Source organism: Salvelinus sp. IW2-2015, linkage group LG11 (assembly GCF_002910315.2).
Source record: "Salvelinus sp. IW2-2015 linkage group LG11, ASM291031v2, whole genome shotgun sequence".
NCBI lineage: Eukaryota > Metazoa > Chordata > Actinopteri > Salmoniformes > Salmonidae > Salvelinus > Salvelinus sp. IW2-2015.
This window is the reverse complement of record NC_036851.1, coordinates 31,157,703-31,301,881: the sequence shown is the minus strand read 5'-3', so window position 1 is coordinate 31,301,881 and position 144,179 is coordinate 31,157,703. Positions and strand designations below refer to the sequence as shown.

The 144,179-nt window shown below is 39.4% G+C and overlaps 8 protein-coding genes across 8 annotated transcripts; all 8 read right to left on the bottom strand.

The window, feature by feature from the left end:
* Window positions 1-6,611: 6,611 nt before the first annotated feature.
* Window positions 6,612-10,073, bottom strand: LOC111970175 (homeobox protein Hox-C4a-like). Its single transcript, XM_023996719.2, has 2 exons — window positions 8,209-10,073; window positions 6,612-7,639 (listed from the first exon to the last, which is right to left on the bottom strand). Exons 1-2 carry the CDS (start codon window positions 8,645-8,647, stop codon window positions 7,248-7,250), a joined length of 831 nt encoding a protein of 276 aa, XP_023852487.1. The 5' UTR covers window positions 8,648-10,073; the 3' UTR covers window positions 6,612-7,247.
* An 8,729-nt stretch (window positions 10,074-18,802) lies between these two features.
* Window positions 18,803-20,766, bottom strand: LOC111970178 (homeobox protein Hox-C5-like). Its single transcript, XM_023996723.2, has 2 exons — window positions 20,160-20,766; window positions 18,803-19,191 (listed from the first exon to the last, which is right to left on the bottom strand). Exons 1-2 carry the CDS (start codon window positions 20,665-20,667, stop codon window positions 18,977-18,979), a joined length of 723 nt encoding a protein of 240 aa, XP_023852491.1. The 5' UTR covers window positions 20,668-20,766; the 3' UTR covers window positions 18,803-18,976.
* A 2,389-nt stretch (window positions 20,767-23,155) lies between these two features.
* LOC111970179 (homeobox protein Hox-C6-like) lies at window positions 23,156-24,640 on the bottom strand. Its single transcript, XM_023996724.2, has 2 exons — window positions 24,088-24,640; window positions 23,156-23,543 (listed from the first exon to the last, which is right to left on the bottom strand). The coding sequence occupies exons 1-2, from the start codon at window positions 24,485-24,487 to the stop codon at window positions 23,245-23,247; spliced, it is 699 nt and encodes a 232-aa protein (XP_023852492.1). The 5' UTR covers window positions 24,488-24,640; the 3' UTR covers window positions 23,156-23,244.
* Window positions 24,641-43,010: 18,370 nt separating this feature from the next.
* Window positions 43,011-46,441, bottom strand: LOC111970176 (homeobox protein Hox-C8a-like). The gene is made up of 2 exons (XM_023996720.2): window positions 45,395-46,441; window positions 43,011-44,743 (listed from the first exon to the last, which is right to left on the bottom strand). The coding sequence occupies exons 1-2, from the start codon at window positions 45,828-45,830 to the stop codon at window positions 44,385-44,387; spliced, it is 795 nt and encodes a 264-aa protein (XP_023852488.1). The 5' UTR covers window positions 45,831-46,441; the 3' UTR covers window positions 43,011-44,384.
* Window positions 46,442-50,042: 3,601 nt separating this feature from the next.
* Window positions 50,043-52,998, bottom strand: LOC111970177 (homeobox protein Hox-C9a). Its single transcript, XM_023996721.2, has 2 exons — window positions 52,354-52,998; window positions 50,043-51,076 (listed from the first exon to the last, which is right to left on the bottom strand). Exons 1-2 carry the CDS (start codon window positions 52,892-52,894, stop codon window positions 50,832-50,834), a joined length of 786 nt encoding a protein of 261 aa, XP_023852489.1. The 5' UTR covers window positions 52,895-52,998; the 3' UTR covers window positions 50,043-50,831.
* Window positions 52,999-64,311: 11,313 nt separating this feature from the next.
* On the bottom strand, window positions 64,312-81,754 carry LOC111970172 (homeobox protein Hox-C11a). Its single transcript, XM_023996718.2, has 4 exons — window positions 80,891-81,754; window positions 79,066-79,557; window positions 73,598-73,633; window positions 64,312-64,922 (listed from the first exon to the last, which is right to left on the bottom strand). The coding sequence occupies exons 1-2, from the start codon at window positions 81,594-81,596 to the stop codon at window positions 79,325-79,327; spliced, it is 939 nt and encodes a 312-aa protein (XP_023852486.1). The 5' UTR covers window positions 81,597-81,754; the 3' UTR covers window positions 64,312-64,922; window positions 73,598-73,633; window positions 79,066-79,324.
* Window positions 81,755-94,720: 12,966 nt separating this feature from the next.
* Window positions 94,721-98,686, bottom strand: LOC111970171 (homeobox protein Hox-C12a-like). Its single transcript, XM_023996717.2, has 2 exons — window positions 98,047-98,686; window positions 94,721-97,133 (listed from the first exon to the last, which is right to left on the bottom strand). Exons 1-2 carry the CDS (start codon window positions 98,645-98,647, stop codon window positions 96,895-96,897), a joined length of 840 nt encoding a protein of 279 aa, XP_023852485.1. The 5' UTR covers window positions 98,648-98,686; the 3' UTR covers window positions 94,721-96,894.
* Window positions 98,687-108,840: 10,154 nt separating this feature from the next.
* On the bottom strand, window positions 108,841-114,197 carry LOC111970170 (homeobox protein Hox-C13a-like). The gene is made up of 2 exons (XM_023996716.2): window positions 113,392-114,197; window positions 108,841-110,214 (listed from the first exon to the last, which is right to left on the bottom strand). Exons 1-2 carry the CDS (start codon window positions 114,050-114,052, stop codon window positions 109,955-109,957), a joined length of 921 nt encoding a protein of 306 aa, XP_023852484.1. The 5' UTR covers window positions 114,053-114,197; the 3' UTR covers window positions 108,841-109,954.
* Between the last annotated feature and the right edge of the window lie 29,982 nt (window positions 114,198-144,179).

Sequence of the window (144,179 nt, the reverse complement as noted above, 5' to 3'; positions counted from 1 at the left end):
TAACACATTTTGGTCATTTTTCCGCAGTCTAGGAAATTCCCACCAGAGGGAAAATAAATAATATTGCAAATGCACAAGCACATTGCAAATGCATGTGGCCTTTTCTCCTAAACGGAAAATATTTAGAAGACGTAATGGACAGTTGGCCCCGAACAAGATGGCGTCGAGGCCTCAACGCTTTTTGAGTTATGGCCATTTTTCTGGGATTAAAGGTCAAAAACGTAAAGTAGGGTGCTAATTTGACCGCTTCACGTCAAAGTACATAAGCATACGGTGTCAGGAAAAAAAGAACCAGCCATTTAWCTATCGTAATTTAAGAGAAATCGTACATTGACAAATTGAGTCATAGATTCGACAAAGAAGGACGTAAATAAAAAAAAAAAAAAGTTACAGAACCAGTTGCACGTGTGTTCAGACGCAAACATTTTTTAAGATGGTGCTCAAAGCTCTGCCACTGCATCGCAGTGCTAGCCGCGCCACCAGAGTCTCTGGGTCGCGCCAGGCTCTGCCGCAGCCGCCGCGACCGGGAGGTCCGTTGGGCCTAGCGTCGTCCGGTTAGGGAGGTTTGGCCGGTAGGGATATCCTTGTCTCATCGCGCTCCAGCGACTCCACTGTGGCCGGGCCGGGGGCAGTGCGCGCTAGCCAAGGGGGCCAATGGACACGGTGTTTCCTCCGACACATTAGTCGGGCTGGCTTCCGGGTTGGAGGCGCGCTGTGTTAAAGAAGCAGTGCGGCTTGGTTGGGTTGTGCTTCCGGAGGACGCGTGGCTTCGACTTCGTCTCTCCTGAGCCCATACGTGATGTTGAGCGATGAGACAAGATAGTAATTACTAGCGAATGGATACCACAAAGAAAAGGGGATAAAAGGATGGAGTGAAAAAGTACGGTGCTAAAGACACACAAAGCCTGCAATGGCATTGCCATATCTCCAGGCCGTGCCAGATTCACGAACGAGATGCCCGCTTGACCCTAGCTAGCTCGGTCTGAGTTCAGCGACAGGGACAAGAAGAAGGACCCAAATGACCCTTTGACCTCAATTTCATATTTTTTGCTTTTGGAGACAGAGAGAGAACCGTTAAGGTTAGAAACACAATTTGACCTCAGGAACGTTCCTAGAACAGCACCAATTAAGGTTTTGCTCGGGCACCCGAATGAGCCTATCGAGCCGAAACTTGGGATCGAAGTCGCCTCACAAGGCGCTAACCATAATGTGAAAACTGGACCCGCCAGCTAGAACATAACTACGTTTACTTTGTTTTTATTATGGTTTAAATGGAAGGCGCTGCTAAATTTTTGGCGCCTGCTCTGAAACTATGTGATGTTGGCTTCTAAACGAGTTGGAAAAGGTGAGTTTGGAGTCACATATATCAGTTGGTGTCTGAAAATATCTAATTGGCTGATGGACACTGACTTGCTAGTTGACTTTGTGCATTTGCAATATGTTTCAACAGTGAAAACCACCAAAATAGCATTCTGAAATCACCACTAAAAATGACATCACCATAGCCGTGCCGAGTTCAACGAGATGCCCCGCTTGACCGTAGCTTGCTCGTCTGAGCGCAGCGACAGTGACAAGAAGATGACCCTTGACCTACATTTCAAGTCTTTTGCTTTTGGGAGACAAGAACATTCAGGAACGTTCCTAAGTCTCTCGTGCAAGCCTAAACATTGACCCGTGTGGCACTTAAACCCTTAACAGGTTAAAAGAAGGTGTTACATCAAACAGTTTAACAATGACATCACTCACCCCATAAGGATCACATTGCCTGCACCCCTATCAAATTCAACCTGAAGCCTATTTGGGTATTGACTAGTCTTTATGAACCTGTCTTCCAATGACAATCCATCAAGCCACTATGAGCTCTACCTGTGTGATTCTAAGCTTCCTGGACGCAACCGGAAGGATGATAAAATCACCCTAAAAAGGTTTTGCCATACCCAACACAGCAGGTTTGTGTAGATAATATTAGTGCAATTCAACCCTGTGATAAATCAGTCAGTTCTTAACCGTATAGCTTAAAACTCAGATTCTGTAAAAAGCCATCACCCCGATCAGGATATGTATTTATCTTATAGCTTTTAAGGAAGTGCCTTAAAATGGGTCAATAGGCTGCGTTTCGAAGGTTTAAAAAAAGTCAGATCTTTCCAAAACTTTAAATGTGTGAATCGGTCAACCCTCATGACTGTAAATCAGTAATTTCGCTAAACAGATGTCAAAGAAAAGCTCTCTCACACCCACACAACCACACACCCACCACACACCACACACACCACACACCACACAACACACCAACAACACACACACACACACAACACACACACACCCACACACACACACCACACACACACACACCACCCACACCACACACACCACACACCAGCAAGCGAATGGCAGGTGAAAAGCTATGGTGCCTAAAGACACATACCAGAGCCTCTCACAATCGCTGTCTTTTTCTTCTGGAAAATATTTTATGTTTTTTCTTCTCGAGTCAATGGCCTGAGTGATTTATGGAGGTTTTCAAAAAATATTCTAAGTCCAAACTTTTCATGCACCTGGTATTTTTTTGTGGTTACCAGGCGTCATTTTTCAAAACGGTTGAAATTGCTTTTAGGGGGCATCCAGAGTGTCACATGACCGGATGAGGTAACTATTCTTGTTCTTCTTGTAACTTTCCGGTAGGCTAGAAGCTTTCCGGTGTTTTGCTGCTCGATAGGTCGCGCAGGTATTGCACAGGTCGCGCAGGTATTGCACTTGATTTATCGTTATCGTAACCGTAGGTGCAGCCAAGTGGAAATACGAAAGCTTTCTAGCTATTTCGCACTGACGGTAATTTGAACACAAGAACGTTTCTAGTGAAAAGGTGCTTACACTCAGAGCCATGTATTTACACTCAGCCACCCTAGCCTTATTACGGGTTAACGTTTTGGTAATTTTGGTTGGCCAACAAAATGTAAGACTACAATGACTGCATACGTTTCCCCAAATGTTATATGAAAAAAAAATGTTTTGTTATTGATGGACAATGGCAAGGCTGCCATTGTATTTTCAGTTACATTCTGTTCAATAAAAATGGTTTACACGTTTATTTTTTAAGAAATACATGGAACTACAACCGAATAAAACACCATTAACCATCATGCATTGCTTACATTCATTCTATCCTGAAAAGTCTGTTCAGAAAAATCGAAAACAGTACATATAGGCATGAACCACAATGTTTTAATAGGGATTAAATAAAGACAATATATATATAACCTCTTATGGTTAAATGGTTAAAAAAAGACAAAATATCTATATATTCATAACGTAAAATAAATAAATACAGGCGATCGCGTCTATGGTTGTTGCAACGGCTTGTGTGTCGCCTACTGGTTAAATTCGTGTCTTTTCGCACGAATTAAGTAGCACAGAAATTCGTGTATTTTCGAACGAATTGAACCACCCCAAAAATGCACAAAAACGCACGAAATCTGCTGAAATACATTTTGTACATATATGCGCGAATTGAATGTGAGGCTGGGCTGGAATATGAATATGAAAATGGAATGGACGTGTATTCATCACTGACACTGATCGCTCAGAAATGTCAACGTAAGTGCAGAAACCCGATGATGTAGCCTATCAATTCAATCCTGACATACACACACATCTCTCTCTGTCCCGTCAAAGACACTTGGGAAGTATTAGGAGGTGGTACTGTAAAAGTTTTAGCCTACTAGATGGATGAACACGTGTGCTGCCTATAGGCCCATTGAAAAAAGTGGATATATTTGGTACGCTAAAATGCTCGGATATATATTTGGTAGGCTAACGCCAGTACTGAGAGGATGACACATTGAGATAAATATTGAATTTTAAAAACACAATTTAAAGCTAGGCTACTAGCTGTACTATTTATAATTTAACCAAAAGTAATAAAAAACGATTTAATGCTAAATATACACTGTGTACAAAACATTAGGAACACCTACTTTTTCCATTACATAGACTGACCAGGTGAATCCAGGGGAAAGCTATGATTCATTATTGATGTCACTTGTTAAATTCACTTCAGTCAGTGTAGATGAAGGGGAGAAAGGTTAAAGAAGGTTTTTTAAGCCTTGAGACATGGAATGTGCATGTGTGCCATTCAGCGGGTAAATGGGCAAGAACAAAGTTTCAAGTGCCTTCGAACGGGGTATGGTAGTAGGTGCCAGACGCATCGGTTTGAGTGTGACAAAAACTGCAGCTGCTGCTAGGTTTTTCACGCTCAACAGTTTCCCGTGTGTATCAAGAACGGTCGACCACCCATGGACATCCAGCCAACTTGACACAACTGTGGGAAGAATTGAGTCAACATGGGCCAGAATCCCTGTGGAACGCTTTCGACACGTTGTAGAGTCCATTCCCCAACAAATTGAGGCTGTTCTGAGGGCAAAAGGGGGTGCAATACAATATTAGGAAGGTGTTCCTAATGTTTTGTACACTCAGTGTATAGACCTAAAAATACACTTTAGTAATTTAGTAAACACTTTTATCTAAAGTGTCTTACAATAGCGCTTAGAAACATGTTGGTATGGATGGCCCCAGTGGGAATCGAACCCACGATGCTGACGTTGCAACACAGGACCAATTTCTCCCCATAAACCTTGTATGTTTTTATACAGGCCTATACGACATTTTTTGTGTTAAATAGCCTCAGGTGTATTACATGTTAATAATCGTAAACTAAGCTTTGTTATAGGCTATTAATTTCAGACTTTACTCACGCACTTACGGTATTACGGCATAATGAGATTTTAGGCTTCATATTTGTAGTTAGAGGTCACAGATAGGTTACAGCATCAGGGCAATTAACAAATCACATCACACACACTCTCCACAGGTCAATTAACGTAGAACAAACATCCACAATCAAGGCAACCCCATGAAGACATACACACAAGTTACAAGTCGAAGTTACAAGTCGAGGGAGCTTGACCGGGCATGTCAGGCCGTTGAAAATGTCGAGCATCCCGGACTGGAATTGAGCTAATGGCACAGAAAACGTGTCCCCCGCCTGAACCCCAGTCTTTTATACCGTCCGCCTGAAAAAAAATCAATACGATTGCCCTTTTCAGCCGCGCTATAGGGCGACAGAGTGGTAGGCTATAGAAAACAGATCACTGGGAGGCAGCGATTTTGGTATGCATACACCCTCATTTCTCACCGGTGTCCGGGAGTATAATGGCAGCCAGAACGGTGGGTGGATCTGGAGAGGTTCCACTCTCCCCGAAAGTCATGGCCAAGTGAAACTCCGAAAGGCCCATGTCGCTTTGTTCTATAAGAAACAGCTGAGAGGTCCATGCTAAGATAGGAACATGTATATTAGAGGAATATTCTACTCAAAAACTGCCAAACTCATCATACTGTGACCTTTTCTCTATTTTGACAGTTCTATATCTTGAAAACTTAATTACTGACATGCAAAACATTTTGGGAATGTATCAACAGTGGACTAATGAAACAAATACCAAAAGATATTGAGTGGTATTTTCCTTTAAGACTTAGAATATCAAGGCTTACAACTTCAGTCTATACGGTGATGCTCACTAGCAGTATTTGGGCCTCAGGCAATTAACGCCACAATCTGTAGACATCTAGCTGTTATTAACTTATACACATATTATAACAAAACATTTATGATTTTGTTGTCATATAAGACTTTGTTAACAGTTTTGAAAAGTATTTTGCTTGGAATGTCATCCCCTTGAGCACTACAGATAACCTATAGAAGATATCAAGTGTTATTTGCATGTGAAAATGGCTTGGAATACAACTCTTGCAAATTGTAGATTGAAAGTGAATCTGTAGGCTACGAAGCTGCAGTGAGTTTTATAACGCTGCTAATAGCAGTCTAACCTATACATTTTAAAATCACTTTAGATTGAAGAGACATACTAGCTGGTTTGATTTGGGGTACGACTGTGTGTGCATGAATAGTTTTTTATAGAATAACTAGACGAATTCGGTGTTTTCTACAATAAAAATATTTGTAATTGTTTTCTACAATTAAAAATGTGTCTTGAAATAACATAATACAATATACACATCTTTTTTAAGTTATAGCCAATTTGTTGAGGCTTTCATAGGTTTAGTTATGTTTAATAGTCCATATGTGCAAAACAGTTACACATAGGCTTATGGAAATGCGCACGCAGGTCCATAACATTGTTGGTAGCCTGCTTGAAACACGTCACCTGTGCTCGTATGAATCAAACTTTGTTTGCAAAAACATTCTATGGCATTAGTTTAAGTTTTAACAATGCATAATGTGCATTTGAATTTGGGGAAAACATTTTCAACCTTTTGGTGAACTCTGAAAGGGCTATTCATGTGAGATGACTCGGAAAAACCTCTGCCCCTCTTACTCATAGAAGAATGGAACTGCTCTAAGGGAAGTTATCAATCAGTTAATCCGATGACATATAGGCCTACCACTTTAAGGTCCGAGCACTTCTTCGTTTGCAATGGGGACGCTCAAGGGTTCCCCATCTCTTACATTAATACATTTTCAAAACATGGTGTAGGTCACATATAAATAGAATATTAGTTTTTATGCTGAATTCGTAAATAAAGATGACTCAAACGTATTCTAAACTACTCGACACGGTTTTATTGAGCACTACGATTATCACAAAAACACTAAACGTATTTTGTTGCATTTTACAATGATCAATTAAAATAAATCCAAATCACAAAATGTAATCACAAAACACACTACCCTCACTGACTTTGCTTGATAAGAGGTTGTGCTGAAAAATAAATCACAACATTTCACTGATTCACATGTATTGCAAAATAAAAACTGGCTATTGTTACTGTCACCTCTGAGATGAATAGCCTAAATAAATAGATTACCCTAACATTATTTTTCAGAGAATAAATAAAACGATTGTGTTTGTATAAGTCTACTGACAGCTACGTATTCTGCCACAGGCAAATACTTTGATAATGTATATTATTCGTCAGAACAACTTACTAAAAAATAACAAAAAATGATATAATAAATAAATAAACCCTGATAACCGTAATAATCCGTTGGTACAGTATCTGCAGTAATCCATGCTATATAACATGCATACTTGAATAACTGTGGACTGAGAAGAAAAACCCGTTTACGCACAAGAACACTATAGGAACAATTATATATATATAAAAAGAATATATTTTTTTTAAATAAATAATCCGTTGTTTTTTCATCCTCTTTGTCAGATACTATTTTGTGTCTATAACCTTGTAATATCCTGGTCTCGTTCGACTACGGAGACTCGAGAGAGTTCCTGGGAAGCTGGCACGGTGTTGGAGCCCACAGCACGCGGGAGAGTGCTGGCTGTTGTGGACGCTGTGTTGGACCCGGAGGTCGCGCTAGTGTTGGATGAGGAGGAAGATCTCACTTTCGTGTTGGGTAGCCTATGGTCTTTTTTCCACTTCATTCTTCGGTTCTGAAACCAAATTTTGATCTGGCGCTCGGAGAGAACCAGGGTGTGGGCGATCTCGATGCGTCTTCGCCGAGTTAGGTAGCGGTTATAGTGGAACTCCTTCTCCAGTTCTAAGACCTGCTGGCGAGTGTAAGCAGTCCTGGACCGCTTTGCGTCTGGTCCATTGTAATTGGGATTCGCTGAGAGGTTTGTAGAGGTCAGTAGAAGAGAGGAGAAAGGGAAAGGAAAATAAGAAGAAATAGGAGGGAAGCAAGATTGGCGTGAATTGAAATATGAAAAGAAATAGAGATGTGAATGGAGAATGAAATCACTATTATCTAATCCCCAATAAAATATTTCACAGTCAGTGACTCGACTCGTGGGCTCTATAATGGGTAGCACTTTCTCCACTGCGAGAGAGCAGCTGAATAATTTATTCTACATTATATTTAAAAAAAATCCTTAGCCCTCTTTTCCCTCGCTCACTTTCTCCTCCCTCTGACACATACATAACAGAAAAAGCCACATGGCAATACAACTGTCCAGACTAGTGCCTCCGCTATAAAATTTATGGCGGGTGTAATTGCCAATGCTGACTCGTAAATCCACATCATATGTGCCATTTCAAAGGGGCTGCTCTCTTAACGTACGTAGCACGAGCCGGTTATAGGTCAGGCGATATATAGGTAAAATAGGGGTGGAAGAGGGGAAGAGAGAGCACGAGAGGTAGGGAGAGCGAGTAAAGAGAATAACAACACAGATTGCCTACCGATACTGACGTGGATTTTCTTCATCCATGGGTACACTACAGGCTGCTTAGCCAAGGCAGAGCTGGTGGGTTGCTCCGGGGKGGCTTGAATGCAGGCAGGCGGCGCAATCGGTGGGGTGGTAGGGGATGTGGGTAACAGTGGCAAGGGTTCACATGGAGATGTATGTGCCTTCCCCGCAAGCATATTCCCCGAGTGTGTGAGCCCATGGCCGGTCTGGGGCTCGGGCTCGGGGATGCTTACACAGTTATACGGGCGCTCCTGGTAGGTCACTCGCGGAGGATACAACTCCTGGTGGTGATGCTGGTAGCCGGTGTCTCTCGTGCGGCTGTAGTATTCAGGGCTGTGTTCTGGGATGTAGCTATTTTGTGAATATTCCTCGCAAGGAGGAAATTTCGGATCGATGTAGCTAGAGTCCATCAAATACGAGCTCATGATCATTAATTTCTGGAGTGAAAAATATTTTTTCTACCTTTGTCGTTTTTCTGGTCCATAAAGCCCTCCTACTAGCAAGCGACCCTGTAAAGTTACTTTAACCACGTGACACAGCAGTCCAATGGCAGCTGGCGAGGTAGTTCCCGGATAAGGAACCAAACATTTATTCGAATATTTTTGTTGCCTTTGTGTGAGAGTGTTTTCTCGAGGCAAGGCCTCGGCTCTTCGACCAAGATCAGTATGAAATGACTGAATAGGGCAGAAAGTGGTGAAGGTCCGTTGGAGGCTATGTGAGGAAACAGAAAGTCATATATACACACATCTCAGGCAGGGACTGAGGAGAGCAAAGGTATCGTGACATGACTCGGAAAAATACACACCAAAACAAACAGAACAAAGTAACAATGGCATAAATTGGTGTGAACTATGCGGTTAAGTACAGATAAACCACTCCATTCTTAAACCATGACAGCAGAATGCATTCACAATCACACCCAATGGCTAACAATGATATAAGATAACAGATATCTGAAGAAAAGGAGGACAACATTCTTACGATAACACACGTCTAATTAATTGGGCCGTATTGATCATTGACAAGCCAATCGTTTGGAGACCATTACGCACAGGGTCAATTCAACCATTCTAAACCAATGAGGATGATGCTACTACCAGTACAATGCTACTAATATGATAATAGAATACTTCTAATGCTGATTTTCACGATATGAATAGGCCAATAATTATACTAATATGCTTAATAGGCTATTAGGCCATTACTATCCTATTGTAGGCTTGTTATAACAACAACAATATTGCCATTGCAATTTTTAATCTTGTGTAAACCGAAGACTAGAATATAGCATTAGGTCGTGGTATTGGTGGTAAAATAAGGAGTAGTTGGCAACTGTAGTTGCAATGGACTAGCAGTTATGGTTGTATAGTGACCCTATGAGTGATAATGGCCTGGCGAATTACAGACGGAGTCCCCCTCACGATCTATATCAGAGAGACTGAGAGCTGAACCTCCAGGTTAACTGTCTACTTCCTAAATAACAGGCATCATTGCCGTGTCAGTTTTTGTTGGATAAAAATAAAAACGACACATAAAAGTTAGAATGGCTTATTTATTAGAAACCCCCTTGTTGTTCGAGTTTTATTAGGCTGTAAATGCAGTAAATCAATCGCTTCAAATGATGCCCGCTCGCACACGCGCTTTACGGTTTCCTAGAACATTCTCTCTCCAGGTTTCTATCTCGCTCCGTCTCTCCCATTCTCTCTCTTTGCTGCCCCACCTTCCCTCTCATTCTCCATCTTCCAAAGGTTAGACATTTGCTTACATCCGTTGAAGCATTATCAGATGTTCTTGATGGGCTATTACGTTCTATCTGACACAGAGGTATTGAAATCGCCCATATATTCCCGTAGAGGCGAATTTGCGGTTGTTAATTGTAAACACAAATTCGGTTCTACAGGGTGCATATAGACGACTTGAACTGCATTCCAATGCTGCAAGCTGTGATTGTGAAAACTGGAAATAACTGTTAATAAATCCCACTCAGAATAATAAGTAGGCCAATGTCATGCGGGCATATTTTAGAGATAGCACGTATTCAGCTCGTAGAAACTTTCTCACAGCCTAGCGTATAGGTTATGAAGCGTCAATACACATAACACACCACATAGTGGCCTATATCTTGAATATGTTATAGGCTATTAATGGGTGCACATGATGGTAAAGTGTTAATAATTATATAGAATTTAACATTTCTGTCATCATAGTGTCATCTAAACCTGATGCACACACACAAAAAAAAACATTTGAGAAATTTCCGCAACACACTGTGAGACGCGGTTAGTGTCTATTAGACCCATAAATGATTAAGCAGAGGCAAGACTTACATCTTTCATTGCACAAAATGTATGCCTCTAGCTGAATGTCCTATGTTCGGCCTACACCTGGAATATATAGGCTACACAAAGGAACTTCGAGAAGTAGCCAAAACACACAACAAACAAGTGAATATGCAAAAGTCAAATGTATAATCAAATGTCATTCGATATGTCCCTGAATATAACCTTGCGGGTACCCCTTCCTAATCATAAATATTCAGTTTGGGAAAACGGAGGACACAAAGCGGCCACGTGACAGTAGAGATGAAAAATAACTTTCTATTATCCCCGAGGTATATTGTGTTCTTCATTACCATACTGACCGTTGGGTAACCCGAGTGTGGCGCGCTGAATGTACTCAATAGACTATGCCTATGCAAGATATCAAAAGTGAACTCCCCAGAAAAAATACATTGAATATAAGCTACAATGAAAAAAGATCAACCTCAAGAGCAATAACAATATTAATATGAAGAATAACAGTAATCAACATTTTCAAAAATAAGTTATATGCCGTCGTCTATATGTGTTTATTTCATATTTGATAACCTTTGATAACCTTGATACGAATAGGCTAAGAGTCCCGTGACTATGAAGCTACTTCCTATAGACTTATGGGGGGGGGGGGGAACTATCGTTTTATTTCCCATCCCCCACAGTCCTCTTTCTCTCTCACCCTCTCTCGCTGAAGGCTCATTTTAATATTAGTTAGACAGCTTGACTGGTGTTTCACCTCTTGCATTTGACTCGTTCCAATAGTTCACTGCCAAGAAGTTATTGATGAAGAATCACCAATGAAATTAGTCTCCACACAAATGCCATTTAGATCTGTTACCTCGTTCAATAACTGAGTATAGGTAGAGATGGAAAAATTAACCCCTTGAGTAAACAAATCTTAAATCGTGTTAGATTTTTATTATGGCAAAATTAAGTTCCTTGAATCTATATGGGCTCTGTTGCAATATGTACGCTACTTCAACTCAACGCATGCTTTTGGAAAAAATCAGCACTACTAATCCCAGGGCAAGGTTTTGGAATTTATTTTCAGTTCTCGTCGATGCCGTTTGATCAAGTTGGAAGACTAAGGTACTTTCAAATTCTTCTAGTCAGGATGTTACAGCTCCCTGCAATAGTTTTCACCAAAAGTTATCTCTACAAGGCATGACCTCAGTTTCGCAATCAAATGTGATAAGATAAGATACAATCAAAATGTTTGTTGCTCATGTTAGATGTTAGGAAAAACATAACATAGCCTCTGTCTATTCATTGCATTTTGATTAGTTTAAAAGTTCCTTCACATACACTACTTGAGATGTATCATGTTGCCTACATTAAGGTGACCTCAGCCATGCCCTCGTGCACTCAAATCAATTATACCCTGTGCTTGCACGAGAGTTGACCCCAAGGTCATTAGTGTGTGGCTGGCCTAGCAAGGACTGGTGTACTCGAGATCGATATTGATGACACATCTTCAGAGATGATTCGTTTATATTGTGATCGTTTGTTAAAGCAATAAGCTCATTACAATAGTGGGAATATGGTTTGAATAATTATTAGAACTAAGTATTGAAACCCACAGAATGTAAAGCTAATGCAATCCAATCCAATGTTAAATCAAGAAGTGAAGCTACTATATAAACCAATACGAAGTTCCGTTAACAAGTGTTGTAAAAGTAAAAGTTGAAAAAGTAAAAGTTGAAGGGGACAGTGATTGTTTTGGGGTGCAATAGCTGAGTGAGATAGTACTTGATTTGTGCTTCTACCATCTTGTGTTACTACCATGTTGTTGTCATGTTGTGTTTCTACCATGCTGTGTTGTCATGTTGCTGCCTTGCTATGTTGTTGTCTTAGGTCTCCCTTTATGTAGTGTTGTGTTGTCTCTCTTGTCTTGATGTGTGTTTTGTCCTATATTTATGTGGACGAAATAAATATATAGCATGGTAGGATTTTTTGGAATTGAGAGGAAGCCAGATCAGGAGAAATGTGACCCAGATGGGAGCTGTAATTTGATGCACATCATTCATTTTAAGGGGTAGTTTAAGGGGTTGTTGTTGTAAAAATGCAGTAAAGACATAATGTTATTAATCCACGTTTCAGAGTAGAAGTAATTGAGGTGGTACAACACTGATTTGAGTCTGGTGGAATTGATATGGACGTGCAACAGTATTGCAGCATTGTTAGAGGTAGCATAAAATGTAGACTATATCATAATCACAGTAATCATACGTTTGGTGTGGGATCAGCAATGTAATAGTTTCAGAAGTGGGTTCTGTAGCCAGGCATTTGAAGTACATACAACAATGATATATACTGCCTCTTAACTGTTTCCGCATTGAGATTCTGAAAATGTGGATAACAGGATTTTGTCGTAAAATGTCATTTAGTTCCCTAATGGAATGATAACTAAATAATATCCTAGTTACTGTATATGTGTTGCAAAATTTGAATCATCATATTTTCAAACTAAATAGATACACTCTGCCTTTTTTTAAATCATCAGAGTTGAAATTCCAGGATCTTTCTCTCCAAGTAGCTGATAATTATTACTAAAAAAAGGCCATCCTACAGGGGAGGCATTCTTTCTACTCATAGGCCTATTTCCTTCCAGTTAAATGGTTGCTATCAAGATCCGATATCAATTTGCTTTAGCTTCCACAAATAGCAATTTAATAGCTAGGCCTACCAGATCTCATCAAACGTGACCCAACTACTATTGACCTCATCCACCACAGATACATTGACTCAGGCCTGATGTTGTATTATTATTATTATCATTACATAGCCTACTATTCAATCAGCATATGTTTAAGGCTTATGTTACCAGGTTATCACCTTCCAGTCAATTGATAACCCTAATTAATCAGGTACATTTGAGAGAGAGAGAGATAAAGGAGACCAACAGTGATTATGGCCATGAAGACCGAGGCTGAGTGCTATGATCAAGTAAACATCAAGCCAGCAGTTTTTTTTGCTTACATTTTCAACACTATAGCTAACATCCCCAATATGAACACAAAGGTTACACTTCTGCGAAACCTCATAAAACACTCAACATCGCCTTTTAGAGTCAAGATTATTCCGAATGTATAGCGGTGGCCTGTAGCGGTGGCCTGTAGGGGTGGCCTGTAGGGGTGGCCTGTAGCGGTGGCCTGTAGGGGGCCTGTAGGGGTGGCTCTGTAGCGGTGGCCTGTAGGGGTGGCCTGTAGGGGGTGGCTGTAGGGGTGGCTGTAGCGGTGGCCTGTAGGGGGCTGGGCCTGTAGGGGGGCCTGTAGCGGTGGCCTGTAGGGTGGCCTGTAGGGGTGCCTGTAGCGGTGGCCTGTAGGGGTGGCCTGTAGCGGGGCCTGTAGGGGTGGCCTGTAGCGTGTGTGGTGGGCCTGTAGCGGGTGGCCTGTAGTGGTGACCTGTAGCGGTGGCCTGTAGCAGTGCCTGTAGGGGTGGCCTGTAGTGGTGGCCTGTAGCGGTGGCCTGTAGCGGTGGCCTGTAGCGGTGGCCTGTAGCGGTGGCCTGTAGCGGTGGCCTGTAGGGGTGGCCTGTAGGGGTGGCCTGTAGGGGTGGCCTGTAGGCCTTTTTTTAGACCTATTATAATATTGAATATCACAGGTGCCAGTCCAATGTTATGTTAATGAGGCCATGAGTTGCAGCAGTCTGGTTAGAGCTGTCAATCGGACATGACGTCACGTGACCCAATCGTGACCTAATAAAACTAGGTTATATCCTGAGCCGTACACCTGCTCTGGCTCTGACTGTATCTGTCATGTAACATTTTAATTCCAGCAATATTTAAATGCTTGTTGATATTCAATTGATTCATAAATTAGCTCTTAGGAACATGTGTCTACATTTCTTAGGCTACTGGTGAAGCCTAATCTAGGGTATTCAAGGTACAATTCACAACAAACATCAAACAAAGAATGAAACAAATCACCATTTGTGAAAACTGTCTATTGAACTAAAAGCAAGCTGCCATCTAACGTAAAACACAAGGAAACCACGAAGCCAACACAGCTGGAACTTTTTTAAGTTAAATTTAGAGGTCTGGAAAATTAGAGTTCCACAATCTGTTCCTGTGTTCAGTATAGGAGTCTCTAATGAATGAATGGGGTTCACACGATACTGGCAGGCATCACAGGGTTTAATGGTCCAACCTGCTGTTATCTTCGCTAATACAATTTGAGAGGGAATAATTGTTATCTCTGAGTCGCCTGCTCAGCCAAGTCAAACCAGATCCAATGCTGTATTCGACATTCGCCCAGGAGGAGATGCCTTTAATACCGGCCACTAGGGGCAATGGTGAGAGCTATTACCATCAAGTATGCTTGCGTCTTGCTTGGGCGTTGTGGATGGGGATGGCCGTAGGCCTACTCTGCTACTGAAGTCAATACTTAATTTGAAGTATGAAATATTTCCAAAAATTCTCAGCTGCAAAATTCACATTCGAACCATTATCATACACATTTTAAACACATTTTGGGTTGGATTATTCAGTACAATGATATAGGCCTAATAGAATTGCAGAGCAGTCTACAGTCGACATTGTATGAGCTATTGTCTCATACCAGAAGGTGAAAATAAATTATAACTAGCCCAAATTTTGGAGTCCTGGCATCCCCCCTACAATTAACCAAAAATTGATAGCCTACAATTGCCATGATTTCATGTTTCATTTAATTTTGTTCTGTGTTCAAGTTGCCTATGTATAAATGCAGTATAAATGCTGATTGCTGAATCAAAGCTGATTGACTGCCGGATCAACAAAAACATTGTAATGTTGAAGTCTAATTATGTAATGACAACCACGTCAGGAGAACACAGGGGGCTTCCGATATGCTACACGCTACACTAACTGAAGGAAACGCACATAGCCTATAGTGAACTGTTAACACCCATAGCATCACATCCATATCACACGCAACTAGTCTACTTTTAAAGGTAATCTGAGTTTAGAGAAAATGACAACATGTCAAGAGCCTAATTGAGAACCATTAGCGACAGATCACCAAGGCATTTCTCAGGCTAACATTAAATTACAGTATTCACTTAATGTTAGCTGGGTGTTACAAGGGGCATGTGTCTATTTCATTAAAAAGCAAGAGAAACAAGATTATTAATTTACTGCACCGTCTGGGAACAATTTTCCGGAGTCGAACGACGTGAGTGCAGAGCATCGGGGGCTAGATAATCCTCACTAACAGCCTCATACTCCTCCGACCACTCAGATAAGAGGACCCAACAGCTGCGATTCACGACAGTTAAGATTATATATGATGTAAATATATTGAGGGCTGGTTTGTCAGCTCTCCCAAACCATAAAATGTACTTGAATGACATCACGTGTTCTCCGTGAGCCACTCAGGGTCAGCGCCCTAGGGCCTTCAGCATACACAACCTCCAAAAGTTTGAAAGTAAAAAAAAAAAAAGACAGACGGAAACAAAAAAGTATCCAATACCAAATCAACCCTACTCCATGCGGTAAGCCTGTAACTGACATATCCGAGAGGGATGTCAGACGCAGGACGTCCTGGGGAACTATAACCACAATAACATAGGGGTGAGTAATGTTTTTTTCATTCTCTCTCTCCCACGTGGAAGCAGGGGTTTTGACGTGTAAATAGTGTTTGGGAAATACTGTACCAAGAAGTCGCAGAGGGCTGCGTAGCTAGACAAGAGCTTTCCCTCTAGTCTAGTATAATGGAAAGGCTACTTCAAAAGTGAAAGAGCATGAAGAGGGGTGGGGTGGGGTTGTCCAGCACTGTTACCTGCCTGTGTTGATACGGTTGAGACAGTAAGGTTGATGCTGTGTGATGACGGCTCCAGTAGTTCCTCTTAAGGGGATTTACTTGGTTTCATACTGCTCCCGGTGTAGGACACATCCAATGACATCATGGAGGCAAGGCATGTAGGTACTATTCCAGGAACGACATGGTAGTTGACCCAAAAAATGTAACCAAACTACAATTCACTTTGAACAGAGGTTTTGAAAATGATCGATGCATCGGTTTCAACTTTACAAGTTACGTTTAGTGGACGTTCCATCCAAAGTGGCTCCTTAAATGTGTGTTGTGTAGAAATTTATGTCAGAAACATAGATATGGACAACATGTGGAAGAACTGTTTGGACCTGTTTTGGGTACCGGTAGTCGTGTGAACTGATTGTTACAGATAAATGATCGTTTCAGGTACAAGGTTGCCGCTGATGGATCATTCAAAACGACTAAAGAAAACACTATCACTTAAGTTTGTTAGGCCTAGATATTGTGTTGAATGTTTCTTGTAAATAGCCTAGGAGTAGAACGTATTTTAAAAGTACTTCAAAAGTTCAACTGCAGCTTGGGATTTTGATTAAAAGTTTACTTTTCCTTGGGAAAATGATATTCATTTCATCAACCTTGCGTGATGCATTTATTATTTTATCTAAGTGAACAGATTGGCTACATTCAATGGAAATAGCGTTTTCTTATGTATTCAGATTGAAGATTCGTGCTGAATGTGCATCTGTTTCGTTAAACAATTTTCGTTGTTTGAGAGGTGTTAGGGAGAGCTGTAAAGTTTTATGATGCGTCAGGGCCATAAAGTTTTACAGGCATCCGTCTGTAGTGTACTGTAAATAATTACCGAGGAAGTGGAGGCTGACAGAGAACCGGGATCAAAACCTGAGACCACGTTGAGAATTGCTAAGGGCCAAAGAGTAAAAAAACAGCCACTTCTTCTTGGAGTAATCAAACGACTACTGAATTGGCTGCATAAAATTCCAGTAGGCCTACACCCTTATGCTTCCCCACCACAACCCGTTTTCCCCGTGACATCGTCAAAAGACAGTGGTATGAAGCACATGTTCAGCCATCTTTATTTCATTATTTAAAACACAAACATTAACGAATGCCTTTCTTCTCAAGATTTCAGTCCACTTCAAAGACAAAACTTCAGCTATCTTAACAAGGTGAGCAATTTAAAGTATAGGCTCTACCATGGTGATAACTGTTCTAGATGAATGAATAGGCCATTAAATAATTCAAGTGCATTTTGTTTCAGAGGATCAACCCCCATTCTACCACTGAATACATGATTATTTCCACAAAGTGAAACAGGGATTTGACAAGAAAATGTGAACTGTAATATGTGAAATCGTTTTACCTACAAGGCCTTCAAAGTTTTCTTTGTGAGCAATTATAACCATGCAGAGTATGAGAAAAGGTTGACATAACACTGTTTTGTGGCAGACGTTGGAAACGAGGGTGAGAAGGACATTGTTTAATTGTTAGCTACTCATTGTGGACATGAGCCTCCTGCCTCATGACAACATTTATGTGAACTCAACATCTCACCTTAGTTGGTGGCCTGTTCTGTGTTCTTCACTTTCAAACATTGGGCAAATTAATGTATATTTTTCCATGTTCCAAAATAATGGGACATTTGCCGGAAATGTAGGATGACCAGAACACTGGTCCATGTATTGCCCAATTCTCAGCAGAAATCCTCTATTACATGCATTTTTCGTGTTTTACAAAATATATTCAAAATTGTTAATAATGATTTGTCACAAATGTAATGCTGAGGCTAAAAAAAACTCATCCCGTGATCATACTTGGCACATTGAGTCAGATCTTAGTCAACAATCAAGCCAAATTCCCCCAAATATGAATCTCCTGCCGACTGGCAAGTTATGTATTCCAATATACCTTTCATATGAGGAAACCATTCACAGTATAGATGTTAACTACGAAATGTATAGTAAGGTTTAATGTTTTATCGAAACTATTTAGATTGCACGAGTATCTCACTGATCTTACGACACTGTTGTCAAAATCAACAATTTTACGTGGAATATTTCAAATACAATATCGTCATTGAGAATGATATAGTCCCCGCAATTTACTAAAATGTGTCTGTTACATCTTAAGATCCCTGGTTGTTTAAACATGCCTGATAAAAATAAAATAAAAACACAAAACAGAACAGAACAGAAATATACAAGAAGTTTGAAGAGTAGGCTAACTACAATGAATTTAGCTTTCGTGGTTGTGTTTTATATAAATTAATAGAAAACTCACGGAGAAAACAATGGTGATAGTACAGCAGGAATACGATAATATCAATAACTTTCAACATGAAATGAATTTAAGGAAAAAGAGGGGAAGGGATGAAACGTTAAAATGATTAAAGTAACATTTTCTATAATTCATCTATTTCAAGCGTTTACATTCTCACAAGTTCTATAGGACTCTGTTGCACAAGTTCATATTCCAAGGTATAAAATAAAACAGTACAATATTCAAACAAAATGACAGGTATATTACATCATCAGATCCATAATCGAAGAATGTTCATTATTATCACACTGAAACATCGCATCACAAAAGTCACGGTTTGGAAACGGGTGGTGATGAGTCTTTGAATGTCATCTCAAACAGAAACGTTGATATCGTTTGAAAATGCCCCCCTGTTTTAGATGGACTCTTTCATTTTAAGCTTTGAGTCCTTCTTCCACTTCATTCGTCGGTTCTGGAACCAGATTTTGATTTGCCTCTCATTCAGACAGAGCGTATGCGCGATCTCGATGCGCCTACGACGCGTCAGATACCGGTTGAAATGGAACTCTTTCTCCAACTCCAGAGTTTGGTAGCGCGTGTAACTCGTCCTTGACCTTTTGCCGTCAGCCTCTGTGGTGTAATTGAGAGAAAATGTGTGACCGCACTGGAAATGTGAATATTCATATAAAAACAGAGTAAACATTATCACTTAAAATATATCTTAACTTGTCAATGGACATGCAATGACTTGTAGTTTACCAATAGATACGAATGAATAGCAAAACACAGCCTGTAAGTCACTATTCTGTGACTATATCCCCATGTCAATAGATTACTTTAAAGTTTTAAAGTTACTGTATGGCCTAATGAACGTAAGGATAGCTGGATGGCTGGATAAATGATCATCAATATAGAGCTGTATGAGTTACCAAAATGCGGCCATTCGGGTTTACTCAATGAAACTACAGTGATTGTATTACAATTAGGCCTATGACTAATAATTGTATTGTTATTATAATGCAAATGTGTTTTTTTTAACAATAACTAAAATAAGGGCAAGAGTCATTACAGTTACAGAAATATCATTTCTCCCTCTAAAGTAGTCTACGTGCCCTGTTGTATAAAAAACAATAACTTGCCAAGGCCAGTAGCCTATATACATATTTTATTACATTAGAAACGTTCAGTTAAAGAGTATACAGTGAAATCCACAATCTCACTCTTCAGTTCAAATATCCTCAAAATATGGATCATGTTTATCATACTACGTTGTTTTGGTTCTAAATATAGAACGCAAACATTGTTTGTTGAGGGTTTGCAGAGACTTGTGTCTCCCTTATCCAATTACCCTGTCATAAATTTGGACGCAGATCGCCTCTTCGTTGTAACAGGACAGTTTTACGAGCAATTGATGCCTTTGTCATACAATTTATGACTGCGAGTTTTATTATTTACGAATACGACCTATAAAACTCATAGAAGAAAAACTGTGAATGGACTCAAGAGGTTAAAAAAGATAGAACACATGGAGGAAAGAGGGTGAGAGGGACACTTTCCCTTCTGTATAAAATAAAGCGAAAAGAAACATCAAACTTTACCGTGACCCATGTGTAGTTTAGTCATCCAGGGATATATTTGTGGTTGCTGCTCGCTGGTTTGTGGCTGAGTCGAATGGTTTGCTAGTGTTACTGGCTGGACGGGTTGCAAAGTTCCGACTTTGATCTCTCCTGTTTGTGTCTTGCGGATGGGCATTTCGCTCAAATCTGAGTCCGTCACGGGTTTTCGACGATACAGTCCCAGATTTAGAGATCCCTGGCCGCTTGTCTGCTCGTTCATGAGGTGTCTCTGGGTAGCGTCTCCTGTGGAAGACTCTGGCCGTGGTGTAAGGTCACCAGGATTGCCACGCAGCACAGCGTTCATCTCTCCCATGCCAATGGAACTCGAGGACCGTGGGGACGGAAATGACCCGCGGTGATCATGCCCTCCATAACCACTGTAGCCGGACACGTTGAGTTCGGGGTTAGATCCGTAGCCATGGTTGTGCAAAGCGAAAGCTGACGCATCGTGAGTTTGCTTAAACAACGAGTTGGCTACGTAAGAGCTCATTTCAAGAAAAAACGCTAAGGAAACGAAATGGAAGCATTTATACGGACTAAATTATTGCATTAAAGTTTTGACGTAACACGATAATTGTAAAATATGTACAGATAGCAGTTATAACGGTGTGGTATTGTTATTGCGTTTGCGTTTGATTTGTAGCTCTTTTGAAGTTCATGGGGTTTTATCCTAATAATGACAACGATTTATAGGTGGGTTTTTAAAAAACATTTTTTTATCCATTGCCCAAATATGGGACGCCTAAAAAGAATCACGTGCTCGTATCGGCCAGTCATAAATTTGGCTAGATCACACTTGGAGGTTATTAATGACAATAGGAGAAACGCCTGATATCCGGGCATCGGGGACCCTGGTGGGGCACTCGCGGTGCAGGGCTGGACGGAAGGCGGAGAGCGTCATCTGGTGCCAGGGACGGATAAGAGCATAAAACACACAAGGGAATAGGGCACCCTCTCCTTCTCTCTGCCACACTATGTCTTGATCTACCTGGCAACAACTACACAGTTATGCGCATCGAGGCATGCGCGCACATAGAATATTGTTATTTCGTAGGATAGAACTGCATTGATGGCCTAATCTTGCAGACCAGCTAATTGATTACCACCATAATCAACAATAGTAAAATGACTCTATAGGTTTAAAATTAGCCTTAAAAGTGTGTAGCGTAGAGCAGGCAGTCGGTCTCCAAACAATACAAAGTCAATTTTCAACCTCCTTTATAATAGAATTGTCAGGCTACATAATGTCTGACCACAGTTTTACGCAATTGTCAGTAGGGTTTCTTTAATTGTTTTTCCACCATAAACTGCTAATAATAATAATGATAATAATTGAAGGCTAAACAATCAATTGCTATGGCATATGACTTTGGCCTTCTGTTATGCAGTCACCGTACTAGCAATACTTGAGCTTACTTTTTTGGGTCGCTATACTGTAAGTTCGCATTTATTTCACTGTGGCTATATGTTTTATATTGAATTGTATCTGGAATTGTTTTCTAAATGGCTTGACTGATCACTAGCAACAAGTTTCTCGATATGGCAGGTATGGCAGAAATCGAAATAGTCGTGCATAAGTTTGAGTACTTGTATAGTCTACAACGACTCTTAGAATGATAATGCCAACATTATGATAATGCCAACATAATAATTCTCATAAGAGTAAATGAAACCCCAAGTTGTCTTTATTGAAGTTGCATCACTGGTTAATCTGAAAAGACAAAGGCAAACAGAATGTCCTCCGTAAACATATAGGCCTACCTAATAACACGAATCACAACCGTAAACCATACAGTGTAAGATGAAATGGAAGTATATTCAGACTAGGAAATTAGACAGGCCTCACACAGTGATTTTCTATCGAATTGTGTGTGATTTGCGTTTCCTCTCCTCTCCCCATCCACATTTTCCAATATTTATGTAGCTATTTGAAATGACTAGCCTATTCAAAGATTTCACTGCATGGCTTTGAAAAAATGTGGGTAAATTGAATTGCTTTAACATCTCAGTGAGCCCTAACACAGAGAGCCACAGACAAATATCAGAGAGCCACAGAACATTCATTTATTTTAAATGGCAAAGCTTTGAATTAAAAAAAAGAACGTCAAAAAAACATTAATGGGTGGGTAGCTGGCTTTGGGTCTATTATATGACGGATAAAAAACTTGAACAATGACATGTGTACACATTTAACCTGCATGGAGGGCTATAATGCTGCTGTTTGAGAACGAGACTAACTTGGTATGGTGGGCGCAAAGACATGGACAACTTTTTTATTAACAGTTTTATTAAATATGACTTGACGTAAATGTCATACATCACTGTTATTGTTTAATTTTAGATTTTCATCTAACGCTACAATCTAAGCCACATCGGTCAATTATTATTTGACCACATACTCAATGTAGGCTACTGGTACATATCTAAACATAAATAAAGTAGGCCTACTTACTACAAAAAAAGTTGCGGGTTGCACACAAACGCTCTCACAGGGCTAAGGCATGTATAACAGATACACATATATATATATACAAACGTATAAACGATTTAGGTAGTGTGGGTCGTTATTATTCAGCATAGTTTTTTCGTACAACAGAACAGCAAAACCAAAAAACATAAATACTTCACACAAGTGGATGTAACGCTTGTAGTTTCATTCACATATTCTTTTGACAATTATTTTTGGAAAAACATATTCGTCATAGGTGTACAGACATCTGAGAACCATGTGTTTTGCATCGTTGTCCAACAACATTTACGAAAATACAATAATGAACGTCTTCGCGTTACAAACAGTCTGGGTAGGCTATATGAGGGAATGTCAAGTAAGGAAAGAAATTCTGTGGTCACCGTGAAAAGTTCATATCAATACAGAATAAAATGAAAAAGGCAAACATTGACGTCTGGAGATATCTTGCATCCACATCGCATTTAACGCAGCCATATCTTTGAATACACTAGTGTTTTTATTGTACCAAAAAATAGTTGCTAGGTACTTGCTAGGTAGTTAAGTTATTCTCACATCACGGCGGATTGATGCATATAGTAGGCTAAGATATGAAGTCGTTCATTCTTTCTTCTCTTCTGTCGCCTCTTCTGTGTCCTCTTTTCCTGTGTCTTGACTTGCCCCTGCCGAACCACTTTCGGCGAGAGTAGAAGTTAGATTGCTTTCCTTTTTCCATTTCATCCGGCGATTCTGGAACCAGATTTTTATCTGACGTTCGGAGAGACATAGTGCATTGGCGATTTCGATACGTCTGCGTCTCGTCAAGTAGCGGTTGAAATGGAATTCCTTTTCGAGTTCTAGAGTTTGGTATCGGGAGTAAATTTGGCGTCCTCTTCGCCTGTCAGAACCGTATCCAACTCCTGAATGGAAACACAATTTTGAATTATCATAATCAGGCATAATCAATATTTTTACGTAGGATATGCAATGTCACTAGCCGAACACACGCGCAAACATAATCACAAAAAAAACACGGAAAGAATGTCTAGGATATAGCCTAATCGTGTCAGTTCTTACATGCTAGCCTATGTTTTGCAATTATCTAAATAATCAACAACAGTGGTGGTGCATACTGACGCAACACACACACTTTCGCTATCAGGGGAACCCAGTCCACTGAGTGATATTTGAAGATATTATAGGTTATTCGTATTGAAATACCGTGAACTCTTTAATATGGGTGACAAAAGGATTAGCTTAAAATATATAAACTATTTTGTTTTGAGGGACATGGGGATGGACTGTGACTGAGACTTTTTCCTACGAAGATAAAAGGCCTTTATTGCATGCGACAGGGTGCTGCTGTAGCAATGGTTTATGGGGTGATAAAAAGTAGCTTCCCCAGTCGTAAAACGGACCAGCTCGTTTAATTCATCTCTAGGAGTTTGTAATAGGCCTACTCACCGCTATGAGAGTTCATCCGCTGCATCCACGGGTAGATCTGAATGTCCCCCTTTTGTTCCTGTGAGCCGTTCCTGCTTTGATCAGACGGGTAATCCTGCGCGAGCGAGCTTTGTGAACCTTGTCCCAAACTGCTCTGCCTACAGCTGGGCAGCACGTCCTTGTCTTGGTAAAACAAGTTGGATCCATACTCGTACGGTCCCCTGGTCGAGCCGAATACAACGTTGTCTTGGGAAGAATAGAAAGGCGAGGAATATATCCGGTTTTGGGCTACAGCGGTTCCGTAGGAGGAGAAGTGTCGAACTGAGTCATAGGTAGTTGAGTTTAGGGCCACGTTTGGTAAAACCTCTTGACCACCAGCTAAATGGCATGAGAGCGACGGGTTTGCGAAATAAGAATTCATACCTCCCTCTCTCCCTTGCTCCCTCTCTTTCCCTTCCCTCCCTCCCTTTCAATATCAGCTCTCTTTTTATTCTCTCCCTCTCTCACACTCATTAAGTCAATCTCTTTTTTTCACTGTCAGTCTATATTTTAATACAGGCACGCTGTATGATTTCTTTATAATGTATTTCTGGACGCCAATAAAGACACAAGGCACCGCCGAATGTTGTTGCTAAAGCCTCACTCTAGGATGGACAAGATGACAATGTCAGCTGACCAAATTTCCTCCAATAAAAAGCAGGGAGTAGAGGGACTGAGGGAGAAAAAGTAACTTCAGTAAAAAAAAATCTCTGTCGAAACTACTCTCGCATATGCGCGCGCACACACACGCCATCGCAAGCTAACACATGTACACAGGCGCGTACACATACACGCATAAGGAATACATACATAGGGAGCATTTACGCGCACGCACGTACACACACACGCACACACACGTCACCTCTTGCCAATCTGCTCCTGCAACGCATATTCTTTGTTGTACAGTACTATCCCATAGCAACATAATAACACTCCTGTTCACAAAGGTATAAAGAAGATTCAGTGTGTGGATGAATTAAATCAGACAGGCCTTTAGCAATAAACATTCACAATAATGAATTAGCCTAAATGTGGAATTTAATTATTGAGAGAAATAAATGCCATCGCTAGACAAGCATGCTCTATTTAAATTATTTGACTTGAGTCCAGTCTCTTGTAATTAAAAAAAAAGATTGGACCTTAAAGAAGAGCGGGAGTTATGTTTCTATACCCCTCGCGGTTGAGAAAACATGATTAGGGTTTATAACCGCAATACAGTGTGATCGAATTATTCAGTTCGAAAAAGCTTGACAATATTGCCCTCTTAAATCGATGAATATGTTTTTCTTCGGTGTGAGTTACATAGTTTCTAAACGGATTAAAAAGCATGATTTATGTTGAAAAAAGAGGATTAGGCGGGCCTAATCCAGTTGTTAAAATAGAGTCAAGAAAACGTGTTTGGGTGACTTTTAATTATATTATTTATAATAACAACAAATAGATAGATAGGGAATGCTTTAGCCTAATATGAATGGACTGAATGTTGATGTACTGATAATATGAAGGCCCATAACACAATGATCTAATACTTCCAAATAGGAAGTATTGCGTTAATCCAGTTTGACATAAAATAAATCCTAACACAGGCTTGTTTGAAGGCTACAGGCTGCCAGGAAAAAAGCTAACACAGAGTGTTCGAACACACACACACACACACACACACCACACACAACACACACACATCACCACACCACACACACACACACACACACACACACACACACACACACCACACACACACACACACACACATCACACACACACCTATTTTCTCATTAGATTGAAATGACACGAAAATGCACAAGGGTTCACTGTTGCTTATGGCAAGAGAAGCCTCCTCTTATTGCTAATGCTAGCCATAAAAAATAAGTTATGTATATATTTTTCGTGGATTCCCCAACGGGCATGACTTTTGGCCTTCTCCTCACAAGTAACAGGTCTAGGTCTACATTGAAGTGCGTTACGAGGTGCCAAAAACGAATATGCACGAATATTAGAGAAGAATTAAAATTAGACCTGGTGCCACAAATTCGAGAAAACGTATTCGAAGAGGTAAGAAAAGTTTATATTGGCACAAGAGGCTTTTGGAGTTGCGTTACACCTTTATCAGTAATTGTTTTCTTCCGGCAGAAGGGGGGGGGGGGGTTATGGCAGTTTTACAAGCGAAAGAATGTCTAACGCCGGGTGTCATAAAACAGAATCATTAAAACCAGACAAATGACGGATTCTAAGGCTTTATACTCTTCTCCTGCATGCACTGTTGTGGATCCGCGCGTGTGGGAAATCCTCGCCCATACAAATAAATTAAATTCACTAGTGAATGGAAGGCTTTAGCTGTAGAGCATAGGAAAGAAAAAACACTTTACATTAAAACATTTAGTGGTGCCTTTAAAAAAAACGCTGTGTAACTACAAAGAAGGCTACAGGCCTAAACCTTACAGCATAAAATGCACACAGCAAGAGAGAGCAACAAATATTCTAGGCTAGAGTGAATACAGTATTGCAAGTGCAACATTAGAGGTTGTAACTGTAAATGTTGATGAAATTGTGATGAAATAGCGAAGCCATGTGTGAGATGGAAAATATATATATCATTGTCGGAATATCTTATGTAGGACAATGCAATACAAAATAAAGAATGAAAAAAGAATATAGCTAACATCTTGATTTTTCAAATATTCACTAAACATATTTAATATGTGTTTCAAATGGGTCTGTGCGTTTTGTCTTGGCCTCGATATCAAACTCAGAGATATTGAGCTTCCACACAAACAACGTAGGTGCTATCTAACGGTTATTTGTATGACAAGACATTGGTAGACTATTTTTTGGAGTAACATGGAAGATAAAACCGACTTTTTATGACACTTGATGATTTCGAGTTGATATCCACTATAGCCTACATCAATCTACTCTGCCTTCCAAATAAAAGAGTCAGCACTCAGTTAATCGAACTAATGAGCTCACGGGTCTCAGAAGTTGGTGCGGATACAAACTAGTGGTGGTTCCCCAAACACCTTTGATCTCATTAAATCCGAACGCTTAAAAGCTATATGCTTTAAGCGGCCATATGACAAACCAGCCAGCCTCACATTCATCTCGTGCATACTATGTACAAATGTATTCAGCAGAGTTTCGTGCGTTTTTTGCATTTTTGAGGGTGGTCAAGTTCGTATAAAATACCAGAAATTTCTGTGCTACTTAATTCTGCGAAATACCCGGAATATTCGTGTGCTAACATTATATTCGAATTAATATTTCCTCTCGACAAATCTTGCTACGACGAATTTAACCAGTACAGGGCAATATCACGAAAGGCCGATTTGCAACAACCATAGACGCGATCGCCTTGTATTTAGTTATTTTTACGTTATGAATATATGGATATTTTGTCTTTTTTTAACCATTAACCATAAGAGGTATATATATATATTGTTTTATTTACTCTATTAAACCATTGTGGTTTTGAATGCTAGTATGTATCTGTTTTGATTTCTGAAAGAACTTTTCAGGATAGAATGATGTAAGCCAATGCATGATGGTTAATGGGTTTTATTCGGTTTGTAAGTTCCATGTATTTCTTAAAAAATAAACGTGTAAACACCATTTTTATTGAACAGAATGTAACTGAAAATACAATGGCAGCCTTGCCATTGTCCATCAATAAAACAAACCATTTTGTGTTTTTTGATCATAACCTATTTGGGACAGTATGCAGTCATTGTAGTCTTACATTTGTTGGCCAACCAAAATTACAAAACCTTCAACCCGTAATAAGGCTAGGGTGGCTGCAGTGTAAATACATGGCTTCTGAGTGTAAGCAACCTTTTCACTAAAACGTTCTTGTGTTCAACATTACCGTCAGTTCGAAATAGCTAGAAAGCTTTCGTAATTCCACTTGGCTGCACCTACGGTTACGATAACGATAAAATCAAGTGCAATACACTGCGTCGACCTGTGTCGAGCAGCAAAACACCGGAAAGCTTCTAGCCTACACGGAAATTACAAAGAAGAACAAGAATAGTTACTCATCCGGTCATGTGACACTCTCGGTGGCCGCCTAAAGCAATTTCAACCGTTTGAAAAATGACGCCTGGTAACCCAAAAAAATAGCCAGGTGCAATAAAAGTTGGACTTAGAATATTTTTTGAAAACCTCCATAAATCACTCAGCCAGCACCCATTGATTTGGGCGGGTAGTTATAGCGCTCCCAGAGCGGTATGGAAGTTTGGATCCCCCTAAAAGCATTTAAGGCTCTGTGTGTCTTTAAGCACCATACTTTTTCCACTCCAATCCATCTGTGTGTGCTTGTTGTGGATGTGTGTATGTGCTTGTGGTGGTCGTCTGTTGGGTGTGAGTTGATGGGTTGTGTGTCAAAAATGGTTAGGTGGTAGTAGTTTATGATTCTTTACGCGAAAATAAAATACATGTTATTATCTGTTAGGGTATAGATTCGTTGGTGAGAGGCAGGAAGTTGTTGGTGTAGACCAACATTTCATTTTTAAAGTATATCAAACGTGACATGTCTACATACTATACTCTACATTTTTTACCCGAAGCATCATCGAAAGAAAAAAATAACATTGATGGCCAAGGCCCACTAAAGTTACCCATCAACCATAACAACGAGCGAAAAACTCAAAAACAAATTCGACAAAAAAACATAAAAACAAAAAAATAAAAAAAATTCTAGCTACTAGTTACACGGTGACTGTGTCTATCTGGTATAGACTCCCCGATCTTGGAAACCGACTGTTGGCTTTTTGTGTAGTGAGAAAATCAGGTAGTGTGTTGAAAGACACGGTGGTTGTCGTGCGTGTAGTAGCTAGTGTGTGTGGTTGCCAGTCAGTAGTGTGGTTGGTTATGTGGATAGTCGATGTTTGGTTGTGTGTGTGAGAGAGCTTTTCTTTGACATCTGTTTAGCGAAATTACTGATTTACAGTTCATGAGGGTTGACCGATTCACACATTTAAAGTTTTGGAAAGATCTGACTTTTTTAAACCTTCGAAACAGCACCTATGACCCCATTTTAAGGCACTTCCGGTTGGCACAGGAAGCTATAAGTAAATACATATCATGATCGGGGTATGCTTTTACAGAATCCTGAGTTTTAAGTCTATACGTTAAGAACTGACTGATTTACACAGGGTTGAATGCACTATATATCACAAACTGCTGGTTGGGTATGGCAAAACACTTTTAGGGTGATTTTATCACTTCCGGTTGCTCCAGGAAGCTTAGAATCAACACAGGTAGACCTCATAGTGGCTTGATGGATTGTCATTGAAGACAGGTTCATAAGACATTCATAACCCACATAGGATTTCAGGTTGAATTTAGGGGTGCAGGCAATGTGWTCCTATGGGGTGAGATGTCATTGTAAACTGTTTGATGTAAACACCTTCTTTTAACTGTTAAGGGTTAATGCCACACGGTCAATGTTAGGCTTGCACAGAGACCTTAGGAACGTTCCTGAGGTCAAATTGTGCTTCTAACCTTAACGGTTCTGAAATATAAATTATCGCGTCTATATGGTTGTTGCAAAGGCTTGTGTCGCCTACTGGTTAAATTCGTGTATTTTCAAACGAATTTAACCAGCCCAAACCAGCCCAAAAATGCACAAAAACGCACGAAATCTGCTGAAATACATTTTGTACATATATGCGCGAATTGAATGTGAGACTGTGTTGGACAAACGCAGCAGTTGGAATGCAGTAGGATGTTATCGGTGAGCCTTTCTGTAAATTGAATAGAGAACTTACATGGAACCTTTTATCTCTGTAAGCCTTGTTTGTCATGCTACTTTACATAATTAATACATGTATTAATTGAGCCCCCCCCCTCCTCATACACACAATATTAGACTATACACGTTGAGTAACCTATATCTATCTCTTTAATAGTGCTTCTCTATTCCTCGCGTAAAACATATGTTGTTGATGCGCTACCTGTGAAGGAAACGTGAATTGGGTTTGGGGAGATGTAGAGAGCGGTTTTATTGTACTATGGAAGTGGAAGTGTATGAGGAAGTGTATTATTGCACCCTTTGTGGAAGGCAGTCTGGCATTTGCACGCAAAAACAACTGGTCACTTATAACCTTTGGAGGTCTTGAGGTCTGCAGGTACTGGCCTATATGCTAACATTTGAACCAGACAAAAAACGAATCGGACTAAAACCATGTCGTCCTGATAATGTCACGTTCCTGACCTTATTTCCTTTGTTTAGTCTTTGTTTAGTTGGTCAGGACGTGAGCTGGGTGGGAATATTCTATGTTTTGTGTCTCATTGGTTTAGGTGTGTCTGATTGGCCTGATATGGTTCTCAATCAGAGGCAGGTGTTTTACGTTGTCTCTGATTGGGAACCATATTTAGGTAGGCTGTGTTCACTGTTTGTTTTCACTAGGTTCACATGTTCAGGTCTGTAGCGTCGTTGGTTTCATTTCTGTTTATTGTTTTGTTCGTGTTTAATAAGTGTTCCAATAAATATGGAAACGTACCACGCTGCGATTTGGTCCTCCTCTCTTCCACCTAACGACGAGCGTTACAGATAATGTTAAAATGGTGTTCTATGGCAGGCACAGCAAGTCTAACAAAGCCTTAGAAGCATACAAGAGTAGCAAAATGATGCATTCTAAAACAAACTATTGCAACTCTAACTCTGTCTTATGCGCCAGTAGCACGAAGAGAATAAGTTAGTAAATAACTATACTACACTAATAATAACAATTATGGTATCAGGGTTATGGGTTATATTCAATATTACTGGTCTAAGATTAAATATTATATAAAACCATCATTAAATTACAATATTATCTTATATGGGCAAAACAACCCTAAACGTAGGCTATTTAAAATAAATTAAGAAAAGCAGCTGTCCAAAATGATCACATAAGTTGGCTACAATAGTCTCTCTCACATTATAACGATAAGGCTTTTGTTTCAATGCACTTTCATATTATTATTGTAGAACATAGTTATTCAGAATATTTCTAACATTTTAATAAAGCACAAAGCAGAATGTGCAACATAGCCTTCAGAATGTTAGGGACAATCGCCTACCAAAGAGATTCAGGCCTACATTTGCGATATGCCCAATAATCTCTAAATACTTTGAACCACTTTTTTTGTAGTTTCAAAGATTTGTATCACCAAATAAAGCAACATATCGAAGGCCTACACCTGTAAGTATAAAGCTTTTAAAAGTGACTTTACCCTATGCCATTCTCTAAAACCCTCAGCAGTTTTTAGAAATGTTCTGATTAGGTGCCAGTGAAGGTGACAAGACAAGCGCATTACCAGTTAACTTTCTCCTGCAACCCCCTACCTGCTTTTACAGCAAAATAAATTAACATTAAACTGATATGAAAACAACCACAGTATAGACAGAGTGCGCCTATAGAAAATCAATGGCTTTTCTAGTAGGCCCGTGCATTTTAGGTGCAGCGTTTTGGGTTTCAACCAAATATTACGCACAGGTTCTGTCTAGACGCCCAAAATGTTATCGTGGCATGAAATTTGCTGAGTCGATTAAATATTTAGTCTTAATGTTGTACTTGATTTTCATTTTTCATATTGAGCTTGAGTAGCTAGAATGTTTATGAAATGTTGTAGTCTAGTAGGCTATTCACACGTAGGCTATAGGCCTACACATCTGTTGTCTATGATTACATTCACTATAGGCCAGGCATGCATGCCAGCCTTTTGTGGTGAAAGATGTTCACTACAAAGAGTTTCCTCACTTGTTGACTATGCATCCATAAAATGTCAATCCCAAACAAAGCCAAGCGATACCTGGCTCTCACTGTAGAGAACCGGGAAAGCAGCAACAACAGAAGCTATAATAATAATACTAATAATACATCTTCAATAGAAAGAAGTCTACAACCCTCAATGTTGGCGAGGAATGGCACTTTAGTACGGTAAAGCCATTGGGTTGTTGGTTGCTGCAGTGTGGTCACAAAGTTTTTGCCACTTGTCATATAGGTTCCTAACAGTGAATCTTTACAATAGGCCCTACTATGACACAATATATGTATGGCGCATTACGAACAACACCGCGTGCAGCTTACTGTGGGCTATCCAAACAACATAATGTTGTTATTTTGTCCTATATTGTGTCAAAGCTAACATTTAATTAGATAAAACCAAAGTGACTGAACACACCCTACTGACATAGACCTACTGTATGTATGTTCTCGCATTATCGATCACACAGTAGTATTGCCAGTGACAGGATTTTGAGGTGCTGCGATCTAACACTAGATGGCAGTGTTGACTGTAATACATATTAGGTGTGGGAAAAGAGGTAATCAAAGTTTGAGCCTGAATTTGTAGTCTATTGCCAAATGCTGTGCATGACAAACACACGTTTGATTTTATATTGCTGTGATGCGTRATTGACTTACGCGTCGAACACACCGACAGTGCATTTGCATTTTGTTACACCAGAATTACATTCATTTCCAATGAAAAGCTGCGTTTGCCTTGCAGCATTGCGTTGCAGAGGAAGTTGCAGTGCGTTCGGTGTGGTGCATACATTGGATTTATCGAATGTATGCGTCAAACTGTCTGAGTAGACGGCTTGACAGAAATGGTAGCAGAAAGTGCATTTTTAACTTTTGTGGCGTACATACCCAGATGATGCTGCATACTATTTTGCACAATACACTGTCGGTGTGTTCGAAGCGTGAGGCTATCCATTGTGTAACTAAATAAAGTGTTTGCGTTGGTGATCCATGATGATGAAGTGTGTATTTATATATATATGTACATTATACACAATACACATTAGTGTACAGGCTGATATGTAGATTATACACATTATACATTAGTGTACCAGTTCAATAAACAAAACGAATACTTGCACAATGTTATAATGATGACACCACCACAACCGTCAGCACAACCAACCATCAATACTAACTTTGTTTTGCCTGCTCATGTTGCAATATGGTTCAGATAAGTAACTAACTGAACAATGGGTCTTTGATTTACGCATGTGGAGCAGCTTTACCTAACTGTATAATATCATTGTAAGGTTTATAAGAAAGGCTACAGCTTGGCCCATCGCAATACATTGTCACACAGAGACATCGGTCCTAAACATTAAAGCCAAAACAATAACCTTGGCCTGGTAGTAAGGTATGGTTAGTAATGAAATAGATGTTCCCTTTTTTAACATCGAATGATTGACTGGGTATCATAATGTATCACACTGGATATTTAATGTACATACAATTCAAGAGTTAAATAAATGAAATAGCTCAAATTTGATCGGAACCATTACAGTAAATCATGCCAGGCATCAATGCACCAACCAGCAGGCTCTATACCCCACAGGTACCAGTTATATTACATCGTCTGGTACAAGAAGCGTTGCCACAAGCTAGTCCTGGTGATGCACACAGGCCCTCTTGCCTATTTCTGTCAGAATCAAAATGATTGCTCACGTGGGTTACAGCGAGCTACTACTAATATCAGGAATAGTTCCCCAGTCCCACTTGCAGATGAATTGCAGAATATATAGCTTGGCCTATTACTAAATTTACAAACACAGGCTCAGGTCCTAAAAAGGCAACTTACCTGCACRAACCAAAATTCTAGAACAAGATAAAGCCTTTAGACGATCAATTATTTTATTACAATGACAGAGTGTGTAGCTTATTACTAAACAATAATATATACACTATACCTTTATTTTGTGCATTTGATGTTTACACAAACAGGTCTAATGACGTTACAATAGRTATACCTATATCAGGGGAAAACATTATGTCCATAGACCATAGACCTACAGTGTCAATACAAGTATACATTAAGATACATTAGATGCATGATTTGGTAAACTTCTGAATTTTTTCCCCCGTTAATAAGCAAAATATATGTTACATATTTAAATACATCCAAAGGCCACAGACCATTCGATTAATTGTAAACCAATAAGGAACGCAGAAACCCAAACTTACCCACGTTCTCCTTGCTGCTACAGTGACGTACATCCACTGGTCCAGCAGCTTCCAGCGCTGGAGGGAAACCAAGGAGACCGAGGAACCCAACTTGTTAATATCCAATATGTCGCTTGTATTCTGTTCAATGCTGTAAAACGAAATTAAAGGTATTCAGGTTCTGAAGTATCACAATCCACAACCTGGATCCGAGTAATCTACTCAGGTTCCACTTCCACTAACAGCGATGAGCGCGAAAGGGGAAGAGAGAGAGAAATAGAGAGAGAGTGAGGGGGAGCACTGGATAGGGACGGAGAGACACAAAGCGCGAGAGGGAGGGGAGAAGGAGTAGCAGTCAAATGGAATGGCAAACATGTAGGTGTGCTGCAAAAGAAAACACATTTCTGTATAGAACGCGGGAAATGCTGTCGCTTAAACGGCCAGGTCGTGTACCGATTGAGAAAGATAGTAATCAGGGGGAGACAACAGTATAAAGTTAATGTTCATGGAGAGAGAGTCACATGTCAAGTTACAGCCAATCCAATTTCCGATTCAGTCGTAAAGTTTTATTACTCAGCTGTAAATTTTCCACTAAACAWCCAGGAATGCGTTGCGCCTCCTTCCTGCCTTCTCTATATCTTTCATTTTGCATAAGGACACTTCACTATCTATGGAATAAGGTCAACAACTCCAGAAATTCACATCTCATTCAGTATGTGTCGATGAAAGCTAGTTCACTTAATAATTTGCTTATTCGTTCCATACTGATGTGCCTCCCTTTACGCAATTGTAGAGTCCTATATGCCAACTTACATTTCCATCGATAAATATAGTTCTGTTTTTCTTTGCTTCTGCATCTGAAAACATCAGTCACATAGCCTACATTTTAGTCAGGGCGTAATACAGCATTTACACGGCGGATGTATCCAGCAGATGCACCAACCACTCCTCCACATGCGCAGTCATGCGGGTAAACATAGCGTCACCAAACATGTGCGCGCGCATGCTGTACCTTCATCCCAGGTCAGCAGCAGCAGCTCATTCTGTACATGATGGAGAACCGCTATAAAATATATCTATAAAACATGTTTTAGACCTTTGTTTACATGAAAACATATATTTCCAAGACAGAGACACATTCATGTTATCAATTGATTTGACGACAGGATTAGATTGTCTAACTCTGCCAATAGAAATAGCCCAATTGATTTGATTATAATCCTATTGAGTACATTGTAAGATGGTCTGTATACCATTTTAAAATAATTCTGATGACAGCATAGTTTGCTTATTAATGTGAGACCGCCCTGGTATTCGTTCCTGTCTTCATTCTCTACATGTTGTTGGCTATGTGAGCACATTGTAATAGGCTATGATATGCTCGTAAAGGTCCAATGCAGCTGTTTAATACTTGCTGTTACTGGCAGAGAGGTTTGGAACTATCTTTCTTATTGGTCTATTAACTAATTTACAGCATGGTGATGTCACCATGGAAGGCCAAAACTCCATCCCACCAAAACAGGCTGAAATTTCATGCGGTCTTTTCAAACAGCTCTAAAACATGAAACACACCGAGAATCTCACTGCAGATAAACTGCCGATAGGTACTTATCACAGTGGGAGGSTGTACCTTCTCTTGCCAGAACAAAAGCAGTACTTGCTACGTGCAGACACGTTAGTGACGAACCAACACAATGCTTGTCAGTGGCCACCAACTTGACTTTGAGCCAATTGGAGAGCATGAACCCCCACTTGGGGGAGCCCCAAAAAAAGGATAAAAGAGGGTGTTTTCTCCATACATCCATGGATGAGCCAGTCACACTTCATATGCAATGTAGGCTATGGGATGGTAGCTAGCTAAGTGCACAGACACAATGTACACAACACTAAATACTTCCTACAAGCTAGTGAACCACTGTAGCTAGTATTGACATTATAATTAAATCACAATGGATTAGCTAGTTTCCATGAAACAGCTGCCTGTGTTAGGTGCCAAGTTAGCTAGCTAGTTATGTTGTGCTAGTGAATATGCGAACGTTTGCTAGCTAGCTAAACATTTGTCTATGGGCTGGCACTGGCAGTATGGGATTATGGCGAGTMAATTAAATTGTTTCTTTGTCTTCTTGCTAGGTAGTTAACTAGCTGTGGCCATCTGGCTAGTATCAACAAAGGCTTTCTACAAAATAGAAACATTAAAGCAGATAGCTTGGAATCTACCATAAGCAATACGCACGGATATGCATTAACTTCTCTGCGCTACGGATCCCTTTAGCGGGATCATTTTCCTAAACAACCGCTGAATTGCAGGGTGCAAAATATTACTAAAAATATTTATAATCATGCAATCACAAGTGAAATATACCAAAACACAGRTTAGCTTGTTGTTAATCCACCTATCGTGTCAGATTTTGAAAATATGCTTTACAGCGAAATAAATCCAAGCTTTTGTGAGTGTATCAATCAATGCTAGAACAGTTAGCCCCAAATTAGCATGGTCACGAAAGTCAGAAAAGCAATAAAATGAATCGCTTACCTTTGATAATCTTCGGATGTTTGCACTCACGAGACTCCCAGTTACACAATAAATGTTATTTTTGTTCGATAAATATTACTTTTATAACAAAAAAATGCCATTTGGGTTGCGCGTTATGTTCAGAAAACCAAAGCCTCGTTCCGTTCGACGAAAATTCCAAAAAGTATCCGTAATGTTCGTGGAAACATGTCAAACGTTTTTTATAATCAATCCTCTGGTTGTTTAAAAAAAAACATAATCGATAATATTTCAACCGGGCTGTAACCTATTCAATAAAAGAGAGAAAGAAAATGGAGAGCTACCCCTCTCGCGCGCAGGAACTAATCAAAGGACACCTGACTACTTTTGAAAAATCTCGCTCATTTTTCAAAATAAAAGCCTGAAACTATGTCTAAAGCCTGGTCACAGCCCGAGGAAGCCATTGGAAAAMGAATCTGGTTGATACCCCTTTAAATGGAAGAAAGACGGGCAAGGAAACACAGATTTAAAAAAAGCACTTCCGAGTTGGAGTTCCTCAAGTTTTTGCCTGCAGAATCAGTTTTGTTATACTCACAGACAATATTTTGACAGTTTTGGAAACTTTGGAGTGTTTTCTATCCTAATCTGTAAATTATATGCATATTCTACGATCTGGACCTGAGAAATAGTCCGTTTACCTTGGGAACGTTATTTAAAAAAAAAAAAAAAAATCTGACCCCTAGCGTCAAGAGGTTAACAAACAAGGCCTCCCGGGTGGCGCAGTGGTCTAGGGCACTGCATCGCAGTGCTAGCTGCGCCACCAGAGTCTCCGGTCGCCGCGACCGGGAGGTCCGTGGGGCGACGCACAATTGGCCTAGCGTCGTCCGGGTTAGGGAGGGTTTGGCCGGTAGGGATATCCTTGTCTCATCGCGCTCCAGCGACTCCTGTGGCGGGCCGGGCGCAGTGCGCGCTAACCAAGGGGGCCAGGTGCACTGTGTTTCCTCCGACACATTGGTGCGGCTGGCTTCTGGGTTGGAGGCGCGCTGTGTTAAGAAGCAGTGCGGCTTGGTTGGGTTGTGCTTCGGAGGCTTTTGACCTTTGTCTCTCCCGAGCCCGTACGGGAGTTGTAGCGATGAGACAAGATAGTAATTACTAGCGATTGGATACCACGAAAAATTGGGGAGAAAAGGGGAGAAAATTTATTTAAAAACATTTTTTTTTAAATAAAAATATATTAAAAAAACAAACAACGCTACTGCCTCCTTGTGGTTTGGACTATTATAACAAGTGGCTGATGACTTTCAAGATCTTTGCTGTGTGAACACAAAATGTTTTTTGTCACATGCGCTGAATACAACAGGTGTAGGTAGACCTTACTGTGAAATGCATACTTACAAACCCTTAACCAACAATGCTTTAAGAAGTTTTAAGAAGAAAAAAAATGTTAAGTAGAAAATAGAAAATGAAAGTAACAAATAATTAAACAGCAGCAGTAAAATAACAATAGCGAGGGTATATACAGGGGGTACCGGTACAGAGTCAATGTGCGGGGGCACCGTTTAGTCGAGGTAATTGAGGTAATATGTACATGTAGGTAGAGTTAAAGTGACTATGCATAGATAATTAACAGATAGTAGCAGCAGCGTAAAAGAGGGGTCTGGGTAGCCCTTTGGTTAGCTGTTCAGGAGTCTWATGGCTTGAGGGTAAAGCTGTTAAGAAACCTTTTTTTCGGTACCGTTTGCCGTGCGCTAGCAMAGTGAAAAGTCTATGACTAGGGTGGCTGGAGTCTTGAACAAAAATCTACTTTGAAACAAAAGTATACACCTCACACACATAATTATGGGCTTAAAAAGAAGAAGACACCTATACCATGTCAGATATAGAGTTGAAATGTATATATTTTTTTGTATACATCCCAATACACTGTATATACATCACAGAAGACTGAAAAAAACAAAACTGTTTGACATAGAAACACGGATTATCGTCTGTTTAATTATTTTAGTTTTTTATTAATTATGAAATTATGAAAAATATTAATAACATTCCACAAATGAGGCTACAAGGTCATATGACTGCAAGAAAGGGTTACCTGTTATTATTAAGCAATGAGGGTGATCACTTGCCCACAACGGAATAAAGGTGCAAGCCACCTTCACATGATGCATATTCCTCTTTCACTAAAATATAATTGAGGATTGCATTTTAGTTATTGGAAGAAAATGTCCGCCATAATAGGGAACATTCTTGGTGTGCACAATTAATTAGCAATGGAGGATAACTCAAGATTGGCCATCATTGTTTACACTTAACACAATAATGGATAGCCTATACCTAGAGAGTTGAGCCTCGATTTATTTTTCAATTCTATGAATTCTTTACATTGTAGCGTGTAAGCCTACTACATTTCCTTTTAACATTTCTAGCAATTGAATATGTAGCCTATACACAGTACACTTTCAATAAGTCGGTAAAATACATTAAAGTTGGGCTATCTAATAATTAAAGTTTTTAAAGAACAAATATGAGACTTAATTGTCCATATGGCTGTGTATTAGGTTTTCCTCTTTAAACAACTGGTCAAAGAAGAGAAAACCAGACAATCGTATTGTTTGTGGAGGCCTACACTGAAAGCACCAGTATACTAGTGCAGGGGTATTCAACTCTTACCCTATGAGGTCCAGAGCCTGCTGGTTTTCTGTTCTACCTGATAATACATTTCACCCACCTGGTGTCCCATGTCTAAATCGTTCCGTGATTAGAGGGGAACAATGAAAAAATGCAGTGGAACTGGCTTCGAGGTCCAAAGTTGAGCTTGAGGGCTATAGTGTGTCAGAACACAGAGACACTGTCGAGTTTATTTGCCGTCCATAAAGTTAACAGGTGGTTACGACCTTATTACGGAAGTGGTCTCCCCTCATGACAATATAAAGTACAAAGGGAGACAGGTAGACAATGCTCACAGACAATTGTCACTTTCCAGAAAACTTCCGGAATTTCGGCAGTAAACAGCATATAGAATTGGCTAAATCTAGCCGGAGACATTCAAGTCAAGAGAGTTTTTTCTATAAGGGGCCCAGTGTAGGTAAGAAGGCATCTGAACATCTGACTGTGGCGGCATTGATTGACAAGGTGAGTTTTATTCTGTAAATGTACATGTTAAGGATATTGTTTTGTATCTTACCTTGATTTAACTAGACAAGTCAGTTAAGAATAAATTCTTATTCACAATGAAGGCCTACCTAACGACACTGGGCCAATTGTGCGCTGCCCTATGGGACTCTCAATCACAGCCGGTTGTGATACAGCCTGCAATCGAACCAGGGTCTGGAGTGATGTCTCTAGCACTGAAATGCAGTGGCTTAGACCGCTGCGCCACTCGGGATATCTTTATTTCTCATTGTACAAGCTGTTCTTGAGTTGTTTGTAGTCATGTTACTTAGACCTAATGCAGGCTATATGTGGCATTTTTTATTTTATTCCAAAAGATGGTTTAAAAAAATATATTGAGTCTAGGCTAGGCCTGTGTGGTGTTAAATATGRATAGGATATGCACCATATTCCAATTGCCACACTGCGCTGGTTACGAATATATTTGGTCACCTTATTTTAAGGGTTAGCCTCCATAAAATAACAAATCCCTGAAAGGTTTCGGGAAAATGTTAGACAAGACCGATAGGCCTCAAAGGACTTAACATTTAAATATGAACATTTCTTATTTCCTGTAACCTGCAGACTGTAATGGGCCTATGTGCATATGATTTCTTACATCGCCTACTCTGAGTATGATTTGATTGAATTTAAATAACCTAGAATAACACATCGCAAACATCTTGTACAGTGCCTCCAGAAAGTATGCATACCTCTTGACTTATTCGACATTTTGTTGTGTTACAGCTTGAATTCAAAATTGATTAAATAGAAGAAAATCTCAACCATCCACACACAAAACTCCATAATGACAAACTGAAAACGTGTTTTTGTCAAAAATGTATTGAGAATGAAATACAGAAATATCTCATTTATATAAGTATTCACACCCCTGATTCAATACTTTGTAGAAGCACCTTTGGCAGTGATTACAGCTGTGAGTCTTTTTGAGTAAGTGTCTACCAGCTTTCCACACCTGGATTGTGTAACATTTGCTCATTATTCTTTTCAACATTCTTCAATCTCTGTCAAATTGGTTGTTGATCATTGCTAGACAACCATTTTCAGGCCTTGCCATAGATTAGAGCTGACAAGGTAAAAATCTGTTGTTCTGCCCCTGAACAAGGCAGTTAACCCACTGTTCCTAGGCCGTCATTGAAAATAAGAATTTGTTCTTAACTGACTTGCTTAGTTAAATAAAGGTAACATTTATTTGTAAAAATTCCAGTAGAATTAAGTCAAAACCGTGACTCAGGAATATTCACTATCTTCTTGGTCAGCAACTCCAGTGTAGATTTGGCCTTGTGTTTTAGGTTATTTTCCTGCTGAAAGGTGAATTCATCTCCCAGTGTCWGGTGGAAAGCAGACTGAACCAGGGTTTTTCTCTACAATTTTATTTGTGCTTAGCTCCATTCTGTTTTTTTTTATCCGGAAAAACTTCCCAGTCCTTAATAATTACAAGCATACCCATAACATGATGCAGCCACCACTATTCTTGAAAATATGTAAAGTGATACTCAGTAATGTGTTGTATTGGATTTCCCCCAAACAGAATGTTTTTTATTCAAGACAAAAAATGTATTACTTTGCCATATTTTATGCAGTATTACTTTAGTGCCTTGTTGCAAATATGATGGATGTTTTGAAATATTTGTATTCTTCTTTTCACTCTGTCAGTTAGGTTAGTATCGTGGAGTAACTACAATGTTGTTGATCCATTCATAGTTTTCTCCTGTCACAGCCCTTAAACTCTYTAACTTTTTTAAAGTCACCATTGGCCTCCTGGTGAAATCCCTGGGTGGTTTCCTTCCTCTGGCAACTGAGTTCGGAAGGACGCCTGTATTAATTAACCAAGTGCAATAACTTCACCATGCTCAAAGGGATATTCAATGTCTGTATTTATTTTATTTATACACATTGACCACTAGATGCCCTTGTTTGCGAATCATTGGAAAGCCTCCCTGGTGTTTGTGGTTTAATCGGTGTTAGAAAATCACTACTCAACTGAGGGACCTAACAGATAATTGTATGTGTGGGGTACAGGCTGTCTCTTATACACATCTAGATGTGTATAAGAGACAGGTGTGTAGGCCAGTAAAACAATTATATTTAATCAATTTTAAATTCAGGCTGTAACATAACAAAATGTGGAAAAAGTCAAGGGTGTGAATACTGAAGGCACTGTAGCATACTCTAATCGCTGTCTCTTATACACATCTAGATGTGTATAAGAGACAGGGGGTATTGTGTGTAGGCCAGTAAAACAATTATATTTAATCAATTTTAAATTCAGGCTGTAACATAACAAAATGTGGAAAAAGTCAAGGGTGTGAATACTGAAGGCACTGTAGCATACTCTAATCGTTGCATAATAACGTATTGACTACAAGAGATTAAAGATGCACATAGAAGCCTACTCACCTGTTTCTCTTTCCATAAAAAAAAATACATGTTGGATTGCATTTTTACACACACACACACACCCACACACACACACACACACACACACACACACACACACACACACACACACACACACACACACTAACTTGTACAATCATTTATACTGTATTTTGGGCACCTATAAGGTAGCTTGGAAGTATGAGTGGCGCAGTGGTCTAAGGCACTAGAGGCGTCACTACAGACTCTGGTTCGATACCGGGCTGTATCACAACAGGCCGTGATCGGGAGTCCTATAGGTTGGCGCACAATTGTTCCAGCGTCGTCCGGGTTAGGYGAAGGTTTGGCCGGGGTAAGCCGTCATTGTAAATAKGAATTTGTTCTTAACTGACTTGCCTAGTTGAATAAAGGTAAAATAAATATAATAAATTAAGTACTCAAATGGATATCGCATATTTACGTGCACTCGAATTGTAGGCCTACGAAATAGTTTAGGTAAGGGGGGGCTTCTACATCATAAAACCACTCTGCTTATTGGTAAAATAACTCCTTATATACATGATATTTCCCTTATCAAATATAAACTACGTTGCAGGCGTTTGTGTCTCAAAACTAAAAATGTCTATGAACCACTATCAATACAGGCGTATCCATTCCTTCATCCATTGGTCTGACTGAAAACAAGTCATGATAAAAAATATTTTCTATAATGTCATTTTGTTTGGGTGTAAGATATTGTGATTAAATGTTCTTAGAATTCATTGATGTTATTAGGTAAACATCATAAAATTACAAAACAGCCATAATTAGATGTTTGGATTGCCTACCTAATTTGTGTGTGTGTGTGTGTGTGTGTGTGTGTTTTGGTCTATCGCAATTCGGATAAATTGCGAAATGGTATCAAGAATGAGGAAGAGAAATTCAAATGTTTTTCCATTTATTTGAACATGTTCATGCCAATCAAGTGTGTGTGCACTCGCAACCAACCTCCCCTCCTTTAACTTGAAACATAAGAAATCAAGCTGATTCATACAACAAGAAATACGAAGACATACAGAGGTCATATTCAGTGCAATAAAAAACGAGTCTATTGCATCAGTACAATATTGTAGGCTAATGGTATTTAAAAGCTGAAGTACAATTCTTTGTTCAATTATAACATATTGGTTAAATAAATGTGCATTACTTAAGGCAGTTTAAGTTGTTGGGACACCAATTGTTGTTACACCGTCCTTTAGCTGGCTAGGTAGTATGGCGCAGAGACATTTGTTTCGAAGATCAATATAGGTCCTACTATACCGCCACAAGTAACACCATAAGTATTGTGCAATCAAATGCAATATAATGTGTTATAGGCCTATCATTGCACTGGCTTGTCCCTTCAGTGAGAATGGATAGATCAACATTGCTAATGACAAAACCGTTTTCTTGGTAGATTTTAACATCGCCTCCAAGTGCATCTTAGGTAGTAAAGAGTTCCCGGTCTATTAAAACCAATATAGGCTAATAATCACATAAACATAACTTATTACTGCCTTCTAGAATCTTACATTTTTCAGAATTAGGTCAAGAATCAAGAAATATTCTACATATGTCGAATTTCCGATTTGTTTTGATATCAGATTGAATAGGCCCGGGACCATTTGCGATCAAAAGAACAGACAGCGCTCACAATGTTTACAAAATATAGGCTACATTACAATACACAATAGTAGGCCTATATTTGTGAAAATAATAGGCGTATAGATTGAAATTTGAGAAACAACAACATGAAATATCCCTTACTGGCCGAACGAATTTAACCACTGAGCCAACTGCCACCCATTTTCCCACCTTTGGAACTGTCAGTTATGAATCAAATAAAAGTCCCATCATCCCAATACACACACACAAATCCACATAAAAAATACTCGAGGAAAAAAAAGTACAAAGAATTTGTATTAATAATGAACCCTTCTCCTCGAATGACAACATTGATGGAACATTTAAACATTTCCAGCCATCCTATCCTCTTGTGCATTCTGTGATATGGACATATGCGTAACAATATGATTTGCAAGTGCTTTAGGTCTTTATGTTATGAGAACCTTTGCAGCGTTTGGAGACTGTAWAAGCTAAACATTATTAGTAGTTATTATCCTCATAGAGAGAGCCATTTGCTGGAATCCAGAACAGTTTTTTTCTCTCATCTTGTTGACTCAATAAAACGGTGGTGATAAAATGTGATCTCCTTCTCCCGGGACCATCTTTCAACATTTAAGCCATATAACCATAAAAAGAAAGAGCAATAAAAATCACTCTTTCGCCTCCTCTTCATCTCCCGTTTCCTTTTTGTCTCCCTCTTCTCCTTCACCATCATCATTGCCCTCATCATCGCCCTCTCCCTCTCCCTTGCCCTCTCCCTCACCATCACCATTACCCTCGTTCTCCGTCTCTACTCTTTGACACGGAAATTTGTCCTTGATGTTCTCCTTTTTCCACTTCATCCTTCGGTTTTGGAACCAAATCTTCACCTGCCGCTCCGTCAGTCCTAAAGCGTGAGACACCTCGATCCGACGCTTACGGGTGAGGTAAGGGTTGAATAGAAATTCCTTCTCCAACTCCAGTGTTTGGTATCGACTGTAGGTCTGTCGGCCACTGCGTCTTCCGGGGGCTATAGAATGGAAATAGAACTTACAATTAAGCAGGAATTGTTGCAAGACTGTGTCTGGTTCACTATTGTTTTTGAAATATAAGATCAATTGTTTGAGATTGTGTGTGTGGCGTGCCCGTGCCCGTGTGTGTGTGTGTGTGTGTGTGTGTGTGTGTGTGTGTGTGTGTGTGTGTGTGTGTGTGTGTGTGTTGTGTGTGTGTGTGTGTGTGTGTGTTTGACTATACATACCCTCTACCCTTGGATAGCTGTCCGGATGTGTGTGAAGATAAACGCCATGCCAAGTGCTTCTGGTGAACTTTCACTGAATTCGTTTTTACCGTTGTTATTAATCTCTGCTTATTTTCTCATCTACTAGCGATCAACTGAGCCGCCATTAATGGCACAGCACTGACGCAGATCTACTGGTATGTATACGCCTGTAATCACAGTAGCTAAGATCTGATGAGAGCGACTCATTGTGCCACGGTTAAGCGACGAATTTGAGTGATAAGTGAAGCTCCGAAAACGTTATCATATGTTACCGGATGTAGGCTACATGCCATGAAAACTACAACAAAATAACCACACAAGAAGCCTAACTGTAGCCTACTCTTATAATGTTAGAGCCAATATAATTGCACTAATGCACATATAAACAAGTAGCCTACTAACCGTGGGGTCTCATCCARGGAAACATGAGACTAGGAGACTGGTTTTGATTTAGGTGGCCTTGTCCTTCTCCGAGGTTAGTGCCATTTGACGATTTACAGTCTGGGTATAGCGCCACGCTTGCCTCTTGTTGGGTACCATAAAGCGTTTGTTTTGGAAGGGCTTCGTATCCATAAAATGTAGTGCCATCTCCATGGCAAGCCAAGGCGCATGGATTCTGCTGGTAGCCTGGTGTGGAGATCGCCGGCGTCCTATGGTGAAAGAAGTCTTGGACGTGATGGGGCGGGTGCTGAAATCCCGTCGTCGCCGCTCCCGCACCGTACACCAGCGCGTGTCTCCGGGTGACTCCTTGAGGGAACCTGCAGTTGTAGTAAGTTGGTTCCAACGTTTCACTGCCTTTGCARTTGGAAAAGAGAGGGTTCACGAAATAGGAGCTCATGTTTTACGGTTTACAATGTTACAGTGGAAGAACTTAGTTTACGACAATTCCAAGTATTGCCTTAGTTTTGTTCCAAACCCCACACATACAACGAACGAAACCACGAAATCATAGAGACAGGTTTAAGGAATAAGATAATAAAGCCTGTTTCCTTATCCACCTCTCCCTTGTTAAAACACTGCACTGCTACCAAAGGAAGTCCTTTGCTTTTTATTGYCTATTTCATTTTGGAGCTTCAAWTCAGCTTCTTATGTCATGCATGGTTGATGTGTGCTATATAGCTAAAGCGGCTAGCCCCTCCGACAACACAGTTACTAGCGTTTTTGCCCCCCCTTCACGACATCGACCCCCTCCCCACTCACCACCAACCTTCAACCCCCTCCCATTCTCATTGAGAACTCAGACGTCTAAACCATGAAACAGGCAAACGGGAAGGGACTATGCATTTTGCTTTACAATACAATAACATTTTGAATATTTTACGTAGCTTAGACTCGGTGTCGACTATCATTTTGTTTAGTCTTATACACATTGTCTATTTGAAAGAGTAGTGTTCTAGGCCTTCCTCCCTAGTTAATAGGCCTACCGTTGATTGCCCTTAAGAAAGTGACTATGTGAAAGCAAGGTTTATGCATGACGTCAATGATTTCCATTCACGCACACATGTACGCGCACACCCAGTGGCTGTGAAATGTTTTGTAGCCTAGCCTATTTGAATTAAAATATTTTAATTGAAAATGTTTATATGCAGCAAAATTGTATTTTCTAATAATACAGCCTAGATATTTGGTTTGATATGTTTTTATGTTACCAGAATTATTTTAGAATGCTTAATAGTCGTTGATGACATTGATTAATTATTGTACATGATTTACATCATTATTAATGAAAATAAAAGTGAAATAAACGCGTTTGGTTGAATTTTTGGTCTTTACTTAGAGCAAACATAATACAAATATGAATAGATGTTTCACAATTACAGACTATACATTTTGACATTAAGTTAGGCCTACATGTTCTGATGTTCTTTTGAGCCCTATAGTAGATGTAGCCTACCTTATGCTACTTAACACTAAACATAGGCTATCGATTAACACAACGGTAAAAGATAATTGATCAGTTATAACTAATATAATTGTTCTTCATAACAATACAACACCAAMACAGAGATAGAGACCCACTGACAAAATAAATGGGTGTAGATAGACATAGGCTAAATAAATTGGAATATCGATACTTAAAAAAATAATACAATATTCCCATATTACAGATATACTACTGCCTATAGTGTAGGCTAGAGAAGAAAGATAATTATTATCCGTAAAAGTTATATGCAGACGAWTAATAATAGGTTTTGGAGAAAACGGACGTTGTTGGTTGTTCAGCTCTACGCATGTGACTAGTAACCCTAGAACAGCCTTTAAGAACATTTTCTCTCTCCAGTCCCCCAAAAGTTCCCATACAAAAGGTAAACAGGCTACATGGGCTCGAAAATGTTAAATACTTAGTCAACAGCGACATCCAGTGGCCTTTTTGTGTGATTTGTACTACACTAATTGGACTAGTTCTAGACCTACAGTACTTTCACATAACCATGAGAGGCTATTATTTCGTGAGATATATGCTAGGCCTACACATTTGTATGGCATATCATGATAGTGGAAGATTGGATCGGCGACAGATTTTAAACCATAGGCCTAATTAGTAGCCAATAATTAAAATACATACTATGAATCATATGAACAGAATGTTTCTGCCACTACTGGGCCTACTGCTAGTGCTGCTAGCTTGCTAAAATGCCAATCCTCGTAAGGGATATAGTATAAGAATACTATAGCCTAATAGTGAAAGTAGAAATAATAACCATTTAATAATGAGCAATGAGGATACCTATATCTGTTACAACTCTAATAAAATCTCTATAAATCGCAGGGGTCCTCATAGTAATAGTAAAAGACTTGAAATGACGGACATGTATACAGTAGTCATATATAGCCTAAGACAAAGTCATAAAGACACATGGGTATGGGTTGGATTGAATCGAGGCAATTTTAGAATAATGGAGATTGCCATTCGACAGGGGACAGTGCCAGTGTTCCAATAGAATATTGTTGCACTGTGCTACAATGAGCTGAAATAAAAGATCCCAGTAATTTTCCATACACACAAAAAGTGTATTTCTCTTCAATTTTGTGCACAAATCGGTTTACATCCCTGTTAGTGACCATTTTATCCTTTCTCAAGATAATCCATCCACCTGACAGGTGTGGCATATCAAGAAGCTGATTAAATAGCATGATCGTTACACAGGTGCACCTTGTGCTGAGGACAATAAAAGGCCACTCTAAAATGTGCAGTTTTGTCACACAACACAATGCCATAGATGTCACAAGTTTTTAGGGAGCGCGCAATTAGCATGCTGACTGCAGGAATGTCCACCAGAGCTGTTGCCAAAGAATCAAATGTTAATTTCTCTACCATAAGAGAATTTGGCAGTATGTCCAACTGGCCTCACAACCGCAGACCATGTGTAACCACACCAGCCCAGGACCTCCACACCCGGGCTTCTTCACCTGCGGGATCATCCGGGATGGGGGTAGGGGGGGTTCTGAGGAGTYTTTATGTCTGTAATAAAGCCCTTTTGCGGGAAAAAAATAATTTTGATTGGCTGGGCCTGACTCCCAAGTGGGTGGGCCTATGCCCTCCCAGGTCCCACCCATGGCTGTTCCCCTGCCCAGTCATGTGAAATCCATAGATTAGGACCTAATTTATTGATTTCAATTGGCCGATTTCCTTATATGAACTGTAACTCAGCAAAATCTTTGAAATTGTTGCATGTTGCGTTTATATTTTTGTTCATATAGATTTGGAATAAAGGAAGTTCAATTTGGGGCCTTTCATGTGTTCCTCTTTCCCCTTCTGCCACACAATTCAGAGTGTGTAAATAAAGGAGGATGGAGTCACGTTTGCAGCAGACAAAAACAAGTGCAATAAGCCTCCTTTGAAACCAGCAAACCATACCTCGAAATAAGAACAATAAAGTAATTTAGCGTAGACGTCTAGCCAGTTCTGCTAGGTTTGCTTTGTTAGATTGCATTCAAGACGAACAGTGCTGCCCGAAGCAGGGTCATAAAACCCCACATTTCTCTGTGCACCACAACGGAAATGTTCAACTATATTGGGCTCTAAAATCTCTGCATCCTGTCAGTATTGTTTTTGACACTTAAGGGAAAGCCAATTTAGTTCAGCGACCAAGAAAGAAAAATAAACACCAGAAAAGATACTTCACACACCTCAAATGAACTGATCGGCTAAAAGATGGAAAAGATTACGCGGCAAATTAGTGTGGCGTCCAGAGGGTGTCCAAAAAATAGCACCATGACACAGGGGAACACTTGTATCGCCGTTTGCTGTGGGTTACATACCCACGACACATGGCCAGCATGACCCATCTAAAATACAACATAGAGCACCAACTCAGCTAGACCAAAAGAATATAGCACACTGCTTGGCTCACAATAGCCRCAAATCAGTGACCGAAAGTTTGCATTAGTCTATTACAAATTATTTCGTAACGTCAACAATGTGTAGCCCAGGCCCTATATTCGCGATTTATGATATGGAAACAACCCACTGGGAAAAGACATCAATTCAAAGTCTATTCCACGTTGGTTCGACGTAAATTCATTGAAATGCCGTGGAAATAACGTTGATTCAACCAGTGTGTGCCCAGTGTTAACACTCATATAGACGACATTTTGTATTATAAAATAGTGGAGTGTCTAGGCTACAAGAAGGCTAAGTAAAAACTATAAAACACCTAACGTGGTAAACTAGCCAACGTTGTTTAGAACTACGCACGGATAGGCCTACGTTGAGATAGGCCTATGCCACATTGTTGCACGAAATGCACTCTCACTGCCCACCTCCGTTATACCGAATCGCAATAATCAAGTTATTATGTGTGGCATGTTTTGTTAAATGACCACCAATTAGAAATATGGCCAGGCCTGGACAGATTACGAACTGAAAACGTTTCAGTGTCAGAATAATACGCTAAAGCTTTTCCTTGAAATAGTTACAATAATCTTAAATGATTATGATTGGATAACACGTATAATGGAAACAACGCGATGCAGTGCGTTTACACAAGGCCTCAAATGTCACCTTATTTCCCCCCAGAACCATTCACATTTCAGAAAACACAGCGGCTGGAAGTGGTCAGGAAACGTGCTTTATAAAAGGAAATAGAAAAGGAAGATTAATGAGTTAAAAGACACATCTGCTTTCAATAAGGAGTAGTCCGTATCTAATTCTAGTCTGTAGCCTATTGGAATTGTTGAATTACTAATATCCCAACAACAACTGCGAATTATATTTTTGTACCCTACTGTCTTGTCAAGCCATCTCAGAATGTCATTTTTGCAAGTGTTAATATTTATGATAAAGGTAAGGTTCTAACGTTTTAATAATGACCCAACAAAGACAGGAAAGGAGATTATTTCGGATAGAAAGATGAGCACAATCTGCAGTATAACGTAAACTTGTAGCGTCGAGAGAAAATAATATAAAAACCATACAACAAAATCTATATCCACATAGGCCTAGACGAAACACAAGACACTCGTTCCATGTACTTCGTGTACAAAACATTCATTTAAACTTGAGTAGGCCAAAGATGTAACATCTACAAAAATACACAGGTTTTGTTATACACAGTTATCCAACTTGACCCAATACATTTCTTTACTAATGTCCTATTCGTGTCTTGACTATGAAGCAGTAATAAAGGATAAATAGTCAAAACAAGCTGCATACTGTCACAGAGAGACGTGGGCCCAATTTGCAATGTGCTACTTTGTCAAGAATAGGCCTATAGATCTCAATTATATCAGATCAAAAAGGAAAACAGTAGCTCTCAAGAGGAGAGACCATTGGAGAGGAGAGAACACGAGTGGCATTTTTCTGAACGTGTACAAGTCAATTTGACCATACAGCACGTTACTGCTCATTGCTTTCTGTCTTCTCTTTATTAATTTTCTTCATCTTCATTCGCCGATTCTGGAACCAAATTTTGACCTGTCTCTCAGTCAAATTAAGAACCCGAGCGACCTCATATCGACGGTCCCTGGTAAGGTACATATTGAACAAAAACTCTTTTTCGAGTTCGAGAGTCTGATATTTTGTATAAGGACACCGTTTCTTCCTCGTTGAACGAGCGTGTATCCAATTCGCCACCGGGTTGCCTGTAAAATGATAAATCAGAAAAAAGTAAATACATTGAGCACTTTTGCTGACCTTTTCCAGTGTATAACCCAAAATCATTATCATAAACACTTCGACAAACAACAGACCAAACGGAGAGCAGGCCTACTCTCTTATACATTTTMGGGGGGAATAAGTCTTTGGTTCAATATAATCCATGTACATTGTCAAATGCGTCATCAATGTTTTCCTTAATAATTATAAATAATCATCTCTCTTATAGACATGATCCATCTTCAACAGTGCTAGAAAAGGACCGAGTCATAAAATTGTGAGTGCACCCGTTTGCTTTATTGGCCCATAAAATATTTTAAAAGCCTTTAACTTCAAGTCTCCGCAGGTCTGCAACCGAGCCAGCTAGATGCATTTCACCCTGGTATTCCTGTTGTGGCCTAAAATATTATTTTCTGTGTTTATTGTAGGGCGTTAGCTCGGTGTTGTCATGTTTTTATAAGTACTGATATGAAGAAACTTCCATATCAATGGTTTTGGTCCTTGCTGAATAGGCTGTATTTGAGCAAAGTTATGTTTTGTGATTGGCTCGGCTTCGGTTGTACCAAAAAGTTGAATAATCACGTGAAAAATCTGCCATTATTGACTAAATAACACGGGGCAATAAATAAGTATAGGTTTACATTGAATGAAATGAAATTAGCCATTATAATCATACTGCAGATAAAAACCATGGTGACTCTTGGTGGTTTCTGCAAACTTTTCTGTAAACATGGATCATGTGAATTAGCTTGTTGGTTGATTTTAGGCTTCTGGGTGTGCATTTAAATCGAAGGCTATAATAACAAATAATAATAATCCACTATAACACAAAGCCTATATAAGGCCACACCTCTTGTGTATAAATTATACATCAAATGTCTCGATAAGTAAAATAAAATATGCTTTTACGCACAAAAAATGCTTTTAGGCACAAGTTTTGGCCATGTAAGAAGAAGTGGAGTGGAATTTACTAGAGATTCTGATCTCGCCAATGAAAAGCTTGCTTCCAGTTTCCCCATTGTATAGCTGTTTTATAGCTAATTCCTATTTTACAACCTTAAGGGGATTGGCGTTTGTCCTGGCTAACACTGTCTAACAGCCCATCCAGTTCCCCTCTTGTTCAAAGGGAAGAGAAAAGAGACGACCATTTCGTTTTATAGCGGGACAACAACCACGAGCAAAAACCCCATGGATGACAAACACCGCCACCTCACACACACACGACTCCTATACCCGTTTATAGACTGGCATGGCTTCCACTTACTTGGGTCGAATTCTGTCTTGTCGTCTTTGTGCTTCCCGGAAGCCAAAACCTCCGACTCTGGAGAAGGGACGATCTGCTGGGCCTTGTCTCGGATGTCCACGCAGGTGTTGTAGAAATAGTCTGGGTATCCGCGACTGTTGGAGGTGATGCAGTCTCTGGCACTGGGCTGAGGGAAACCATTGGGTTTGAGTCCGTAGTGTCTGCAGTTAGCCGGGTAGCCTGGAAAGGATACTGTTCCAGATATGGGCTCCAGCCATGAGCGAACATACCTCGAGTCCGTTCCAGCGTGAGGTTGGTGGGTGTATGGGTGGTAGACCACTGAGGATTGGGAGTGAACTGGGCCCCAGGAGGAGGTAAAGACAGAAGGTTTCGGCGCAAAACTGCAGGAGGGATAATCGGAGCACTCTGGTACTACTGTCGTCTGACGCGAGCGGATGGGGAGAAGCTCTGGGGCTGAGAACCGCGACGCCAGCACATCCTCGCTCTCATGGTTTATCAAAGAATCCACATAATAATTGCGTATGGGACCCGTGGTCGACATGGCGATGCTCTGGTCTCTTTTACATGCATCAGATTATTATATGGAGTGTATGTGTACTTTTATCTTACCCCTAGAACAATCAAGGCAGGTAATTATTTATCCCGGGGTCTTTGACTCTCATTGGCCACTGTTGAACACGTGATTATGTTTACCCCAAAATGTTACAGTGGATTAATGCGCAAGTAGTCACAGGTCAGGGGTGTGTGTACCTCAGACCTTTGAATGCTATTTATGTACAAGAAGGATATTATATGAGCAATCATTAAGAAGTATTCACCACCTATAATGTTTTCGTTTCTCCTTGTTGTCCTTAAAGCATGGAAAACGGATTATCCCCTCGTATTGGAGAATGAGGTACGTTGATCACAGTGCATGAAATACTTTTTATCGATGTAATTTGTCTTTGTCGACAATTTGAATAATTCTTGAGGTAAAACAGTTTTGGAAAATAAGAATTCCTTTTTCCTTTAGAGTTTTTATCCAATCGTAATGCATTGTATAGACTTCGATGGGTATAACATTGTTGTAACATGCACAATAGCAGCAATAGATTAAAGATCGAAGAATATAATAATGTACCCCAAATGTGTGATTCACATGAGGCTTTTATATTGTACAAACACATAACACACGGTGCATATTGTAAAACTTTGTGACTGTGTAGAGATTCGGAACACTTGCTCACCACTGCAGCTTAATTCGGAGAGAGGTCGCTCATGTTTTATGTCCCTCAATAAATGTTTACGAGAACCATTTGATTGTTCATAAACGTGTGGTTAATTTAAAAAAACTCTACCGAGTTATTCATATCACATAAACATAAAACGAACATATTACCAAAAGAACAAGATGCGAAATACAACTATGGCAGGAGTTATATAAAAACAACATTCAACAAAAATGTTATGCAGGGAAAAAAACATGCTTAACCCATATTGCAGAATGGAATTGGGCATCACTGGTCTGAGCGACAGTCAAAAGTAGAAATAGGCCTATAGACATATCCTACAATGAAAAGTTGGTTGGATAGTTGTGGGTGAATATTTTTTTTTTAAAGGATAAAGCTCTTTATAAACAGGCAGGTCACCCACGATGCAAGTCAGTATTCGTCCATCCATGTCTCAGGATGTCGGGAGATGACGTGGAAACCGCCCACTAGAGGCAACAGTGAGCGCTGTTTTGCTTGGGCGTTGTGGATGGCGGATGGGCTTTAGCATCTGCCTCTGGTTCAAAAGGTTGCATGTTCACATATTGTTTTGAGCCTATCCCAAACTTGAACTTAACCTTAAACACTTCGAAATTTGATGTTTGGAACAACTTCGAAATGTTATGTTTGAGAAACATGGATGAACGTCTAATTCTGACGTGAGGCTTTGAGAGCTGGTTGTGATAACAGCAAGTAGCCTATAGGCCTACCACAATACAATGTGTTTTTGATCATGTAGGCCAGGGGTCTCCAACCTTTTCTAGCACTCATTCTACATTTAGAAAAATTAAACGTGTCCGAGCTACTATTTTTTTCTAGCATTCAAATAGYTACATTCTTCTCTTCTCCTCTCACCTGTGTCACGGCTCCTCCTCTGCATTGCAGGGGCGGTTCCTCCTGCAGGCAGAGGGTCGTTAGTGATTGGAGCCACCTGGGCTCAGGGTATAAACTGTTTGACTAATCACCTCGCTCTCTCTCTCTGCTCCTCCAGGTATGCTCATGATTTGTTTGTTCCTTTGTAGTTTTGCATAGTTTTCACTCAGTCATGTTCACACACACATATTCACGCATCCATGCACTTTACATACACCTTACATTATGATACTTCCACACCTCATTCCTTTTCCTTAGTTTAAGTTAATAGTTTTGTTTATAATAAAGAACACTTTTAATTGGCCTATACCTGTTCTTTGTGTCCCCTCATTTTTGTCACAGGCTATGAGCAGGCTTGTGACACCTGTAACTCTTCCTGGGTCCTTAGTGTACAAGAGAAAGTAGTGCACTATATTTTCTGTCAATATACCTGGTAAAATAATGGTTAATAAACAACTCTAAGGGGGGCCCAATAAAATCTGTGATGTCTTTCCCAAATTCAGTTTTATTTTTTCCAAAATTATGTTTTCTCAGTTTTATTTTTCCTGGTTTTAGATTTTTTTAGTTTTTCACTCTCAAAATTACAATTGTTCATAGAGAAAAAACGAGATTGGAGTCCATGTTAATACTTAAATCACATCAGAAGACCAGAAAAAAACTATTTTAAATCCCCTTTAATTGCGCATCTACTGAGTGAGGAATGTGCAGTCTAATGTTCCAGTCTCGTACTTCTGCACTAGTAATAATATGACAAACTGCCATGTGGAGTAAACCCAGTTTAGTTTGGATTTAAGTGGTAATATTGCGGTCTAGCTGGTGTGCACAAATCTTTAAGAGTCTACTGATGCACCCGTGCGTCAAACTAATTAATATAATAGTTTAAGCTAGAGATACAGTATCTGMMTTTTTTGGTCTCGCCTATGTTGGCCTTCCGCATCTGCAGTGGAGAAGTGTCAGAGCTACAGCACTGTTTGTCAGACCAGGAGACATCCTGAAAATCGGTCTGGAGAGTCTGAACCAGCCTACAAACTAATATGATGAGACTCTCAGGAACACAATGGCGTTTGTCTGAAGTCGGACTGAGGACACATGGCTCCCGAGTGGCGCAGCGGTCTAACATGGTGACCACACCACTCGCGTTATAAAATAAATGTACACATGTTATTCAATCATTGTACCCACACTGCCATGGAGCGTCTGRGTTGCCAAGCACTAAAATAGAAGRCAGTTCTATTTGCGACGCTGAAAGGATGCAAGTCCTGCCTCTCCCATCTCCTCATTGGTTAATAGAAGCAGATACCCATGTGCCATCTCCTCATTGGTTATACCCACGTGGGTGATTGAAAGATGAACTGAGATTGTGGTCGTTGTGGTAATACTATGAAAGTTAGATGCCAATCGCATATATAATGTCCAAACCAGAAAAYGCCTGGAAGGAGGAGAGATGACCAGAAACGATTCGGTTGACCATTTTGTGTGTGGATTAATTGTTGGAGTAGTGGACCTTCTGCATTTCAGGTAAAATAACAACTCAACATTTATATCCCAGGGCAAATTAGCTAGCAACAGCAAGCTAGCTAAAGAGGACAAATTAGCTAGCAACTGCCATAAATGTTTAATGCATTTCGACCTGTCCCCAAATTAATCTAATTGGTTCAGAGTTMGTTTTGATATTTCAACCTGGGTGTCGTGATCACGTTTGGTGTAGGGGGACAAAATCAATTTGCGCACGATGGCGCACGATGGCGCAAGTGCGCGTCCGGTCTGGGCATGGTGTTAGGCACTGCATCTCAGTGCTAGAGGCGTCAGTACAGACCCTGGTTCGATTCCAGGCCGTATCACAACCAGACGTGATTAGGAGTCCAATAGTGCAGCGCACAATTGGCCCAGCGTTGTCCAGGTTAGGGTTTGGCCGGGGTTGGCCATCATTGTAAATAAAGAATTTGTTCTTAACTGACTTGKCTAGTTAAATATAAAAATAAAAAAACATGCKAACTTCTCTCTGTAGCGTCTGAACCATTTGGGTTACAAACTAATGTGACCCCACTATGAACACGAACATGATGGTGTTGTCTGTGTTGCTCTACGACCCCCCACAACTCTCACAGAACTCGTCTGAAGGTAACCATGTACTGGTTTAAAAACTGAATGGAATTATGGAGGTAGTTTTGTGCCAACAAAAAAAGGGTTACATATGTGTACAAAAAACGAAAATATTTCCTGAGCTTATTCCTTATGATTTTTTTTGTTACTGGCTGTTTTTCCATGTATTTATGTGTTATTCAATGCGTTTCTATGGGCTATAGTAGTAAAGCCCAAATTAAATATTTTATCAAATAATGTTTTTATATTTTTGGGGATACCTACAGGTGTCCTAAAATCAAATAGCTAAATGATCCATAGTATGACCACCTTAAAACAACATGTCAGTTTAGAAGAACAACCTCCCCACAAAGTATGTGCATGCTCTATCCATCTCCCAACCTCAAACTTTAAATTGTGGTCGTCAGGGAAACTCGTAAAATCGTCTCATATAAAAACAAGCACAAAAACAATTTACAAGAGTAAATTAAATAACCTTACCAAAATAAGAAACCTACAATTGCCACATTATCTCTTTAAGAAATGTTTGGTATGGGTAGCCTAAATCTGGAAAGTTAGTAACATGATGATCCATTGGGATATGTATAGCCTATATTGGCTTAGGAAAATGGATATATAAGTTCTCCAAAGATGAAGAGGCATGCATACTAGGGAACTCTGCAGTGCAGTGCAGTGTCTGGGCGTCGGATGACCAGTCATTGTCATTCAGTTGGGCTGCATTTAGACAGGCAGCCCATTTGTCATATTTGTCCCACTAGTTGGTCATTTGACCAATCACATCACATCTTTTAACATCAGATCTTTTTCAGAGCTGATCTGATTGATCAAAAGACCAATTAGTGAGAAAATATCAGAATTCGGCTGCCTGTCTCGACGCAGCCTSTGTCATTCAGTCTGGGTTAAGCCCTTTGCCACAACACTTCAACCTGCGTTTTTCTCTTTTCGCTGAGAATAGGGTGCCAAGGCTCAAATCACATTCTATTCACAAATGCAATATACTAAAAATGCAATAACACCTGTATTTTAAGATTTTAAAATGCTGTCTTTTGAAACCTAATGGAAAAGATGGCTGACTGAATTAAGCCACTTGGATTAATCGATTCAATACATTTAACAACTACAGGCTAGCTACATGACTCTGTGACTGTTGTTGAGAAAACAAATAGACTGTTTGTTGCGCCTTCTCCAATCCTTTGTTATATGATCAGCCTAAGATCCATGTTAAAATATAATTTGCTGGAAATGATGCAGCCTTGTGCCATGCTGAACATCAAAAAGCTATGTTAACTGGTATATAAAACACAAAATGTTGTAAAAAGTAGGTCTAGGCTGTAGGCTATGTTCATTTGGTGAACCTATCAATCACAATAAAATGTAGGCCTGCCTACACATTAGAATTTGGTTTAGATTCTTATCCAAATTGCACGTATACATGGGCTCGAATATATAGGTCACGGACTGGGGTGCCCATGACCTTATCTGCAAATGGATAAGTATGGAAATGTTTATAACAAGAGGCGATAGGGTGTTCTGTTGTATAGCCTTGATACTCGTTTTTCTTGCTATCTATTGCTGGCGTCTGAGAACCAATGTTAATGCCAGAAGACATCCAGTAGGCCTACACACCCAACCACTAACACAGATAAGAAATTACTAGGTATATTTTTTTGAATAAGATCATCTCAAAAGTATTCTCAATGCAACCGTCAATAGTCAATCAAAATGCAACTTTTGATAGGCCTATATTCAATTTTATGTTATTATCGATAATTGAATTGCTCGTTTTGAGAATATATTTTTTCAACTTCAAAATATCTGGATTAACTTTTAATTTATAGATAAACAATAATGTATTTCAAAGCCAAACATTTAACATTAGCGTTGGTTTTGAATTGTGCTACTATTCGTGTGCGCAAACTCTACATGTCACGCGTAAAAGTATACTAGGCTATTTGCATTTCCTATAGGCCTAAACTTTGACTATATTATCATGATATTCATTGTCTCATGATCTTGGTGTTAGGGATATTTCAGATATTCTATAAACATATACTTGTCAAATCATAAATAGGTGGTAAATAAATATATACTGAAAATTATCCATACGTTCCTCTGCATCAGCAATATGCAACAAAATAATGAAAAATATATCCCAGACTGCGACCTGTATGTTTTTGTGTCTACTAATTTGGTTACACATTGACGTTGCACATTACAACTTCAAACTAGGCCAAACTATATACAGGATACATGATACGTTTTTTTTGCATGCTTATCTTTCCATTCTCTTTGATTAGTTGTTTCTATTGTAGTGGCAATCCTTATCTATATCGTTTTTTTTTTTTTGTTATTTTAGTGCCAACTATAGCAAAGCACTTCCGTAGAAATCCATAAATTCCATCTCTAATTTCGGTACAGCCAAATCGAACAATCTTTCTTAGGAATCAGCGTGATTACCATCTCATTGGTAAGTGTACAGTAGTTTACATATAAATCATGATTCAACCTTTAAAATTGTATGTTCCCTAAATTGGCCAATCAACATGTGTGTAATATTTGAGAATGCTACTTAGGATATAGAATTACAGATGTTTGTGCATAGGCCTATCTCACATTTACACGTTCTGCGCTGGGGCGTATTTGGAGAGATTTTGGTACCGTGTTCTAGTTACGGCTTTATTGAGTTGTAACGGTGTAGGACTAGTTTTGCACTCATATAACATCATCCATATTCTAGTTATGGACGAATCTACATCAATGTAAGCCTTCAAATGTTTTTTGTCACATTTCCACGCCAGCTTTTTTTATTTGTTTTACCTTTAAACTGAACAAATAAAAAAGGATGATTGAGCATTTGTGTCCATTGTAATTTCTTGAAATAAGTCAAAATAGGTGTTGACTCCATTTCAAACAACTCACATTATAAAATATCCTAGATCTTCTAAAATATACGTTTCAGGGATGGATATTTTACATTTCAGTTCATTTAATGAATAAAATATATGTATCTGAAATGAAATTGACATAAACAACCCTGACATAATATTGGGAAGATCCAATTGAACCAACACACACAGACACACGCACAGACACACGCACACACACGCACAATGTAGACCAGTTGCAACTGATTGATTCCATTAAGATATTTTTGTATTTATTTTTTACAACGTTTTTTATGACTTACATAACAACAATACACTTAAATTACATAGGAGGCTTTACTTTGATTAATCACCCACTTCAAGCGCATGTGAGCACCATGCGGTTGCTAAGAAAATGGAAATGACACACAGCCACACTGCATGCAACGTTGGTCCACTCCGGTGACATCACTGTTCCACAGTCTAGTACAAGGCATGTAAACATGGGGCCTTGACTTCTATTCACTGTTACAGCTATATTGGCTTTATTATTTAATAACTTGGGAGTGTTAAAACACTCAACAACGTGCTAAGAAGAATTAGCCTACAACAAGAACCATATGAATGTGCACATAGATACGAATGTTGATCAATGCGAATCAGGCAATCTAAGCTCATCATTTGCCTAGTAGGCCTATTTTAAGGTGACATCATCACAGCCAGCAGTAGACTAATGGTATATAGGCCTACTTGTATTTCAGCTAAGCTGTAAAGTATAGGCTACACTGACTGATCACTGAATAATGGTCATAATGAATTTTAAAAAACATTAGCCATTTGAAAACGTTATTGAAAACATTAAAAAAACATACTGGCCTTAAATGGCCATGTACTGTTATAATCTCCACCCGGCACAGCAAGAAGAGGACTTGCCACCCCTCAGGTCCTGGTTCCTCTCTAGGTTTCTTCCTAGGTTSCTGCCTATTTGCAAAGATAGGTGGGACTATRGTTCATTAGTTAATAAAAAAATATAGACGTTTCAGCCCACAAAACCTTTATCGGTGTAAGAGGATTGAAAAAAATGCTGTTTATGTTTATAACATCATCAATACTCTTGTTATTTCCAATAAAAAATATATATGCCATTAATAATAACATTAAGAACATGAATACAAACGAGCTAATAGACTGACAGCGCAGGTGGTATTCAAATTAATCTTGAAGGTGATTTACGTGTGTGTGAGAAAGGACGTAAAAATAAGATAAAGCTATTTCTCCGTTAATTCAATTGTATATGCCTATCCTAATTCAACACCGCCATATTGGTTAAAGCTTTCATAAACTCTCAAAAAGCCAAAATATAAATACAAATATTACGTTATTTCTTGGATATCAAGGCTCAGGGGACTAAGCTACCGAGCACTGCATCTCAGGCGTTACTACAGACCCTGGTTTGATTCCAGGCTGTATCACAACCGACCGTGATTGGGAGTCCCATAGGGCGGTGCACAATTGGCCCAAAGTCGTTAGGGTTTGTATTAACTGACTTGCCTAGTCTAAGAAACTGCATCTCAGTGCCAGAGGCGRCACTACAGACCCTGGTTCGATCCCGGGATGTATCACAACTGGCCGTGATCGTGGGGCGCACAATTGGCCCAGCGTCGTCCGGGTTAGGGGAGGGTTTGTCCGGGGTAGGCCGTCATTGTATTATAAGAATTTGTTCTTAACTGACTTTCCTAGTTAAATAAAATGTTGCTAGCAATAGAGTGCATAACATACATTTATACCTATGCCGTGGGATTAAAAATTGAGCGTAGTCGGATTGGAAGAATACTGTTTATTACTGACGTTAATTTCGTGGAGTGGACTGGAGTAACATTGCGAACTCGTAAACACATTTAAAGACCACTTAAAGGCCTTACTGACTGGAAACATTTGATTAAAGCTCTGATCGTAAAGGCATTCCTATTACGACAGCAGTATTGCCTAGGCCAATACCTTCTCTTACGAGGGTTCAAATTTGAAGACTATATATTTGCAAAAAAATATTTGACATCGGAGATGGCCACCATACACGGCGGATTAAGTAAAGGCCTAATAATATTCCAATGAGTCATATTGAGTCCTAGCGTTGGCATTGCAAACCTGTAGATAGACAGGTCATGTTGTCAATGACAGCGTCTGCGTAGGGCTATGTGTGATTGTGGTCCGTAGGTAAAGGTGGACCCATATATATCTATCTAACATTTTTGTGTCAATTTCTATGTATGTCGTTCATGGAGGATTTTAATTACATTTTGTCTACGTAATGTTAGTGGTGATTAAGACAAAAGAGCGAGTACCTGATATCATGCAATGGCAAATATTGAAGATAGGCTAGTGTTACCGGCCTCAAACCGGATGTAATTGTTTTTGAACCCATTACGCTAGTAATATCCAAAAGAATGCATAATACAATAGCCCTTTAATAGGCGATAATAAACAAACACACATATATTTGTTCAAATGTAACATATGCTAGGCTACTTACAACTACAACTGGCCTATCTACAGGCTATAGCCAAGGTTTAGCCTTTTGGATAAATTATGAATGTCTCATTTTGCATTCTGCCTGTTTTCTAGCTTCTCATCAAGTTACTGGCATATCTAACGAAGATAAGTAGCTATATGTAGCAAAAATGTTGAGGTAAATTCATAACGGTAAATTTGAGAAAACAGAAAGGCCCAGATCTAGGCTACTAAATCGGTTCCAGTGGCACGTTTTAGCGTGCTGCACATTTCTGTTCAGTGACCATTCGATAAACAATATACTGTATTGTGATGTCGACTGAATTTAATGTTTCAAAATGGTTTATATTGCAATCCATGTTAAATTTCAAACATTTTGTGCAGGCTATATTTGAGCCGAGATTAAGTGCAAAAGAGAAAGCAAGCCCACCATAATGACGAACAATATAGGCCTAAAACAAACCATTATAATCTCTAATGGTCATGTTGATGTTCTTTGATTATATTTCAATGATCATACAAGTAATATAATAAAATATGTATATTACAACAAAAGCATGAGTCCAGAGATGAGACTGGGATTTTTACTACTTGGCAGATGTCCCATGGCACCTGGAGACTCTCTTGGAATGCTGAGTACCATCCCTAAAATACCTCCGGTCAATAATCCCGTCTACAAGGCTAGACCTCTAAAGTCTCTGCGCAACAACACAAAGCTGAAAAGGATTTTTTACCCCGTGATGTTTACAACCCAAATTCTCCCACTGCACCAATAGACCTTTTAGTGTCCACCACATAAAGCCAAAGAGCTAAGAAAAAAGGTCTCGTCGTGGATATTGATGCCATTTGCGGCGACTCCTGAGCCGAGTGTGTAATCTTGCAGAAATGGACGCCCTTGATGAAGGCTAACTGACGTAATCAAGGCAGTTTCTTGTTGCCGAGCCAGGAAGTCAATCCCAACAACATGAAACTACCTAAACCACGCATCAGATGAACGTGAAAGGTCAATCCATTGAGAATTAGAGACAATATCAAACGTATCTCATAGTCAAATGTTTTTCTATGTACCGATGGGGGAAAAAATCTATAGAAAATAAAATAATAACAAAAATGCTGCATATGTAGACAAGGACTAACGATACTAGGCTATGCTGCGTTTCCATGTTCATCAATTAGATCTAGGCCTACCTGTTAAACTTCGACAATAGGATACTGGACTAATGACTCCTTTGATATGCTTGATGTCGTTTCGCATATTAGTCATATTTGAAAATAGCAAGATAGGCCTAATATTATGATATCCACGACTTGAATGCATATCCAGCAAGGAGTGATCACATTTAGTAAGATTCTTTGTAATATTATATTTTTTGTTAATAGGATAGCATGCTCCATGAACACATTCAGGTTCACAGTCGTCTGTTCATTCTATGACAAAACATCGTTGTCCATCCAAGGCAGAGGTAAATTGAACAAAACTGTCACAGCACACATCATAATCCAAAYTCCACTTGCAAATCTCGAGCAGCTCATCAACATAGAAAACCCCCACAACAATCACTGGTCGGATCTGGAATGTCTGCATGAGGTTAAAATAGAGCAACAGAAAAACACGAGATACCTTCGGTGTTATGGAAATGAATGTGCTGCCTGTTGCAAATATGACAAATGAACAGAGCCAGACGTGATCAAAGCAAAGAAGGGAAATGCCAGCGGCTAGTCCTACCTTCAACGCAGGTTGCATGCGGGGATCCGTTGCCATGCTCCTGCAGTCGTGTAGTTGCTGACTCTGTTCCATCATATCCATTCATTTAAAGTTATCACCCGGTCTCTTTTTGTTCCATCATTTGCTCCATCATCCATTGGAGAAGGTCACATTTCCCTCATCTGGTGAAAGAAGTGGCGTGCGCCCGTTTAACCAACCCCATTTTAGCCGGCTCCGTGTGTATAGACCTCCTCCTCCTCACCTTTAAACGCATCTTTACTGCTGCGGTGCACATTATCCTTGCAGATCATAAAAACCACCTCTAGCGCTGTACTCCGACCATCATGACGTTACTATTTTATGACCTTGAATTATTGTGGTCACCTGGCTATTTAAATCACCGCTATATGGTCGGTCTTTCCACTCACATTAAAACTCCCACTATTGCGCCCTTTCCCTCTCCCCTCTCTTTCTCAAAGCAAGCGATAAAGGAAACGAAGGAGAAGGACAGCAAGGGGAAATTATGCTTCATACACATGTTGTTTATTTTTTYTATAGGCTTATCTTCTATCTTTACAAAACGTCCAGACATACTGTTTGCGATAATTATTTGGAAGAACATTGACTTTATGATGCTGTAATGCACAGGACAAGTTCAGATGAACAAAAAACAACTAAACACAAAGCAACATAAACGAAAGAAAGTCAGAGACCAAGTAAACACATCAAAAATCATGAAAAGTGTATGGAAAACAATTCAAACGTACTACTGTCACTTCAAGACATTTTTCTAAACAATTCATGTCCAGCGGTTTAAAACAATGTGCATCTGGAGAGGTTAATAGCATTTCACTGTCAAGTCCTAAAAACTGAAACATTTGACAAAACCATGCATGAACTCAATTTATAACCTGCTCTAGATGCTTTCTCCTGCATGCGTGTAGCGTGTGCAAAGCTGGGCCTTGTTTGCATATGTGTAGCAAACTTCATTAACAATGGAGTGGAGTTTAGTCTGCTAGCTTATGTGTAGCCTAAGTGTTGTTTTTGTGAAATTTCTCTTAAAATAAGGTGTAGTCAAATCAGGTGTAGTCACCTGTCTGTCAGATAAGTCAATACTCTTGCTTATCTCCAGGCGGCGCTCTCGCGTCAGATACATGTGGAACAATAACTATTTTTCCAGTTCCAGAGTCTGATGTTTGGTGTAACGCTTTTTCCGTCCACTTTTAGCTATGATCCAGTTTCCAATGCAATTCTCCAATCTGGTGTCCCCTGTAAAAAAAATGAATTAGTTGAATTAACATAATTATTCGTTTATAGCCTAACCGTAGCCTAATTTGTGATAGAACATAATAATCACTGGCATATGCCACACACCTCCGCAGCATTTAGGGTTGGGGACCCCCTGGAGGTAGCCCCCCTCCCCCATACACCCACCCACACACGTCATAAACCATGGCAAAAATGTTCAGAATTATAGGAAATTAGCTGTAAAAGTGCTAAATGTTCTCTCAGCCTCATGGCAAATGTGTAGAATAACAGGAAACTAGCTTTAAAATTTCAAAATGTTCTCTCAGCCTCATTGCAAAATGTGTAGAATAGCAGGAGATTAGCTATAAAACGGCAACATTATATTTGAGCTTCACAGTAAAGGTGTAGAATTGCAGGAAATCAGCTTTAAAAATGCTCAATTCTCACAGTCTCATTGCAAAATGTGTAGAATAATATGAGATTAGCTATAAAACTGCAACATTTTCTCTCTGCCCCATGGCAATATGTGGAGAATTACAAGAAATTTGCTTTAAAAAAGCAACATTTTCTCTCAGCCTCATGGCAAAATGTGTAGAAAAGCATTGCTCAGACCACTGATAAAACACGAACTAAATCAGGTTACCAAGAATGCCATGTAATTTAATATCATTACAGGATTTTTATCTGTTGGCCATTGTATTTACAACTTCACTGTAGGCCTATAGCTTAATGGAGTTGCTAATGATGCAACTCAGTGGAAAAATATATATAATTTCAACTTCAATTGTTTTCTTTCAAGGTTATATAAAGGTCATAACATGTAGTTGTCTTTGATGCCTTAATGCACGGAGGTATTGCCTAATCATAGTCTTTAGTGAGATGATAAATTACCTCTTGTCAGAGAATATAGCTTAACTAATGCTGCATTATTTGCGTATCTGGAGAAGCCTACGCTCAATCAAGGCCAATTGAAACAATTAACAATATAGCAACACAGGGCCCACGAAAAATGTGAGTTGATCTCATCAGGCACATAGGCTAATAAAAATACACTGTTAATTCATATGGGTAACTTGTGTATTTTTTGGCGATAAGAATTACATTCTGTTCTTTCAATCCCCTCATAAATAGCATAAGAGATACATTAAATGTAGATATTAGTTAATGCCGCAATACAGGTCTTGGTAAGAGGGATGTATACCACGGACGATGTCCGGTGTGTATAGTCGAGTCTATCCATAAAGGAGTCCGGAGGAGTTTCTGTCTTGATTAGGCCTACATGGTGCAGCGGGCACGAATAATTAAACTAATCACACTGTTCACATGGGGAAAACAATCCGGAAATCATAAAGGCTAGTAATTCAACGGCGCAGTGTTTTTATCATTTTTCAGTGAATTACTGATGAATTAGTCTTTTAGAATGTGGGATAAAAGTATATATTGCTATATTTTAATAGCAAGTTATTAGTAGGGCCTATTGTAACGAATCTGTCAGATTTAAGGAAGAGAGAAATTAAGGACTGAAGCAACTTTTAATATTTCGCCCTAAATCCTACGTTGTTTTTAATTACATGGAAATAGAAGCACCATATCTGCCGGATTTAAACAAGAGTTAAATAAATAAAACATTAATTGTGCAAGCATTGGCGTGAATTTCGGATGCACATGCCTTGGTCACATATGCTCAATACCAGTCCTAAGAAGAATACATAAATAATGATAATATTAATAATAGTCCTAATAATAATAATAATAAACCAATCACCAGTGGGTCCTACAATTGTTTTTATAACAATTTTTCTTTCCTGAACTTACAAAATAAAACGTCATAACTTGAGGTTATATGTGTTTTATATTTGTTGTTTTATACTTTCAAACGCGAACAAGCTGCAAAAACATAAGCAATCATACAAGCACCCATTCCGTTACCCTTCACCTCCCAGGAAACTTTCATAAGCAAAAGCCTATATTTTTTGTTTTTTTTGTCTGCACAGTTTGTCTGTAGGCTATGTCTTCTCGGGTCGGTTTCTCGGGTCGGTTTCTCGGGTCGGTTTCCCGGGCACAGATTAAATACAGTTTAAACAGTGAGTCTCCATTGAACATGCTTTTAGTCTAGGAATTTGTGTCTGGGAAACCAGCATCTTCTGTTTAAATCCAATGAGATATAAACCAGGCTATATTAGAAGCACATAACAACGTGAATTATGCTTTATTTTATTAATTGCCGTAACTATATAATTACTGTCTATTCATTTGGATAGGCCTCCCATTTTACTAGTAGCCTATTATTTTATTATAAAAAATCCAAGCGAGACATCGGGACTATAGTAGGTCTATCCAATCTGATTATTATTATTGTCATGACCACCAATTAGACATAACAAATCTCATTTGTTAAACCTTCTCAAAATAAGAATGAATGAGCTCCATCTCAACTGCAAAGTATCTGAGGCTATGCAGTGTGCGATTTAATTTCTCAAAATCAAAAATGTAGTTCAATGGTTAACGGATTATATTCCTCCCAGAAAATTGGCAATGGCATGGCAGTTTTGGGAACGAAATAAAGTTGCTTAAATGGGCTATGTCAAGAGCAGACGCAGTCTACCCTTCCAGATCACCCTCGTAGTCCAGTGAAATAAACAACGAAAAGTAGCCTACAGGCAGGCCTGTGCTTAACCGGTATTGTGTGAATGTTATTTGGAGATGTTTAGGAAAGAGATAAGAATCGGAGATTCTATAATTATAAAGATGGAGTAGGGAGGGAAGTGTATGGCTTAGGCTACTCAATTTAGGGGAAATGTCTACTTAATCAGCGTGGTCTGATAATGCTTGTTTATGTGATATAATCCGTGTGTATGTTACCTCACTGTCTGAGTTGTCTGTGCTTCCGTCCGTATTGAGGACAATATCTTTCTCAGACAGTTGTTTCGTTGGTCTGTCATTTTCCTCGAGTTTACTGTCTGCCAGATACGCCCCCTGATTGGTTTCGCAGGTGTAGTTAAATGTTTCTGGATTCTCTGTCCCAGTTTCGACCACAGAGAAGATATTATATGGGCCGAAGCCATGCACATTCTTCTTTSTCAGGTACCGTTGACTGGCTGTAGGCGATTCCGGACGAGAATGTTCGTGCATTTGACTGTGATGGCGTCTGTCAGCCATCCTCTTGTAGGAACAAGGTCAAACAACAGTCTACGTGCGTCCGTTTGGATCCCCGCTATATAGGACGCACATTGAGTCCTTTTTCACACTTTCTGATGGGAAAGAACATGGAAACAGTGGTCTGATAACAGGCTGTGTTATCTGGGATGCATTTTTATCTTCAGCCCCAAAAGCATTTAGCTGCGTTAGGTAATGTTGGTGATGGTAGGTGGTGAGAGCCGTCTTTGTCAGAGATGGCGCACCTGGTCCTTTGGAAAGAGGCGAAGACGCGATTCCATCATTTCTCACCGTCGAACAGTCATACTCAGTCGAAACCTCTAAGAGCCTGCATTCCGGAACTGCCAAAATAGCCCTTATCTCTGCACATAGAGGATCCTCCTACCAACTATTCCACATGGAATTTAGAAGCTGGGATTCTATTTGGACATTCCATTGTATTGTTATCTTTCTTATGTTGATACCACTGTTCAGAGCCCTCGTAGAGGATTATAGTCGGGTAGGAATCTGACATATTCGAGTCGGGGGCGTGGAGCATCAAAAAAACTTAATCAACATAATTATGGACGTACGAGGCATGCCACGTGACTTTCAGACCAATAGGTGTTTGAAAGTGGCCGTGATGCACCAGACTGCCATGACGACACTAGCGGCAAGTTGTCGAGTTTTTAGCTCTATGACAGAGTAAGAGCGCCATCTAGCAGGACAGATACAGATAGGGTACAGACGCAAGTTCTTGAACATACAGTTGTAGAGACTAATTAAAATAGTGTTCTATCGAATTATGTGTTCTAGAAAACAAAAGTGAGCAATGGGGCTGGCAAAAAAGAAGAGGATAAACCTAAAGAAGATATGTTATGTAAATTGCACAACATGTAGGCTGACATTACATCATGATAAGTGCTGTCTTTGATTCTTGTGTAGAGGGTCTGCACTCCAAAAAAATAAGACTATTGTTATTTCATGCTATTTATTTCATTTAAAAGCATCAAGAGCAAAAACAAACGTTTTGACAATGATTCTTGAAATATCAACTGCCAAATAGTTCTATGATTTGATCTTATTAGAACTATGTTTCCTAAAGGTAATAACGAAACATTATCTGTTGTTTATATTTCTTATAGTTCATTAAAACTGAACATGGCAGTACTTAAGGTCTCTTTCATAGAGTTTTATAAATGGCATGTAATAGTAGGGTATAATAAAAGAGAAAGAACAATACAATTGATGAACGCAGTAGCTTTGAAAGTGTATCAGGGATGTAAGGTTTATAAACACTATTATCGATAGCCAAAAGGTACTGTAATGTGTTTTAGAGAATTTCTCACATTACTATGCATTAACCTGTTATCAAAAGCCTGTTCTTTTTTTGTGTGCAAACCTTTATATTTGTTTTTATACACTTAGACAGTCGTTGTCTGACAAGTAATTCAAAAGTAAGCAAAAGACTACTACCCCTTTTGTTTGCCTTTTTTTAATTACAATTATTTAAACCATTGAATTGTTTATGTTTTWAAAAAATCTAATTTTACTGGCCATTTTTTGGCATTAATCATATATCAATATAGTTGAACCACATATAGGCTATAGGCTACAATAGTGGCTATAATAGTGATGCAAACATTTGCATCATGATATTATTTAATTATGTAAAGGATAATCAACTCGGGGCTCTATGCGTTCTCAGGAAAATAATGAACGACGTGGAAGGTGTGTTCCACGATGCGCTACGGGAGTTAAACTCACCTTCCACGGTGTTTCAATATTTTCCAGAGGATGCATGGAGCCCCAAGTTGATTATCCCTTTTAAACCATGGCTATAATTTAACACATTTGCCACTAGAAATGTGTTCATTTTCAAGCAGTGCTTGACTAGGTTAAAAATAGGTTCCAGTACTCATTTTGGGTGCAGGTACTGTTTATATTTAGGGGCGGGAGCTCCACAATACTTTTGAGCTAAGATTCTATAAGAGAAACAGGAGCTCAAGCAGTAGACACTTTGAGGTGCCTGTACTCAGCTCCAGTGAGCGCCTGCCCAAGTCAAGCACTGTTCACAGGTAGAAATGTGGTCAACATCCACTAGCAAGTTTACTTGAAAGCTACAGTAGTTGCCTTGGTAACCAAACAAACAGACTTGCTAGTTTAGCTAACCAAACTATCAGTCCTAGCTTGCTATTATAAAAATCGAATTCAATGCCAGAAAATGTTTTCAATTCGACTTCTGCTTTCAAAAGCAGCTCAATAGAACATGTAAGAATGAACTATAACCATTTAACTGATATACCGTGCGTTACAGGGAAATAACGAGCACTCTAGAATGCTCTTCAATCCAATCAGAAAGATTTTTCATCAATGCCATGATATAATTAAGAAATAAGGCCCGAGGGGGTGTGGTATATGGCCAATATACTAAGTCTAAGGGCTGTTCTTAAGCACAACGCAATGCGGAGTGCCTGGATACAGCCCTTAGCCGTGGTAAATTGGCAACAAACCCCCAAGGTTCCCTATTGCTATTATAAACTGGTTACCAACGTAATGTTCATTATACAGTTTAATAATAAATTGGGTGGTTCGAGCCCTGAATGCTGATTGGCTGACAGACGTGGTATATCAGACCATATACCACACGCATACCACATTTATTTTTACAGCTGTAATTAAGTTGGTAATCAGTTTATAATAGCAATAAGGCACCTCGGGGGTTTGTGGGATATGGACAATATACCACAGCTACGGGCTGTGTCCAGGCACTCTGCGTTGCATCCTGCATAAGAACAGCCCGTCACCATGGTATATTGGCCATATACCACACCCCATCGGGCCTTATTGCTTATTGCATTTTATCATGGTTAATCTATTTCAAATTCTTGTAAAACTTACTGCCATCACTTGTTTGAGGAAAATGTGTGAGAGGCAATTTCATAGAGAGTCATCTGTTTCCCCATAGCATGAGAAAACCTACAGAAGAGACTTTGGAATAAGTAAATAAAAAATAATATAGTGGCAATTGAGTGTTCAGTTTTCTTCGCTGATTCTTAATCATTGGATTCAATCAGGTAAGTGTTAATTGTGTTGTGTGACTCAGTAAGTAGCCTATCGAGCACACTGCTAGAAATGCTATGGTCGTGGGTTTAAAATGGCATACAAAGAACAGCATACAAAAAAACACAAATGGATAGCATACGATCCCAATCAAAGGTGTTATCACGTGCTCCACTAAGGCAGTTATTTATCTTATAACTTGTGCTTGTGGTAAAAATGATGTGGCTAAAACAAAGCGCGAATTAAAAGTACGTATCTCAGAGCATCGTAGCACCATTAGGTGCAAAACCTTTACTTACCCAGTTGCGGCCCACTTTTTGGAAGCAAACCACTCGATTTCGTCTCTACGTTATATTGGCATCGAACATGTCACCCTCCCTAGGAGAGGGGGTGACCTTGATAATTTATTGGTAAAACGAGAGGCTGCCTGGATATTTAATTTAAAGACCTTTGCTCCCTTCGGTCTCAAATGTAGACTTTGATCTGAAGCCATTCTTGTGATTATTGTGACTTTGCCATTGTAATTGTTTGTAAGCTTGTGTAGTCTAAAATGAATCTATGATCGTATGCTATCCATTTGGTTTTTTGTATGCTGTTCTTTGTATGCCATTTTAATATTTGATAATTAACCAATGATATTAGGCCACACTTGGCCATGATTACAGACACCCGTGTCTTTTGACACTATATAAACGAGTCATACCGCAGTGTTTGATCATACCCTGATGAAGACAGCTTGGCTGTCGAAACGTTGGACATTCAATTTTTGCATCTGAGCTCCTAGAGAGTGCTGCTCTCCTTTATTTTCAAGTTTTRCACTCCGCTAACCAGCACCTCGCCTAATAGGTGTGCGTTTCTTTTTCTTCTAGATTTAGAAAATACAACATAACATTACATTCTCCAGATATGCATATAAGCCTATATTTGATCTAACTTCTCAGTTAACGTGTCGCTGTCATAATCTGCCAGAGAGCCTTGCAATTAAAAATAAATGTAATCCACAAATGAGTAAACTATAGCCTACCATCTAAGAATTATTGGTTTGTTTACCTGGTTTGTTTACCTGCGACTTTTGCCCTCAATGGCGCCGAAAGAGAGGTCACTGACAATGACCCAGCCTTTTCATAGCATGTTATGATGTAGCCTAACGATTTAAACACGGATCAGGGGGGAGAGAAAGTGAATGTAGGCTATGCTGGTCGAATCCTATAACTGTAGGGCTAGGCTATATCTGCACGCATCTTAAATCGCCCATTTATATCAATAAAGAGACATGATTTATGCGAAACAACCCGTACTTGGCCGTTTCTAAAATAAGAATTCAGCCCTTTGAGAGTGAGCTTGATTTCAAAGCAATACAAAATTACCGTGGCTGTCCATGTTACAATTGATAATATCGCGTCCTTATGTTTATATGAAATAAAACAAAACAGCTAGGCCTATAGCCGGCCTGCCTATAGCGCACAGAGGCTTCATTTACAATCTTAAAAAAGGATTGTTAAGAGATCCCGCCTCGTTCAGTGTGGTGAGTAGGCTTAGAGGCTATCTGAGTTTAATACATGGCAGGAACTGGATTACATTCAGAGGTTGGTTCTTAAGATCACAAAAAAAGGGTATGTAGCCCATTTCTGGAGCATAGGCCTACTTGATATCAATGACGTTTTTAAAGAGGATGGGCTGACAGTGAGGAGCAAGAGAAGTTATGTGACTGAGTGTTGTCGTGTTCCACACATTTGTGAATATCAACAAGATATTGTCAGTAGGCCTATATCATTAGGAACAAAACTAATATTTTTTGTAAGGGTGTGTTTAGACAGAACTGATCCAAGGCACTGTGATTGGTTGTTGGCTCTTGTATAATTAAATAAATGAATAGACCCGTCAGCTTTCAGCAAAATCAGCGTTATAATTCCAAAAAGCCTTGAAGTAGGCATAGTGTGCTGAAATGTTAGTGTTTTATACCCATTATATTATTTGTAGGACAGTATGTGCAACTATCTTAATTTTTTTATGAAATGCCTTGGATTACCATGGTTTCATAATCTGTATAACATATTAATAGCACTATAACATAATATAAGTGTATATTTCATAAATAAGATACGTAGAAAAATATCGGATCAGTCAGTCAGTCGGATCAGTCAGATGTTTTCAGTAGGCAAAAAAAATAAACATCTGGGTTTTCTATAAAGAGTTTTCGATTAATAAAGTAGCCTTAAAATATTTCTAAATCTATTGGTTTTATTGGGTATCGCGATGGAATTCAACACATCTGAAAAAACATTGCTTAAATAAGAAGGTATGAGCCAGATGTAGGCTATGTCGGCGTTCGTTTATTGATTTTAGGTCACCTTGCTGCGGACTCACTACACCCCAAAACCTTAAAATATAGACTCTTATTACACAAAACACACACACATGCTCAAATCCTGTGACATTCCAATACGCCAGGGTGAACGACCTTAACATATGCACACCCATGCACACAGATAGCCTACCTGCGCGGGTACGCTGAACGGGCCAGGGGTCTAGACCTGCATAGAAAGTTTACAAGTTAGAATATAAACACGAGCACATAAAATACCAGTCTGAATTGAAATATAGCATGCACATTTTCTGAAAATTGTAATCTTAATGATAAAAGTTGCATCAATGGGAACGTTTTAATGGTTAAACGCCCGTTGCCAACATTAAACGGACTATCATTATTTATATCCATGTTCTTATTCTTCACATTAACATTCCTATATTACTAATTCATTTTAGCTTAATATGATTAGACTACTATACGGCCTAATTATATATGTGTTTTAGGCTACTTATTACTATTTCATGCTTCACGTTACTTTTCTTGAAGGGAATGTGAATGACTTTTCTCGAAGCATAACATGACATGATAAGAGTCAAAATCATTCCTGAAAACCTAAAGCCTTGATGGTGTAACATTTTTACTCACGCAGCTAATCCTCCACAACACACACTAAAATGGAGTCCGCCTTCATGCCATCAAAGTGACAGTAAAATAATATTACATTTGAAACAACGTTGAGCTATTTTGCACTTGAAGCCCGCTTTACTATACCCGTATACACGAATGGTACATTTACGCTCGACGCATATTCTCGGCCTTAAATCAAATTATAAATCTGCCAGGTGTGATATAGGCCCACAAGATAAGTCAGCATAATATTAAATTTGAACATCGTAAAAAATCTTAAACAATTTACCAAACTGCACAGGGCTGGTTATTTATAGGCTTGTCATCGCGTTGCTGGGTTAAGCGAAATGTCGTTCTCTGAAATAATGCGCACTCACACACATAGGCATACACACAGTCTACCTCTCTGTCACACACCCACCCACCATTATGCACACCATACACCAGAAAGGCCTTTACGCACAAACAATTGCTTTTTGGAAACCTGACCTTGATTTCCTAAAGATGTCCATCACTGCATCCTCTCGTCCAATTCCATGCCTTCATACCATAAGCCTAGCTAGTTTATAGGCTAAATATTATTTTTAAAGACCCATACTAACAAAGCCTTCAAAAGAGCAAGCTCGTATCGCAGTTGTGCCTGTTCAACCATTCAAACACATAGCTTACAAGCAATGTAGGCTATATTCCTAGTAGCTATTCCTCTTTCTCCTCCCTGTGGTTCTCTTCTCAATAGAGGGCTATAGTACCATTAGGGCCTTGTTCAACAATTGTCTATCTGGTGCGGAAGCGTCGCCTCGTGGTCATAACAAAATTGACGTAACACCAAATAAAGCGCAGGTTTTTGTGGGGCCCTGGATTTGTGTGGGGGTCTGGATTTATTTGATTGTACCACAGCCACGACTCCTACCCGATTAATAATGTCAAGAGGTACATTTTGAGAGMATGTATTGATTATGTCAATATTGTAAACAGAGATCTGACACACCTTTGAGTGACGTTGGACACCACCAGACAGAACGTGATATCCGCGTCTTACTCCAGAAACCGCTGGTCTCATAGGCACATGCACGCACACAAGAGTAAAATGAGGGAGAGGCGAGAGCCAAGAAGAGCAGGCAATCTGATGCCGTGAGAGGGACCCTGAGTTGTGAAAAACTCCAGTCCAGGCCCAAGGTCCCTCAGCGGGGTGTGAGAGCAGTAGTGTGAGAGTCTTGATCTCCAGCACCTACTCCTCTTCCCTCAGCCATATGTATTTTATCACCCGGTAGGCATATTATGCGAAATTAGTTTGGGGGGGGGGGGTTACATGTTACTTGAGCTATAAGCCAAAAATTGTACATGTTCGGTCATCAGCCAATCCATGTTGTATTTGGAACTAGTTGAAAAGAAAATGGAAAAGGCGTATTTGAAATACACTGAGTGTACAAAACATTAGGAACACCTACCTAATATTGAGTTGCACACACTTTTGCCCTCAGAACAGCCTCAATTCGTCGGGGCATAGACTCTACAAGGTGTGGAAAGCATTCCACAGAGATGCTGCCCCATGTTGTGTCAAGTTGGCTGGATGTCTTTTGGATGGTGGACCATTCTTGATACACACGGAAAACTGTTGAGCGTCAAAAACCCAAGTGTTCCAATTCTTGATTACACTCAAACCAGTGCGCCTGCCACCTACTACCATACCCGATTCAAAGGCACTTACATTTGTTGTCTTACCCATTCACCCTCTGAATGGCACACATACACAATTCATGTCTGCAATAGTTTATGCTGCAATAGTTTATGTTTGGGGGGCTAGTATCAGTCTGTTATATCTGGAGAATTTATGCTGTCTTATCCAGTGTCCTGTGTGAATTGAAATATGCTCTCCCTAATTCTCTCTCTCTTTTTTTATTTTTTATTTATTTTATTTTTTCTTTCTCTCTTTCTTTCTTTCTTTCTTTCTTTCTTTCTTTCTTTCTTTCTTTCTTTCTTTCTTTCTTTCTTTCTTTCTTTCTTTCTTTCTCTCTTGGAGGACCTGAGCCCTAGGACCATGTCCCCAGTCCACCAGGTCTTGCTGCTGCTCCAGTTTCAACTGTTCTGCCTGCGGCAATGGAACCCTGACTTGTTCACCGGACGTGCTACCTGTCCCAGACCTGCTGTTTTCAGCTCTCTAGAGACAGCAGGAGCGGTAGAGATACTCTGAATGATCGGCTATGAAAAGCCAACGGACATTTATTCCTGAGGTGCTGACCTGTTGCACCCTCTACAACCACTGTGATTATTATTATTTGACCCTGCTGGTCATCTATGAACATTTGAACATCTTGGCCATGTTCTGTTATAATCTCCACCCGGTACAGCCAGAAGAGGATTGGCCACCCGTCATAGCCTGGTTCCTCTCTAGGTTTCTTCCTAGGTTCTGGCCTTTCTATGGAGTTTTTCCTAGCCACGGTGCTTCTACACCTGCATTGCTTGCTGTTTGGGGTTTTAGGCTGGGTTTCTGTACAGCTAATCAGCTAATGTAAGAAGGACTTTATAAATACATTTGATTGATTGATGTCTCAATTGTCTCAAGAGAGACAAGAAAGAGAGGCTATTCCTAATATTTTGTACACTCAGTATATGTAGGCCTATATCTAACTATTATTTCATCCTGCATGTATGAGACTTTTGCAGTAGCCCATAAGAGGCCACATGAAAATATGGAAAATGCAAAACATTTAGGTTATTTGGAGTGTTGGACAGTGTTATACACTTAGACCTCAAAGTTCCAATCTGGTTTTAACAAAATATATGTTACACTATTCAATTGCTTGAGGATGTAAAATTGCTGCACTCCAGATGTCAAATTGGGGCTGCTTTTCCATTTCAATTAGCCTACAGCAAATTAATTATAATGGTATGATCATGCATATAAAGTGTATCCAATACAGACTAACTGTTTTGCTTATTTTGGGTTCACAAATACCTAAAATGAAACAGATATTAAACAATAGCAAACAAAACATGGCAAATTGTTTTTCAAAATTCTACCACATTCATAACAGGTTGAAAAAAAAKCATTAGCCTATATGCGTCAGTTTTCAAGAGGTCAATGGTAGGTTCTCTAAACATCCCCCTTCAAACCCCATCCCCCTTTCCCCCCGACACTCTTTCGTTTGCAACCCTCATTGGCTGGCTCACCAGTTGGTACCCGCATTTCCGAGAGCAAAGCCAGTCTCGGATTCAACTTTATTGAGTAGGGTTAAAGGTGATGGCCTTGACTTCACGAAAGTTCAAAGACAATATCTCTTTCTTTCTCGCAATACATCAAAATACACCTAAACGTTCCAAGTCCTCCATATCTGTACATTGTTGCCCATCGGTATGAATTACATTAGATATAGCCTATGCGTAAATGCGTCGGCAGCCACAGAGTAAAAAAAACATGTCACAGCCGCAGGACATCAGTGGTGAGGTATAGGCCTATACCAAATGGTCGATAAACTTGAGTTTTTTTTCTCTCCAGAAACGGATACCCAAGTTGTCGTCGTTTTGTTGTCCCAAGCGCAAATGGATAAAGATATAGGCCTAGTGGATGACGTGAAGATAGTGCGTTCGGGATGTTATCTAAATCAGACATGTTTCAAATAGGATGTTTATATGTTTTTACGTAAACGGCCACCTATAGCCTACTCGACCTCTCTATTTACGATGGAAGGAATCTCTCCACTGGGCAGACGGTGTAATTAAGAGAAAAGTAGCTATTTATTGCCCTTGTCTTTATGACAGTGTCTAGACCAGGCCAGCTCATTGACACATTCACTCAACAACATCACTAACACGCGCACACAGGCACGCACACGCAAATGTGTTTTACTTTACATATAGCCTATAGGTCATACATGGATGATAACCAATTCAACATTATAGCACCTCTAATTATTTGCAGAGTTTTTCGTGAAAATAAGAGAAATGGTCAATTAAGACAAATGTACAACCCTCATGTTCATGACAAATTGCGGCTCAAGTCTATAGTTGAACTATGTTACAAGCACTCCCAATCTTTTAATCTAACATTTGACCTAGTTTTAGCCTATTGATTTGTGTGTAGACAAGGATTTTTGATTTGTATCAATTAGCCTACCTAGTTGAGTTCTGAGATAGAGCCTATACTTATTTTCCATGAATCTTAACATGAAATCTCAACGACTTGTCAGGGACATGTATAGGGTTTCACAACGTTTTATTTGTATACTGTGCTATTAAGGGCCTACTTAAGAAGTAAAGTAGAACGTAACTTGCAATGCTGTTCTACAAGCATTGAGGACTAGCCCAACTGATTCTGCAAAAGACCAAGCATTCTGCATGAATACACAAACTATAATATTACGTTCTTGGTAGTTGATCTTTGAAATACAGACCTAGACCCAGTAAAAATGATAATATAAAACTCTCAAAGAATGGCTTGATTTAAGAATCACTATTCGTTTATTTTTATGTTACATTCTTTCACTTGATGCATATAGGCTTATGCAACGTCATTTCTTCATACTGCATAACATGTAAACGGAAAGCAATCAACAAAAAGCTCGCTATAGTCAAAGAGCTTGTAGCCCTAGAGCTAAGTTATTTTTTGAATTCTTGAAAATATAGTAATTAGGTTAAGTGATAACATTTTATAAACAAGTGAAATATATATACAGTCATATAGTCAAAGGAGATTAATTTGGGACCAATGATTCGTGTCGAAGTTCTTGGTTGCTGCAAAAATGTTTATGTATCTGCATATCTATGAAGAAGAGTCTGTGCGGCTGTCCTCAAGTCGGTTAAGTTTGTAGCAAAATCATTTTCACAAAGAAAGGATAATGATGTAATACAGAGATAAAAGAGAGAAACGTCACTGGAAAGACAGAATTTCACAAGTGAATCGAAATAGGCTATAATCAAACTAAAAGAAATACTGATGTCGTGCTTGCCATTACAATGTTTCAAATGTTTGGCCATATGTGACAAACGCGTAAATATAAATCTTTCATTGGAAAAAATGGAATAGTTTACCTTCATTGCTCTGCTACTGTCAGAGATACATTTCTCTGATGTCTTGTGTTATGCTGGTTCTTGTTATTGGTTCAACAAAACAAGGAAACGTAAAACATATTGATAAGTGCTTTTCTTTCCAGTCCCAGCGTTTCCATGAATGACCTAACACTTGTTTTTGGCCAGTCGACTCCAGCCTTATCCTCCAAAGGCAATTCAGTTTCAGAGATGATAATATTGATGATTATTTCCCCCCAAAGCTACCAGTTTAGTGTTTAGTTCACAATAAGGGATTTCCAGAAAAATACTGCAGCCGATCTCGGCTTAATTTCTTTTCTTTCATTCGGCGGTTCTGGAACCAGATTTTGACCTGACGGTCAGTGAGGTTTAGCATTCTGGAGAGCTGCAACCGTTTCTCCTTGTTGATATAAACATTAAAGAAGAACTCTCTTTCCAGTTCCCGAATCTGGAACTTCGTGTACGGACACCTCTTCTTCCTCGTGCGTGGTGTACCTTAGAGCAATATAAAACAAATAATCAGAAGAATGTAAGGTCGAGTGTATTCAACATGTAGGCCAAACTTTTTTCAAATAAAACAAGCATTAAGATACACGCTGAAACGTATGGGGATTCAGAACGTAGGTATGTTAAGTTTGATAAAATGTAAGTGTCCTAAACACGTAGCCTACCCTCAAGCCTGCACATTCATTTTCTTTCTCTGTATCCTTAAATCCATGGCCACCAGTGCCATCCTCTTGTAACATACAACTATAATCAACCATCTCTATAAAATCTCTTGACGAGTTTTGTAACGCTATTCACGAAACTACAAAGACATCGCACTTCATCACCTCACTACCTACCTTACTTTCCCCACTCAACACTGACATAATACATGGGAATATATGGCTATCATGGAAAATATGAACCTTCCTTTCATATCATAATGCGATCATCTATAGCGAATTAACACTGGATACCTAGATAGCATTACTGCCAATCAAATAGGTGGGTTATAATTATAGGCTAGAGACAAATTCTTCCATGCCACTATGGGGGAGTTTAGGCCTACGGACTGGGAGCCACTGTTTAATAGTCTCAAATGAATATGAGTGAATTATATCTAGGCTATTTGCTCATTGGTTTATCATATTCTACATGGACTATAACAAAACCGAACGAGTTTGTTGGTGATTTACAGAATAGCCTAGACTAAGATCTCAACGCTTGGAAGATTTAAATAATTGATTAGTCTACAAACTAAAATACTAGGCTAGCCTACTTTCACGGTTACCAATACAGATGCACGTTTTGAGAAGAGCATAGGTCCCAAAGAAACAAAACATTATGATTATCACAACTATTATTAGGCTATTCTTTTTTACATGCAATCTCGATCGAACATATAGGCTAGCTGCTGTTAATGCGTAAAGTAACCTGTGCAGAGTAGCAACACAGTAGCATTTCTGCATTTTACAGGAGGCTGCTGAGAAGGGGGGGAAATCAAAGGACGCCCAAAAGCAGTGTTCTGCTCAATTGCTTTTTACCCTCGACAACTTGGTGAAACATCGCCCAGCGCAAGTTCATGATCAAAGTTAGCGTTTGTCACAATAGCGGGCTCTTAAAATTTCACAGACTGGGAGAGCTGCTGCCTGCTGCCTGTGTGTAACGTATCGTTTTTTTCAAAGCGCTTTCCCATCGTAAAATGTTTTCTTGTTGGAAGAAAGAGCTTTGTAGGTTATAATAAAATCCTTTGAATGCTTATAAAACTCCACATAAAATCTGACCGACAAAAATACGGGGCTAGTCCCTTAACCTTTTTTACAGCTTCGGCTTCGGTACCTACTCGAGTGGCTTGTTTTGTTGGCGCTGTCGTCTTTCTTGCCCGATGAAGAAGCACAAGAACTAGAATTAACGTTTTCCTCTTCATCCTCTGGGTCTTTCTCAGGGTCTGTGGCTCTGTGGAGGAGGGCGGCAGGCGGCTGGGACGCCGAATCCAGCTTACTGGATTCGCCGTCCTGAGCACAATTCTCTGTCGAGATGTTTTCCGTCCCATTGTGTGTGCTTTCGAAAAAGCGGTCAAAGCCCTGCGGTAGAACGTGGCTTTTCCCCACACCCGAATAAAAGCCCGTGGATAGGTGGTTGGAGCTTGGGTGGTTGTGGTGATGATGGTGATGACTGTATACACTTTCGTTTTTCATCAGCATTTCTGTCATGGTGGACGATGGCGGAAGGCAGTCTCTATGTACCAGTTCCTCCCCAGAGTAGCAGGACGCATAGTTCCCTCTATGGTGCCACTTAGTTGAGGGGTCCAAACCGTAAGAAACGTCCCGAACCGGTTGCACTTGGGAGAGGTTCGTGGAGTAAGGGTAGGTGATTTGCCGAGATGGGGCCTGTGGCAGGAACGAAGAGACAGCAGAAAATTCGGGGACGTAATATGTGCAGCTGGGGAGGTAAAGGTTGGACGCACAGCTCGCTCTGTCTCCGAACTCGGAAGTCCTGTCTTTTCGCGTCTGTGAGCAGAAGTTTCCCAGATTAACCGAGTTAAACATCTTTCTCCCCGTTCTCTTGCACTATAGATAGATGTTTTGGATTCGAACTGCAGAAGGAGAAAATTTGGGAAGGCGAGATGACGTGCTATCCGTCTAAGTCGCCCCAAGACACGTGATTGAAAGTAGATATTGTCATATATCAATTTGGAACACTTACATGCGTAGGAGTGGTTCACTTAGGTAAGATATAGAAGGTTCAAACGATTGGTTTTCCAACACCGCAGGAGTATTATAAAAATCAATATCAGGTATCTTACCATTTTTTGCTTTAGTCTCTGAACGATATAATCAAAATATGAATACCGTATAGTACACGCGCAATGCAATGCATAGTTATTTACTGCAATGCATAGTAAATAACTAAAAGGTACGGGTTTTTGAGTATAACAATAATGATTATTAATGTTATTATTATTACTATTATTATGGTTATTATTATTACGAGGCCATGCAAATGTCAGCTATAATGGTTCTTTTGCAAGCCCTTAGTGAATTTCGACTATGTGAGCGTGCAGTGTTTGAGATTAGCCCTTTCCCCAATTTATTTTCCTATCAATGAAAGACCTCTATTAATCCTCTATCCTATCAAAAAACCCTTGGAGTAAATATTGAACATATTCTACAAACTCTTGAATTATTACAAATAAATGATGATAACACTTAGCAAATAAAAGATAGATCAAATGTTCATTATCATCTAGTCTGATGGTTTAGTTTATATGTTATGAATTCCAAGTTAACCTGTTGTAATAACTGGTTTAAAGATCTCGTTAAGAACCCAATTTAAACGCGGGTCATTGCTCTACTCCCATAACCAAGATCACGGAAAGAAAGAAATTTGCATCGAAATTCTGAATATATTTTTTTGTTAGGCCAGTGTTTGGCGACGTGATGGAATCAAGGAAGTCAGAGAGCAAAAACATAGTTCTTGAGTTTATAACCTGTGTGTGTGTGTGTGTGTGCGCGCGCGCACCCATGCTTTTCCCTGCATGAATATGTTAAGACATTAACCCGCCTTTACATATGTAGATTTTAGCTTATATGCCTACTCGTCGAGATTTATATATGTTTGACAAATTATATAAACCACTTAATATCATTATATTTGTATATTGGCCATCTATTTATGGGATAATTGCTCGGTCTGTAACATTTCACTCATTTTAATTTATTATTTAATTTATATTCCAGATAAATCCAAATATAAATATGGCTTTACCATAACATTTCCCTACACGTGTTCGGATGTCCCTACGTTTGCACTTTGCACGTTGGTAATAGGCTAAAAAGAGAGAAGGCATAAAAGGAATGCAAGCTCTCTATAGCACATTAGTTTTCTTCCATGCATTTTTGCATCAACCAGAACCCGGGATGACAAGCCATTATGCATATCCGAAAACAGAAGTTTCCCATCACTAACAAAGACCAAATGGTTTCATTGAACTAGAAGTGAGGAAAAGCGCTCAATAAATAATGTTAATATATAATAGTGTTCAATATATAATGCCAGACATCTTACAGAAAGTGCTAAAGKTACATTCCGGCTGCTATTTATTTAAGATAGTTCAGCGTTATGCTGTGCGGACAAATAAATACCGCATCGTTTGAGATTCATGCAGCAGGCGGCAGGTAGCCTAGTGGGTAGAGCGTTGGACAAGTAAACGAAATGTTTCAAGATCGAATCCCCGAGCTGACAAGGTAAAAACCTGTCATTCTACCCCTGAACAAGGCAAATAACCGACAGTTCCTAGGCCGTCATTGAAGATAAGAATTTGTTCTTAGCTGACTTGCCTAGTTAAATAAAGGTACAAAAAAAGCAGGAACATGTTCAGGACCTGAGGTCGAGCCGCAAGAAGCCTGCAATCAAGTACAAAGAAATCCGACAGCTGTCCAGACACGGCACTTGAATTTGACCACCAAAATCCTGAAAGCAACCACCATAAAAGGCGGAAGAGCTGCAGTAAATGGACTTTTCTTCACCTCTTTGGCTAGTACGCTTTTGTTGAAAGGAGCGAAGTTTACATAGATTTGTGCCATTTTAATTTCTTACATCTCGACCACAATCACAAAATGTAGCATACCCGAAACAGACATTTACAAGAAGACTATACATCATTGTGTTTACTTACTGTGTTAAATATTTCATAGGCTACATGCATGCATTCTAAAGCTGTTGAAATTCAAGAAAAGAGTGGTGCGATGTGTGCATAATATAATGTTAGCAATAGTGTTTGCTTTGAAATATATCTGTATATCTCTTGTCACATTCAGCAAAAGATAAGATTGAATCTCGGTACGCATAAACTGCACCCGGAGAGCAGTAGAACTAATAAACAGATAGCCTGCCATAAAAATTGTATTCTCTTCCTGGGACAGTCGGCCGTGTATGGCCATTAAGTGCTCTCTTCCATGCTGCAGGGATGCCAAGTACACTATACAGTGTTCATTTGAACATACTGGCTATACTGTTTCTTTTAGGCACAATACAAATTCTTTCTACAGATTATTTCTCAATACAGATTAGCATGTAGCCTATAGCATCTGAATGTGAGTGGCTACATTGCTTTCATGAAGGCCTGCGTGCACTTGGAAAGCTAGGTTAGCTCAAGCCTGCTCGTAATAGGACACTGATATAAAACAAATCGAGATATTCCTTCGACCTGAATTAAGATATTTGTACTAAAACTGTCTGTCTCTCTTCAACCGTTTAATATTGTGTGTAGCAAATATAATCTCGATGATAATCGATAATCGATAATCGATAATCGATGATAATCTCGATGAGGGTATCCTAATATCCCTAAAAGCGTAAATTGTCTCTAGCGTCATGAGACTTGAACACGAGCTTTTTTGTAAATATTTGCCATTCTCTGCTTGAAAATAACACTGTTGGGGAGAACACCAAAACCGCGAAATCCACGTAAGGCCTCACCACCCATTATAGTAAACCAACAAGGCTATAGACCTTGAGTATTTTTAATCCAAAGAGAAATCATGAAAATAGAGACCAAAGGGAGAAGAGGATAGGCTATATTTTCTCTCAAGACAGTGGTCAAGTTAGCTCCATCAAATGTCTATACCCACATAAATTCGAGCTGAAACAAGCGCTCAATGTGGCAAGCGTGTGAAATAACATTATTGTCCCCTCATGGCCCAGATAATTTTAATTGGATGTAAGCCAACCTATTAAATTCGCTTGTATGAGCTGTGAAGAGTTTCAAGCATCAACAAAAAAGGCCATGGTTACACTGAGGACCTGGCAAAAGCAACGAGCCACAGCGACTGAAAATGGGAAACAGGTTTTAACACATAGGCCCTTWCGTGAAGATACCATAAGTTAACTGTGCAGTAGGCCGAAACACACAACAGTAGGCCTTGGTTGTGCAAGTTTTGTTTGGCGAACCATTATTGAAGAAGAGAGGATTTATCATGTGATAGGCTATTGATTATGGCCATATAGATGATAGGCTATAAACATAGGCTACAATATATAGCCTAAAACAATGATAAACAATGAATAAAATACTTTACGATAAAGTACCCAACGTTAAATGTGTGGATTTTTCTGTCTCGTTATTGGTGGGATAATTTATGGAGAGGGTAGCCCACTCATGGATATAACAAACCAAAATGTGCTATGAAAAAATATTTTGGAGGGTTAGCTGAGGTATGGTCTAACCCAGGGAGAGTCAGCGTTGTAAGAATATCGCTCCTCGAATGAGATATATTTATTCTATGCTTGTGTGCGCAATAAACACCAAAACCGCGACAACATATAAGAACGATTTTTTTTCTTAATTCATTGTTTATTCATAGCCCATCTGTCACTTCCAATATGGTGTAATATAAAAATTAAGGGATGTGGTTTGATTTTGGTGGACAATTTTCTCCACCTTGTGGCAGAGTAATTTGTAGGCGTATGGTTTAGAATTTAGTGTTATTTCAATGACTGCACTTTTGCATTATACGAAGAAGAAAAAAAACGAATAGGCTGCAATTTACAGATGTATTTGTGAGAATTGTCTGTCATTTGTGGGTTGAATCTGCACGACTGGCGTGGACAAGCCTACTGGACTATCATATCTTAGGACAAATAGGAAATGGGCAAAAAGAATGAGAAAACCCTGTGCACAGCAATGTGTCTAGATGCTGTCAGGAAAAACTAGTATCAACAAACACTGAAAACGTTATAGTTAAACTTAAGGTCGGTTGCCTGTCTTCCCTAGTGTGCGGCTTTTACACTGGTTTTTAAATATGGAAATTGGCATCTGACGTATAGTCAGTCAGTCGTTACCAAATACTAATTTTGTTACGATCCCAAAGGCAACAACAAGTTAATATAGCCTACTATTACCAAAGCTGTGGTTAATTGTGTTTCCTCTGTCTTAAATAAGCTACATACAAATTCATGAAAACATTTGAGTTGGCACAGTTTATTTCTTAAAAAACACACAAAAAAACATTACAAATACTTATAAAGTGGGTCCATAAGCGATAAGCAATGTTCGAGTTAGCCATGATAGGCCTATCAAAAGTTGACGATTAAAGCCAATCATAAAGCCTATTTTTTTGTATACTGTATATATATTTGCAATATCTGCATTGTATAGATTAGTAATATAACTTATCGATTATTCAAATAACATACGTTAGAGCATGAATACGCCGAATTGTGGCAATATTTTCAATTCTAATATAGCCCAAATAACCACTAGTCTACGTCACCGTATTTGGAAAGGACTCAACATTCATCCTAGTGTGTAGATTTCGTTTGTACCTCCATGTGCAAGAACAAACGCAACGTTTGTGCAGTAGGCCTAATGATAAGTATCAACTGATCAAAAACAGTAATACTTCAGACAAAACTCGTCAAGGTGATTAGGTCTCATCAACGTTGAAAACGAATTAGATTATTAAAAACGAACTAATAAAACACACTTGTCTTGGTTCAAACCAAAACACACCGACATGCAGTAGTGTCACATGGTAATGCCACATTGAACCAACAACAAACAAATATTGATCAAATTGAATAGTAAACGGACATCCAGTGGAAAGCATACCCCCTCAAAACAACAACCTATAACCTAAATAGCTATAAAAGTACTATATACCACCACTATATTGTCACTACGACAAACAATAATAAGCCAATGAGGCCCTTTATCGTTCAGACTACATGTGCCATGTCCCGTGGAGCTCTCAAACGCATTATGGGCATGCAAGTGATGGCTGCACCAAGGCCTCATCAGTCAATTCCGTTAATTAGCTGATTCAACTGGTAATTGTCCAATATTAGGGTTATGATGACCCAGTTGGTTTGAACATGGTGCCTGCAAGATCAGGATTGTGTAGGCCTATATTTGATTCCCGCATGGCCAACATACTTAGCCTAACATACTTAGCATACCGTACTATTATATTTTGAATGATGGTTTCCATCAAAAACGCTAATTTAATTTGTATTAATTTACTGAACTGCCCGAGTTTCAATGGAATTTAACCCAAATCGTGTCTATTTGTTCGTCCCATAGGCTATTTGACGAGAGGCGTCATAAACCTCATGAATTGAGAATTATCCTTCATATATTTGCATGGAGTTTGGATAACAAGTCATGTGGTCGATATCCCAGGACCAGCCAATGTCTCCATTTTGCATGGACATACTCTAAAATCAACTGATAGAATGAAAATATCAGTGCGTACCAATGCACGACTCAGGATGACCACAAGTAAGCCTACATTGTAATGCATCATTGACTTTGATAATGTTCTGAAAAAACGTATAAAATCACCTGCTACCTTTGTGAAAATAAACATGAACCTAAGTAACCATAAATGTGCGAATTTATTCATTTAAAAAGGGGAAAATAGCGTTGCTCAGATTATGCGTACTACTATGCTAGCGCAAACCAAAAGGTAGTATTTTCCCGATTCTATAGTATTAATAAATGGGATAACATTGCTTAGTAATAGCCTGGGTTAAAAATCACGACATGTCCAAAATACACGATGAACTTTCGCTGACTTGAGACATTTGGCATTTGACTATCTAAGACCGGACAAAAAACGCGGTAAAACTTTTTTCTTAAGTATCTGAAAGGTAAAGTAGATTTATGAGAGAGGAAATAGAATCTGTATTTTCTTACCGAATATCCGTCTTTGTTTCCTACAGGATTCGGTAGCGCTTAAGCATTGGGCCCCTAATTGAGCCTCTCTCTTTATGATGTTTAATTTCCTTTCCAACTCTAGACACTGCTGCCTTCAGATCTAGCGGAGACTGCCGCTTTTGAAGTTGGCATCCCGATCACTTTGGATATATTACATCTTCTATTCTTGTTGAGAAACAATTTACTCTCTCAAAACGAGCCCTGGAACCTTTCCTCTCATGTCTCTCTCTATCCACCTAAGTTGTAAGTCTTTCTTTATACTCAACGAGAACTTGAAAATAAAATACAACCACCATATAGCTACGACTTTAAATAACAGTTTTCCCCCCTCTTTTTTTTAACCGGTCTTTCTTGCCCTTTTCCTAAAACATTTGCGATGGACAGTGGAGCCCCATATAAGGAGCTTACTAACTTGACCTTCAATTTGTATGTGGGTTCCCGCCCACATAGACGGCAGGAAACACTGGGACGATGTGCCGCACCGTCCTCTGGGGCAGATGTGTGGAAACCTTGAACATCAAAACACTGCCATTTGTATAATGCACTCATATGGAAACAAATGTTTCTTTGATATCCACCTCTGAAATAGTTTTTCGCATGGCATTTTTCAGTAAGCATATAGGTCTTCATACAGTAGGTAGGCCTATAGCCTAAAGGCAAATATGACGAAGGATTATGTCGCAAGGCCTAGCACATGCATACTGAACAGCCCAACAAGATTCCAAATACAGTATAGTGATGACTATGACTCTAAAAAACACTCAGGTGATGCGTTTTAGTTATCAAGACATTATGGAGATTAATTAGGTAATTTAATATCAGGCCGACTTTGAATCTAAGAATAGACTAAATGTGTGCGTAAAACTTAAACCTATCTGATAAGCGTGTATAAAAGTCAAAATTCTTAGCGTGCTAAAGGTCGAAATTCTATGAGGAGACGCGGTATGTCTAAACAGCAGTATCGCAAAAAGACAAGACAAAGGGCGTGCATAAAACCTACTTTAAATCTAAACATATCAAACATACCAACATAGCCGTAGGCTATTTTATACCAGACCTACTTTGAATTTAAGAAAATATAAAAGGTGTGCGTAAAACCTAGGCCTATCATATAAGCGTGCAATATCGCAAAAAAATAATAGACAAAAGGTGTGCGCAAAACCTTCTTTGAATCTAAACATATCAAACATATCAACACGGCCATATGTCGAAACATAATCATCTTGAAAGTAGCTTATATTGTTGAAGCGGTGCCGAACCAATGCGCGGTTAGTCTTACTGAAATGAATCGAGGTGGTAGGTTTATATGCCTTGTTTGGACGATGCATTTCGATTTTGGGGGGGCAGAATCTAAGCAAAATGTGAATGAAGACTATAACTAGGACGACAAAAAGCATGCAAATACATTTTTTTAAACAATTTGTAAAGAATGTAGGGTCTAATCTTAATTTGGCATAGGCCACCTTTTTGTTTTACCACGCTCCCATATTATATTGGGGTGTATAAATTCACATGCCTATTCCAATTCAGTTGTTGTTTACATTATATCTGTGAAAATACACATATTTTTTTTAAATTAAGAAGAAGGCATAGGCCATCTCGGAAGATGTGAACATTTAAATTCCTTCCATTGGAAGAGTGTTAATAACAGACACCAACATCTGCCGAGATGAGCAAATTGCCCAACTACAATTTGATATTTTATACAAACGGATACAACTAAAATAGTTTTAGATTAGTTTGTTTGTTTTAATTGTGTTTAAACACTTTAAAAAATGGCATCGCCCATATAGATTTTGAAACAAGACCGCAATTAATTTGTTGTCACTGAAGAAGGTGGGATAACAACACCTTCGTCTGAGGTTTGGATATGAAGTGTAATTCAATATTATGTTAGATTCGTTGTTCAGATATCACTGATATATTGTTCACAAAGCCATATTTGAAGATCTATCGGTTGCTTGATAGAGAATTGTGATACGGTGTCTGTAAATAAGCAGCACATGCTCCAAATATGACCTTGACACCGATTTACCGAATTTAGTGGGAAAAATCTGGGGTGCAAGACTTTAGCTATGTAGGCTACAACTATGGTTTGCCACTCGTTAAATAGTGCTATGACAATAAAATACACAGTGAATACGCCAGGCTAAATTGTGTAGGCCTCTCTTTCTTCTCTCTCTTTATTTCCCCCTTACGCGCACACGCACGCACGCACACACGCACGCGCAAACAAACAAACAATGGTGTCTGAACTTGGCAATTGGCTCTGGAAGTGAAAAGCAAATGGTGGAAGAAGGGGCAAGAATGAAGGAAACTTCCTCTTTAAGAATACAATGTATCCAGAAGCATTTTCCAGTGATTAATCTAGACCCACAGGTTAGTCGATATAAATGTATATTATTGTAAATAAAGGCACATGGACCTATAATCAGTCCTCGTGTTTCTTAAAAAATCCAAGAGCAGGCTATTTTTCTCGACTTGGTTTGATAAAACTATTGTGTTTCATTATAAACTAACATTTCTGTCTATTGATTATAGAAAACATTATTGGTATTGACATTGTAATACTCATGCTTATAGCCTACTGTATATAATGTAGGTATATCATGTCATTTTAGATTTTATCAAGGCATTGTTATTAGCTTAAGCATGGATAACGACTACACACAATCCGTCGAACAGTATTTGCATATGCTGCTTGGCATAGGCTATTATATAATTTCATTAAGTTGTAAATAGATCAACTCGAAAGAAGAAAACTGAGGGGAGTAGCCTATTAAAAAGTCGTTATCAGTTAGGAAACGTATCAGCAAAAAAAATAAAGACACTTTCTTCACATTAAGGTATGCCATTGCTTCTTCATCCTGAAATTTCAGACATGTAGGCCTGTAATAACTCATCTAAAGACTAGTGATCTGACTATAGGCTAATACTGAAGCGTTCAAATGTTACATCCCGTAGTTTTTCGATCAAGATGCTGAATGAACACAATAACACTTTTTGGAAAACCTATAATTGTTTTCGCTTACTGCATAGTTCAAGAGGCATAACAGAAAACGGCAAAATGTATGTATTTTGGTTTTACACACAAACCTCACGCGTAAAACAGTGATATTCACTTCTTGTAACTAGCCTAAATATTCTCTTTGTCTATCCCTGGACCGAGATCAATTTAATATTTATGTTAGGTCTACGCTTCACCTAATCAATCAATTATGACATTTACATGGAAAATAGAAAAAATCTACTTGAAATATACATTTTCTCAATAGACTAAAGTAAGGAAAAACAATGTCATAAATGGTCACATAAAATGTAATACAAATCTGGTAAAACCATCCGAAAATATGAAAAACGTTTATTAAGTTCTCATTCGTAGCATAATTAATACCGGAAGAAGGCTATCCTATGTATGCATATCTAACATTAAGAAGGAAATTACATGCCCTTATTTTCTCTCTCTCTCTCTCTCTCTCTCTCTCTCTCTCTCTCTCTCTCTCTCTCTCTCTCTCTCTCTCTGTGTGTCATTTTGGGTGGATGATTATGCACGACGTTTTTTGAGACTCTTGGCCTTTTCTATCCTATCTTTTGTAAATATATATTATTATAGTTCAAAACAGTACACTCAACTCTAAAACTAAAATGCACACAACGTTCTTGAGGCCAAATTTCGATTTTGGTCCTTTTGGATGTGACACAACGCTATGGAGCGCAGAGACTCACAAACAGAATCTCCCAGCCGGTCTCTCTCGGCAGAGGGAGGCCTTGGTCCCACATTCAAGGTCTGCGTCAACGTAGACAGCTCTGACCTTTGAGCTTCACAGACAAGCCGCCATAAAAGAGCCCGCAGACCGTCTCAAAGTCAAAACTAGCTGTTGGTTATCCAATATGATATATGTCATACACTTGCATCTGTATTTTCAATATACATGATACATTCAGCAGCTCCACTTGGACGTACCAGATGCAAAGGGAGGTTAAGTCTATACAGACACATTTGACGAAAAGGTTTAGGTGAAAAGCATTCAGCGTCTCCGTGCATATGGGAAGATATAATTTTACTACATTAATAATTAGAATAAGACATTGTGACTAGCCTACTTGATAAAATGTAACCCTGAGACTAAATCTAAATTCCACACGACTTGTTGTTTGACGGCAAGAACAGGAGTATAATCAGTGCAGACACATAGCTCTGTACAAAGAGTAATGCCAACCATTTGTGACTCTTGTCCCCCTCCCTAAACATGCATGGCCAAAACTAGTGAATTTTACCTTTAAGTGCAGCCTAATTCACTTCTCGTTTCTTTCTCGCAGACATACATAATCTAGGTTAGATTTAAGAACCGATTACGATAGGCTAAAATCCAAATAATTTGCTAAATCACAAAAAGGCTTTTAAATACATGTTTTTTAACGCAGATATATGGTCAAGACAAGACATTTGGACAATGCTTAAATTATTTGTAAAAGGAATTTAGGCTAGAGAGCCAATGGATGGCCTTTAGCATACTCGATGAGTTGATCTAAGATTAATTGTATTTACTAAAGTTAAAAGTGGTTGAAATGAACACTATACTATGTTTTCGCTAAACCCAATGTCAAGTTGAGTAGAGGTAGCCTATGTGTGATCAGAGGCAGGCCTACGTGTTGAATGTGGGAATCTGAAAGCATTTCTCTAAATAAAGCTTTAAGTTAACTCAAGTTCAGTGCGAGAAATCCAGTTATGTAAAAGCATGAATATGATGGAATAAGCTTTTTATTCTGAACACAAAGTGGTAGTTGCTATTGATGTTTTTGGTCTCTGGTGCTGTAACAAGGCCCGATCCAACGGTTCTAAACCTGCGCTGAGAAACTAATGTTTTCACAACTTAAAGTTCCTCTCATAAAACAAAATCTATTTAGCAAAGTGTATGGTTGAAGATAGATGACAAATTTCAAGAGCAAAGCAAAACAAAGACATGCGTTCCTAAAAAAATATAATCATGTTGCAATTTCCGCTAATCAGCCTATATTGAACCATACTGTTATGCGGATGTGCAAGCGGCGGGAAAAGTGTTACACAGCAAATATATTATTTTATTGCATCCTCTTCGCAGCCTTGTAAAAGCATAGCTTGCTACGGCCAGCTTGTTTAAAAAGGAAACATAACTGGATTCATTGCTATCAGCCCTCGTACCACTCACTATACCTTATAAAATGATTTGCTTGATATTAGTGGCTGAGAATCAAAGGCGTCAGGCTACTTCTGTTAGTGCGCCTGGGGTAAGGTGAATGCGTTTGCAATATTATGTTGGTTGTTAGGATGCACAGAATGGCGTGTACTCTACATGTGCTTTATGTTTAGCCTACATGCACACAAAAACGTCTATAATCCCTCCACGTGTAGCAATATTGATGTTAATCATTACTCCAATTACACAACAAAAATATAAACGCAACTTGTAAAGTGCTTGTCCCGTGTTGCATAAGATGAAATAAAAGATCCCAGACATCCATAAGCACAAAATATTATTTCTCTCAAATGTTGTGCACAAATTTGTTTACATCCCAGTTAGTGAGCATTTTATCCTTTGTCAAGATAATCCACCCACCTGACAGGTGTGGCATATCAAGAAGCTGATTAAACAGCATAATCATTACACAGGTGCACCGTGTGCTGTGGACAATAAAAGGCCACTCTAAAAATGTGCAGTTCTGTCACACAAAACAATGCCACAGATGTCTCAAGTTTTGAGGGAGCTGCAATTGGCATGCTGACTGCAGGAATGTCCACCAGAGCTGTTGCCAGATAATTTAACATTCATTTCTTTACCATGTCATTTTAGAGCAGTATGTCCAACTGGCCTCACAACCGCAGACCACGTGTATGGTGTCATATTTACCACTTTTTATAACATTAAAATATAGCCTACTTATAGCTTTCAATATGATAATGACTATAAGGATAATAGAGAATATGTAGCAGACAACAAGCAGTAATCATCAATGCATAGAAGGTAAGTGAATTTCAGTATTTGGTGACGTCAACCTTGTGAATTACGGTATGGACAGGCATAAGCTACAGACAACGAGCAAAATTGCATTTTATCTATGGCAATTTGAATTAACAGAAATACCGTGACGAGATCCTGAGACCCATTGCGAGGCCCATTTTTTTTAAAGGTATCTGTGACCAATAGATGCATATCTGTTTCCCATTCATGTGAAATCAATAGATTAGGGCGCAATTCATTTATTTCAATTGACTGATTTCCTTATATGAACTGTAACTCAGAAAAATCTGGATAATTACCTTAACAATATGATAATAATATAAAAGTTAACATATTTTAATAGACATAATACACCTTACACATACATTGAAACATTCATGTAATTCATATTGGTATAGGGCAGGGCACACAATCGCCAATGTATTCTATACACTGGATATGATGTTACATAACAACACAGACAAAACGAAAATCTATCACATTGGACATTCTAAAATGCAGTTATCTACATTCTAATTTTTACAATATAGCATATGCCTACTCGCAAGTGAGTTGATTACGTGGAGACAACAAACGGGTAACATATTGAATAATACTGAGATGAGAGAGCGAGGAGAGAGGAGAGAGAGAGAGAGAGAGAGAGAGAGAGAGAAGAGAGAGAGAGAGAGAGAGAGAGAGAGAGAGAGAGAGAGAGAGAGAGGAGAGAGAGAGAGAGAGAGAGAGCAGAGAGAGAGAGAAGAGGAGAGAGAGAGAGAGAGAGAGAGAGAGAGAGAGAGATGGAGAGAGAGAGAGATGAGAGAGAGAGAGGAGAGAGAGAGAGAGAGAGAGAGGAGAGAGAGAGAGAAGAGAGAGAGAGTAGAGAGAGAGAGAGAGAGAGAGAGAGAGAGAGAGAGCAGAGAGAGGGAGAGAGAGAGAGAGAGAAGAGAGAGAGCAGAGAGAGCAGAGAGCAGAGAGAGAGAGAGAGAGAGAGAGAGAGAGAGAGAGAGAGAGAGAGAGAGAGAGAGAGAGAGAGAGAGAGAGAGAGAGAGCAGCATAAACAATTCAGGACATTTATACTGTATTTTCATGAACGAAATTCCTATAGGGTAGAACTTATTCCAAATTCTTTGCAAACACTGTCACTTCGACAATAATACAGCTACTGACTACTTTTTAAAACATTAAAATATAGCCTAATTATAGCTTTCAATATGATAATTACTATAAGGATAATAGAAAATATGTAGTAGACAACAAGCAATAATCATCAATGCATAGAAGGTAAGTGAATTTCAGTATTTGGTGATGGAACGGATAGGCCCAAATTGCGCGACAATAAATCCTTTTTGCGCAATTTCTCGACCTAATTCACATCTTACAGTGGATATCCTATACAAGCCTACATTACATGTACTTCTCAAAACATGTATTAGTCTTTTTGGTATTAAATATCGAAAGAAGAGCCGTTTGCAGTTAGGACCCATTTTCACTGCTCTCATTCATACCCTTGTGGGGCTAAGTAAGGGACGGCCTTAAACCAGACCATTTTCACCTACTCCATGACAACTACTCAGTTATTTACACAGGAAATACACGTTTTAAAGAGGGATCTAATAGGGATGTGTCCGAGTGTTTACGGAAAAAGATATTAGTCTACACAAGCCGCCAATTATTATTGCAGTAAACAGATCGCAGTCGATAAATAGTCATGACCGTACATAGGCTATTACTTTGCGCTCAAGCGTCGAGAGAATCAGCGGATCATTCCGCACAGAAATAGCAGCATGGACACTTGCCCACCCGTCCCAAAATACCCTCAAATAGCTTATCGCAGTCCCCCCAGCCTTTAAAGACTGCAACTCAACAAATGTGTGTGTGTGTGTGTGTTTGTGTTTGTGTGTTTAAGTGGGACGAGAAATGTAATACCAGATAACCGATTTTGGCAAATCAAAGTGTTGTGATTGACAAACAATATCGAAACGCAATTTATAAAACAGCAGTAGGGTGTAGGGCATTGTTGTTGTCCTTGACCGTGCCCATGCACGTCCCCTAGAGCCGGTGACTGATTGAAAATACGTAACTAAGGATTTTAATTGCATGCCCCAAAAATGTCTTATTGTCCACTATACAATCAAGATAATAGGCTATCAAATAATAGGCCTATGCTTATTTAGACCATAGCTCAAATTCAGCCTTGCATTACCATTGTAATTGTTTTAGGATTCTGCAATGTAATGATTGTTATAGGTTCTGGGGTCGATTTTGGAAAAATATAATGTCATGACTTATTAAATAGACTACTGGTGGAATGTAGATTAGATGTAAACTGTTATGCGCCATAGCCATAATGCACCGTCGCCTACATAGACGTATAGGCTATAGCAGCCCTATAAATTCTAACTTATGAAACAGAATCGTGGTCAGTTCAATCATAATTCCACTAAACTCAGGTGATGGACGTAAATGGTTTATAAATACAGGCTGCTATGCATTCGTGAATTGAACTGAGCTATTAATTGATACTTACAATTGACTTGAAGCCAATAGCATGACATCCGTAGCTTTCTGTTAGCTTCATATTCTTCACAACTATAGGCTACTTGTTCATATCTTAAATCAAATAAATGTTTAAACTTTGATTAGTCCCAAAACATTTTTTCAATGATTGTGACCTTGGTTGATCTAGGACGTTCCGCCATAGCGAGTGAGCCACAAGTGTGTAGTTATTGTATTGGTAAAGTTATGGGAAACTACACAGTCAAATATATATGTATCAAAAAAGTTACAAATCACAAATTATATTTTCCCAAATTACTGTGCCTTTCATTCCAGGGCGTTTACTAATTAGATGTTTCTATAGGCCTATCAAAGAACACGGAATACAGGCTAGGGAATACTTTACCCCCTTGCACTGTCACTACTTTAGTAACGTTTTATGCGACTCAAGGTCAGATAAACATATATTTGGAAATATGTTTTTCGAAGTATGTAGTGATAAACCAGATGCGTCCTCCTTCTTAAGGACATCAGACTTCATACTGTGCATGCTATGCGATCGAATTTGATAACACCAAAATACAGTACGTTTAATTTAAAATACTGCCTGCCTATATTCCGCTTCACAATCTCTCTTTCACCTCTCTCTCCCTTTTAGAAGAAGGACAGGGCCTGCTCCCTAAGCATCAATCTCTTCTTCTTCATACGCCGGTTCTGGAACCATATTTTAACCTGTTGGTCGCTGAGGTTTAGGCGGTCAGAGAGTTCCCTCCGCCGCTGTCTGGTGATGAACTCATTGAGCATGAAATCGCCTTCCAGCTCAGCCAGCTGGAGTTTGGAGTAGGGTTTACGTTTCTTTCGAGTTCGGGTGTGCATTGGATACCACGGGGCGCCTGGAGAGGGTAGAAGAAGTGGATGGGTGAGCATGGATGAACGTATAGGCTCTATAGCCTATAGTTTGGCATACATCGCCAAGCTAAGGTAAAAGTCCTGCACTGCATCAGTTGATTCTATAGAGCTGGTTATCAAACGTATTTTGAAAGCTTTTGTCATCAGTGTGAGCAGTTCCTGGCCCAGTCTTAAAACAGACTAATTTAAAACAATGAGTTAACATTCGGAGTAGAATATGGACACTCAAACAAATTATATTATACTACTACTGTTTATTATGTAAATGGKATTTACAATTTTGAATTTCACCAAAGAATGTGTGGTGAGACAGTGGGACGTATGACATCTTGTAATTTGATTGTGGATAGATACGCTGTAATTCACATGAGTCTGTGTCAGGTTTACAGTGGCAGTTAAGGTCGTCAATAACGATAGTCTCACTCTCAAGCATGCAAGCATATCGAATAGCCAAAGGCATGCAAGCTAGAGTTCTTGTGAATAACAGCATGCATTTTTTCGGTGTCTGATTTAATTTGCAACAAACTATCAAAAACCTTGAGTCTATGTTTTTTCTGACTTTATCCTGATCTCCTATAGGTTGAAATTGTTCAAAATATTGTGTGTCAATTCTCATTTTTACCACAAGACATTCTAATTTTTACCACAAACAATATCGAATTTTTATGGTGCTGTAAGGGTTTACTGGTGTGTAAAAGGCTGAGTGTAAACGAAAATATGTACCCTTCCTTGAATGCTTCCCCTAGCGGCGCTCACCCCAACATGCAAGCKTCGTGTCAATTCAGCATCCTAAGAATTTATAAAGACGAGCAATAGGACTATCAACAAATCAAGAAATAAGATTCCAATGACAAAAACAAGCACATAACATTCCATTGTTAATGTCCAATTTCTCACCTCCACCCGCTTCTGTGCTTAGTGCGTGATTGCCAGGGGATGTCAACGCCTGAGCGATGCCTGCAGAAGATTTGCTCCCTTCATTGAGCAGCGATGAACTGGAGTCAGATTCTAGGGATTGACAGGATGGCGGATCTTGGGTCAACTGCTCGGCGCCATAGTCGTACTTGGAAAATGGACCATTGTTGCCCATCCCGTTGTGCTGTCCATGCTCCGTCGTTATGGAAGAAGAGGAGTCTCCTCTTGCCCTCTCTTCACGTTTGAGGATTGCGCTTTCAGCGCAGGGTTCCCTGTTGCCGCCACCGTTGCTGTAAAAACATTTGCTTTCATCTTGTCTGGTGATTTCACATGCACGGTTGAAAGAGGGATTAATGGGCATGGGACTGCTAAAGTAGGGTTGAGGATATCCATTGCACGGCTCCGAAGGGGTCCAAGGGAGCGAGCATACATTGTCCCTTCTTGGGTAGGAGAGAGAGGGTAGACCCGCCAGTTGTCCCCCAGACGCTCTGAAATTGGGGAGGTAAAATGTGTCTCCAGTGTGGATGTTTACCAAAGGTCCCACAAACCCGGACCCAGGATTAAGAAGATTATGCTCGCCCATTTCGGCGGGCCCGACCAAGAGCTTCTAGTTTATAGCGATCTGACATTTAACATAGTGAAACCGAGCGGCACGCCTGATTGGTCGGAATAGGGTCACATGTCCTCGCCAACTTGTGTTACAGAAGGTGCCACCCACTATGTCCATGTCTGACCAAACAAAAGATTAACTTCTGTACTATGGGTTTTATATGCTTTTTAAAATACATTTTATGCAAAAGAAAATCTGGGTTTGTTTTCTCTTTATTGCTTGTTTGATTTCTCCTTATTGCTTCAAAATACTCTACTCTTTTATTTTCAAGTGATGACCCAATCCATTAATATTAGGCTACAGGCCATATTGATCTTAGTAAAGTTTTCCCAGAGCCTGCCTTTTCTTTTTAATATGTCATTTAACGGTTACAAGGCAGCTGCACAAAGGCCTGTAAGTGTTATATTGTTTTCCCCCCACCAAATATCTACCATTGTTGGGTGTGCATGCCTCACTCTTTATTTTAGAGCAAATTACAGACGAATTGAATGTCACATAAAGCTGTGATGCTCCACTTTACGGGTCTATTTTAGGGAACGACTGATACTCACAGCCTCATTTCTCTGGTATTTACAGTAACGGAGTCAGTAAGTTGAAACCTTTGACTCTGTAAAAAAGATGATCTGCAATAAGGTTATTTTAAGAGCATTTCCAAGGAACAAGTTCAACATTTATCCTATTAAACGTTCGTAGCCATACATTGGGTAGCTTGTTATAAACTATTATTTTTTATGTGGGTTTAACAAGGTGGTCAAAGCAGCTTAAAAGCGCTTCATCAGTCGAAATTCATCACAGAGCGTTTTTATTAATTGATTTGCAATTGAGCGCCCCCGTCGCAAACAAGTTGAGTAAGGTAACTAAACATCTGTATGATACTGTGAAACAAGGGCTCCCTGAGTAATGATCATATTTAATCGAAAGAAATGGCAAAATAGGCATGCATTGAGCCGTGCGCATATCCATGAGGAGACTGGCTGGTGCAATTAGGAAAGTGTTCCATTGCCTCTAAACACAACAACATGTAGGAAATGGAATTGAACAAAGACTTAATTTTTGGCTTAGACATAGGCCTACCCACTACCCACTACCCACTTCTCATTTTAACATTACTCGTGTAGGCCTAATGTTGCTATTCTCGAAATTCCTGACAACCTTCACCGCTTTCTAATAATTTGCCTATTTGCCAAATGATAGCAATTACGTAAGCTGTAAACAAAACATTGCATATTAAGAAATTGCTAATGGATTGCCATTCTTGTTACAGTGCAATAGTGGGCCTATGTGTGCATACTCCACATCTTAAAGAGAGGAGTCGCTATTTTATCAATGTGTAATAAACCTGCCCATACATATCACTTTTCATGGAAGCATTGGCTTCTGCAGCAGCTTCTGCTATGCGACAAAAAAAMTATTATTGTATCTGTAAGGATTGATATTCGCCAAGAAGGCTGGAAAGAGGCTAGGCCTAATATACAATGCCACATTTATAACTAACGTCAGCTTTGGAAGTCGGCAGTGCATTTGCATGTGCATTTGCATACTTCTGTGAGAAAGAAGATATCACATTAGTCCCAAAATAAAGATAGTTTTTCTGTATGGAACATTTAAATGGGATAACGAAAGCTTTGCATTAGAGCTACGGAAGGAAGGCTTCTGAGGTCAGAAGGAGTTAAAAATATAGCTACAATAAGTGCAATCTTTAATATTTGGGACATGTGAGTTAAAAAAAGTGCCACGGGTCTTAAACTGCATATGCAATAGATGTTCAAAGAGCACGCATAGCCTGTCTCAGCTGTCAATCAATGTGTCCCCTTTTTACCAATGATAAAAGACAATTGAAGAAAAAAGAAACAATATCTGATTCCCAGGCTAGTATGTTTTTTGGGGGGTAAAGATTAGGSGGGGTAAACCCCGAGTATTTAAAAAAATGTCGTGCGTAAAAAACTACCCAAAATAGGACCCTTTCCATAAACAAATGACTGCAAATACAAACTAATGAAACACATGACATGGATTTCCAAGGACTGTTTGTGGTCTTGTACTTATAACCTGTTTTGTTCTGCCTCAAATAACTGATGTAGTTAGTGGATCGTTCAAAACGACTTTTGTGTATGGGTCATTTGCCGTGGATTTTCAAATCAATAGCGTTCGGATTAGTTAAAAAAAAAGTTACATCTTTTTTTTAACTAAGCAAGTCAGTTAAGAACAAATTCTTATTTACAATGACGGCCTACTGGGGAACAGTGGGTTAACTGCCTTGTTCAGGGGTAGAACGACAGATTTTCACCTTGTCAGCTCGGAGATTCGATCCAGCAACTTTACGGTTACTGGCCCAAAGCTCTAACCWRAAGGCAACCTGCCGCAATTACTTACGCGGAGTAGGCCTATATGCTGCAAAAGTTCACAAAATGTTGTAGGCATATTATAATTATTATCAGAAAAAGACACCATTAGTCATCGACCTCCAGTCATTCACCGCTTCAGTCATTGCAACGGTTAGGGTGCTAGGATGGTAATGACCAAAGTAGCAAGGGGAATCTCATATCAACAGTTTATGATCTCTACGATCACTAACACACAGGCCAATACATATTTGATGTTTGTGCTAATGTAGCCTATCCATTTATCAGCGCACACAGTGCTTATCACAAGTTATGAGGTTAAAGAACAGTCAGTTTGGCAAACACGGAAGTTACCTTGGTGAAAAAGAAGATAAGGCCGCATAATGACAACCATTGAAAAAAAAGAATAACTACAAAACCTGACGCCTCGAAAGGAAGAAGAAAAAACAGCAAGATCACTTATATTTATATTGAACACAAGACTCAGGAATCACATTTTAACATACAGTTTAGTTGTAAAAAGGTGGGGAAACTTCCGCGTTTCTCTGACTCAAGTTCATTCTTTACGTTTTTTTTTAACCTTAGAACGCAATGGGCCTACCAATTGGCGCTTCGGCAGTTCAAGGTCACTGTCTAGTGCATTGATGTCTGCTGGCTCATTGACACAACTGTCTTGGAATCTCTCGCCATGTCCAGACAGGGACAATAGCGTCAACAAAGAGCGTTTCCTTCCTTTGAGTTCGTTACAACATGTTGTCAAAGTTACAGCACCGTTTTGAAACTCATGAGACTCTTTTGTCCCCCCAAAAATCATCATGAAGCCAAATATTTGTCAGACGTGTTTACATTAGGCCACTATAGCTCATTCTTAGATGGTAGCATATAAAAAGTATAGCACTTGAGTTATCTAATCGTTGAGTAGCCTAATATATAGCCTAATATATGAACGTTTTAGAAATGTTTCAGAATGAAATTATATAATTATTCAGTCTACAGCCTATAGGTTTCGTACAGGCAACACCAATAGCAATATTAAATTGGCAATCTAAGAAACACAATTGGGCACTGGAATGTAAAAGAAACTAAGGACTGCAACTTAATCCCCTTCAAWAATGTTTCATGCTGACGCGTGTCGGGGCGCCTTCATCAGAGCACATGTTAGCACTTGATTGTTTCTTCATTATTTCAGCAACTTCATCAACATGGCATCGATATCATTTTGTACAATTTTAATCTGAGTTTGACACAGATTACAAGGCTATTTTTAAATGTAATCCACGTTTGATTTGATTAGTCTCAATAAAAACAGAACGTGTTTTTACTTCAGTCAAAATCAAATGCACAACCTTAGTACCAATTTACCCCGTATAATGTATTATCGTATAAAGACAGCTAAAGTAAACAACAAGAAGAGGGTTTAACCAGTTGGATAAAGTAAACAAGCCTCAATTTAACTAGGCTTATAAGGTTTACTTTACAAGACATCTGCAATTCGTAATATGAAACTTAGGCTACTACATGGGCACATAATATACTTCATGGGCACATAATATACTACATGGGCACATAATATACTTCATGGGCACATAATATAATGGGCATTGATTAAGAAAATATTCATACTGAGTCAATAGCATCCTTACTCCAATCGATAGGCCTACATTATTTGGTAGGCTACATTTTGTTTACCCTAAACCCCAAATATATACAACAAATACATAGCCTAAAGACATCACCTGGGATGGCTTCAAATACGTTTGGAATTATGTTTTCTATTTGTAGGCTATATGACCTATTTTGCAACAGTCCGTGTGATTTGTTTMGTAAGGCACAACCGCATATTATGGACACACATGCGGTTTTGGCACTGTGATGCAAATCTCATAAATCTGTCTGTCTGTGGTGTGTGTGTGTATGTGTGTGTATGATTGTGTGTGTCATAAAGACTTCCGATTACCTACCAAATTACTCATCCAGAATTAGTTATAACAATAAAAACTGTTAATCATATTTCGCGTCAAGAATTTTWGCTTAAAATAAACATCTGCCATAATATGTTACAATATGTAATTTCCCTGCGTGTGAATGCGTCATCTGAAAGGAACGGCTGCAGCTTTTTGCTGATGCAATGTCAACTCGAACACAGTTCAGCTGTTCAGGATAAAGGCAGTTCTTCTGGCTGACAAACTAGCTTTAAATCATGCAACATGGCACATGCTATAAAAACCTAAATTCAAAAAAATATTAATTAGACTACTACTTTCAACTACAATTGATAAAAACGAAACATTTCTGCGTGGGTGGTTGAGGTGGTTGTTTGGATTAGAGTAAGGCAATACGTAATAAAATCTCAGATCATTAAGACAAATCTTTTGATAAAAACAACTAAAACGTGACAATGTTGTTCTTCCAATTCTGCTCACCTATGTACTGCAAAGGGTTAATCCATCCACTACTTCCTGAAATTTCCATCCATCCACCACCAGAGGCTGTCATCCTCCTTCTCAGTTCAGCATGCCCACTCAGGACAGATTATATTCACTCACTCATACTCCGGCCTAAACTCTGGTCGACTGACCATGAAAGCCTCCTCTCTCTGAGCTCTTTCCCTAGATCGGTCCCCACGGTTCTAATTTAAGATATTGACTCACGAGTGGACAAAAAGTAAATTATGTAAATTATAAAACATAAAACCGAAGACAGAATGTGACAAGATATTCAACAAAGAAATATAGCCTAATATTTTAAGATGTTATCCAAAAACGAGCTACATTGTGAACTTTTTAGTTTAGGAACACTGTTCAAATGTAGGCAGGCTACAAGTGAGACAAAATAATACAGTATTACGGTCTAGAGGCCCAGTGATTTTAATTGTAAACAAGCAGCTCAACTACGTGGTTTACCGAGACATAACAAAGTGATATTTGTCAAAAGCCATTTCAAATTTTTCGATATACCGAAATGTGAAATTGGAACTACAGATGGTCTAAGGAATACAGATTGGCCCACAGCTCGAGAAACGTAATGCATGGGCCTAAACATTAAAAAGCTAAACTGAAAATATAATCCACATTGTATTATATTTAATTGGATAAGTGAATGCTACTTACACACAAATAAACACGTGCGCAAAAGGCTCACTATTTATTTAAAATGTTTGCCATTTGTTCAACAACTGTTTCAAATTATTTCCYTTCTAGAAATGAATTTGTAGATTTTCAGATATTTGGTCTTGTAAGAGCAGTCATCGAAACCAAGCAAGAATTAGGCCGTGCTATTCCAATATGTACAGTCTATCAAAAGTGTGCTCTAAACGCCTCCATAGGCCTATGACTGTACAATTCTCGCAATATATTCCAATAAAATAGTTTTTTCTTGCTATTTAAAATGAAACAAAATAACAAACCAATTTGTTTCGAAGCTGCCTGTCTTCACTAAAACATGCTACTCCTATTACAGAAGCTTTAAGGTTGTTTTCTACCAGTGCTATCTAGGCTACTTCATGAAATTGTGTAAGCAAAATGAGTGATAGTTCATAACCTTGGGCTACTGCACAACCCACATGCAAAAATACGACCATAGGTGTGAAGCACACATAAATAAATAACGTTAAATCTTATTAGGACAAATCTCATGCCGCTATTCTCTTTCCTATTATTGAAGTCCTAAATCTGAAACGGGGCAGGTATACACTCTTGATATAGCCATACAGTTCTGTACATCTATGTGAACTCAAGGTATAAAAACAACCTACATACCTTCAAAATGAGTTCATGGCCACGTCTGTTTTCCTTTAAGGCAGATGCACAGCTCATCGCAAGGAGCACACCTTAAATCTCGATTTGAAAAGAACGCTACAGCTCAAACTTGTCAGTGTCAAACCTGATGGACTTGCAAGAAGTCAATGGTCTGTCTACCTGTTATACATGCTCAAAAATACCCACCACACTCCTATGACGACTGTTATACATGCTCAAAATACCACACATCCCTATGATGACTGTTATAAATGCTCAAAATACCACACACTCCCTATGATGACTTGTATACATGCTCAAAATACCACACACTCCCTATGATGAGACTGTTATACATGCTCAAAATACCACACACTCCCTATGATGACTGTTATACATGCTCAAAATACCACACACTCCCTATGATGACTTATACATGCTCAAAAATACCACACACTCCCTATGAGATGATTTATACATGCTCAAATACCAACCACAATTCCTTATGATGACTGTTATACATGCTCAAAATACCACACACTCCCTATGATGACTGTTATACATGCTCAAAATACCACACACTCCCTATGATGACTGTGTAAGTGTGCTGTATCATTTAAGGTCTGGAGACCGGGGCGAGATTATTCTGTAAAACCGTCAGGCAGAAAATAAGGAAACATACTAAGAATAATAAATATAAATGAACGACAGAAACGGATTAAAATGGCTATACTTTGGGGATGATATCAAATAAGCATTGACAGTAAATTATTTTATGGAATGCTAGCGATAACCTGTCTAGACTAGAACAAACATTCTATTGCCTTGCAAACAAACCGCGAGGCCGGTGCCCACCATCCATCCCACCAGAGAAAGAAAGCACAACCTTCCCTTGTTTGCTATGCACGAGCTGTTGTTATGTCAAGGTCAAAGTGACTGCATAGTCATGGTCAAGGGTAGCCAAGAAGTGACGTACAGACACAAAAGACGAGGAGCTCCGCAGTTGCATTCCAGGGTACGATACAAGCCCAAAAACTTCTGCTAAAAGTTTATTCAACAAAATATACTAGCAACCAAGGCCTATGGTTAAAATTAGGACGGATTTTTGCGTTTTAGTGAGTATGGGCTACATTAATAATCAACACGACTATGGCGCAAATTGGGCTACTATTTGAGCACATGGCCTACCAAGTCAACCAAACGAATTTTGCTCGATTATTAAGAAACACTCAGGATACCTTAGATATCATATTTAAAGATTCGTATAGCCTCTTATTTATTTATTTTATTTTACCTTTATTTAACTAGGCAAGTCAGTTAAGAACAAATTCTTATTTTCAGTGACGGCCTAGGAACAGTGGGTTAACTGCCTTGTTCAGGGGCAGAACGACATATTATTTTATGTGCTCTAATCACACGTCATCCACAAGCAATCTTACCAATATGCCAAAAGCACTATCACGTAGGCCTATAGAGTATTTAGTTGAGATTTAAAAATTAAACCATTAGGATCTGTCAATTCAGATAGGAGATGCTTCATGCAGTCTTCGCACGCAACTATTAGCTCCGTATCCGTTTACACCTTCATTTTGAAATGGTGGGCTCGCATGTTCACTAAACGTTTTCCGCAAAAAAAGTGCATTTGAGACACAGATGCAAGATAATAGAGTTGAAATATGGATTATTTTGAACCTGTAAAATCATTTTTGAATGTTGATGAAGAAATTATAGCCTAACATGTTTTAGGGTAAAATGCACCGTATTCAAGGAATACATGCTACACGAGGGTTACTTTTTTTACGCACAACTAAACGCGTGCGTAAAAGGACAATTTCCTCAAAAATATTATCCATTTATTCACCGATTGTTTCAAAACTGTGTGACATTTCCATTTGTCGAATTTAAATAAAATAAAATGTAGTCTACATAGGTATATATAGGCTTTAGATAATATATTATAATATTACAAATGTAGGCTATAAGAGTCATATGATAATCTCAAATTAGTTAATGCCATATGAATTAATTAATTAATCACGTTGCTGTGGAGACTAAAAACTGAAACAGCCAAGCGACATAACAGATTTTTTTTAGGCTACTGACTAAACGTTTTGTTAATAATCTACACAGACAATTCTTCTTTCGACAAAATACCTAGCCTATCATTCCATTTTGACAGAATCATATTCAGAATATGTAGTTTTAGTTTTCACTGAGATATTTTCACTTAACCTATAGACCGACTAAACCCAGTTTTGAAAGTGATTTATTTGGCATGACAATCTTCCAATATCGAATTGAGATAGTAAGGAGGTTCATTTGTATCAGCTGGTCCTCAAGTAGATCGACTTTTTGGTCTTGAAAGCAGAATTAAAATGATAAGATGAGGACAAAGTCTGGATTACGTAATCATTCTGGAATCTAAACCATAGTCATGGATCCTTTTTCAGTTGAGGGGTTCTTAACCATTTAGTCCAGGAGTAGCCATGCTTAACGTCAGTGAAGCTGGTTGCATGCAAATTCAAAGAGATAATGTTATCAAATTAGGCTGTGGCCAACTTTCGGCACTTTTATTAAAGATTCCACTTGAACATTTGAGGTTGGACTGTGTTTTATTTACCAAATAAGAACATTACTAGAATATCAACATAGGTTATTATTTCCTTTTTTTGGATTGTGGTCCATAATTTGGTATCTCAACAAAACTTCAAATGCTTTTCTGATTTGCACAACATTTGCGCATACAGTCTTATCTCTCATGCACCAACTAATTGTCAATGCGCAATTCAACGTCAATTTCACGTTGGTTCCACGTAATTTCATTGAAATTACATAGAAACCACGTTGATTCAATCAGTGTGTGTCAGTTGGTGAAGACCTCAGACAAAGATAGAATAGAATCAAATCGAAATCAAATCGAATCAAAATGTATTGGTCATTTTAGCAGATGTTATTCCGGGTGTAGCGAAATGCTTGTGCTTCTAGCTCCGACAGTGCAGTAATATCTAACAAGTGATATCTAACAGTTTCACAACATATACCCAAAATACACGTACATCTAAGTAAGGAATGGATTAAGAATATATATACAGTATTGGACTAAGATACATACATTTTGATTATATCTATCTTTGTCTGATGTCTTCACCAACTGACACACACTGGTTGAATAGTATAGCATAGTGTACAGAATATACATATGAGATGGGCGATGCAATATCTACAAACAACGAAAGTGACTAAGATACGGCCTATGAACAGTGCCTTGCCTTGTTCAGGGACAGAACGACAGATTTTTACCTTGTCAGCTCGAGGATTTGATGTTGCAACCTTTCAGTTACTAGTCCAACGCTCTAACCACTAGGCTACCTGCCGCCCCAGAGTAATGCAAGATACGGAGACAGTGGCCAGTGATTCCTAATCTATGTCTATAGGCAGCAGCCTCTGACGTGCTGGAGATGGCTGTTTAACAGTCAGTGGTGTAGTCCAGAATACAATACAGTATATACATATGAAATGGGTGATGCAATATGTAAACACAATTTAAAAGCGACTAAGAWACCGTAGAATATTGTGGAGTGCGGTTTATACATATGAGATGAGTAACGCTAGATACGGAACATTATTAAAGTGGCTAGTGATCCATTTCTAAAAGTGGCCAGTGATTCCTAATCTATGTCTACAGGCAGCCGCCCCTGATGTGCTAGTGATGGCTGTTTAGCGGCCCGATGGCTTTGAGATAGAAGCTGTTTTTCGGTCCCAGCTTTGATGCACCTGTACTGACCCCGCCTTTTGGATGATAGCGGGGTGAACAGGCAGTGGCTCGGGTGGTTGATGTCCTTGATGATCTTTTTGGCCTTCTTATGGCATCGGGTGCTGTAGGTGTCCAGGAGGTCGGGAAGTTTGCCCCCGGTAATGAGTTGGGCAGACCGCACCACCTTCTGGAGAGCTTTGCGGTTGTGGGCGATACAATTGACGTACCAAGCGGCGATAGAGCCCAACAGGATTCTCTCAATTATGCATCTGTAAAAGTTTGTGAGGGTTTTAGGGGTTAAGCCATATTTCTTTAGCCACCTGAGGTTAAAGAGGCGCTGTTGCGCCTTCTTCACCACGCTGTCTGTGTTGGTGGACCATTTCAGTTTGTCAGTGATGTGTACGCCAAGGAACTTAAAGCTTTCCACCTTCTCCACTGCGGTCCCATCGATGTGGATAGGGGGGGTGCTCCCTCTGCTGTTTCCTGAAGTCCACGATCATCTCCTTAGTTTTGTTGACGTTGAGTGAGAGGTCATTTTCCTGGCACCACAACCCAGAGTAGACATTAAGCGATAAAACCTGATAAGTGGGAGACGGGTTCAGATAGAGGGTCATGTCGATAAAATAGAAAACAGATTCTATAGAAAACAGATCCATTTGATCTTGTTTGATCGGTATATTTATTTATTTATGAAACATGTTTCCATTGAGTACATTTCGATCGAGCACCACACAGTTCAAATACTGCACCAAATAAAAGGAATAAAACGTCGTACAATCGGAATGCACAGCCCGAATGCTATAAGACCTAACTCACTATACAAACCAAATGGCAAAAGATTCTGCATGAATATGCAATACTTTTTAATATTCTTATACTGATTACAATCATTCCAGTTGCATTACAGAGACATATCCTTCACTGACAAAAATGATCAAAATATGAGAACCATAAAATAGTCTGTAGCAATTTACAACCCGTCACACGAGACAACTTTTAATTAAATATGCATGGCACTGTACAATAGACAATAGTAACCTTGCTCAATCCCGTGGGATCAAACTAAAATGGCCATATACAATATCATTGAAAAGTGAGTTTTCAGTCTTGATGCGTCCAATACCTGAAAATGTCTGAACAAGATAACTGTATGAAATCCCCAAAGACCTCAGTTTACTTTATCAGGCACAAAAGTTTGTAATTTAGGTCTGAGGCTATACCAACAATGCTGGTATTGCTTTCGATGCTCCTGTAAGGATGTGATCGTTCGTTCCAACCAGTTTTCATTCAATCTTCTGTATTTTCCCCCAGTTTATGTCCAAATAGGGAGGTGAGATTAAGTTTGTGTTTCGCAKTGCATCATAGGTGAGAATTCTGTCGATATAAATATCGAGCGTTTCTGTGATAAAAAGTATTTGAGTTGTCATGCCAGTGAGATTGGACTGAATCAAGTGGCATGCATGTGAGAGCTTGATTTAGATTTACAGACACATTTTTTCTCCTTCACCCGCCGGTTCTGGAACCAGATGGTGACCTGGCGTTCGGAGAGATTTGAAGTGGCAGATATTCGACGTCTCTTGTCTTTGGTGATGAACTTGCTGGCTGCGTACTCTTTCTCTAGTTCCTTCAGCTGGATCTTGGTGTAAGGAACTCGCTTTTTGCGGCCTCGTCTGTAGCTGCTGACCTCTGGTTGCAAAGGCACGACATCTGAGAAAAGAAGGGCATAACACACTGAAAGGAAGGCRGAGAAAACAACAACTGTTAGCCTACATTTGAAAATGAGAAGAAACTATTGGAAATATAGTTTTTTACTTGATTTTATTACAGGCAGAACAATGTGAAAGCACCCTGCACTGGATTCTGATGCATTGCATTTAAAATCATTTTGTGAAGTTCATGGTCCCCGTAGATTGGGCTGGGCAGGGCTAGGCTATAGGCTACTTTATTAAGATGGGCCTAAATATTTGAGGTAGGCTACGGTTAGATTGCAGTCATTATGGTATAGTTATATCAAAATATACACTTCATGACCAAAGTATGTGGACCTGGATCGCAGTTGGCATTCAAATTCATCTCAAATGTGTTCATAGGGTTGAGGCCAGGGCTCTGTGCAGGCCAGTCAAGTTCTTCCACACCAATCTCGACAAACCATTTTTGTATGGATCTCACTTTGTGCACGGGGGCATTGTCATGTTGAAACAGGAAAGGGCCTTCCCCAAACTGTTGCCACAAAGTTGGAAGCACAGAATCATCTAGAATGTCATTGCATGCTGTAGCAATATTTCCATTCACTGGAACTAAGGGGAACTAGCCCGAACCATGACAAACCGCACCAGACCATTATTCCTCCTCCACCAAACTTTACAGTTGGCACTATACATTGAGGCAGGTAGCTTTCTCCTGGCATCCGCCAAACCTAGATTKATCCGTCGGACTGCCAGATGGTGAAGCGTGGTTCATCACACCAGAGAACGCGTTTCCACTGCTCCAGAGTCCAATGGTGACGAGCTTTCCACCACTCCAGCCGATGCTTGGCATTGCGTATGGTGACCTTAGGCTTGTGTGCAGCTGCTCGGCCATGGAAACCAATTTTATGAAGCTCCCGATGAACAGCTATTGTCCTGACGTTGCTTCTAGAGGCAGTTTGGAACTCTGTAGTTAGTGTTGCAACTGAGAACAGAATGTTTTTTCTGTGCTACGCGCTTCAGCACTCAGTGGTCCCATTCTGTGAGCTTGTGTGACCTACCACTTCGCAGCTGAGCCGTTGTTGCTCCTAGACGTTTCCACTTCACAATAAAAGCACTTACAGTTGACCACGGCAGCTCTAGCAGTGCAGAAATGTGACAAATTGAGTTTTTGGAAAGATGGCATCCTATGATGGTGCCACGTTGAAAGTCACTGAGCTCTTCAGTACGGGCCATTCTACTGCCAATGTTTGTCTATGGATATTGCATGGCTGTGTGCTCGATTTTATACCCCTGTCAGCAACAGGTGTGGCTGAAATAGCTGAATCCACTAATTTTAAGGGGTGTCCACATACTTTTGTATATATAGCGTATTATCTAAATGTTTAAATGACTTCGGCCTTGCCAAGCCCATCTCCTGAAGTCCTCAGACATGGATGTATMTCTAATACTGACTTGTATCACGGCGACCTGCTGGCTAGGCACACCATGATGACCATTTAGTACAAACATAGATATGTAACCTATGCATAAAAATGAAATTGGCATACTGACAGGAAAACACTGCGAATATTAAGCCTTAATAATCTGAAGGCACCTCGGGTGTGGTATATGTGATATATACCAAGGCCAAGGGCTGTTCTTATGCATGACAGAACYCGTAGAGCCTGGATACAGCCCTTAGATTTGGTATATTAGCAATATACCACAAACACCCGAGGTGCCTTTTTGCTATTGTAAACTGGTTACCAATGTAATTAGAGCAGTACAAATAAATGTTTTGTCATACACATGGTACACGTCTGATATACAGTACCATGGCGGTCAGCCAATCAGAATTCAGGGCTCGAACCACCCAGTTTATAATGTCACTTGTAATAGGTTGGGAATAGGCTGGGCAGCTAATCCTATCTATATTAATGGCCCCTGATTTTAAACTTGAATGCAGCTTCAATTGATGTAATAGAAGACATCACATCCTATTCATTTGATCATACGGATGGGTTGTGCTCATTAGTTTGGTTTGTTAACAGTCCTATTATAGCCTATTTATTCATTCTACTGAGTTTTATTTCAGAGGGTTTCATTTAAGAGCGCATCGACAGCAGAGATGATATAAAGGAGTATTTTAACGAGGTCATGAACAACATTATGAATGGTTAATTGGTCAGTCGAACCAAGGACAATACAAAATAAAACTGTACAGTCTATATGAAAATGTTTGACTGTTCAAACACAGTAAGTCTATTCTGTGTTATGGGCATATAGCCCCAATACTACATGATATTACAATAGGCTATTCACTGTATTGGCCTACGACAAGTGGTAATACAAGCTCCAAATGTCATATGTGTCAACTTTTTACTAGATTGTGAATGATAAGCCAATCAATCTGAGCTATTCGTCAACAAGGTAGTATTCAGAAATTGAATGTGCTATTCAATAGTGGCAATCGGCCTACTTGTCTCCCTGCTGTTTATATAACGGAGTGTCACCACATAACTAACGGATCAATTCGGTTGAACTAGACAATTTATACATGAAAGGTTTCTAAGGCTACTTATAAAATGGAAACAAAACTGAAAATGCATATTTCTATGAATTGACTCAACGCATTCATAGTCTATGAATAATTGATTTATCCCTCTCTCTTTCTCTCTCTCACACACACCTCACCGATCCTATATGGAGTCGCCCTTGATTACCATTGATTTGGCATTGAATTTGAAATATTCACGAAAAAAACTGAAAACAACTGTGCTCGCAATAGCAAATTGAGAATAAACGCAAGGCGTAAAAATCGCGAGCTTCAAGGCACCACTCCCTGTTATGACTATATTTACTGCAATGAGCAAATATCTGTTATTTTATCTGGGAGGGCAACAGTGCCCTGCTCCAATCCATAAACCTCATTGTAGCGACTATAAATTCAAAGGTATTGTTTTTTTGCATTGTTTCTAGTCCAATATCCGGCTATTGAAAAATGCAGGGGTGGCAACAATTTAGCAACGGTGGGCTACCACTGCTAAATGAAAATAGGGGAAACACTGCGCGCGCGCACACACACACACACACTTTTGGTCCTGTTCGTCTTAGTGCAGTGCAGGTAACACTAACAAGTGTGAAACGTAAAAACCACTGGTATTATAAAACGTTACATGAACCATGCATTTTAATAAAAGTGAAAAGGTTTTCATACCTGGGAATGGAGATTTCCAGAGATGTGTTGAGTGTGTTTGCTCTTTAGAACAGTACACCTGTCCGTCCCAGCCATTAGATAGAGCCCAGTGCTGATATCCATCCATGGGAATCAAAGTATCATGTCTCGGTTCCGGGTGCGCACTGATACCGGGAACCACAGACACGTCCAAGTAACCTGGGACAGTCTGGTATGAACTGGCAAAACTCGGGTAAAAGGCGAACTCCTTTGCCCTGCCTGACAGCTCTTCCGTGGGCAGTGCCGCGCTTGGTTCTGTATACTTCTCGGCAGGGTGGTAAGAGCATGGCTTCTGCTGCAAGTTAACGTTGTGCGAGTGTGACAATCGACAACCGTAATAAGGGCTTCCGAACGGGTAGCCATAACCCAGGGTGGTGCTAGAGGAAGTCTGGGTAGCGGAGCAATGTCGCCCTGTGTCCTGGGAGGGTATGTCCGAGTACACAGAACCCTGGTGGTTTAGGCTGCCGGAGTGTCGTCCCAACGCTGAGTGCGAGATCAGTTCCCTGCAGTGAGTAGCAGAACAATTCCCGCCTAGTCCCTCCATTGATTGGTTTTTATTCTGATTATTTTCATTCGGGCTTTTTTCATATACGTACATTAAGGTGTCCGCCCAGCGTGGATGCAGAACCAGCGAAGTCGTCATATCACGGGTTGCCGAAGCTTTTTAAAAGTCGACTACTCCAAGACTGACACCTCATCTCCAAGCACATGTTACGCATGCGCAATACTCAAGTGTCCAGTTCATTATTGAGACCCTAGATCCGCCGACACGTGATACAATAACGAGACCGACACGAGAGTGTGCTACGGGTGGGGGCGAGTGGCTCATCCCTTTAAACCACCACTGGTGTTTGTTTCTTGATTGCAAAGTCCAGCGGATACTCTCATTGGCTTGGGTTGTCAGAGGCAAGTATCCTTAAAGGGGACGTAAAACATGCTCAACAGTTTGAAGGTGGAAGAGGCCATAATCTTCATATTTTACAAAACGGAAAAGTATTTAATCTAAACCACATAACGTTGGCGATGTTGAACAATTCGCCGGGCCAGTGATACTATTTAGATACGTGTGAGTATTTTCGGTTCTTGATAAGGTAAAGATTAGGCTTGTTGGGCGTATTTTGGTTAAACAATATTCTGATGTAATCAACTAGGCTAAGGTACATCACTTATAGTCTAATGTTTTGAAATACAACATTTAGCAACCATCAGCGAAAGGATAGGCTACGTTTGCGTTTTAAAAGTTACAATGTCTGTAAAGAGAACCTGAGTTTGTTGGCTGTGGGACCTTTTAAATGTAGTATATGACATTAAATAACAGTCGATTTACTCAAAATGTCTAATCTTACCAGAAGATGTAGAGTGCAGCATAACACACCACCCTTCAAAATGGGATTGTAATTTATAGGACTTTTGGTAGGAAATGATGTTTCTCGTCGTAGGCTCTGTCAATGGTAGATAGGCCTGTCTGAAACCTTCTGATAATTCTCAATGCGTAATGACAGCTACATTTATTTAACTTGACTGACATTTTTCATTTTTCCAAATTCTAAGACATGTTTGTTTGAATCTAATAATGATTGGTAGGCTTATTTGCGTTAATGTAGGCCTACCACTATCTCAAACAATAGGCAAATACATTTGACACAAGAAACTAACAATGGAAATAATAAAGGTATTAAATATAAAATAAAACTTTTCTCTACGGCACAGAGAAACCACTTTGTTTTGCTCGTATCCTTATGGCGGTTGGATACTCGGAAATAGTGGTTTGTTGAGACATGCAACTGCTTGGTCTTTATAATTTGGGGTTATTAAACATAAATTGCGGTGCAATTTTGGCAAAACTGAAAATATGAAAAACATAGGCTACAGACTATCCACCCCTCCTAAATATGCATATTCTCTAATATAACATGAACGTTTTCTCCAAAGTAGTGGTCCATGCATATTCTTCAATCTAACAGAATGTATTATTTTCTCCAGTATAGGCTAATGAACAATAAAGATGTGTATTGGCCGTTTTTGTCATCTGAGTCAAGAATCTGTGTTAGGGACGCAAGGCCTTGGTCTTGCGCCCATGCTTGCACCTGTACTCAAATTATTTAATCGGACAATAAATTATTGACCAACTATAATGCCTTACATTTCAGGTTTAGTAATAATTGCATAGACGATGTGCTAAACATAGTTAAAATGTAGGCCTATTTTTGCCAAAAATGTAGGATATTGCTATATTCTAAGAATAGTGTTTTGGGGGCGTGTATGTACTGGGCGAGAACGTGTTTCGTGAAGTTTCAGTCGCACTATAAACACAAAAATTGTGATTATTTAAGCCCATCTAAAATTTAAGTACAACACAAGAAGGACACCATGGTGGTCATGAGGCAGTCCTGTATAGCTGAATGCACCAGGTATGGGCGCTGTGTCAAAAGCAACATGAAACAAACCACAGCCTACCAGGGCTCTCCAASCCTTTTCCTGGAGAGCTACCCTCCTGCAGGTTCTCTCTACAATCTCAGTTGTAACTAACCTGATTCAGCGTATCGACCAGCTAATTATTAGAATCAGATGTGCTAGATTAGGGTTGGAGCGAAAACCTACAGGATGGTAGCTCTCCAGGAACATGGTTGGAGAACCCTGGACTAGGCTATTGGAATTGAAGCGATACAGGGAATAAAATCGTTGGACTAACTCTTCAGTTTGTCCCAGGAAATAGGAACTCATATCGGCCAGCGGAGCTACTCACAAATATTGACCATTCATTCCTGCCATTCATTCAAAAATGGCAGACACAAGGAAGTCCAAGGTCAAGGTAGGGAACGCGGACAAACACTGTCGTAATAAGTCTAGACAGGCAAGAATTAACTTCACACCGGCATTGTGGAGCTTAAGTGTAAACTCGTTCCAATTAGGAGAGCCATCAATGACGCTTCCGAGTAGCCAGTTTCAGAAAACAAAATCTGGACGGAACAGTCCTGTCTCGCCATAGTCTACATCAAACCAAACATTTAGCTATCACGGAAACAACATCTGGGTAGAGGGCTAAACAAAACAAGTCTCTTAAACCGTTTTTGTGATCACATAGGCCTATTAGGCCTACACACAATATAATCGCATTTCCATTATCAGCAAGAATGCGACAAAATCAACCGGCTAACTAATTCTATATGATGAACACATGGGGATGTCTTTTAAATTACAAGCAGTAGGCCTAGGTATATAGCGGAAATGTGTCTATATTTTATAAGTAAAATGTAAAAGTTGTAAGATACAGTGTAACACGTTGTATTTCGGAAGATACACTTAAACGTGTTTTTCTTTATCCATGGATGTTAAAAGTCTAAGCCACCATTTTTTGATTCAAAATTCACGACTTGAAAGGCATATATAGTAAGTAGCCTAAGGTTTAGTTAATTTCCATGGTAAAAACTTTGGCTTAGCGCTGAATTGCATTGTACAGTCCATAATAAATCAACAAATATGCATTCTGTCTTCCAATAAAACATAAACAAGTAAAACCCTTTTTATTATAATCATTTGGGAAGTTGCAGAGGTCCTTTTGCTATTAACGTTAATTGTTAATGCTATGGAGCTACAGAGTACAAACTTTTCATTTTTGTTATTTTTACTTTATTAATATTTGTTTATTTAATAGCCTGACTGGATTGTTTGAACTTGTTTGAAATGTTGCTGACTAACTAAAGTTGAAAAATATATTTCTCTCCCAAGCATGGTATAGGTCTATAGGCTACAATATCATAAATATACATTCTGTAATCATTAAAGCTACACTGTAATATGTGCATACCATCAAAAATGGGACCAAGAAAAAAACGTAAACCTTGGGGCAATATTCCCGAGGTGCATTCATAAATAGCACTTCCTATGATTGGAACACGATACTAGATTGTTTTATGAGAAGTGTTGCTATGCAGGGTACGGCATTCCGTGAGAGCTTAATTATTTGAATCGTCCATAAATTGTTAACAAAGTTTAGAAATGTCAAAGGAAACCAAAATGAGTCAACTACATCACAGTTATAACCTAATTTAAAAGGCATACTCTTAAAACATCAAGGGCATATTCTCATTGAGATAATCTTTTCTGCAAAAAAGACATAACATTATCTGAAGCTACCAATGCGGAACTGCTACTGATTGGCTTCAATATTTGTGTTATTATATTCGTTGGTTTCAGTCTTAGGCCTATAGGCGCTTTCATCCGGACTAAAGTTAGAAGACACATAAGCTACTAATCACATAATTCAATATAGCTGCAAGCTAGCCTACACTTGTATATTATTTACATGTATCGATAGGCCTGGTGAAAAGTATGGACTGTCCCACAGCCACGTGGCATCATGCAAACAACAAAGGCCTAGTAAAGATTCAGCCCTCTGGAAGATTTTTTCATGGATCCTCAGCAGTGTTCGAATGATAACACTGTGCAGAGCCACCTCGGAACCCTCAACAATACAATGTTGCTGCCATCTAAATTAGAGGATGAATTTAAAGTAAAGTTCGGGTAACTGAAGAACAAACCCAAGCCGCGGAACGAGTAGGCTATTCAGTCTTATTTCCGGCAATATGTTCAAACCAGGTAAGCCTATCATGGGTGGGTATGCTTTTCGCTTCCAGTGCTGGCTGGAGTCACTCATAGAGCTGGGCAGACACTTTTCCCCGAAAGCCAATGGACATCTTTTGTATCAGAAACACATGTCAAGTTGGAGAGAGTAGTTTTCCCATATACCTTCTCCCAGTTATTGTAATAACTAACAGTAGGTGGAGATTTAGATTAAAACTAAGCTTGGTCATTGCACTGGTGGTGACAGTAGCCTATTGAACATCCACCTCTGTAGAACCTCAATAGAAAACACACGTCCATACATGTTTTTGTGGAAAAAAGTTATTCATTTGATTCATGCAAAAAACGAGATGGGGTTTCTGCTTTTATCTTGATCAAGGATCATGGCAAAGTATTTTAAATCTTAACGGAAAACATGGTTTTGATTTAGCCTACATGCTTTCACTCACTTCTGAACGTGAGCCAGGTCCACATACCTGAAAAGTCGATTTTTTTAAACAATATATTTCTGGGATTTTTTTCTTCTTCTCACAAGCATCCAAAAAAACATGACAATTAAGATAATGTTCCTTCTACACTACACTTCTACACTACACTTCTACACCAGGGTTGGTCGTCATCAAATGGATTTCCTAAACTAATTCATAAAAAGGCCATAATATATATTTTCCAGAATGTAAAATAAGCAGCAGGTAAATTAGATGATGTGCTTCATAGCATTCAGAACTAGTTTTTCATGCTCCTATGTAGTAACATTAACATTGCCTGTCATATTCTACAGCATGGACTCCAATTCCAAATCTGGAACATGTAACATTACGCACATTAGTTAGTCGAAGTAGCAGTTTGAGATCACTTCAGCACGTTATACCAGTCAACCTAAATAGAGAGACAATGATAACGCCAGTATATAATTGCATCAACGACAGAAAGTGACTCCCGAGTTGCGTAGTGGTCTAAGGCACTGCATCTCAGTGCAAGAGGCGTCACTACAGACCCTGGTTCGATTGATTCCAGGTTGTATCACAACCGTCCGTGATTGGGAGTCCCATAGTGCGGCGCACAATTGGCCCAGCGTCGTCCGGGTTAGGGTTTGGCCGGGGTAGGCAGTCATTGCAAATAAGAATTTGTTCTTAACTGACTTAGTTAAATAAAGGTCAAATCAAATAAATAAAAATAATACAGAAACTCATTCATGTCAGATAGGCCTACATGAAAAAAGTTCATGCAAAGGCTGTTACAGAAAAAAGCACACAAAGTATTTGTATAAAGATGTACTAATCGCCTGGATGAATATAGTATATCGTCTGGGAGTATATGAGAATCGAAATCGTTGTAAACCCAACCTCACATTACCAAAAGCGGGGTTATGATCCTTTATTGCTAATTTAGGGTACTGGAGGTTACCTTATTTCTACTTTTACCAAATCATAACTGTAAACCTATTAACGGAAAATTAAGATTCCTCTTACAATTTCAATTACATTTACATTGCTGAATTGTACAAGGGTAAAACTAGATCAAACTGTCACACGTGGCGTTGCAACCTATCTTGAGAGTACTCCGAACTTAATTTGCTTGAATTCGAGTTATGCGCGCGAGTCTAAAATTGGCCGTTAGTGGATTAGGGTCAAACTGGACCTACTGTATTAGGCTATTCAGACAATATTTAACATTGGCACAAATTAGACTAATCAATATCATCCGTTATTATGGTCAGGTCACCATGTGCACTATACTCCATCTCACATGGATTGGGACAGTCTTTTCTAATCAACATCATCTGTTATTATAATATGGTAAAACACTGCAATCTCAATGTGTAAGTGGTTTCATGGTACCATGATGCAAATAGCTCGATGGTAATATACCTGTCACATGTACCTCAGAAGTCCAAGTTCAAGTTAAAAGAGACGTCTACTGCCTTCTTCTGTCCAGACGGCTACACAAAAAAGGCCACGTCTTTCTAATTAGGCCACCATGTGCACTAGGCCTATACATCTGACATGGATTGGTCCGTCTTCTCTCATGGAAACATTTCTCTGCTAACACTGTTTTGGTTGAGGAAATGGTATGCAAATGTCGTGTCATAATAAATAGGCAAATATTACTGTTTATATTTTGAAGTTTAAGTCTCTACTTAACTTTTCACTCGTTGGATGGACATGTCTTTGTAGAGGAAAGTAATCACAGCTTCACTTTTTTTTTTGGGGGGGGGGGGGGGGGGGGGGGGGGTTCATAGGCAAATACATAATACTGCACCAGATCTGGTGGTATAGGCCACATCACTGGCTTTGATGAGACTATTCACCGGTCAGAAATGCACGTCTCCCTCAATATGTTTGGAAAATACTGGTATTTAAATGTCACTTCTATCATCCCTCATGTCTGTCGACTAGGATAGGGCTACTATCAATCTAAATCGCTAAATGTGTTCACCTTTACAGAATCCTTCAATATGTCTTAATATTATTAGTATGGGTTTGAAAAAGGTAGGGCCACATGCACCCTCTAAATATGTAGTATAGGTCTACATGTAAAATGCATAGATTAAAGCTACAATCTATGAATCGACTTTGAGCAAAATGATATCCTTGCCAGTTGGTTTGATTTGTATACAGAGGCATGGGGAAATGTAACCCCTCTCAAAGACAGTGCTCTAGATGCAATAATTGACAGTCCACAACATCTATGTTTCAGTTTGAGGCTATTGGGGGGGTGTTTGTTGTTTTTAAACAATTGAGTAATAACATATTGGTTATTATACAGTTGTGCTAAGCTTATGAGGAATTTACAGTGCATTGGGAAAGTATTCAGACCCCTTGACTTTTTCCCCCCAAAATGTACATTACAACATTATTCTAAAATTGATTTTAAAAAAAATCCCCCTCATCAAACTACACACAATACCCAATAATGACAAAGCATTTTGCAAATGTATTAAAAATAAAAATAAAAACCGGAAACATCACATTCACATAAGTARAAAGAGCCTTTACTCAGTACTTTGTTGAAGCCCCCTTCTTCTTGGGTATGACGCTGCAAGCTTGGCACACCTGTATTTGGGGAGTTTCTCCCATTCTTCTCTACAGAACCTCTCAAGCTTTGGCAGGTTGGATGGGGAGCGTTGCTGCACAGCTATTTTCAGGTCTCTCCAGAGATGTTTGATCGGGTTCAAGTCCGGGCTCTGGCTGGGCCACTCAAGGACATTCAGAGACTTGTCCTGAAGCCAGTCCTGCGTTGTCTTGGCTGTGTGCTTAGGGTTGTTGTCTTGTTGGAAGGTGAACCTTRGCCCCAGTCTGAGGTCCTGAGCGCTCTGGAGCAGGTTTTCATCAAGGATCTCTCTGTACTTTGCTCCGTTCATCTTTCCCTCGACCCTGACTAGTCTTCCAGTCCCTGCCACTGATAGACATCCCACAGCATGATGCTGCACCAATATGCTTCACCGTAGGGATGGTGCCAGGTTTCCTCCAGATGTGACACTTGGCATTAAGGCAAAGGAGTTCAGTCTTGGTTTCTTCAGACAAAAGTATCTTGTTTATCGTAGTCTGAGAGTCCTTTAGGTGCCTTTTTCACCAAACACCAAACTCCAAGCGGGCTGTCATGTGTCTTTTACTGAGGAGTGGCTTCTGTCTTTRCACTCTATCATAAAGGTCTGATTGGTGGAGTGCTGCAGAGATGGTTGTCCTTTTGGAAGGTTCTCCCTTCTCCACAGAGGAACACTGGAGCTCTGTCAGAGTGACAATTGGGTTCTTGGTCACCTTCCTGACCAAGCCCCCCCCCCCCGATTGCTCAGTTTGGCCGGGCATCCAGCTCTAGGAAGAGTCTTGGTGGTTCCAAACTTCTTCCATTTTAAGAAAGATGGAGGCCACTGTGTTCTTAGGGACCTTCATTGTTGCATAATTGTTTTGGTACCCTTCCCCAGATCTGTGCCTCAAAACAATCCGGTCTCTGAGCTTTACAGACAATTCCTTCGAACTCATGGCTTGGTTTTTGCTCTGACATGCACTGTCAACTGTGGGATCTTATATAGACATGTGWGTGCCTTTTCAAATCATGTCCAATCAATTGAATTTACCACAGGTGGACTTCCTTGAGATGTTTCTACAACTTGATTGATGTTCAATGGAAACAAGATGCACCTGAGCTCAATTTCGAGTCTCCTAGCAAAGAGTCTGAATTCTTATGTAAATAAGGTATTTCTGTTTTTTTGTTTTAATAAATGTACAAAAATTCCTCAACCTGTTTTTATTTTGTCATTATGGGGTATAGTGTGTAGATTGATGAGGGAAAACAATTATTTAATCCATTTCAGAATAAGGCTGTAACGTAACAATGTGGAAAACGTCAAGGAGTCTGAATACTTTCTGAATGCACTGTTTAAGTTTCCTTTTTCAAGAATGTGTAAACATCAAGAATTGAAATGACTATTGAACAGGTTCCCAGATCCCAGATCATACCTTTAAATTTCTTAATTAAATTGGCAGTTACCATAACCAGTGAATTTGAAGCAGGATTAGTCACCTGTGAATACACCTTAAACTTGAACATGTTCAAATGCATTTGGAATACTTTTATGTTTCATAACATTTATAATTCCTTCATAAAGTATTCATACCCCTTGACTTATTCCACATTTAGTTGTGTTACAGCCTAAATTCAAAATTGATTAACAAKATTTTTTCTCACCCATCTACACACAATACCCCATAATGACAAAGTGAAAACATGTTTACATTTTTTTTTAGCTAATTTATTTAGAACGAAATACAGAAATATCTAATTTATTTAAGTATCCACACCCCTGAGTCATTACATGTTAGAATCACATTTGGCAGTCTTTCTGGATAAGTTTCTAAGAGCTTTGCACACCTGGATTGTACAATATTTGCATATTACTCTTTTAAAAATTCTTCAAACTCTGTCAAGTTGGTTGTTGATCATTGATAGACAGTCATTTTCAAATCTTGCCATAGATTTTCAAGCCAATTTAATTAAGTCAAAATTGTAACTAAGCCACTCGGGAACATCCAAAGTTGTCTTGGTAAGCAACTCCAGTGTACAGTCGTGGCCAAAAGTTTTGAGGATGACACAAATATGAATTGTCACAGTCTGCTGCCTCAGTTTGTATGATGGCAGTTTGTATATACTCCAGAATGTTATGAAAAGTGATCAGATGAATTGKAATTAATTGCAAAGTCTTTCTTTGCCATGCACATGGACTGAATCCCCCAAACARATTTCCACTGCATTTCAGCCCTGCCACAAAAGGACCAGCTGACATCATGTCAGTGATTCTCTCGTTAACACAGGTGTGAGTGTTGACAAGGACAAGGCTGGAGATCACTCTGTCATGCTGATTGAGTTCGAATAACAGACTGGAAGCTTCAAAAGGAGGGTGGTGCTTGGAATCATTGTTCTTCCTTTGTCAACCATGGTTACCACCAAGGAAACACGTTCCGTCATCATTGGTTTGCACAAAAAGGGCTTCACAGGCAAGGATATTTCTGCCAGTAAGATTGCACCTAAATCAACCATTTATCGGATCATCAAGAACTTCAAGGAGAGCGGTTCAATTGTTGTGAAGAAGGCTTCAGGGCACCCAAGAAAGTCCAGCAAGTGCCAGGACCGTCTCCTAAAGTTGATTCAGCTGCGGGATCGGGGCACCACCAGTACAGAGCTTGCTAAGGAATGGCAGCAGGCAGGTGTGAGTGCATCTGCACGCACAGTGAGGCGAAGACTTTTGGAGGATGGCCTGGTGTCAAGAAGGGCAGCAAAGACGCCACATCTCTCCAGGAAAAACATCAGGGACAGACTGATATTCTGCAAAAGGTACAGGGATTGGACTGCTGAGGACTGGGATAAAGTAATTTTCTCTGAATCCCCGTTCCGATTGTTTGGGGCATTCCGATTGTTWCCAACACATCCTCCGAGAGCAACTTCTCCCAACCATCCAGGAACAGTTTGGTGACGAACAATGCCTTTTCCAGCATGATGGAGCACCTTTCCATAAGGTAAAAGTGATAACTAAATGGCTCGGTGAACAAAACATCGATATTTTGGGTCCATGGCCAGGAAACTCCCCAGACCTTAATCGCATTGAGAACTTGTGGTCAATCCTCAAGAGACGGGTGGACAAACAAAACCCCACAAATTCTGACAAACTCAAAGCATTGATTATGCAAGAATGGGCTGCCATCAGTCGGGATGTGGCCCAGGATTTAATTGACAGCATGCCAGAGGTCTTGAAAAAGAAGGATCAACACTGCAAATATTGACTCTTTGCATCAACTTCATGTAATTGTCAATTAAAGCCTTTGACACTTATGAAATGCTTGTAATTATACTTCAGTATTCCATAGTAACATCTGACAAAAATATCTAAAGACACTGAAGCAGCAAACTTTGTGAAAATTAATATTTGTTGTTCTCAAAACTTTTGGCCACGACTGCATATTTTGCCTTATATTTAAGGTCCTGCTGAACGGTGAATTTGTCTTCCAGGGTCTGGTGGACAGCAGACTGAACTAGGTTTTCCTCTAGGATTTTGCTTGTGTTAATTATTTATTCTATTTTATTTATTCTATTTTTACCCCTTTTTTTCTCCCTAATTTCGTGATATCCATTTGGTAGTTCGCTGCAACTCCCGTACGAACTCGGGAGAGAAGGTCGAGAGTCATGCGTTCTCAATAACATGACCCTGCCAAGTCGCACTACTTCTTGACTCACCGCTTGCTTAACACGGAAGCCAGCCACACCAATGTGTCCGAGGAAACACTGTACAACTGGCGACCGTGTCAGCATGCATGTGCCTGGCCTGCCACAGGAGTCGCAAGAGCGCGAGGGGATAAGGACATCCTGGCGGGCCAAAGCCTCCCCTAAACCGGATGATGCTGGGCCAATTGTGCGCCGCCTCATGGGTCTCCCGGTGACGGCCGGCTTGGACACAGCCCGTGATCGAATCCCGGTCAGTAGTGACGCCTCAAGCACTACGATGCAGTGCCTTAGACCGCTGCACCACTCAGGAGGCCTTGCCTGTGTTTTATCCTAAATAACTCCCTAGTCCTTGCCGATGACAAGCATACCTAAAACATGATGAAACCACCACCATGCTTGGACATATGAAAAGTGATACTCAGTGATGTGTTGTGTTGCATTTTCCCCAAACATTAATGCTTTGTATTCAGGACAGTTCATTTATTTTAACCACATTTTTTGCAGTTTTACTTTAGTGCCTTATTGCAAACAGGATGCATGTTTTGGAATATTTGTATTATGTACAGGCTTCCTTCTATTCACTCTGTCATGTAGGTTAGTATTGTGGAGTAACTACAATGTTGCTGATCCATCCTCAGTTTTCTCCTATAACAGCCATTAAACGCTAACTGTTTTAAAGTCACCATTGGCCTCATGGTGAAATCCCTGAGGGGTTCCCTGCCTCTCCGGCAACTGAGTTAAAAAGGGTGCCTCTATCTCTGTAGTGACTGGGTGTATTGATACACCATCCAAAGTGTAATTAACTTCACCATGTTCAAATGGATATTCAATGTCTGCTTTTTAAAATTTGTACACATCTACCAATAGTTGTCCTTCTTTGCGAGGCCTTGGAAAATCTCCCTACCTCGACTTTGTGCTTGAACCTGTGCTTGACTGAGGGACCTTACAGATAATTGTATGTGTGGGGTACAGATATGAGGGAGTCATTCAAAAATCATGTTAAACACTATTAGTGCACACAGAGTGAGTCCATGCAACTTATTTTGTGACTTGTTAAGCAAATGTTTACTCCTGAACTTACTTAGGCTTGCCATAACAAAGGGGTTGAATTTTTATTGACTCAAGACATTTCAGCTTTTCATTTTGTAAAAAATTCTAAAAAATTTCTAAAAAATATTCTTCTAAAAACACAATTCCACTTTGACATTATGGGGTATTGTGTGCAGGCCAGTGACACAACATATTGATTGAATCCATTTTAAATTCAGTTTGGAACACAACATAATGTGGAAAAAGTCAAGGGGTGTGAATACTTTCTGAAGGCACAGTATACCCAATAGTTTAATAAACATGTTTGTTGTGAGTGCTGACTACACAAACCTTATATAAGCAATAACATATGAAATGCACTTGTGGATACAGGTAAAATATGTGATATCAGCTCCTGGAAGCCTTTAGAATGGTTGAAGTACCTTCATGTAGCCTATAACTTATAGAAAAGATAAAACAAAACAACAGCCATTAGGGTTATCATTACAAGCGATGTCAACATTAAGGTGTTATAAAACATATCCTAAGGGGTATGGTATGGTAAGAGGGCCACAGATTTAAGCCTGTGGAAAAGTAACAGATTTAATAAAATGCGAGGACACGTTTGTTTAAGTGGCTGAGCCTTTGCCCAGAGTAACACCCATAGTGTCACGTTCTGACCTTAGTTCCTTMGTTTTGTCTTTTGTTTTAGTATGGTCAGGGCGTGAGTTGGGTGGGTTGTCTATGTTAGTTTTTCTATGATTTTCTATTTCTGTGTTTGGCCTGATATGGTTCTCAATCAGAGACAGCTGTTAATCGTTGTCCCTGATTGGGAACCATATTTAGGTAGCCTGTTTTCTGTTGGGGTTTGTGGGTGGTTATTTTCAGTGGTTATTTCTTTGTGTGTCTGCACCAGACAGAACTGTTTTCGGTTTCCCTTTTTGTTTCACTTTGTTAGTTTGTATTTTGTTGTATTCATTCTTATTAAAAGTCATTATGGATACATACCACGCTGCGCATTGGTCTTCCGATCCTTCCTACTACTCCTCATCAGAGGAGGAAGAAGAAAGCCGTTACACATAGCCTGCAATGGAAGCTTGTTAAAGTTTTAAAAGTAGGCTTAGGGTTATTTTTTAGGAGCCGCTAAGGGAAGCGAATTTGAAGTTAATGTTAAGGATATAGTTTGAATGTAAGAAAAAGGTTAGCATGGTTAATCCAAGTTTTTCCATTGACCTCTCTAACAAGAGTAGTCATACTGTCAAAACAGTTTAAGTAAATATAGTTTAACTAAAACTATTCCACTACTTCACAAAAGAGGAATATGGTATGGAATGGGTTTATTTGTGAGTTATAGCTGAGGATAATGATATTGATGGTAACAGTATACATGGAACAATTCAAAAACTAACATAATATATAAAAATACAATATAATCTTAATCAAGAAGCAAGTGCACCTAGAAATCAAGTGATCTATTCTTAGCAATCTTATTCTACAACTGCTACGTTAAAAGTTATGCAACATCTTAAAACAACTATTTAATCTCCTGCATAACCAAGAGATGTAGAGGATAAGAAGAGGAGGTGTAACGAGTCAGGTGTAACAGAGCACTGTGGCCCAGCGTAACTGGAAGAGGTCCATCTTTGGAGAAGGAGCATGGGGTCCATCTTAAGAAAAAGAGGAGAGAGGCCATCTTGGGGGAAAGAGTCAAAGAGAGGGTCCATCTTGGGGAGGAGGCATTGGTCCATGTGGGATGGAGAGTAGGAATGGATTCATCCCAAATGGCACTATATTCCCATCATAGTGCACAACGTTTGGCCAGGGCCCATAGGACTGTAGTACACTATATAAAAAATAGGGTGCCATTTGAGACGCATACCCATTTTAGGGTATAATGAGTGATAGCTATGCACTAGCATCAGCTGATCATTCAATTCCCCATACATTTAAGGGCTAGCACTGGAAATAGATACCCTGTCTATACAGAGCACTTACCCTGCTGCCACATTAGGGAGGGGAAACCACAGTTGCAAATGTATAGCCTAGCATTATGGCAGAGCATTTATATACAGCTTCATAGTACTAGTAGTAGTTTAAAATAAATGGAAGGACACATTTGTCCTGACATGTCTTTTAGCCATGCCAATGAAGTTAACTTGAATTTACCACCACTTCTTGGGATGCAACCAAGCATGACCCGGAGTAAAGAGGTCCATCACAATCTGCTATATTTACTTATACTATATATAGAAAATTCACTTACAGTATACTGTGGTACTAGTTGTAGCCGACGTCTGGTAGAATGAACTGGTCCTCTCTGGAAGATCAAAGTTCAAGTTCAAGATTGTGACTCTCGAGGCACAACAACCAGGACATGAAATCAACCGTTTGTTTTATTTAGCCGACAAATAAACCACTGCAAACCCTATAGCTTTCAATATAGAATTGATAGGAACACCATCAATACTAATAATATGAAAAGGTTCAAGTAAATCGATGGGCCATTGGGAGAGGAAAATAGTTGTCAGTATACTTTTTTGCTGACAATATTTTAAACTTTAATGCCACATCTCAACACATAGTTAGACATATCCAAGTCACCCTTTTGAATCGAGCAAATTATACAGGGTGAAATAAGATTACTTGATCAACGATAGGCCTATGTTTATTTTAAAAGACGATTTAAAATCAAACATTACAGAATTTAATTCAGCATGAATTATGTGCGCCGTCGGGAAAAAAGACTACATAGTAAAGAAGAGATTGTAAGTAAGCATTTCGCTGTATGGCTTGCACATGTTGTTTTCTGTGCATGTAACAAAAAAAAGTTGATTTGAGACAATGCTATCGGAAAATGCCATGTTTCAATCGACTAACGAGATTAGCTAAATCCTCACGGTTAATGGAAACAAATTCGGCATCTTATTGTATCAGAATTATGACTACCTGACCACCTGCTCTTGTTGTCCTAAAATTGCATATGTGAAAATAAACAATGTAAAATACATTAGAGTGAAACTAATACGATATTTAAAGAAGTCAAATGCTTCTATTTATCTATTAAATAAACGAATTGTGTACGTTTTATTTGTCTCGGCAGGCGCTTTAATTCAAACTCGTAAAGGAATACGATTCCTTTATGCAGCCAAAGGAACCAAACAGGCCACTCAGGCATGCACAAAGTGTAAAAACAATCATAATTAAAAAATATATATACAGTCTTTAATACCAACAATTGCCTACAACTCTTGTATTGGTTCCTTATTTATGTCCAAAGTGTTACGTTTGTGTTTAGCTGGGTTACCCATACGACTCTTAAAATAGAAGAAGGCCCTAAAAGTAACGCATATCGCAGTCAAAAGGTAGGCCTGTACTTAAGCTGCAACTGTATTCCATCAGAATAAGCATTTATGGGAGACAAAACACAAGATTCTGTTAAAATGTTTCTTAAACCCAAAGCAGAATATAGGCTACATAAATTAAGCTAATATCTCCCAACAACGCAATGAAAGTAATCCAACTAGATACTCTAAATATATACTAAACTGGAATTGGTCTCATCATAACTTAACAGTTAAATGATTGAGTATGCGTGGAGTAGGCATACATGGCAATCTGTTTTGATAAGCCACTGTATGACTTCTACATAACCACACGTTGCTGAGCTTCACTGAGAAATATTCACTGCAGAAATACAGGATCCAATACTTTTCCAAAGTGTGCATAAAATGGCTGCGTGATGTCTAACGCCTCTCAAATAGAAATGTAAGACACGTAGGCCTAACAGTAGGCTTCCCCTCTACTCATACACCGTGCAAGTTAAACTGCCTCGTGGGGCTTTCGATAGGTCAATGTCGCATGTTTGGAAAGGTCTCACAACCGATTATGCACATACATTTGTTTCAGTGGAAAAATACCTCCTTGAAAGTTAGCCGAGTGAACTGTAACAGAGTAAGGATTAGATCTTTGGCTTGTCAGTCTTTGGTAAATAGAGAAAGTAACTGAGTAAATAGGCAGAGTATACAACTGCTGGGCATAATCCCATTATTGGGATGCAGACGTGCACTTCATTCAGTCTTTTCTCTGCCCTGAGAGCTGTGCTGCCAAATAATTTTTTTATTTACTCAGGCAAGTCAATTAACAACAAATTCGTATTTACAATGGACTACCCCGGCAAAACCCGGACGACGCTGGGCCAATTGTGCGCAGCCCTATGGGACTCCCAATCACSGCCGGAAGTGATGCAGCCTGGATTCGAACCAGGTACTGTCGTAGACCACTACGCCACTCGGGAGACCTTCAATGGAGAATTGACCTGTGGATTTTGTTTGTGGTAATAGTAGCCAATCAGGTTCTAATCATGTCAATACATAGGTCTATTGGTTACATTAAATATGTGAAAGATCACCTTTAGTTCCGTACCTACCAGGACTAAAGAATAGTCTCATAACCATCATGACATACATAAGTGGTTGGCGTTAGGTTCTGGACATGCGTGTATCTGACAACTCTCCAATCATTCGTTTTGGATTAAGGTCCATACCATCTAGCAGTCGTGGAAAAAGTAACCAGTTGTCATACTTGAGTAAAAGTAAAGATACCTTAATAGAAAATGACTCAAGTGAAAGCCAACCAGTAAAATACTCCTTGAGTAAAAGTCTATTGGTATTTGGTTTTAAATATACTTAAGTATCAAAAGAAAAAGTATAAATGATATCAGATTCCTTATATTAAGCAAACTAGAAGGGGCCATGCCAGGGGCATGCTCCAATACTCAGACATCATTTACAAATGAAGCCTGTGTTTAGTGAGTCTGCTAGATTAGAGGCAGTTGGGATGACCAGGGATGTTCTCTTGATAAGTATGTGAATTAGACCATTTTCCTGTCCTGGTAAGCATTCAAAATGTAACGAGTACTTTTGGGTGTCAGGGAAAATGTATGGAGTAAAAACTACATATTTTTCTTTAGGAATGTAGTGAAGTAAAAGTTGTCAAAACTATAAATATTAAAGTAAAGTACAGATACCCCAAAAAACTAAGTAGTACTTTAAAGTATTTTTACTTAAGAACTTTTCACTATTGCTATCTAGGGCTAACATGTATCCATATTAATAACTTCTCCATACTTGAAATTGATATTCACATTGGACTATCCACAATATGTGTGTAATAAAGGCAAGCTTTAAGCTGATTGATCAAAACGTGCAGAGACATTATTTCCAAAATAATGGCAGAACCATAAAGCAAACTGTCAAATCCTGTGGCAAAATATGACACACAACCTAAACTCAAGAAGAGATCTGGCACAAACAAGCTGCATCTACAGAACTGAAAATCAAGTTCAAAACTTTAAACAAATTAAGAAAGATAATGTCTCTTTGTCCAGAATATTCTAGAGTCATTCGAAACTACAATTACTCACTATGACTGCAGACCAATTGTAAATGTCTGCAAGTACAGTTGTGTGTGTGTGTGCATGCGTGGGATCTTTGAAGTAAGAATAACATTACACTTGAGCATGGTTTGTATTAAAKGCTGCAGAAGAAAGATGGACTCCATGGTAATTGAACTTCGGTGGGGTTGGAGACCCATAGCAACAGACTGTTGTTTTTTCCAGCCAAGTAAATTTATGTTGCGTATGGGGACCAACCTTGTCGAACTCCATCCATGACAAAGCCAGGGAAATATTTAACACCTTTGCCAAGCACCCCAAAGTAATATCCCTGCTGGTATTACCCCTTCCCTCTTCAAAATATATTTATATTCACTGTTCTTATTGCTTTATACAAAGCAATAAAGATTAACACACTGGAGCTGTTGGGTATGTTATCAAATCAATTACCTGTGGTGATTATCTTTTAAGGGAAGTGGCATTAAGGCACAAACCGATTAGCACGCAGGCTAAATGTTGTGGGATGCTGAAATCCGACAGCCACAGACACTGTTTTTGCCCATCCACATCATAATAAATATTGGCCTGGTCTCATAGACTAGACGTAACGTAGTAAACATAAATCGGAGACAATCAAATTAGTATATGTTACATTTGGTATGGTTACATAATACAGATGGTTACTTAAGGCAAAACAGAAAGTATGCTGGCTGATTGGTTGGGGGGATGGGTGGGCGTGTAGTGCAAACGTCTATAGCAACCCAAAGGTTGCGAGTTCAAATCTCATCACGGACAACTTTAGCATTTTAGAAACTTTTTAACTACATACAATTTTTTGCAACTTTGCGACTACTTAGGATGTTAGCTAACTCTTCCCCTAACCCTTTTAGCTAACCCTTCCCCTACGGCTAACCTTAACCCTTTAACCTAACTCCTATACTTAACCCCAACCCCTAGCCTAGATAATGTTAGCCAGCTAGCTAATGTTAGCCACCTAGCTAGAATTCGAAACATATCATACTTCTTTCAAATTCATAACATATTGAACTTTTTGCAAATTTGTAACATAAAATTTGAATATTAATTCTTAACATATTACACAAAATGGGTGATGGACATACACAAATTAATACATACCATACGAAACGTAATATATCATACTAAAAGGAGTGTCTCGGATTTACATACAAAATGCTCTGAGACCAGGTTGCAAGTATACAATATATCACTCACCCTACATAAAACCTTTGTTGATATACCCTTTTCTATGTTTACTTTTWAAAAATTATCACAAAAGTGCCAAAGTATAGCGTTTGATGAAGTTTTTACAATTAGTACATTTATGATTCTTACGTTGGTAATTGTGTCTACTTCTTATTCATTAAAGCTTCAGTAATTTCAACTAATGAAATATACCCCTAGATTTGGAAGAATATGACTTCAAAGAACCTACATAAATTGGTACAATATTCTTATCTTATCATAACCAAAAATCTAAAGAACCGATTACTCCATTCATGTTTTTTTGTTTGTTGTCATGACACTTAGATATGTCATGAAAATCTAATGCTATTTGCATGTGTGAATGTCTTGGGATGCATTTGCTCCATTTGTTTGCAATTTTGTTTTTGGCCCACTTTGATGAGTGTGGCTTTAGCTGGTATGCAGAGGCCCGAAATAGTCTAATTGTTATTTTGAATTCCGAGTAAGCCTAGCTGCCGGTCTGCTTTACTTTGACATTCTGTTAACTCCTAAAACCAGAATATAAACCCTGTATGAAGATGAGTGTGGTGTAAGTTACTTTTATATGCACAAAAAAGTATGAACATTTATGCACTCAGCTGCTGGATAAGAGCTCTGGATAAGAGCGTCTGCTAAATGACTAAAATTTACAAATTAAAAAATGTATGTTACCTCTGTTAAAAACATTGTTTTATACCACACTGGCATCCAGTCGGACTGGCGTGCTATAGAGCAATCACATTTTATTGACTATACATCCCAGCATTACTACAAGGACTCTTTGTCATACACTTCATGGTATCAAACCATGATAAGAGCAATTATGTATAGAAACCCTGGATTGTTGATGCTATCTATTGGCCATTGAGAGGCTTTGAAGCCAGTGGTCGGCAATATACTGTATATTTGCACTCCCCAGTAAGAGTAGTCCTCTATAGGAATTCATGGAATTCTACAGTATTCAATTAAATGTTTCAAGGACAAAATTACATGTACAGTATTTAAGTATTATACTTCTAACTATTAGAAATCATTGTAAATAAAAAATGTCAAGGTGGCAAAAACAAATGTAGACAAGAATAAAATGCATTTCTATAGCTTACAAAATATTTTTTCAATGGTGGGGGAGTGCCAAGATGGAGGCATGGTAGCTTCATCTCAGCGCCCACTGAAAGCTATGATCCCTTATTGATGTCACTTGTTAAATCCACTAGAATCAGTGTAGATGAAAGGAAAGAGACAGGTTAAAGAATGATTTTTAAGCCTTGAGACAATTAAGACATGGATTGTGTATATGTGCCATTCAGATGGTGAATGGGCAAGACAAAAGACTTAAGTGCTTTGAACGGGTATGGTAGGCACACCGGTTTGAATATGTCAAGAACTGCAATGCTGCTACGTTTTTCACGCCCAACAGTTTCCCGTGTGTATCAAGAATAGTTCACTACCCAAAGGACATCCAGCCAACTTGACACAACTATGTTGACTCCAATGCTTCCCACAGTTGTGTCAAGTTGGCTTGATGTCCTTTGGGTGGTGGACCATTCTTGATACACACGGGAAACTGTGGAACGCTTGACACCTTGTAAAGTCCATGCCCCGACGAATTGAGGCTGTAATGAGGGGAAAAGGGGGTGCAACTCAATATTAGGAAGTAGTTCCTAATGTTATATAGATAAATGGTTCAGACTCAGAGGCTCTTGTCATAAGCTCACATTAACATGTCCATTACAGACTATAGACTGGTCCTACGCAAATTATGATCCATACAACATACCTGAAGTTAAATAGAACAGACATAATTTTTTATTAAGTCAAATTAATTCACAATCATTTGATTTATTTCATGACTATTGTTTACAGTGTGTTAGAACAACGTTTTACAAAAGGCTGCTGGGAAAATTTCAGAAAAACACTGATAAATAACTAAGATGCCTTGGGTGGGTCACCTTCTGCATCATTACGTTGCATTTTTATCCGCCTGGACTTGTAAAAATAACTCATTCATCGCTGTCTCTCCACAGCACCTAGCCCACTGTGTTTCACTCTTTTGTTCATTCATCCTCACATCTTTTACACCGTGCAGAGTTCTCCATTTGTTGTCTGCCTTTGATCATTCAGCAATGTGCCCTTTCTACAGCGTGTATTCTAGTTTGTTTTATTTATTTGTTCCTTCACATGAGCAGATAATTGTGTTTTATGCCCTACACTGCCCAGAGGAGTGTCTCAGCTTGCTGCACCAGGGATGGCAAATGTCATACCCACTGAAGTCATCCTTACCACAGCCAGGCAAACACACATCTGACAGTGCAATTTAAACACTGAGCCACAGAAATGTCTATTTAAAGTAATCTAATTGATCTGCCAATTAAAATAACTTTAAAGGGGACTAGATGAAAATGTGTATTTGGCGGATGTAGTATAGCCTGAGGTGTTGAATAAGTATTTTTTCTGCTAATGGGCCACGTTGAGAGACAGGATGTGGTGGAYTCTTGGGTGGCAGGCACCAAATGAGGTCATGGGGTGATTGGATGCCAACTAAATCCCCCCTCTAACCTTTAAATCCACAGCAACCTCACCCATCACATGTCAGGGGTGGCCAGTCCCAAAAGCTTTTTTAGCTACAATATTTAAGAGTTATGGTTAGGGTAAATGTACCAGAAAATGTACACATCGAAATGAACCAGAGACTTCTGTTGACTTKMGTAACTACACCGAACAAAAATATAAAAGCAACATGCAACAGTTTCAAAGATTTTACTGAGTTTACTGAGTAAGATAATCAATTAATTAAGCATCTAATCTATGGATTTCACATGACTGGGAATACAAATATGCATCAGTTGGTCACAGGTAAATAAATGAAAAAGTTGGATGGCATGGATCAGAAAACCAGTCAGTATCTTGTGACCCCCATTTGCCTCATGCAGCACGACACATCTCCTTTGCATAGAATTGATTAGGCTGTTGATGGTGGCCTGTGGAATTTTGTCCCACTCCTCTTCAATGGCTGTACGAAGATGCTGGATATTGGCAGGAACTGGAACACGCTGTCATACAGGTCAATCCAGAGCATTCCAAACAGGCTCAATGGGTGACATGTCTGGTTAGTATGCAGGCCATGGAAGAACTGGGACATTTTCAGCTTCCAGATCCTTCCGACTTGGGGCTGTGCATTATCATGCCGAAACATGAGGTGATGGCGGAGGATGAATGGCACTACAATGAGCCTCCGGATCTCGTCACGGTATCTCTGTGCATTCAAATTGCCATCGATAAAATGCAATTGTGTTGGTTGTCTGTAGCTTATGCCGTCCCATACCATAACCTACCAGCACCATGGGGCACTCTGTCATAATGTTGACATCAGCAAACCGCTCGACCATACAACGTCACACACGCTGTCTGCCATCTGCCAGGTACAGTTGAACCCGGGATTCATCCGTGCAGAGCATACTTCACCAACGTGCCAGTGGCCATCGAAGGTGAGAATTTGCTCAGTGAAGTAGGTTACGACTCCAAACTGCAGTCAGGTCAAGTCCCTGATGCGGATGATGAGCAGGCAGATGAGCTTCCCTGAGATGATTTCTGACCGTTTGTGCAGAAATTCTTCAGTTGTGCAACCCCACAGTTTCATCAGCTGTCCGGGTGGCTGGTATCACCATCCCACAGGTGAAGAAGCCAGATGTGGTCCTGGGCTGGCGGGGTTACACGTGGTCTGCGGTTGTGAGGCCGGTTGGATGTACTGCCAAATTCTGTAAAACGACATTGGAGYTGGCTTATTGTAGAGAAATTAACATTACATTCCTGCAGTCAGCATGCCAATTGCACGCTCCCTCAACTTGAGATCTGTGGCATTGTGTTGTGTGACAAAACTGCACATTTTTGAGTAGGCTTTTATTGTCCCCAGCACAAGGTGCAACCGTGTAATTATCATGCTATTTAATCTGCTTCTTGATATGCCACAGCTGTCAGGTGGGTGGATTATCTTGGCAAAGGAGAAATGCTCACTGACAGGGATGTAAACAAATCTGTGCACAAAATTTGAGAGAAATACTCTTTTTTTTTTTGCTTATGGATCATTTCTGGGATCTTTTATTTCGGCTCATGAAACATGAGACCAACAGATGTTGAGTTTATAATTTTGTTCAGTATATTATGTTCCCCAATAAGAAAACCCAAAATATTGTTTCTCAATAGAAATAGGGAACTAACATAAGCCACGAACAACCAAAACAAAACAGATGGGGTTTAAAGAGGGGGGGTTTCAAAGACACTCATGGGGGTGTCCACTGAAAGTTGACAAGCAACAACAATCCGGGTCCTGCCAGTGGCCACAGGTAGAGGATCACTACCGGTTCCCATCGATTTCTCTGCCCGATCGCAGCAGGAGATGTACGGTTTCAATATATTGACATGACACAGCCTGGTATTCTTCCTGCTCCCCAGTGTGGTGATGAGGTAATCCAGATTACCAATTTTTTTCTCTATGGTGTAAGGTCCTGAAGAAAAGATTGCAACGTTGTCCTCAGAATGGGCAACAAAACCAGGACTTGGTCACACACATCGAAAGTGTGGCTTCGGGCCTTTCGATCATACTAACATTTCATTTTCATTTGCACAAGAGGGCAGTAAGCTCTCAACATAGACTTCAAAGTCTGATAAATTTGAGAATTTGGTTACCACTCTTTACTTTGGACAAAGGACCAACACAGCCCACCAGAACCCTGCTGAAAGGTTCATCAAAAGCAGGAAAAGGCTACAAAGGTACAACTGGTACAGCTTGGTTTACCCATCCACTGGCAAATGTAACAGGATTTACAGTAAGCCTCAGCATCCTGTTTCAGACCAGGCCAGAAGAAGTTATGCAAGATATTCATCTTGTTGACCCCAGGATGGCCTGCCGTATTGCTATTGGGAGCTAACCTTAGTGTTTTGTCGAAGTGTAACTGGAATGACAATTTGACGTACACTGGTCCAATCATCTTGCCAGAAGTGGCGAGAAAATGCCATATCCTCATCAGATTAAACCAAAAAAATCTTTGTCAGAGTGACCATTTTGTACTGTTGTATTGTTGTGCAGAGGGCACCTTTAAAAATGAGGCCGTGGTCTCACTGGGTTTCACCTGACTAAATCAAAGTAAAAATAAATATCTCAGCAAAAAGAGAGGAGAGGGAAGCATCTTTACTCCGCTCAGCAATCTGCCACTTCCAAGATATCGAAGTGTCAACTGTAGGGACCCTCTTCTTGTAGAGGTCCTGCAAACTCGKTCACCTTTGAGGTTTTCAAAGGAGAGGTCAACTCAGGAGGTTTACCGAAATCAGGACCACATAAATGTGTCAGACTGATCGAACATGGTGTGATCGCTGACATCCTCCACAACATGAGACTTTCTCTCAGCTATCTTCTTAGACATAGCACGTGTAACGGCACATGCTGGGAACACTCTATGGTACTTTCCGATAACCCATCAGGTTCCTCCACTTCGGTTTCCCTTCAAACAACAGGATTTGGCACAACCAGCCACATCTTTGCCCAAAATGAATGAGACCCCATTCACTGGTATGCCAGGCCTCTCTCCTACGACAACGGAACCAGAAACAAGATCGAGTTCCACATTATACAAATTAATTTCCATGCAACCCATCTTGAACTAACACACTGTAACCAGTTGTTAAAGTGTCAGACAAAGGGAAAACAGCCTCCAAAATAAAGGACTGGGCGGCCCCGGTGTCGCAGTATCTTCACCATCTGCTTAACAGCGTCACCAGTCTGCAGAGACACAAACCCGTCTGAAACAAACGGTTCATACACATCTGATCCAAAATCTTGTTTAGGAGATAAACCAGTCCCAACCAGAGACTTAACAAGCTGGAGTGCTCCCACAAGAATAAACATATTTTTCTCTCTCATTTTTCTGTTTCAATTTAGGACCCTGAGAGACAATGTGTCCTTTCTCATAGAAATAATGACAACAAATTGGAGGATACAAAAAAACAGTTCTGCTGATCCTTGTCTTTGGGCACTGGGGAAGAAGACTGAAACCTCGCAGTAGGCTGTGACTTCTCGGAATTGCTTTTTGTGTAGGGATAACTACTGGGTGCTTTGTTTGTGAAGGTAGTTTGTGTCAATACAAACGCATCTGCAAGGACTGCACCTTCCTCAAGAGTGAGATCCTTATGCTCATAAATGTAGGTAGCAAGGCTTTTGTGAAGGCAATTTTGGAATTGCTCAAATAGTATGAGTGTCTCTAAAATCCTCAAGGTCTTTGACCTCTTGAGAACCACACCACCGATCAAAAATAAATGCTTGTTCCCTTGCAAATTCAACATGGCTTTGCGATTCTGTCTTTCGTAATTTACGGAACTGTGGTCTCTGGGACCAACTCATAAGCCCGAAGAATAGCAGCTTTAACAGTGTCATAATCTGGACTCTGATTAAGAGATGAAGTGGTGTACACTTTCTGAGCTTTTCCCCACGGACCAGTGACCAGATATTGCCATGTGGCAATCTGCTCAATCAGAGTAAAATATACATCCACCTCCTTTTCATTGAAATGTGGTACAATCCGACTGTTCCGACCAAGATCAAACCCTCTTTAGGGTGCATTTAGAGTGCTTCCAAATCTATCTCTCTTAATCTAATGGAGTGCTCACGCTCTTGCTGTTTGACTTCATGCTCCTGTTGTCTTTTTCTGTGCTCCAACTAATTTCTGTTGCTCCAACTTTGCCTGTAGTTCTAACTCCCTCAGTTGCACATTTAAGGGAGCCACCTTTTCYTCAGCCGCTCTCGCTAGGAGGATTTCCTGCACCAAAGCAGCATCGAGCAACTCTTTGCCTACTGCTTTGACTGGGCAGAGGTTACACTGATGTCAAAATACCTGGAAATGATGATCAGATTTGCCTTAGTACATTTATCTAGCATCTCCCCTGTAGGGTTTCCCACAAATACATTCAACTTAAAGTCCTTGGCTTTATCTATTTATTATTAGTATTATTTTTTTCCACTCCCAATTTCGATCTTGTCTCATCGCTGCAACTCCCCAACGGGCTCAGGAGGTGAAGGTTGAGTTATGCAACCCGCAAAACCACGCTTCTTAACACACACCCGCACCAATGTGTTGGAGGAAACTACATTTAAATGATGACTGAAGTCAGCCTGCAGGCGTCCGGCCCGCCACACGGAGTTGCTAGAGCCAATTATGGGGTCAATTGTGTGCCACCCTTTGGCACACCCGATCACTGCCGGTTCTGATACAGCCCAGGATTGAACCCATGTCTGTACTGATGCCTCTGGCACTTTGATGCAGTGCCTTAGACCGCTGCACGACTCGAGAGGCCCCTCTTTGTTTGTTTTTTATTTAGCCTGTGTGTTTATGCAACTTCAAAATTATTTCACCAATCTTATAACCCTTCAGTGGTTGTCAGTGACAGAAACTCTACCACAAAAGTGTATTTTGAAAACTCAAATATCTGGGCACAGTAGAGCTTCAGAGTAGGTGAAAACAATATCCCGGACGAGCCCCAATAAGAAAAATTAGGGAACTAACAAATAAGCCACAGATTACCAGAACAAAACAGGTGGGGTTTAATGAGGCGTTCTCAAAGGTACTCGTGGGGTGTCCACTGAAAGCTGACTAGCAACAACAATCTGGGCCCTAAAAGACACCCACCATAAGCGCCTAATAAATATGCCCCAGAAAAGGCAAACCAAAATAAAAACCTACACCAACTTATAATATGGAGCTAAAAGCAAGTGTAGCAAATCAAAGGGGAGAACACAAGATAAAAGGCTTTGTTTTTATCACACTCCAAAGAGGAAGAGCTAAACCGCGGTCAAGCACTTCCAACATCTCTCATGCCAACTGGAGCAATGGGCCAGCTGATCTTAAAGATGTAAGGTCCCCTGTTTAGGTACCGGTTCCGACTGAAACTTTGGCTTATAAATCGATCTATGGACAAAGTAGATCGAAATGGCTTGCATTGAGCAATAGCCCTGTGTCCCACGGACAGAGTACATGTCTGCAATTGTTACATCGTAGTGCAGCAGGAGAGAGTGGTTTCATCACGGTAGCACATCCAGAGATCGATTTATAGCCATTCATCTAAAATAATTGATAGATTTTAAACAAAAAACACTTCCTGTTTGTCATAGACATACAAGATTAATATGAGATGAAAGGCGTGTTCCTAATGAGTGTCGGTTCAAAGTGTGGGTTCACAGCTCCAATCCAGATGTGTTGGTCATTACTGAGACGTGGTTAAGAAGAGTGTTTTGAATACTGATGTTAACCTTTCTGGTTATAACCTTTTTCGGCAAGACAGATCTTCCAAAGTTGGTGAAGTGCCAATCTTTACCAAGGAACACCTTAAGTGCTCGGGTTGTCTCTACCAAGTCTGTCCCCAAACAATTTGATTTGCTGGTTTTACGCATTAAACTTTCAAATAACTTTGTTGACTGTTGCTGGGTGGTATTGTCCTCTGATCAGCACCGGCCTGTACCCTAACTGCCCTAAGCTCTCTCCTGGCCCCTTACACCAAGTCTGAATTTGTCCTGCTAGGRYACCTAAACTGGGACATGCTTAAACCACCTGACCAAGTCTTAAAGCAATGGGACTCCCTAACTCTTTTTCAGATTATTACCAATCCCACAAGGTATGACTCCAAACACCCAGAAAAGGCTACTCTCCTTGATATTATCCTTACAAATAATCCTGATAGGTATCAGTCTGGTATMTTCTGTAATGACCTTAGTGATCACTGTTTTACAACCTGTGCTCGCAATGGCTGCTCAGTGAAACGACCTGTCCTGACTTGTCATAGATGCTTGCAAAAATACTTTAATGAGCAAGCTTTCCTTCATGATCTGGCCTCTGTAAATTGGTATAGAATCAGCTTGATCCCCTCTGTCGATGACACTTGGATCTTCTTCTTTGATATTTTCAGTGGTAGAGCTTGAGAGGATCTGCAGAGAAGAATGGGAGAAACTCCCCAAATACTRGTGTGCCAATCTTGTAGCTTCATACCCAAAGGTGCTTCAACAAAGTACTGAGTAAAGGGTCTGAATATTATGTAAATGTGATAGTTCAGTTTTTTTATTTAATACATTTGCCAAAATGTATAAAAACCTGTTTTCGCTTTTGTTTTTTGGGGGTATTGCGTGGAGATTGATGAGGGGAAAAAACAATTTAATACATTTTAGAATAAGGCTGTAACATGACAACATGTGAAAAAAGTCAAGGGGTCTGAATACTCTGACACAGTAGATTGAAATGGCATTGAGCAATAGCCCTGGTTCAGAGTAGTATTGTTTTCTGAGTCTGTATGATGTAGGATGTGAAATATGAAACCATTTGAAGCTGGGATGTCCCTACTAGTATTTAATTTGCTCTTCCGACTCTTCTTCAAATCCTGGTTGAACCCTACATCACAGCCACTGACAAATCACATGCCTGTAATCGTGACATCGTAGCGCAGTAGGAGATAATTGTTTCATCATGGTAACACATCCAGAGATCGATGTATAGCCATTAATTAAAAATAATTTAAACAAAAAACACTTTCTGTTTGTCATAGACAGATAATATTAATGTGAGATGAAAGGCGAGTTCCTAACTAGTTCAGGAAGGCAAGCTAAAGATCTGTGGAACGTTCACAGGGATCGAGGCAGACGTTTTGATCAGGAGAAACCTTTAGAAAATATGCACATTTTCCCTAACACTAAACATACAAATATGTATTTTACAGGTGAAATCTTAGTTAGTCGTTTTATAATTTGATTATTTTATCATTAGAAAACATGCACACTACCGGTCAAAAGTTTTAGAACACCTACTCATTTAAGGGTTTTTCTTTATTTTTACTGTTATCTACATTGTAGAATAATAGTGAAGACATCAAAACTATGAAATAACAAATATGGAATCATGTAGTAAACAGGAAACTGTTAAACAAATCAAAATATATTTTATATTTGAGATTCTTCAAATAGACACCCTTTGCCTTGAAGACAGCTTTGCACACTCTTGGCATTCTCTCAACCAGATTCACCTGGAATGATTTTCCAACTGTCTCGAAGGAGTTCCCACATATGCTGAGCACTTGTTGGCTGCTTTTCCTTCACTCTGCAGTCCGACTCATCCCAAACCATCTCAATTTGGGTGAGGTCGGGGGATTGTGGAGGTCATGTCATCTGATGCAGCACTCCATCACTCACCTTCATGGTCAAATAGCCCTTACACAGCCTGGAGGTGTGTTGGGTCATTGTCCTGTTGAAAAGCAAATGATAGTCCCACTAAGCCCAACCAAGATGGGATGCGTATCGCTGCAGAATGCTGTGATAGACATGCTGGGTAAGTGTGCCTTGAATTCTAAATAAATCACAGACAGTTTCACCAGCAAAGCAGCCCCACACCATAACATCTCCTCCTCCATGCTTTCTTGTGGGAAATACACATTTGGAGATCATCCTTTCACCCACACCGTGTCTCACAAAAGACACAGCGGTTGGAACCAATAATCTCCAATTTGGACTCCAGACCAAAGACAAATTTCCACTGGTCTAATGTCCATTGCTTTGTGTTTCTTGCCAATTCAACTCTCTTCTTCTTATTGGAGTCTTTAGTAGTGGTTTATTTGCATCAATTTGACCATGAATGCCTGATTTCAAAGTCTCCTCTGAACAGTTGATGTTGAGATGTGTCTTTTACCTGAACTCTGTGAAGCATTTATTTGGCTGCCAATTTCTGAGGCTGGTAACTCTAATAAACTTATCCTCTTGCAGCAGAGGTAACTCTGGTCTTCCATTCCGTGGCGTCCTCATGAGAGCTAGTTTCATCATAGCGCTTGATGGTTTTGTGACTGCACTTGAAGAAACTTTCAAAGTTCTTGACATTTTCTGGATTGACTGAACATCTGGTCTTAAAGTAATGATGGAATGTAATTTCTCTTTGCTTATATGAGCTGTTCTTGCCATAATATGGACTTGGTCTTTTACAAAATAGGGCTATCTTCTCTATACCACCCAAATCAAATGTATTATATAAGCCCTTCTTACATCAGCTGATATCTCAAAGTGCTGTACAGAAACCCAGCCTAAAACCCCAAACAGCAAGCAATGCAGGTGTAGAAGCACGGTGGCTAGGAAAAACTCCCTAGAAAGGCCAAAAACCTAGGAAGAAACCTAGAGAGGAACCAGGCTATGAGAATTATAACAGAACATGGCCAAGATGTTCAAATGTTCATTAAATGACCAGCATGGTCAAATAATAATAATCACAGTAGTTGTCGAGGGTGCAACAAGTCAGCACCTCAGGAGTAAATGTCAGTTGGCTTTTCATAGCCGATCATTGATTGATGTGATTGGCTCAAACACATTAAGAAGGAAAGAAATTCCACAAATTAACTTTTAACAAGGCACACCTGTTAATTGACCTCACGAAGCTGGTTGAGAGAATGCCATGAGTATGCAAAGCTGTCATCAAGGCAAAGGGTGGCTACTTTGAAATATAAAATATTTTTTTATTTGTTTAACACTTTTTTGGTTACTACATGATTCCATATGTGCTATTTCATAGTTTTGATATCTTCACTATGATTCTACAATGTAGAAAATAGTAAAAATAAAGAAAAACCTTTGAATGAGTTGTTGTTCTAAAACTTTTGACCGGRAGTGTACGTAATTTCAAGCCTTATTCATACAGTTTTGTTGAATAGAAAATACATCATATAAATTCTTTCATGCAGTATTTGTATCATATTTGTACTGTGCTCTTGAGCTTGTGTCCTCAAAAGTGACTACACCTCA

What these genes read in the sequence shown, in the direction of transcription:
- LOC111970171 (XM_023996717.2), bottom strand. Translation starts at nt 98,647, where the DNA reads ATGGGCGAGCATAATCTTCTTAATCCTGGGTCCGGGTTTGTGGGACCT. An exon ending in AAGCACAGAAGCGGGTGGAG is followed by an intron (nt 97,134 to 98,046) that starts GTGAGAAATTGG and finishes TACCCTCTCCAG; the next exon opens with GCGCCCCGTGGTATCCAATG.
- LOC111970178 (XM_023996723.2), bottom strand. Translation starts at nt 20,667, where the DNA reads ATGAGCTCTTACGTAGCCAACTCGTTGTTTAAGCAAACTCACGATGCG. An exon ending in TAAACTACACATGGGTCACG is followed by an intron (nt 19,192 to 20,159) that starts GTAAAGTTTGAT and finishes ATTACACCACAG; the next exon opens with AGGCTGACGGCAAAAGGTCA.
- LOC111970179 (XM_023996724.2), bottom strand. Translation starts at nt 24,487, where the DNA reads ATGAATTCTTATTTCGCAAACCCGTCGCTCTCATGCCATTTAGCTGGT. An exon ending in GCGGATGAACTCTCATAGCG is followed by an intron (nt 23,544 to 24,087) that starts GTGAGTAGGCCT and finishes GTTTCCATTCAG; the next exon opens with GAGTTGGATACGGTTCTGAC.
- LOC111970170 (XM_023996716.2), bottom strand. Translation starts at nt 114,052, where the DNA reads ATGACGACTTCGCTGGTTCTGCATCCACGCTGGGCGGACACCTTAATG. An exon ending in CTGGAAATCTCCATTCCCAG is followed by an intron (nt 110,215 to 113,391) that starts GTATGAAAACCT and finishes TTCTTTTCTCAG; the next exon opens with ATGTCGTGCCTTTGCAACCA.
- LOC111970177 (XM_023996721.2), bottom strand. Translation starts at nt 52,894, where the DNA reads ATGTCGACCACGGGTCCCATACGCAATTATTATGTGGATTCTTTGATA. An exon ending in CAAGACAGAATTCGACCCAA is followed by an intron (nt 51,077 to 52,353) that starts GTAAGTGGAAGC and finishes ATCATTTTACAG; the next exon opens with GCAACCCGGTGGCGAATTGG.
- LOC111970172 (XM_023996718.2), bottom strand. Translation starts at nt 81,596, where the DNA reads ATGTTTAACTCGGTTAATCTGGGAAACTTCTGCTCACAGACGCGAAAA. An exon ending in CAACAAAACAAGCCACTCGA is followed by an intron (nt 79,558 to 80,890) that starts GTAGGTACCGAA and finishes TATTGCTCTAAG; the next exon opens with GTACACCACGCACGAGGAAG.